The 144179-nt window shown below is 43.9% G+C and overlaps 2 protein-coding genes and 1 long non-coding RNA gene across 3 annotated transcripts; all 3 read left to right on the plus strand.

Moving 5' to 3' along the window:
• The first annotated feature begins 14576 nt into the window (after positions 1-14576).
• On the plus strand, positions 14577-88117 carry LOC147418423 (uncharacterized). Its single transcript, XR_015187297.1, has 3 exons — positions 14577-14725; positions 41917-42013; positions 87876-88117. It is a non-coding gene; the product is annotated as an uncharacterized LOC147418423 (long non-coding RNA).
• Positions 88118-94564: 6447 nt separating this feature from the next.
• LOC147418424 (phosphoglucan phosphatase DSP4, amyloplastic-like) lies at positions 94565-96233 on the plus strand. The gene is made up of 6 exons (XM_086507018.1): positions 94565-94636; positions 94722-94778; positions 94872-94967; positions 95432-95492; positions 95605-95681; positions 95872-96233. The coding sequence occupies exons 1-6, from the start codon at positions 94565-94567 to the stop codon at positions 95998-96000; spliced, it is 492 nt and encodes a 163-aa protein (XP_086363144.1). The 3' UTR covers positions 96001-96233.
• A 46541-nt stretch (positions 96234-142774) lies between these two features.
• Positions 142775-144119, plus strand: LOC147418425 (uncharacterized). Its single transcript, XM_086507473.1, has one exon. It carries the CDS (start codon positions 142848-142850, stop codon positions 143886-143888), a length of 1041 nt encoding a protein of 346 aa, XP_086363599.1. The 5' UTR covers positions 142775-142847; the 3' UTR covers positions 143889-144119.
• Positions 144120-144179: the final 60 nt, after the last annotated feature.

Genomic DNA, 144179 nt, shown 5'->3' on the forward strand with positions numbered 1-144179 from the left:
CCTCACCATCCCTTTGTCTACCAGCTCTTGTACTTGCCTCATGATCTCCTCTTGTTGAGCTTGTGAGACTCGATAAGGAGGCTTGTTAGGTGGTGAGCTTCTAGGAAGGAGCTCAATACGATGGTCATCATCCCCTCGTTTTGGAGGTAAGTCCATAGGGATATCATCGATGAACACATCTTGGAATCCTTTTAGAAAATTAGACAAGTCTAACTCTTCTTGATTCCTATCATTTACATTTGATGAAACATTAGTATCTTTTGGAGACTCTTTGACAAAAATCATGTACGCAGAAACTGAGCTCTTCATTGACTTATCAAAAGAAAGAGGATTTACAAGTGGAATAGTGCGACCACGCTCACTAGCATCTATATACATGTTCTTTCCCCTGTAAGTGAAGTAAATTCTCCTTTCAGGGAACTTCATGTTGGCAGCCATGCGATCAAACCATGGTGCCCCTAGGATAACATCCTGATGTTGGAGAGGAGAGATGAAGAAGTCTTCTTTGTCGACATAGCTTTGGACATGAAGCCTCAACTTCCCAATCAAGGGAGTAACGGAGGCTTGTTGTCCCTTGAAAGCTGCATCAACGACTACTATATCTCCCATCTCAAAAGCTTGAATGCCCAACTTGGTGGCCAACTCTATTGATATGAAGTTAAGAGTAGAGCCAGGGTCAAACAAGATGAAGGCATCATGCTCTCTTACCTTTCCCCAAGCATAGGAGAGTGATGATCCTTTGCAATGAGCATCCTCTTTTGGAGCTTCGATGGTGGAAGCTCTAGGAGTCTCATTGCGAGTATTCTTCTTGGGGCAAGAACAATAGCCATGTCCTTGCTCTCCACACTTGAAACACTTATGGTCCTTGCGAAAAGCTTCAAGCTCTTCAAGAGAGAGTTTGTTTTTACCTTTGTAAACTCCCTTCTCCTTGGACCGATTGTTTTTGTTGTTGGAAGTGCCTTGGGAATTATTTTGAGCATTGGATTTCCCCTTTGCATCATTTTTATCTTTGTTTTCCATGGGCTTGACATTACGTCTAGCCCCTTGATGGAAATTGATGCGTGAAGGAACCATGGTGTGGTGGATTACTTCGGTAATAGTACCGGGCCGTTGAGAGTTGATGTATTCGGCCATCTCTTCAGGTAATCCCGCACAGAATTGCTGTCTTTGCTTGGCAAAGTCTATCTTTTAAAAGACAGTAGCTTTGAGATGTAAATCCCAAAACTTGTCTACATACTTGTTGATAGACTCATGAGAGAGAAGCTTCAAGCCGCGCCATTCGGTAAGAACTTTATCTTTAGTATCGCTTGGCAGAAATTGCTTCATGATGGAAATTCGTAGAGTTTTCCATGTCTTTGGGGCTTCTCCATTGCCACGAAGGCTAGCCCACCATTGACGAGCTGATTTTTGGAAGTGCATAGCTACATGACGTAGCTTGGAGGACTCTGTGAAGCCCTCGTCCCCAAAGGCCGCGTCAAATTGCTGGATGAAGGCCAAGACTTTGTCGGTAGCACCAAAGGTGCCATCATAGGTGAGAAAAGAGATACTCTTTCCTCCCTCCTTGAACTTCTTTAGCTTTTGTGACCTTCGCCATGCAGGAAATGATTTGCGATGTCCTCCCCTCTTGTATTCTCTAGAAGAATAGCCATAACTTTCATCGGAAGAGGAGGAAGGTGAAGAAGAAGGAGAAGAGGGTGACCTCTTCCTAGCCCTTTTCTTCCTTTGTTTCCTCTCTTGCCTTTCAGAGTGATGAGGAGAAGGACTATGGGTTGCTCTTTTCCTCTTGGGAGGAGTAGGCGATCGTTTAGACCGCCTTCTTCGTGGAGCCACATCTTCAGAAGAACTTAGAATTTCATTGCTTTCTTTCTCTTTGGATTCCTCCTCTCCAATGGGAGAGAGTCTTCTTTTGGGGGTCTCTTCGAGAGGCCTCCTAAGCTCTCTCTCCTCTTGGAGAGGAAGGGAAATTCCATAGGCACGAAGTTGTTGAGTAACTTCGGCTTGCAAAGTAGGGTTTCCCATAGCTTGTTGCAACCTAGTCACAAGATAATTCACAACCATGGGAGCATAATCATTAGCACCTTCATGTGCAAAATCAAAGCTATCAATGTTCATTCTACTCTCTTGATTATTGTCAGCCATGTTAACAAAATTTTATGTATGTACTTAGTGTAGGCTTTGGCAATTCAAAACCTTAGTTGCCACTCCTCTTAGCCTTTGAAAATTGGCTTTTAAGTATCTACACCCACGGCTCAAAGTGGTTAATTATAGAGAGTAGAGGAGTAGGTCTAACATAGCAGAGTTGCCAAGGGCTAGCTCCTTTCGGACTTCTTATGGCTCAATAATGGTAAAGCCGTAGGCAAGTCTAAAAAGACTCCATTATTAAGTCCAAAGCTCCCGAGGTGTGCACCATCCCCCACATAGTGAGCTTAACAAAACTGATATTAGATCCCAGTTCCACTTACCCTATTATAATTAACAACATCAACCATTTATAGGCTACTTAAGGACCTCTCTTCTTAAGCAAGAAAAGAGAAACCAAATGCTCTGATACCAATGTAATGGAATTAGCCTATTCAACTTGAGAATACAAGTAATTTATCATTGGACCCCTTTGAAGTCTAGCCAATAGGCTTCAAGCAACACATGAAGGTAACATGGGTAGGGACCTGACATGTGTCCTTGCTGCCTCTTCAAGTTGGGGCTTCCCTTGTGTGTGTGAGTGGGTGTTCTCTCTCTAGCCCCTAGGAAAAGGGCTCGCCCCCCCTCTTGTAGGAATGCTTTTGACTTTAGGTGATCAAGCACCTTACTCACCAAGCATGACAAAGCACTTGAACTAGGGGGTGTTCCCACAAGCATCTCAGGCAAGCTTCTCAAGGCACCTCAAGTACCTAATCATGCAGCAAGTCAAGCACCTCAAGCATCTTAATCAAGCACCTCAATCATGACAAACACCTCAAGCACGACAAGCACCTCAAGCAGGACAAGCACCTCGAGCTTGGGCCGGGTTCCCACCTCAAGCTCAGCCCTAGCTTACCTAAGGTCAAAGGACTTTTACACACATTTATTGGAGGTCTTCAATGAAGCTAACCCTAAGGTCTTATGCTCCATTGGTTAGCCTTGCTCTTTGATAGACCATCTCCCTTTTGGGCCCCTTTACCATTGGCCCCGTGTTGAGATAGATCTATAAGCACATATCTATATCTTAACACTTGTTCCCGTTTATTCTCCCACATTAAGTGATCAATTTAATATGAGAAAATCATTTGGGTTGGTTAGATATTAGATTTTATGACAATGCTTGTCATGCTTGATGACTAAGGTACTTGAGGTACCTGTCACATTTAATGAGGAAGTTGCTGGAGAAGCTTCCTATGCATGGGGGGTAAGATGCTTGAGTCAAAAAGAGAACCTACACACTTAATGAGGAAGTTTCTTGAGAAACTTCCTATGCATAAAAATCTCAAAGTTAGGATAATTCTAAAAGAGCACATGGGACACATATCAGACTCTCACTAAGCTTAACCACATGGTGTGCTTGAATGCTATTGGTTGGGCTAAAGAGGGGTCCAATGAGCTTCTACTTCCATCTAACAAATATCTAGATATTTTCAAGCTCTCTCTCTCTAAGGGGTAAGGAGGACACTTGTCAAAAGACTACCCATGTACTTGACTGCATGCTGCATGTGATTGGCTAGAGGGAGAGGGGTCCAATGAGCTTGCAACATGCAGAAAGCTCACCACTCGCCCAAAGCAAGGAGGGGGGGTGCTAGGGGGATATACTCCACACACACACACTCATTTGGAAAGCCATTCTCACTTGGTGAAAGTTGAGGAACACCACCTCCTTCTCCAAGCTTGTGAGAGTGAAAGCCTACACCAACACTCTTGGCTATGGAATGAAAATCCAACCAAGAGTCATGCTTCAATGCTTAAGCTTGCCATCTTCTCCATCTTCATTACTATGCTATTATGTATGCTAGCAAGAAAAGTAATGATAAGTAAGGAACTATTTCTTTCTCCTATGGAATGTTTCTTCTTCCTCTTCCCTATCCTCATTCCCCGCTAGCTCTCTCCACCTTCGAAGGTGTTTGAGGCCTTGGGACTGAGACTTGGGATAGTTAATGCTTTCTTCAAGTTTATGTTATGCTTGTGATGTATGAAGCTTTCCATCTTCATTGCATCACCTAGGTTACAAGGAAAACAAAGATTGTATTGTACCAAGTCTCTCTTGATGGGAGAAACTATAATACAAATGCCTATTGGAGGGGGGACCGGCTCCATATGAATTCGGTCCTCAACTATTGTCATGTTCTCTAAACTCTCTCTCTTGCAAAAGTATTGTTCATGCCAAGTTAACTAAGTACCATGTTTATATTGCTACCATCAATTAAGTTCAACCGCTATGCTCACAAAGAATCTCTCAAAAGTGCTTCACCTAATTTCCTAATTCCGCTACTCTCAAAGTTCATAGGCAAATTCCATTACATTGGTATTAGAGCATTTGGTTTCTCTTTTCTTGCTTAAGAAGAGAGGTCCTTAAGTAGCCTATTAATGGTTGATTTTGTTAATTATATTAGGGTAAGTGGGACTGGGATCTATTATCGGTTTTGTTGAGCCCACTATGTGGGATATGGTGCACACCTCGGGAGCTTTGGTCTTAATAATGGAGTCATTTTAGACTTGCCTACGGCTTTACCATTATTGAGCCATAAGAAGTCTGAAAGGAGCTATCCCTCAGGAACTTCGCTATGTTAGACTCACTCCACTACTCTTTATAATTAACCAATTCGAGCAGTGGGTGTAGATACTTAAGTGCCTATTTTCAAATGCTAAGAGGAGTAGCAACTAAGGTTTTGAATTGCCAAAGCATTCACTAAGTAAACACATAAGTTTAATTAACATGACTGACAATAACCAAGAGAGTAGAATGAACATTGATAACTTTGATTTTGCACATGAAGGTGCTAATGATGATGCCCCCATGTTTGTTAATTATCTTGTCACTAGGTTGCAACAAGCTATGGGCAACCCCGCTTTGCAAGCCGAAGTTACTCAACAACTTCGTGCTTATGAGATTTCCTTTCGTCTCAAAGAGGAGAGAGAGCTTAGAAGGCCTCTTTGGTGAGACCCCCAAAAGAAGACTCTCTCCCATACGAGAGGAGGAATCTAAAGAGCGAGAAAGTAATGACTCCCTAAGTTCCTCAAAAGATGTGGCTCCATGAAGATGGCGGTCTAAACGATCACCAACTCCTCCAAAGAGGAAACGGTTAACCCATAGTCCTTCTCCTTGTCACTCCACAAGGGAAGAGAGGAAACAAAGGAATAAAAGGGCCAGAAAGAGGTCACCCTCTTCTCCTTCTTCTTCACCTTCCTCCTCTACCGATGAAAGCTATGGCTGTTCTCCCAGAGAATACAAGAGGGGAGGACATTGCAAATCTTACCTTGCATGGCGAAGGTCACAAAAGTTAAAGAAGTTCAAAGAGGGAGGAAAGTGTATCTCTTTTCTCACCTATGATGGCACCTTTGGTGCTACCGACAAAGTATTAGCCTTCATCCAACAATTTGATGCGGCCTTTGGAGACGAGGGCTTCACGGAGTCCTCCAAGCTACACCATGTAGCTATGCACTTCCAAAAATTGGCTCATAAATGGTGGGCTAGCCTTCGTGGCAACGGTGAAGCCCCAAAGACATGGAAAACTCTACGAGTTTCCATCATGAAGCAATTCCTTGCAAGTGATGCAAAGGACAAAGTGCTTACCAAATGGTGAAGTTTAAAGCTTCTCTCTCATGAGTCTATCCACAAATATGTGGACAAGTTTTGGAATTTACATCTCAAGACTACTATCCTTCAAAAGATAGACTTTGCCGTGCAAAAGAAACAATTATGTGTGGGATTACCCAAAGAGATGGCCGAGTATGTCAACTCTCAACGGCCTCGTTCTATCACCAAGGTAATCCACCACACCATGTTTGCTTCACGTATCAATTTCCAACAAGGGGCTAGATGGAATGTCAAACCCATGGAAAATAAAGACAAAAGTGATGCCAAGGGGAAATCCAATGCCCAAAATTCTTCCCAAGGCCATTCCAACAACAACAAAAACAATCGGTCCAAGGAGAAGGGAGTTTACAAAGGTAAATATAAACTCTCTCCTAAAGAGCTAGAAGCTTTTTGTAAGGACTACAAATGTTTTAAGTGTGGGGAGCAAGGCCATGGTTATCGTCCTTGCCCCAAGAGAATTGCCCGCAATGAGACTCCTAGAGCCTCCATATTTGAAGCTCCAAAAAGAGGATGCTCATTGCAAAGGATTTCTCCTTTCCTATGCTTGGGGAAAGATGCAAGAGCATGATGTCTTTATTTTGTTTGACCCTAACCCTGGTTCAACTCACAACTTCATATCCACGGAGTTGACCACCAAGCTAGGCATTCAAGCCCACGAGTTGGGAGATGCACTGAAAGCCAATGGAGCTCTCAAGGGACAAGATGTCTCAGTTACTTCCTTAATTGGAAAATTAAGGCTTCATGTCCAAAGCTATGTGGACAAAAATGATTTCTTCATCTCCCCTCTCAAACATAAGAATGTTATCGTTGGGCACCATGGTTTAACCGCATGGCTTCCAACATGTATTTCCTTGAAAGGAGAATCTACTTCATCTACAGGAAAAAGAGCATGTACATAGATGCTAATGAGTTGGGGAACACCACATCCTTGCAATAAATGGAGTCAAGAGGAATTAGAGTTGTCTAATTTCCTAAATGGATCCCAAGATGTTTTGATTGATGACATCCCTAGTGAGATATCTCTAAAATGAGGGATGATGACCATGCAATTGCACTCCTGCCAGAAAACTTAGTGCCTAACAAGCCTCCTTATCAAGTTTCACAAGCTCAACAAGAGGAGATCATGAGGCAAGTGCATGAATTGGTGGAAAAGGGGATGGTGAGGTCTAGCTCCTCTCCATTTTGTTCACCATTTCTTTTAGTGCAAAAGAAAAACGACACATATCTCATGTGTATGGACTATAGAACACTAAATAAGATTACTATAAAAAATAGATTTCCCGTGCCGCGAGTAGAAGATCTATTTGATAATTTACAAGTTTTGGCCTGACAAATGCTCCAGACGCATTTAAACTCATGATGGACAAAAATCTTCAGGCCATTCAAATTCTCTTGAAGAGTACAAGCGACACCTCTAGGTAATCTTTCAAGTTGTGAGAGAGAATAAGCTTTTCATTAATAAAAAGAAAAGTGAATTTTTCCTACAAGAGATTCAATATTTAGGTCACATTATCTCTAAAGATTGCACTCGTATGGATGCAACAAAGTTAGAGATAATAAAAGGATGGCCTAATCCAAGGAATCTATAGGAGGTACGAAGCTTCATAGGTATATGTGCATACTATAGATGCTTCATTAAAAAAAAAAAAAATCTCGCTAATAGCAAGCCCATTACATGACTTAACAAATAAAGAATGTTAAGTATTCATGGACAGCAAAAGTGCAAGAAGCTTTTGAAGAAGCTTAAGGAGAATCTTATCTCTCAACAAGTGCTCACACTACTAGATCTCTCAAAGCCATTTGAGGTCCAATGTGATGCTTGTGGTAATTGCCTTGGAGCTATTTTGCTTCAAGAAGGGCATGCCATAGCATATGCGAGTCAAAGACTCAACTTTGATAAGTGAGTATTGGGCAAATACGAAAAAGATCTACTAGCTATTCTGTATGCCCTAAACACATGGAAACACTGTCTCTTGGGGACTCCATTCATCCTACGAATGGATCACAAAGCCTCAAGAAATTCATGACGCAAACCAAGCTCTCCGACAAACAAATGAGGTGGGAAAATTTTCTTTTGCAATTTAAATTTCATATCGCTCACATTGTTGGCAAGCACAATCAAGTGGTCAATGCACTTCCACAACAACCAAGGGTAAATGTGGTGTCTATAGCAACTCACAATGATTTATCTTTTATGATAGATGAGTATGCTACTGACCAAGACTTTAAGTATGTAATTACAGCCTTTGCAATAGGGAAGAAACAAGAACCATTCACATTGAAGGATGGTTATCTTCCAGACGGCAATAGGCTATGTGTTAATCGCCCATACAATACAAAAGTCATGTATGAATCCCATACTTCTCCTTATGCGGGGAAAAGAGGGATTCCATAGTCTACTCTTCGAGGAGTAGAAATGTATTTCTGTTGGTCTACCATGAAAAGTAAACATACAAGAGTACGTTTCAAAATGTGTGGTATACCAAAAGTTGAAATTTGATCGAGGGAAGCAACTTGGATTGTTTCTGTCGACAAGCTTAACAAGAAAACACACTCTATGCCTGTCAAAAATACTGTTAAGGCACAAATGGCAACCCTCTTTAGATCTCAAATTTTCAAGCATCATGGCTTTCCAACATCCATAGTGTCGGACAAAGATCCTAGAATGGCCATTAATTTCTAGAAGGGTCTCTTTGAGAATCTAGGAAGTAGATTAAATTTCTCTTTCGGCCTATCATTCACAAATGGATGACCAAAGTGAAATAACTATTCTAACGATTCTTGATCTACTAAAAGCCTATGTCATCGAAGTAGATCAATGTTCTCAATGATAGAAGTACATACCTTTTATAGAGTATGCTTACAATGATATTGTACATACTTCTATGGGGAAAGTACCTTTTGAGGTTAAAGAAGGAAGATCCAAAAGTCCCTTACTACTTAAAGTACATGGGAAGATCTTTGCTACTGATGAATATAGCTGAGACCTACAAGAATCTTTTCCAAAGATTAAAGGGGCTATGTCCATCTCACAAGAAAGGCAAAAAGGGTTGCTGCTCATAAGCACAGAAGAGTCTTAGCCTTTAAGGAAAATGATTGGGTCTTGCTAAAGTTCCTCAAGGCTCATTGACGCATACTACGGGCAAGAGTCCTACGGACCACCAAGAGTATGATGCTAAACTAGCAAAAAGATACTATGGTCCTTAAAATTCTTAAGCCAGTCAATGAGATGGCTTATCAATTGAAGTTGCCCAACCATTGTCTCATGCACAATGTTTTCCATGAGAACCTACATAAGCCTTACAAAGGAGCACCATCAAAAGAAGCAATAGTTGCAAATCCTCCAGAAATCGAAGATCAAGAAGAAGTACTACAATCTAAGTCCATCCTATGACATGAAGACAAGGTATTAAGAAACGGTAAGATTATCTCACGAGATCTTATTAAGTTAAAGAATTATCCTTTTTAAGATGCTAAATGGATGCAAGGAACCTAGCTTAAGGATAGTATGAACCTTGTCAATGCTTATAATGTTGCACTAGAGTAAGCATATGAAAATGCATTTTAAATGAAAAATGTTTTTGTCTTATAAGATTAGTTCTCTCTTTATTTTTCACAAATTTAAGTAGTATGCATACTAAGAATCATGTTTGGGATGATGACGTCTCTCAAACACCATGTAGAATTTGTCACTCTACTTGGAAGGATGAAATGGACTAAAGAGCAGACATGCTTGCGGTAGCTATGTCTCCCAAGCACCAAATGGATTATTCATCCATCTTGGAATGATGTCGTAGGGTAAAAAGGGATCCTCTACCCACTAATACAAATTGATTAATGACTGACTTTATCTCTTTTACCTCATAGTCAAGGATGACTATGATTTCAAGAGAGAGGTAATGTCATTAAATATCTAATATCTAACCAACCCAAATGATCTTTCATATTAAACTGATCATTTAATATGGGATAATAAACGGGAACAAGGGTTAGAATATAGACATGTGCTTACGGATCTATCTCAACACGGGGCCAATGGTAAAGGGGCCCAAATGAGAGATGGTCTATCAAAGAGCAAGGTTAACTAATGAAGCTTAAAAGACCTTAGGGTTAGCTTCATTAAAGACCTCCAATGGTTAGTGTTAAAATTCCTTTGACCTTAAGCAAGCTAGGGCTGGGAACCCGACCTAAACTTAAGCAAGCTAGGGTTGTGCATGAGGTGGGAACCCGACCTAAACTTAAGCAAGCTAGGACTGTGCTTGAGGTGGGGACCTGACTTAAACTTAAGCAAGCTAGGGTTGTGCTTGAGGTGGGAACTCCACCTAAGGTGCTTGTCATGCTTGATGACTAAGGTACTCGAGGTACCTGCCACATTTAATGAGGAAGTTGCTTGAGAAGCTTCCTATGCGTGGGGTGTAAGATGCTTTAGTCAAAAAGAGAACCTACACACTTAATGAGGAAGTTGCTTGAGAAACTTCCTATGCATAAAAATCTCAAAGTTAGGATAATTCTAAAAGAGCACATGGGACACATGTCAGACTCTCACTAAGCTTAACCACATGGTGTGCTTGAATGCTATTGGTTGGGCTAAAGAGGGGTCCAATGAGCTTCTACTTCCATCTAACAAATATCTAGATATTTTCAAGCTCTCTCTCTCTAAGGGGTAAGGAGGACACTTGTCAAAAGACTACCCATGTACTTGACTGCATGCTGCATGTGATTGGCTAGGGGGAGAGGGGTCCAATGAGCTTGCAACATGCAGAAAGCTCACCACTCGCCCAAAGCAAGGAGGGGGGGTGCTAGGGGGATATACTCCACACACACACACACTCATTTGGAAAGCCATTCTCACTTGGTGAAAGTTGAGGAACACCACCTCCTTCTCCAAGCTTGTGAGAGTGAAAGCCTACACCAACACTCTTGGCTATGGAATGAAAATCCAACCAAGAGTCATGCTTCAATGCTTAAGCTTGCCATCTTCTCCATATTCATTACTATGCTATTATGTATGCTAGCAAGAAGAGTAATGATAAGTGAGGAACTATTTCTTTCTCCTATGGAATGTTTCTTCTTCCTCTTCCCTATCCTCATTCCCCGCTAGCTCTCTCCACCTTCGAAGGTGTTTGAGGCCTTGGGACTGAGGCTTGGGATAGTTAATGCTTTCTTCAAGTTTATGTTATGCTTGTGATGCATGAAGCTTTCCATCTTCATTGCATCACCTAGGTTACAAGGAACACAAAGATTGTATTGTACCAAGTCTCTCTTGATGGGAGAAACTATAATACAAATGCCTATTGGAGGGGGGACCGACTCCATATGAATCCGGTCCTCAACTATTGTCATGTTCTCTAAACTCTCTCTTGCAAAAGTATTGTTCATGCCAAGTTAACTAAGTACCATGTTTATATTGCTACCATCAATTAAGTTCAACCGCTATGCTCACAAAGAATCTCTCAAAAGTGCTTCACCTAATTTCCTAATTCCGCTACTCTCAAAGTTCATAGGCAAATTCCATTACATCATTACACTCTTAAGCTATTGCTTTGTATGGAAATTAAATCTTTTTGAAAGAAGAAACAAATGTATCATATTGGCCTTCATTTAAAAATGTTAACAATACGATTTTTAGTTCAGTCTCTAGGGCGCTTGGAACATATGATGTAGGTCTTCCATCTATTTGGTTGAAAGACGCCAACATGAAGTAGCTATCAAATGAGCCCTCTAAAGAAAGAACACATGAAAGTTTTGAACATTTTCAATATTAGGTTCAAATTTTGAAACACCCTATTTCCATAATAGAGTATCTTTGACACAGAACACACCATATGATCAAAACTAGCACAAAATGAATCAATCTTTTGCACAAAAACACACACGATTTACATGCAAAAGTACATGTGCACTATTCTAGTCAGTAAACTACACATGCATTCATAGTGCGAGTATGTATATCTCCATCTTTGATCGAACAATAGAGAGGCAATATGCAACAATCAAATGGTTCCATTGTGCTGCTATACATCTGCCGATGGCATGACCGCTCGTCTAATAGTGCTCCTCCAAATTAGCTAGTTATAGTAAAGATCAATAGCTAGGTAGTCCTATTCCTCAACCATCACATCACTTGCACGTAGCGGGTCGTCCTCAGGACTAAAGAACATAGGATCTTCAATGAAAGATGCTGTCATGGGATCCACAATGAGGAGCTACGTGCATGAAATGCAAGGTAGGTTCGACCGTCTGATTTTAAACGAACATGTCCAAGTTTACCTTTTTGGTCCTAGTTTACTTTTCATTCCACGAGATTACTTCATAGGATTTATTTTGGGCCTTGTGGACAACGAAATGCACGCGCCTATGCGGTTAGCTCATCCTATCGCCATAGCCAAGGTTGTGGGTTTGAATCGCGAAGGGGCGTTGTCTTAGCTTTTTTGCTAAACGTCGATCATCCTTGAGTGACCCGCAAGTTACAACGATGCCTTGAATGCTTGGTATTCACTCCAGCTTCCCCTTTGTACACGAGCCATGCTCTAGTCCGCCGACTCGGAACCATTGTTGCCAGTGCAAAAATACTGGCTGATATCGAGTGACCCCTCGCTCTCTTTCTTTCTTGCCAGCAGGTCGCCAATAGCCCGAAACTCTACCTCTCCCCCCCCCCAACACACACACACACACAATATTACATTGATTTGTGCTTGACTTTTGATGAGGACTCCATCTCTGAGCTTGCCCACATCGTGCCTTGCTGCTGCCTTCGGCTCTGCAAGGCCAACACTTGTTGCCAACCTGCCACCAACTACAATCAACTCCAACTATTGTGGACAACCAAGTCAGTAAGTCTCCATCAATGTTATAAATATGCAAAGCCGATAAGAACCAGGTGGTGTGAAAGAAGGTATACCCTCCTTGCTCTTGATAGAGAAGTCTCCAGGGGCAATGAGATAGCTTGTTCTCACACACAAATCACCTTCCTCTGCGTGCACGTGCATACCCAAATAGTAGGCTTGGATAGTGATGCTGCCGCCCTCAATAGTCTCCTTTGCAATAAAAGGGATCTCAAAAGCGCTTCACTTCCTCTAACAACTGGATCGGGGTTGATTGTTATGCCCTTCATAAGCACTTTGTAGTCGTCGGTGGAACTGCATAAACTCCAGGTGCTTGTTGCATCTACAGCCAACAGAAGTAGGACAAGATCGAGCACGAACTCCAAAATACTCATTGGATTGCTCGACATTAACCAATATTTGGTTTGCTTGACTTATCTCCTCTCTCTCTCTCTCTCTCTCTCTCTCTCTCCTTGTGATGTGCACACATAGATGTTGATATTGATTCCTATCTCCCCTCAATCAATGCTCCACTTAGAAAAAACTTGAGCGCCCCCATAACTTTCACTCATGGGCGGCTACAAACCTAAGCTAGTTTTGTAGACTACAAGCAGAGCTGCACTGACTATAAGCAGGTCCTTGAACTCAGACGGAGTGGATTGCTAGATGGTGGAGAGCATGAGTTGCAGAGAGGCTACAACTGAAGGAGCGCGTGAGCTCTTCCGCCCCCCCTCCCCCCTCCTCTGTGTGTGTGTGTATGTGTGTGTGTAGTGTCCTAGAGGCTACAAGTGAAGGAGAGAGTGACCTCTTTTCCCCTCCCACCCTGTGTGTGTGTGTGGGCGCGCACGCACGCGTGCGCAATGTCCCATCGCGCAACAAATCAAAGATAGTGCTACACAACACCCAATCTAAGCAATGGAGGGATGAGTGGGTGCAGTAGGGCAACACAAGTGTTGCTACATTTGATGGGAAGGATGAGGCTTGAACCTTGGGGCAACGTGGAAAGCGTTTCCTCTCTAGGTTGCTGCAGAGGTTATGCATTCAACGAGTGGCGGTAGACACCATCTTTATACACACACACACACACACACACACACATATGATCTAGGAGCCTCCTTTCCACGATTCGACATATGCGAATATATTTGGTTGCCTTGCAATGAGTATCTTCTATCAATCAAAAAATTGTGCATTTTTAAAAAAATAAGGAAACATCACTAAGGCCTCACCCCTTTGGGACAAGCCAAAAAATAGTATATCCAAATTTGCGCTCACTTCAATTCAATAGAGCAGCCACATCATGGAGGTGAAGTTATGTGTGGAATCTCAGGCAATGCTCAAGTTTTTCAATTTGAGAAATTGGGTGGTGGTGGGACTTTCTATTTTTTTAAATAGCAAGCCCGAAAAAAATAACCGCCCCCGAAATCCCCCCCCTTCTGTGTGTGTGTGTGTGTGTGTGTGTGTGTGCGGCGCGCATTGGACTGCAGTGGAAGGGAGCTGCCCTTCTGTGTCCTATGTCGAAATCTCTCTCTCTCAACGTCGTAGGAGGAGGTTTGGAGGAGCCCCCCTCTCTCTCTCTCTCTCACACACACACACACACACACAGTGTCGCAGGAGGGGGTTCGCAGTAGCTTCTCTCTCTCTCTCTCTCTCTCTCTCTCTCTCTCTCTCTCTCTCTCTCGCGCGCGCGCGCGTGTATGGGTGTGTACACGGGCACGCGGTCTGTAGGTTTCGTTGATGGCCATGGCCGACCCGCTGTCTGCAGCTGTGGTCGCACGCCGACAGCCCAGCGAAATGCCACGTCAGTGGCATATTGCTGAAGGCTAATACTACTAACCTCTAATATTACTAACTCTTCGTCTCTGGAAAATATATATTAAATCGTGAATCTGCCATTAGCCAATACAGACGAATATTAGAGGTTAACGAAGAGTTAGTAATACACATGCAGCTAACGAAGCACTCTAGCTCCTATTTTTTAAAGTCCACCTTTGATCCCTTTACTGCGATGGATAGTGTCCGAGGCCACCGGGACGAAATGCAGGTGCACTCGAGTCTGTCAACAACCCACCTCTTGGCGTCGCCATGGCCAGGGAGTTTACGCCGCCGAGAGGTTACGGTCTCTATCTACCCTTCTCCTCTCACCTCCTTGCACGCTTTTTCTCCGCATCTCTCTCTCTTCACCCTCAAATTCCAAAGTGACCATCACATCAGTAGGCTCCTTCCGAACATCTTCTCTGCTTCATACAGCGGCTCGGAGACCTCTGCACGTGAGCAGGTATCCCTCCACCGGTTTTAAGTGCCTTAGCTTTTTAAAATGACAACATGGCCAGTCTAGCTTGGTAGAATGGATGACATGATTAGTGAGGATTACACAACGGTTGTCTACTAAGTGTGAACATGAGAGGGCTAAGGTTTTATATAACATCAATCCTGTGCCCAAGGCAGAGGAATCGAGAAAACTGTCTTCCACCTATGTTGTCATCAAGACTAAGCTTGCCACATTTGAAGGTAACGATGCTTATAATCAAAGATATAGGTATGGCCAAAGTCGGCCGAAGGTACACGAGGATGATGCAGAACATATTATCATTTAAGGTATACGTCACATGCATTCTTTACCTACCTTATAGCTAAGTTAAGTTAGAAATCCTAGGGGTTCTTAGTTGGGCACCTGCACGTCCTTGACAGTTAGGTACTAACCATGCTTAATTTTTTTTACATATGATGGTTGTGTTGGCAATAGATGGGTGTTGTTAGATGTTTGTCAATCTAGAGTCATGTAGGCTGTAGCTTGTTGCACGCAGGTTTCATCTATCCGATATCAAGCCAATAAAGTTAACAGAACAAGACACATGACGTGATGTGCTTTATCATTTGCAGAGTATCAAAAAACTCAGGCCATTGAAGTTTAAAGTAGTTACGCCAGTCATTATGGGCTCCATAGTTATGGGAAACTGTAGCAAGAACAGAAACTGAGCGAAAACAGCAAGAATTTGGAATGTAGTGGAGTTCCATTAATTGTAGGGAATGAGGACAAGAAGAGGAACAGGAACAGAAATGGGAAACGAGACAAAAAACGGACTATGAGTATGGTGCAAGAGAAAAGAGGCTGCAGGATTGGGGTGATTAAAGTTTTAGAGTGCTTCTTGCCTTACTTGTGCAGTATCCTTGGCACGATTAGATGGCTCCTACTGCTCCTATCTCTCTTGCATTTTGTAGCCTTTGACGGTGTTGAGTGCATCTTGAAACCTCGTTTCTTGTACACATCGTACATATGCGCACATGTCTGAGCGAGGGAATGATGTTATATATTGGTGGGGAGGTTCATGACAAGGTATGGGCCTTGCCCTTCCCCAACTCGTTTACAACGCATTGTAGACCTTAACCATAGGGTCTATTACATGCAAGGGAAGTCGATAGACTTCACCAGCTAAAAAGCTAGTTTTAGCACTATTTACTTACGTTCTATGAGCGAGTTTTCAACACAAGCAGGTAGGGGGGGTGCTTAATCTCAAAGGATTGGAACAAACACTTCCATTGGAAGCTCCGACGCTAGAGCTGGGTTTCCCTCCCCCCCCCGCGCCGCCCCCCCTGCCCATAGATTGGAGGCCCCCCTTCTTGCTCGATTGTGGGTATAGAGAATAAGTACCACCATAAAGAATCCGAGGCACCTGGTGGCACATCCGCCCACTTCGGAATCCGATCGATGCCCGGTCTGGCACGTTGGATACCTCTAACCTAGAACTACATGGTCGTCATGCCAGATGCCGATCATAGTGCAATAACATTGGTCAAAACGCATATACAAACCATTTATTCAAGAGGGTTTCAAAACTGGAAAACCTAATCTAATGGATTTTTCCGGACATGCAGCACCTGCGAACAGGCTCACAAAATTGCCGGTACCAATCCTCCTAGGATAATCCTCCTAGGATTGTAGACATCCCTATCTAGAGAGAAGGGAAAACTGGCTTTGGAAGTCGATAAAGTATGTCCTCGTGACACAGAGCCATGTGCACGTGACATTTTATGAAAAACAAGACTCATTGTATATAGACTATGTACATCACTCTTGTTTTTGTGAAACAGGACATGCCTCATGTATCTGTGTCGCTTTGTAATCAGATTTCTGTAAATAATGGTTTTATAATATCAATTGTCACTGCCTTGGAAATGTATAGGATACAAAGTCTTTTGATGTTGACTTTTATCAATGTGTACCATCTGCTTGGTTTGATTTGTTAGTACTTGGTACTTGTGTCACTGAATTTCGTAAAAATGTTTCATGTTCTTCTGTTGAATTTCCGGATTCCGACGAATCCAACCTAAACCGAGAAATCATGACTGATTTCAATGATGTTTTTCCTGATGATCTACCTCCTGGCTTACCGCCTTCGAGAGGAGTAGATCATGCCATTGAGGTGGTGGCTGATAGTCAGCCCTTCTCAAGCAACCCTATCGGTTTAGAAAAACGAGGAGGATGAGATTCAGCGCTAGCTGAAAGATTATCTCGACAGGGGTTTTGTTCGGCCAAGTAAATCCTGTGGGGAGCGCCAGCGTTACTTTCTCGAAAGAAGGATAACACCATGCGGTTTTGCGTGGATTACAAGGGGTTGAATAAGCTCACTATCAAGAATAAGTATCCGCGTATGGACGATCTGATAGATCGGCTCCATGGGGTGTTGTATTTTACAAAGATAGATTTGCGATCAGGCTATCATTATATACGGATCAAATTGGAAGATGTTCCCAAGACAGGTTTCCATATGCATTATGATCACTATGAATTTTTCGTCTTGCCTTTTGGTTTGACCAATGCTCCAGCTACGTTTTAGCATATGATGAATGATCTGCTGAGACCGTTTCTAGGCAACTTCGTTGTTGTATTTCTCGATGACATCTTGATTTACAGTCGAAGTTTGTCTGAGCATTTGGCGCATATACGCGTTGTTCTCAAGGTATTGAGAACTGAGAAGCTTTATGCTAAGGCTTCTAAGTGTAAATTCTTCAAGAAAGAGCTTTTGTATTTGGCTCATGTTATTACTCGTGATGGAATTTGCGTCAACTCTGAAAAATTGTATAAAGTGCGAAATTGGCCCATTTTGAATGTGCGCCAAATAAAGTCCTTTTTAGGCTTTATAGGATTCTTTCGCAAATTTATCAAGGATTACTCCAAAGTTATTGCTCCGCTTACGCAACTTCTAAAAGGAGGGGTGAAAGGGCCGAGAATTGTACGGATTTTGGGGTTGCCATGTGGCAAGGCTATATGGATTTCCGCAAATTACGCTGGCCGTTTTTGCCAGTTTCCAGCGCCAGCTTTTGGGAGCAGGTGCTTTTCGGTTTAGTGCTTCTGAGAGAACTGCTTTTCGCGCTCTGCTTTTAGGCAACCCTTGTACTGTTTATAAGAAACCCAAGGACTCACTTTGCAGGGCATGTGGATGTAGAGTCTGAGAGCAAAGGACACCCTCGGGAGTTGTTCTTTGGTGTGAGCAATAATAAATAAATACCGAAAGGGGCGCCAGTCTTTGGGGCCATTTCATCTGGGCGCGGAACTCAATCGTGTCGTGTCGACTCTCTCTCTCTCTCTCTCTCAAAGTTCAGTGATTTTGCAGTTTCTGTTCGTGTGTTGCCATTGATTTCTCGCTTGGAGTGTCCAAGCTTGTAACACAATTGTCAAAAGTAGACACTTACTTCACAGTGAACACAGTGTTTCAATCATTCAATCTAGCCATCTCATTTTGTCGAGAACTGTTGATGCTTCTAGATCACTGTGCAGCCATCTCATCCTTCCGGAACTCTTGATGCACTTATAACAGTATCTAGTCATCTCATTCAGATAGCCATCTTGATGCACTAGAATCTCATTCAATCCACATTCAGTTCTCATTCACTTAGCCATCACATCCAAATATCGTTGATCTCTAACAGATGTCTAGATGTACTAAGTTCAAATCATTCATCAAACAAAATGCTGCAAAAATTTCATCTTTCTCTACATGTCTTTAACAATACACACATGAATGAGCATATGTTTTCAATTCAATTAAGGAAATTTCCAATTTGGTGCACATTTGTTCATAAAATCATTCTGCAAAATATTGTCAGCCTGTTAGTATTCAAAAGTCTCAACTAGAAATTAGTGACTTTATTCAATCTAGGCAATCTGTGACAGTGGCTCCCCTCTTGTGCAGTCCGTGCGGCACCAGATTTATCTTGTTGATTCATCGATAACTTTTGGCATAGACACTGCTTCAAGGTATAGCTCTCTGTGAAGAGAATTTACAAGGTTCTCCTCCTCCATCCACTTTGTATCGAGGGTCAAAACTTACCCTTGACCAAATTATCTGGTGGACCTAACTTACCTTTCTATTCTTTTCTTGGGCCCTGTGACCTGTTGGTAGCCCTATTGGCCTCTCTGTTTTTGGCACCTCAATCTGGATCTGTGGAATTCTCTGATCTACCAACTGATTCCCTTTACTTTCTTTCCTTGTGCTCTGGGACCTGTGGACGGCCTCACTGGCCTTGTCCGCTGGCACGTCAATCTCAATCGTTGGAACCCTGAGACGCACTATCATTTGGTCTACTTTCTTCTTCGGAATCCTCTGATGAACTTGCTTCTGGTTCCCTTAGTTCATCGGAACCCTCGGATGCGCTATCATCTGATCCTCTTACGGCTCCGGAATCTTGTGATGCGCTGGCATCCAATTCCCCTGATTCATTCTCTGCACTTGAAGACTCTTACCCTATTGAGGTGGATACTGTCCTGTTTGTAGGATAAGTCAATGAGCCGGCATGCATTCCGAATCCTTGCTTAGCATGTCTCATAAGTCTCTAGAGTTAGACTTCCTCTTGGCATACCTTTGCCCTGAGGATCACAAGATCTAGCACTGCCGCTCTAGGTGCATGGGTAAAGATTGCACGAGGGTGTGGAAGGGCGATTGCATGCCTGCCTGACTGCCCCTCCTGCTGCACACATCCCCGTCCTCTGCTCAAGGCTGGCTGCCCAAAAACGCTAACATGGGAGGCTGCCCAAAAATGCTAGGCTGCCCTCATCACATGCTCGATGTTTTCCGGCCACCACCAAGCAAAAACGCTCGGCTGATCCACAACAAATATGCTGGGCTGAACCTTAGCAAAACACTGGGCTGATCACAAGCCCTCCTTCCTAGTGGCTGCCCCCTTGCTGAGGCTGGTTTGAATGCATACAAGGTGACGATCCCCCCCCCCCCCCCCCCCCCCCCCCCCCCCTCCACACACACACACACAACCAATATAGGAGAAACTCAAGACTGTACGACCCAGCCCACATCCCCCACGACCTGTAATAAATCCTATAAATGGGGAAAAAAGGAAGAGGAAGAGGCTACTGGCCACTAGGGCCCTGAGAAGTCACTAGACTGCAAGGGGGAAAATGTACCGTGTGGCACAAGGAGCCAACATGGCTATGGAATTGAGCCAAAACCCGAGCTAGAGATGGCTAGACATTACCCGACATGAGAGAACAATCTCACATTGGCCGAGCACAGCCACAAAACAACCCTCACTCCCTAACACTCGTATGTGGGACAAGCAGGCACCGATTGGACGAATTCAGAGAGATGCGTGAACTCTAACACCCCCTCTGAGCTCCTGGAAAGGAAGTTGGATCAGGAAGCTGGAATGAGCAATCTGCAACTATAAAGAGAGGATTATGTGGATGAGGATATCTACTACAGAACTCTGAGATCAAACAATACAAGGCGCCGTAGTATCATCCAAGCGCTACCTTGGAAAGACGTATTGGAAGTAAAATGTTGTCCGCCGCTGAAAGTCAATCTAGCTCTATCAAGAATCTCCTCAACTTAATCAACTCACAACGCGCACAACCAGCATCTGCAGAAAATATTGCTTTTGACTGCTACAAGAGAAAGCATTATAATTGAGAGTAAAGGCATAAACTATTGGTATCCGGATCATTTTCCAACTCTCAAGTGCTCCACCCTCGAGGAAAGAGTCGAAAACTTGCACCTCTAGTCACATACCACATGCCAATATCTTCAAGCTGCTATGGGAAGTCCAAAGAATGGGACAACCAAGGCTACTGAGATATCAACTGTCCGATGACGAAGAACTAAAGGAGTGCACCGACCACCATATAGAATGATGAACTGGAAACTGTATTTCAAGGAACTCCATCAGAACTGAGAGTGAGATTGCAATTGATCTTCATCTGTCTGGAACGCATCCCGAGAGAATATCACCCCACTCTCAAAGTGAATCATGAACAAACATCCAACAGAAAGGAACACACATCAATATTGAGACTGTAGCTAATACTGCAAGATCAAGAGACCTTGCACTCAAGCTTTGCAAGAGAAGAACAAGGTGCTATAGAAAGTCACCAAATAGACTGTCGATCCTGTTCGGATGTCACAAAGTGCTGACGTGTCAAATCCCTGAAGAATGGAGCCAACTTGCAGATGCCGGTCGAGGGGCCTAAACCCTAAGAAGAACAAGCAACAGAAGAAGAAGTCCTACCAACTTATGGGACCCCGTCCGATGGGGCCCAAGTTCGGACGGGGCCCAAGTGACATAAAGGATTAAAATAAAGCAAGACTTGCACACATGCGTAGCAACTAATGACGTGGCAGTTTTCGGGGTTTCCGCTGACAGTGCTGACATGGCAGATTTTTGCAAAACGCATTGACAATGCTGACGTGTTAGTTGTACTGAATTCCGTGATTTACGTTGGCAGCTTTTTGGCATTGCTCTTGGACCAGAAGCTTTTGAGTTTGAAGGCTTTTCATGTAAACTGCTTTTCATAGGCCAAGGGCCTTAAATATGTGCTAAGGGCTCATTCTCTAGCATGCTTCCAGGAATAGGTGCAGAGTCTGGAGTATTGGCTTGTACTGTGTTGATGCAATATAAAGAAATACCGAAAGGGGCCCCAAGGTTTGGGGCCAATACTCTCTGGGGTGGAATTCCGCCACTCCGTGTCGCGTGTTGTCACCAGCGTGTGACTACTATCTATCCTTTTTGTTGATTTCTTTCTTATTATTTATTTACTTTCACTTTTTGGAAACACCCCTCGGGAAATCTAACTGCCCTGCATTGCATAGCTAGTGTGGAACTATCCAAAGGGAGTCCAGGCCTGAGGGCAAGAGAGCACTAGGGTTGGACAAGGACTATGGTTAGCCAAGTGGGGTCATTGACTAGCCAAAGTGGAATCCTTTGCTACAGAGGCTATACTTCAGTTTTGGGTGTGGCTGCAGTGTACAAAGGGGGTCAGATGACCTAGAAAGATACAATGGCAATATCTCCTAAAATTTAGGGAACTGCTATTTTGGGACCCGAAAATGTGTTTGCGTCATTAGCTCCGGAATGACAAGAGGAACATTTTATTGCTCTGCTGTCAAGTCAACTGACGCACCAGTTGAGATATTTTTAGCCTAGTTGGCCAAAATCAGAAACTGGGCGAGGTGTCACTCTGTGAGCCTTCTGCTACTTCTGGCCAGAGGAGGGGGCGCCTAAAATGAGAGAGGGGGCTGATTTTCAGTTTTGTCACAGGTTAAGAGCTATGGAGTGCTTGCTTTCCCTCTTATGCACAGTGCGGTGCCATGAGTGATGCCCTGCACGCTACGCACTGCCCTCTTACTCCCCTTTGGCAGTATGTTATGCCCCACTAGTGGGCTCTTTATTTGACCAATGTACAATTGTGTGGGTTCATGCGCGATTGCCGAGGCAAGAGCCTCTTGCACAGGTACTGGATTAGCTAGCGGCTAATCCCCCGCAGGTACAGGTGATTCGGAGAGGTTTCACGCTCGAAATCTCGTCCGATTCAAAGGGCAAGTAGCCCTACAGGTGCGGGAGCTCGAGGACTTGCTACGGATGCGACCGGCACGCGAAGCGGAGCCCGAAACAGTAAATTACAGCCTGCTGTGTATTTTTGCAGGTTTAGGGTTTTGGCCCTAAACGGACCCTAATACCCCCAGGAGGTTCGGGGATGCAAGGGGACCACTGTACAGGCGATTTGGCGCATTTTCAGGGCTGAAAACAGAGAATTCAGCGTGCTGCAGATTCTCGCCAGGTTTTGCAAAGTGCCCGTATGCGTCGGGAAAATCATTCAATGCGTGGGAATAAAGAACGTGAAGGGTTCTAGTACAGTTATGCTGCCGAAATCAGGCCAGAACAGTCAAAATTCAGCCAAGGTTGTGCGGGGCAGCTTGGAAAGAACCACAGCGTTTATTCCCTCTTTTAAACAATAAAGAAATACCGAACGGGGCGCCTAAGTTAGGGGCCAATCTGGTGTCGGTCTTCTCATACAGGTGCATTCTAGCATCTGTATCCCATTCCCCTCTCTTGTGTCACTATAGCGCAGGTATAATAGATGACTAATAATGGGTGAAAGCTAAATCAAGGTTTGAAGTAAAGTCTACCGCCCTTTTTGGATTGAACAGGCCGGTTACATGGTTCCATCGACGGGATTAAATCACTTTTTCCCATAGAAGTGAGCCTTGGTCAGTTTTGGGCTTGAAGACACAGGGGATCATAGACCAGACACAGGGAATTGCAATTATGGCTGACAGACCAGATGATGTGACTGAAGAGGTTTCCTCTTCACAGGGTCAACAGACACATGAAGTGGGTGAGTCTTCAAGACCACCACAGACGGAAGATGATATATTTAGGACCCAGTTGGCTACTGTTGTGGCTATGTTCACACAAGTAATGCAGAACCCGAGGTTTTTAGCCTTTTTGCAACCTCTTGTTCCGTCTCAGCAAGTTGGGTCACTGGATCATATTCAAAAGCCTGTTAAGGCTCGAGCACAGGTGATTCATACTGCACAGTCAATGGAAACACCTGTACACTTGACGGAGAACATGCAGTCTCCACAACCTGTGCCTAAGGTGCAATAACAGGTGGCTGAGATGCCAGTCTTTCAAGCTGTACCAGTTCAGCCCGCCACCTTTCAGCAGCCTATAGCTGGTTCTAATGGGCAGGGAAGCAACCTACAGGCTATGCAACAAGTCTTCCCACCACCTTCAGTACACCCTGGCTATTTTGGAGGTGGATCGGTATTCCAGAGCATGGCTGGTCATGCACTTGGAAATCAGTTTTACACGCCAGGAACAGTGTTTGGGGGTGCTCAAACGATGATGCCTAACCCCATGTACAGTGTCATGGGTATGCAACCAGGGTTTCAAAGCACTCAGGGCCAATTTGGGATGCCACAGACAAATTTTGGTATGGCTGGAATTACAAATCAGTAGCCAAATATGGCATTTCCAGGTCAAGTTAATAGCGGCCAAGGAACACAGATGAACCCTAATAGTGTTCCCATGTTTTAGTCACTTCCATATGACAATTTAACGCCGCTGGAGAGGCCAACTCCGTACAAAGAAGGTGGCAAAGGTGTGTCTTTCACGACCTTTACAGGGTTTGATGACAGGAAGAAGGCTCTCTCATTCCTCCAGCAGTTTGATAAGGCCTATGCAGGGGGAAACTTTATAGAGGCTTCAAAGGTCCGCAAGGCAGCCACTTTCTTGACAGGGAATGCGGGACAATGGTGGACAACTTTATTGCTTCAAGGGCAAGCTCCGTCCACATGGATTTACTTCAAGCAGATTTTTGCAGCAACATGGTTATCTGATGACTTTGAAGCAGATGTCATGACAGAATGGCACCAGCTTAATGCTGCCACTTGCAGAAATCTGGATGATTACAATCGGAAGTTTTGGAAAGCTCTACCTCTAGTAACTTCCTATAGGTTTGTGCCATTGACAGAACAGATTGAAAAATACTGTTGTGGCCTACCTAAAGGATTGAGAAAGTACTGTACGAAGACAAAAGTCACTACTTTGACGCAGCTCATCGAGGTAGCAAACACTGGCAATGGTTTGCTCAAGGGAGAAGATTGTGAATTTAACACTGGCATCAAGGCAGGATCAGGCAAGAAAAATTCAGTAAAGAAGCACGTTCCCAATGAGGCTCCTAAAGGGAGTCAGGAATCAGCCAACACAGGGAAAGATAAAGCTACGGCTGAATCAGAAAAGGGACCAGCAAAGAAATGGAAAAGACGTTTTCCTCGCAAGTCAAAAGAGCAAAAGAAGGTCCTAAGGACAGAGAACAAATGCTTTATATGTGAGCAGCCTGGCCACATTGCTTACAATTGTCCTACAAAGAAAAGGCCAGCTGATTCTGATGACAAGGAAGACAAGAAAGAAAAGAAGCCCATGGGGTCTAGTGCCAGATATGGTGGGCGACAAGCCAAATTCAGATGCAAGTGAGCTTTGCAAAGCATGGGGAAAGGTCAGGGATCAAACAATGCTTATCTTCTTTGATCCAGGTGCCAAAGCCAACTTTATTTCCCCAGAATTGGCTTCAAAGTTGGGAATCAGACCTGAAGAGATGGGGTATACAGCAGAGGCAGGTTTGGCATGTCCTGGCCATACAGAGGCTGTGACACCCATCATTGGAAAATTGCGCCTACATATCCAGTCCTATGTAGATGTTGAAGAATTTTACATCATGCCACTGGACGGATGTGATGTGTTGTTAGGTATTCCTTGGTTATTTCGTGTACAGGGAATCATGGATGCCTACAACAAAAAGATCACTGTACAGAGCAGGGGAAAGACTCACATTCTGGATGTAAAGCTTAAAGGGGAGTCTATTCCCACTGTATCAGCTTCTGCTATTACCTCTGTAATGAAAAAGCATCTTTCTGCGTACTTGGTTTTTGCACGTGAAGTGTCAGATTGTGATGAATCAAATTTATCTGTGCTAGATAAAGAAAGGTCAATGTTTTTACAACAGTATAGTGACTGTTTTTCTGATTCATTACCGTCTCAATTACCGCCAGAGAGACCCGAGGACCATGTGATAGATTTGGTGCCAGGCAGTAGCCCACCAAATAAGCCTCCGTACAGGGTTAGTGCGGCTCAGCAGAAAGAGATAATGGGCCAAGTATAGGAGCTGTTAGAAAAGGGGCTGATTCAGCCCAGTTCATCTCCATTCTGTTCTCCAGTGTTGTTGGTGCAGAAAAAGGATGGCTCATGGTGTATGTGCATCGACTACCGTGCACTGAACAAGAATACCATCAAGAATAGGTTCCCTATACCTAGAATTGATGATATTATGGACAAATTAGGAGCAGCTATGTTTAGCAGGATAGATCTAAAGAGTGGGTGCCATCAGATCCGCATTAGATCAGAGGATGTGCACAAGACTGCTTTTAGAACGACGTTTGGCCTTTACGAATTTTTAGTGATGCCCTTTGGTCTCACAAATGCTCCTGCTACGTTCAATAGGATGATGGACAGAATTTTCCGTCCACACCAGCAGTTTGTTGGTACATTCTTTGATGACATGATAGTCTACTCAAAGAATGAAGAGGAGCATAGGCATCACTTGGCCATTGTGTTCAAAGAGCTACGCAGTCATAGGTTGCTCATCAATGCAAAGAAAAGTGAGTTTTTTTTGGAAGAGATTCACTTTCTGGGACACATTGTCTCAAAGGATGGTGTCAGAATGGATCCTGCAAAAGTTGAAGCGATCAAGTCATGGCCAGATTTGAAGACTGTGCATGATGTGCGAAGCTTCTTGGGACTATGCTCCTATTACAGAAGGTTTATCCGAAATTTCGTTGAGATTGCTTCACCTTTACATGCTCTTCAAAAGAAGGCAGTCACCTTTAGATGGACACAGAAAGAGATTTCAGCTTTTAATCTCTTAAAGGAAAAGATGACTTCAAATCCAGTCATTGTGTTGCCAGACCTTAGGAAGTCATTTGTGGTCCAGTGTGATGCCTGCGGTAGTAGCATTGGTGCAGTGCTAATGCAAGATGGCAGGGTAGTAGCCTATGAGAGCAGAATTTTGCAAGGGCCAGAAATGACCATGCAGGTCTATGAGAAAGAGTTACTGGCTGTGATTCATGCGCTCTTAAGTTGGAAACACTACTTGTTAGGTGCAGATTTCGTTGTCCAAACGGACCATCAGACCTTGCGATACTTCTTGACACAGACAAAGTTATCTGAGAAGCATATGCGATGGGCAAATATCTTGTCCATGTTCCATTTTCAGATTGTGCATGTGGAAGGCAAGAAGAATGTTGTGGCTGATGCCTTGTCAAGGAAGCCACAAATTTCAGCTGTGTCGATTCCTTATCATCATGCACTTGATGATATGAGGGAACAGTATGAAAATGATGAAGATTTGGCAAGGGTCTTCGAGCAGCTAATGAATGGACAACGTCATGAACACTATCTTCTCAAAGATGGGTTCATGATGACGCATGGCAGATTGTGTGTCACAAAGCCATTGCGACGCAAAGTTATGGAAGAGAGTCATGTCCCACCGTATGCAGGGCATCGTGGTATCGATGCTACAGTTAAAGCGGTTGAGACATTCTTCTACTGGCCTACATTGAGAAGAGATGTGGATGCCTTTGTGCGAGAATGCCTAATATGCCAAAAGGTCAAGTTTGACATGCAAAAGGCACCAGGGTTATTGCAACCACTACCTATTCCATATAAACCATGGGAAAGTATTGCTATGGATTTTATCTTTGATCTTCCGAGAACGCAAACAGGAAACGATTGTATTTGGACCATTATTTGCAGATTTAGCAAACAGGCTCATTTTATTCCTGTTAGGAAGAAGATAAAACCAGATCAGATGGCACTCTTGTTTATGAGCAATATTTTCAAGTATCATGGCATGCCACAGTCGATTGTTAGCGACCGTGATCCACGCATGACAAGTTTGTTCTGGAGAGGCTTGTTTGAGAATATGGGCACAACGCTCAAATTCTCTTCGTCATTTCATCCTCAAACAGATGGGCAGTCAGAAGAGGAAAATTCTACTGTCCTAGATCCTCTGAAGTGTTATGTGTCAGAGCATAAAAGAAAGTGGGAGCAGTATTTGCCATTGGTGGAGTATGCATACAATAATACAGTGCATTCATCAACTGGCAAGGCACCTTTTGAGATAGTTGAAGGTGGCAAGAAAGTTTCTCCCATACTGCATACAATGGACAAGATATTTGAAGCAGATAAGTATGTTCAGGACATGGATGAAATGTACAAGAAGGTCAAAGTGGCCTTAGAAAAGACTCACGCAAAGCAAAAGAAAGCAGCTGATCGTCATCGTCGTGAAGTGGTATATTCACTTGGTGATTGGGTGCTTTTACGCTTTGAAAAGGCAAGGTTAAAGAAGATGAAGGGCAAGGAAAGACTGTTTCCAAAGCTCAGCATGCGTTACTATGGGCCTTTTCAAGTGTGCGACATAATCAGTGATGTTGCATATAGGCTGAAATTGCCTGACAGTTGGAAGATTCACAATGCGTTTCATGTGAGTCTTCTCAGACCCTATGTGGGTGATGTGCTAGAAGATATGCCAGCTGAAGATCAACCGGAAGTCGAGGAACTTGACGAGATCTTGGTCCCGGAATAGATTTTGGCACACAAAGAAAGGAAAGTGAAAGGCAAGGTTGCTAGGCGTTACTCGGTAAAGTTCAGAAACTATCCACCAATGGATGGTAAGTGGATGGAAGAAGGTGAACTTGCAGAGTCACCAACTGTGTTATCACTTTACCTTGAAGCCTTCGATTTGCAACCTAGGTTTCAAAGCTACATGGATTGTCAGTATGACAATGGCTTCTGAAACAAATGATGTACATGGTATTTAAAGTGAGCTCAAATGAAATACCTGTTACATGAATGTTAGAGCTGTACAGATTGTCAGTTTGGCAATTGCTCTTATGGAATGTCCAAAAGTTTGGTTAGTGCTATAGAAGTGACTACTTCTTGTCAGTTTGTCAAGGATACAGTAATTGATTCTATTAAAGAGTACATGAGTAACTGCATTCTTAAACTGTCGGTTTAGGTATGCTCGAAAGTGTTACGGGATCCAACGTGTACTATAAGACAATGGCAAAATGTGTAGCTGCCATTTTGTCATTGGAAAGTTAGTGACTCAAAGCAATGGCAGAGTGCGAAGCTACCACTATGTCATTGGGACAGGGTTCACACGCAGGCAATACATGTGTTGACGAGGTGTTGAATACACCAGGGTTGACAATGAGCATGTATGTGTCATACATGTGTCGACAGGTGTTGAATACATCAGTGTTGACTGTGAGCATGTACGCATAGATGCAAACGAGGACGTTTGAGATTTCAAGAGGGGGGTATGTCACCAGCGTGTGACTACTATCTATCCTTTTTGTTGATTTCTTTCTTATTATTTATTTACTTTCACTTTTTGGAAACACCCCTCGGGAAATCTAACTGCCCTGCATTGCTTAGCTAGTGTGGAACTGTCCAAAGGGAGTCCAGGCCTGAGGGCAAGAGAGCACTAAGGTTGGACAAGGACTATGGTTAGCCAAGTGGGGTCATTGACTAGCCAAAGTGGAATCCTTTGCTACAGAGGCTATACTTCAGTTTTGGGTGTGGCTGCAGTGTACAAAGGGGGTCAGATGACCTAGAAAGATACAATGGCAATATCTCCTAAAATTTAGGGAACTGCTATTTTGGGACCCGAAAATGTGTTTGCGTCATTAGCTCCGGAATGACAAGAGGAACATTTTATTGCTCTGTTGTCAAGTCAACTGACACACCAGTTGAGATATTTTTAGCCCAGTTGGCCAAAATCAGAAACTGGGCGAGGTGTCACTCTGTGAGCCTTCTGCTACTTTTGGCCAGAGGAGGGGGCGCCTAAAATGAGAGAGGAGGCTGATTTTCAGTTTTGTCAGAGGTTGAGAGCTATGGAGTGCTTGCTTTCCCTCTTATGCACAGTGCGGTGTCAGGAGTGATACCTTGCACGCTACACACTGCCCTCTCTCTCCCCTTTGGCAGTATGTTATGCCCCACTAGTGGGCTCTTCATTTGACCAATGTACAGTTGTGTGGGTTCATGCGCGATTGCCGAGGCAAGAGCCTCTTGCACAGGTACTGGATTAGCTAGCGGCTAATCCCCCGCAGGTATAGGTGATTCGGAGAGGTTTCACGCTCGAAATCTCGTCCTATTCAAAGGGCAAGTAGCCCTACAGGTGCGGGAGCTCGAGGACTTGCTACGGATGTGACCGGCACGCGAAACAGAGCCCGAAACAGTAAATTACAGCCTGCTGTGTATTTTTGCAGGTTTAGGGTTTTGGCCCTAAACGGACCCTAATACCGCCAGGAGGTTCGGGGACGCAAGGGGACCGCTGTACAGGCGATTTGGCGCATTTTCAGGGCTGAAAACAGAGAATTCAGCGTGCTGCAGATTCTCGCCAGGTTTTGCAAAGTGCCCGTATGCGTTGGGAAAGTCAATTAATGCGTGGGAATACTGACCGTGAAGGGTTCTAGTACAATTATGTTGCCGAAATCAGGCCAGAACAGTCAAAATTCAGCCAAGGTTGTGCGGGGCAGCTTGGAAAGAACCACAACGTTTATTCCCTCTTTTAAACAATAAAGAAATACCGAAACCCGCGCCTAAGTTAGGGGCCAATCTGGTGTCGGTCTTCTCATACAGGTGCATTCTAGCATCTGTATCCCATTCCCCTCTCTTGTGTCATAATAGCACAGGTAGAATAAACGACTAATAATGGGTGAAAGCTAAATCAAGGTTTGAAGTAAAGTCTACCGCCCTTTTTGGATTGAACAGGCAGGTTTCACGTGTCGTCTCTCTCTCTCTCTCTCTCTCTCTCTCTCTCTCTCACTTCATTTGAAATTGAAGTGCTAAAAGTATGTTCAATCTGTTCTTTTCTATTGGCACGTGGTGCCCGTCTTGTGACACCGTTACACATGGAACCACAAGAACTGTAACGAAGTAGTACCGGAAACCGACTCCCAAACTGGCTTCACATCCCGTCCTGAAGGGGGAACACTCAAACCATGGATAAACCACTATAGAAGTCAGTAGCAATTGCACGCATATCCGCAGGCTATGAAGCAATTGACTCGTCGGGTCTCCTCAATTGGCTGACACTCGTGTGCACATGGCGGGGAGGCCCCACTGTCTCAAAGAACTCTCCAGTAACTCTGTCATCCACTTGAGTCCACTGAGATGCCCGTTGTTGGACGGCAAACTCATGACGCCGCTCCTCATTGCTAGTTAGCTTCTGTCGAGCTTGCTGCATCTGCTCCTCCAAGCAAGGACTGTCTGGGTGGTGCTCCTGCATCCTCTGCAAGGAAACAATGTCCCGTCAGAGACGCTTCTCCTCCTCCCTGGCTGCAGCCAAGCGAGTTGTAGACTCTTGGAGGAAGAAGCGACTAAGCTCAGGGAGTCCAGAGGCCACTCTATCAGCAGGGGTGTCCTGCGTGCCCAACTCTCTGTCCAAGGTGCCACCACCCGCTCTCTAAACTGTGGATCCAGCAAGACCCTTTCAGGGATGCGCAAATCGTACTCCCCCTCCTTTGTCTGTCTGTCACAGCGAGAATCACTGGCGCATGGTCGGAAAAAGTAGTCCCTGCCAAAATGCAAACAGATCCACCGATGTCACTGATGTGATCACTGGTGTAAAAGCGATCTATTTGAGATAGATACACTCCTTCTACTCTGCGATCAGAGCGAGAGAGACAAGTTGTCTGAGGACCGCACAAAGCCTGTATGCTACCAAACATCAAAAACCCTCAAGGTCATACATAGAGGCTCCCAAGCTGCCAACTCAGCCGCGTGCTCAGTAGCATGGCTACCTCCAATCTTGTCTAAGTCCCCCCCCCCCCCCCCCCCCCCCCCAAAAAAAAAAAAAAAAACACACCACTGCTCTGCATGTGGCAAAGACTCTACAATATGTGACCAAAAGTCATCTCTTTCATTTGCCATACTGGGCGCATATATGTTCAGGAAGCCCATGAGGAAACCCTGGACCTGCATAGTAATCCATTGAGACTTGCCTGACACAATAATACCACTGCCCACAATGGCGTGCTTCCATGAGTCCGCAATAGTCATACATATCCCTCCTTGGATACCTCCAGGCCCAAATGCAGCTGAGCAAAATGTCTCATCACGACTACGCAAAATCCGACCACCGTCTAATGCGGCTCTCACAAAGATGATGCTCCTAAAGCATAAGAATATCAATCTCACCACCCACAAGGCATCATTGACGCTCTTGACGTAAGCGACCTCGGGGACGCTGAAACTGGGGTCCACCCAATCCTTGCACATTCCATGAGACAATCCTCATTGAGTTAGCGATTTATAACTTATGTTGCAACAACAACCAACCTCGCTATCTTTGAGGTCGGCTTGGATGAGGAGTAATCTGCATCCGAGCGACCCCGAGATAGTCGTGACTGTAGAGACTGTCCAACCCAAGCCGAAGAAGAGCGTGCCGTCCATTGGGCTACATCCTTTGTCGAGGAGTCCTCATGTACATATACATAGCGTGGTGGATTCTGTGTCAGCAAAAAAGTGTACCACAATGTGTCTACATGGTGCTGTGTTCGGAGGTGTCACTGAGAACTTGGCCAACAGCCACATAGTCCGTATCGAATTTGGCACCCCCAAGTCTTCTGTGTGATGAGAGAACTCAAGAGCCTGAGCTTGAAGCTAGTCCATCACTGAGTCCAGAGGCCGGTCCGTGCCACACAGAGGGAAAGAGAAATCAACCGCTGTGTCCAAGGCCTTTATCCCTCTAGCTGCTAGAAACTGTACGTGGACTTTGAAGAAAGCTGCGTCAAAGTCTGGTGAAGAGTCGTTGAGCAATCGTGTGAAGTCGTAGTCGAAGAAGTCCCACCGGCAACGGATGTCCAAACTCGTAAATCCTCGAGGGAGTACGGCAAAGGTGACGTCTGCACCGGAAGGGGCGTCCACAAGAAACTCTGCTCCCCTCGCCAGGCGGCTCGTGGAAAAAGAGACCTCCTAGTAGACGGTTAAGGTCTAGTCCCTTGAGCCTGTTGTGAGGCAGGAGCGGGAGAAGCTGATGAAGCAAGGGGGCTAGTGGATGGAATGGGAAGGGAGGGCGCGGTAACGAAAGGAATGGGGGGAGGTGGAGGAGATGGGGGGGGGGGGGGGGGGGGGCGGTCAGTGGGTGGCGCGAGAGGAGGAGGGGTTGTCGGTGGCAAAGCCACGGTGGAGGGGGTATTTCTGGGCTCGTCCTGCTGTAAGGGGTCGAAACGGTTGTGTGTGGTAACCCATTGCTACTGGCTTGGTGTAGGACGACCAACAGGGGGGGTGAACTGACGTGGTGGTCCTTGGTGACGTCGACCACGGACCTGTTGCCAGCCCTCCTTTGCCTTGGCGGCAGGCTCGAAGGAGGAACCTGCCTGAGCTCCCTGTCTCTATCTACTGTGTCTGGCTAGCCTTAGGAGGCCGGGTCTCGGTCTATGCCGAAGGTTTGGGTCTCCTCCATGGACATACCCTCGTTAGATGGCCCATTTGTCGACAAATGAAGCACTGATTCGAGAGGCCCGAATACTCCACATTCTGACGGAGCCAACCACCACTCACCGGAGGTAGTAAAACGACCTTCGGGAGGGTGTGAATGTACGAACCAAAACACGTAATGTAGGTATGCCAGCTACCTTGGCAACTACTGAAGCTACCGTGCGAGGTGTCTCCAAGACAGTCTCAATCTCTGAACCAAGCTTGGAAAGGAGCGGGAGGTACTCTCTCCTCAAGCTTGGGAAGCAGATTGGGATGGATAGGTTTTCCTCCTCGACGAGAGCATCGGTAGCCGTATCAAATCCATGGCGCAACTGTCGAAAATGAGCTCTAGCTGCTCAGATGGCCAGGGGCCTCATCGCAATGTCCTTGGACGCCATCTTGGAAGTTTCAAACTCTATCTGATAGTACCCCTTTGCTAGGTTGGGTGCAAATAACAAAGGTGGCCCAAAGGCGTGCCACCTTTGCCTCTAAGCTTGCTTGCTCTATCGGCGAAAGAGCAAGTCGGATGGTGGGTTCCACTGGGTCTGGCGAGGGGGCTTCCGTCGAGCCCCTCTGAGGCGGAGCAGAGCCCTCCATTTGTGTGTGCGGCTTAAGAAGCGAGGTGAGGTCGATAGATGAAGAGACCTGCCCTCAAAGAGCAAGAGACGGGGAATGGGGAGGCGGGCGAGAAGCTGGGGGGGGGGGGGGGGGGGGGGGGGGGGGGGGGGGGGGGGGGGCGGGGGGCGGGGGTGCTGGCGGGCAGGGGCAGCGAGGGAGGGGCAGTGTGGCGAGGGGGGGTTGGGGGGGGCAGCGTGGCGAAGGGAGGAGGAGGGCAGCGAGGCGGAGGGAGGGGGGGAGAGGCAGCGTGGTGAGGGGAGGAGGAGGGCAGCGAGGCGAAGGGAGGGGGAGAGGGCAGCGTGGTGAGGGGAGGACGGAGCGCTCTGAGGCGGCGGTGGCGGGTGGGGGCGGGGGCGGTGGCTGTGGCTATGGCGAGGTTAGGCAGTGAAAACGTGTGAGGGGCAAAAATGTGCGAGGGAACAACATCAACGAGTAGCCTTGACCCTCTCAACATTTCCTCTTGAGGTATCGTAGAAAGCTGCCTTTCCACTTGTGTTGAAGAGAACATAACCACAATTGAACCGTGTGATCAATACTTAATACACAACATGATAGCAATACTCAAAGGAAGAGCAAAGGAACCAGCTCGGGGAACAAGCCCGTGAAGAACGTTGTGGCTGATCGGTAATGCCAAAAAGCTAGGCAAAAAACTACAAGGGAAAAGAACCTGCTATGCTTGCCAGCCATGGCCAGATCTGCATCCGAGGGACTATCCCCAAGGTTGGAGCTCTCCGAAGGGATCTATAGTAGGACCTAGACACCCCCACCAATTGTCAACACTACGTGCAAACCTGTATCCAAAGGATTTCGACAAACCTGCTTTCGAACATCAAGAAAACCGCCCATAATAGGTTGCAAACCTGTCCCACAGGAAGAAGCTGGAAATGAATAGCTCCCCCTCTTGATCCAACAACTGCATGCTTGCTCCCCTTACAGGAAGGCACAACAACATGACTCCATCTGGGAAGATCAAAGCAATCCAACATTGCTACCCATCCTGCAACCTCCATCGGGTTCCCCTTGGTGACGAGAGGCCAGGGTAAACAAGGGTAAAGATGGGGAAGTCGTAGACGAGGGTCCATAGCCTCCACATACACAAATCTGCTCCAAACGAGAAAAAACATAAAAAAAATAGCAATCTTCTTCTTTCTCAATCAAGTTGGAAACGGCACCGGATTAGGCCAATCCGAGCATCTAAGGTGGTCGTTTCATTGATGGCTCTGATACTATGTCAAAGGTGGCAGCGGCAAATGCAATGAAGACAAGAACTGGCTCGTGACTTGTGGACAACTTGACTCCAATCTAGAACACCTGCAATGCCACATACATGAACAAGGCACACTTGTGGAGAAGCGAGATCACGGAGGTAGAAAGAGACGGGACTTGAGAGAGAGAGAGAGAGAGAGAGAGAGAGAGAGAGAGAGAGAGAGAGAGAGAGAGAGAGAGAGAGGGGGAGAACTATTATGCCCAATGGATAGACGCGAGGTACAAACAATTGCGATTGCTACTGACATTGCCAATTGCTTCTGCACACAAGACCTCTGGCAACAACTGGGAAACCACTGATCAAGCACGAGGACGGCAAGAATAGATTTCCTCTTGGAAAAGGTAGGAATGAGGATCACAGGATCTGGCACTATCGCCCCGTCCTCTGCTCAAGGCTGGCTGCCCAAAAACGCTAGCATGGGAGGCTGCCCAAAAACGCTAGGCTGCCCTCCCTACATGCTCGCTGTCTGCCAGCTGCCACCAAGCAAAAAATGGTGGGGCTGATCGACAGCAAATACGCTGGGCTGAAAACCTCAGCAAAACGCTGGGCTGATCACAAGCCTTCCGGCCTAGTGGCTGCCCCCCTGTTGAGGCTGTTCGCGTGCATACAAGGCCCCCCCCCCCCACATATAGGAGAAACTCAAGACTGCCCGACCCAGCCCTCATCCTCTACAACCTATAATAAATCCCATGAATGGTAAAAAAGGAAGAGGAAGAGGCTATTGGCCACTAGGGCCGTGGGAAGTCACTGGACTGCAAGGGGGAAATGTACCCTGTGGTACAAGTAGCCAACATGGCTATGGAACTGAGCCAAAACCCGAGCTAGACATGGCTGGACACAAACCGACATGAGAAAGCAACCTCCCACTGGCCGGGCACAGCCGCAAAACTGCCCTCACTCCCTAATACCTTTCCCTGGGAGAAACTGGGACATGCCTGAACTCTTAACACACGCAACGTCACCAACTTGTGACATCATTCGTCCGACCTTTGGCTTTTCAATTGTCTGATCCCTTGGCTTATAAAAAGAATGGCTTCCCACTCTTGGACCGATTTGTGTTATGCGCCTCAATTCTTTGGGCTGATTTGTGACAATCGATGTTTCCAGTAGCTTAAAAATTAGTTCACCTAGAAAAACCATACAATTGTGGACCTTTTACAAATAAAAAACATGAATTTGGATTATTGAATACAATATTGAGAGACCAAGGTTGAATTTCAATATTCCTCACTCAAATGGGGGGGGGGGGGGGGGGGGGGGGGGGGGGGGGGGGGGGGGGGGGGGGGCGGGGGGGGGTGCTGGCGGGCAGGGGCAGCGAGGGAGGGGCAGTGTGGCGAGGGGGGGTTGGGGGGGGCAGCGTGGCGAAGGGAGGAGGAGGGCAGCGAGGCGGAGGGAGGGGGGGAGAGGGCAGCGTGGTGAGGGGAGGAGGAGGGCAGCGAGGCGAAGGGAGGGGGGAGAGGGCAGCGTGGTGAGGGGAGGACGGAGCGCTCTGAGGCGGCGGGTGGCGGGTGGGGGCGGGGGCGGTGGCTGTGGCTATGGCGAGGTTAGGCAGTGAAAACGTGTGAGGGGCAAAAATGTGCGAGGGAACAACATCAACGAGTAGCCTTGACCCTCTCAACATTTCCTCTTGAGGTATCGTAGAAAGCTGCCTTTCCACTTGTGTTGAAGAGAACATAACCACAATTGAACCGTGTGATCAATACTTAATACACAACATGATAGCAATACTCAAAGGAAGAGCAAAGGAACCAGCTCGGGGAACAAGCCCGTGAAGAACGTTGTGGCTGATCGGTAATGCCAAAAAGCTAGGCAAAAAACTACAAGGGAAAAGAACCTGCTATGCTTGCCAGCCATGGCCAGATCTGCATCCGAGGGACTATCCCCAAGGTTGGAGCTCTCCGAAGGGATCTATAGTAGGACCTAGACACCCCCACCAATTGTCAACACTACGTGCAAACCTGTATCCAAAGGATTTCGACAAACCTGCTTTCGAACATCAAGAAAACCGCCCATAATAGGTTGCAAACCTGTCCCACAGGAAGAAGCTGGAAATGAATAGCTCCCCCTCTTGATCCAACAACTGCATGCTTGCTCCCCTTACAGGAAGGCACAACAACATGACTCCATCTGGGAAGATCAAAGCAATCCAACATTGCTACCCATCCTGCAACCTCCATCGGGTTCCCCTTGGTGACGAGAGGCCAGGGTAAACAAGGGTAAAGATGGGGAAGTCGTAGACGAGGGTCCATAGCCTCCACATACACAAATCTGCTCCAAACGAGAAAAAACATAAAAAAAATAGCAATCTTCTTCTTTCTCAATCAAGTTGGAAACGGCACCGGATTAGGCCAATCCGAGCATCTAAGGTGGTCGTTTCATTGATGGCTCTGATACTATGTCAAAGGTGGCAGCGGCAAATGCAATGAAGACAAGAACTGGCTCGTGACTTGTGGACAACTTGACTCCAATCTAGAACACCTGCAATGCCACATACATGAACAAGGCACACTTGTGGAGAAGCGAGATCACGGAGGTAGAAAGAGACGGGACTTGAGAGAGAGAGAGAGAGAGAGAGAGAGAGAGAGAGAGAGAGAGAGAGAGAGAGAGAGAGAGAGAGAGAGAGAGGGGAGAACTATTATGCCCAATGGATAGACGCGAGGTACAAACAATTGCGATTGCTACTGACATTGCCAATTGCTTCTGCACACAAGACCTCTGGCAACAACTGGGAAACCACTGATCAAGCACGAGGACGGCAAGAATAGATTTCCTCTTGGAAAAGGTAGGAATGAGGATCACAGGATCTGGCACTATCGCCCCGTCCTCTGCTCAAGGCTGGCTGCCCAAAAACGCTAGCATGGGAGGCTGCCCAAAAACGCTAGGCTGCCCTCCCTACATGCTCGCTGTCTGCCAGCTGCCACCAAGCAAAAAATGGTGGGGCTGATCGACAGCAAATACGCTGGGCTGAAAACCTCAGCAAAACGCTGGGCTGATCACAAGCCTTCCGGCCTAGTGGCTGCCCCCCTGTTGAGGCTGTTCGCGTGCATACAAGGCCCCCCCCCCCCACATATAGGAGAAACTCAAGACTGCCCGACCCAGCCCTCATCCTCTACAACCTATAATAAATCCCATGAATGGTAAAAAAGGAAGAGGAAGAGGCTATTGGCCACTAGGGCCGTGGGAAGTCACTGGACTGCAAGGGGGAAATGTACCCTGTGGTACAAGTAGCCAACATGGCTATGGAACTGAGCCAAAACCCGAGCTAGACATGGCTGGACACAAACCGACATGAGAAAGCAACCTCCCACTGGCCGGGCACAGCCGCAAAACTGCCCTCACTCCCTAATACCTTTCCCTGGGAGAAACTGGGACATGCCTGAACTCTTAACACACGCAACGTCACCAACTTGTGACATCATTCGTCCGACCTTTGGCTTTTCAATTGTCTGATCCCTTGGCTTATAAAAAGAATGGCTTCCCACTCTTGGACCGATTTGTGTTATGCGCCTCAATTCTTTGGGCTGATTTGTGACAATCGATGTTTCCAGTAGCTTAAAAATTAGTTCACCTAGAAAAACCATACAATTGTGGACCTTTTACAAATAAAAAACATGAATTTGGATTATTGAATACAATATTGAGAGACCAAGGTTGAATTTCAATATTCCTCACTCAAATGGGGGGGGGGGGGGGGGGGGGGGGGGGGGGGGGGGGCGGGGGCGGGGTGCTGGCGGGCAGGGGCAGCGAGGGAGGGGCAGTGTGGCGAGGGGGGGTTGGGGGGGGCAGCGTGGCGAAGGGAGGAGGAGGGCAGCGAGGCGGAGGGAGGGGGGGAGAGGGCAGCGTGGTGAGGGGAGGAGGAGGGCAGCGAGGCGAAGGGAGGGGGGAGAGGGCAGCGTGGTGAGGGGAGGACGGAGCGCTCTGAGGCGGCGGGTGGCGGGTGGGGGCGGGGGCGGTGGCTGTGGCTATGGCGAGGTTAGGCAGTGAAAACGTGTGAGGGGCAAAAATGTGCGAGGGAACAACATCAACGAGTAGCCTTGACCCTCTCAACATTTCCTCTTGAGGTATCGTAGAAAGCTGCCTTTCCACTTGTGTTGAAGAGAACATAACCACAATTGAACCGTGTGATCAATACTTAATACACAACATGATAGCAATACTCAAAGGAAGAGCAAAGGAACCAGCTCGGGGAACAAGCCCGTGAAGAACGTTGTGGCTGATCGGTAATGCCAAAAAGCTAGGCAAAAAACTACAAGGGAAAAGAACCTGCTATGCTTGCCAGCCATGGCCAGATCTGCATCCGAGGGACTATCCCCAAGGTTGGAGCTCTCCGAAGGGATCTATAGTAGGACCTAGACACCCCCACCAATTGTCAACACTACGTGCAAACCTGTATCCAAAGGATTTCGACAAACCTGCTTTCGAACATCAAGAAAACCGCCCATAATAGGTTGCAAACCTGTCCCACAGGAAGAAGCTGGAAATGAATAGCTCCCCCTCTTGATCCAACAACTGCATGCTTGCTCCCCTTACAGGAAGGCACAACAACATGACTCCATCTGGGAAGATCAAAGCAATCCAACATTGCTACCCATCCTGCAACCTCCATCGGGTTCCCCTTGGTGACGAGAGGCCAGGGTAAACAAGGGTAAAGATGGGGAAGTCGTAGACGAGGGTCCATAGCCTCCACATACACAAATCTGCTCCAAACGAGAAAAAACATAAAAAAAATAGCAATCTTCTTCTTTCTCAATCAAGTTGGAAACGGCACCGGATTAGGCCAATCCGAGCATCTAAGGTGGTCGTTTCATTGATGGCTCTGATACTATGTCAAAGGTGGCAGCGGCAAATGCAATGAAGACAAGAACTGGCTCGTGACTTGTGGACAACTTGACTCCAATCTAGAACACCTGCAATGCCACATACATGAACAAGGCACACTTGTGGAGAAGCGAGATCACGGAGGTAGAAAGAGACGGGACTTGAGAGAGAGAGAGAGAGAGAGAGAGAGAGAGAGAGAGAGAGAGAGAGAGAGAGAGAGAGAGAGAGAGAGAGGGGGAGAACTATTATGCCCAATGGATAGACGCGAGGTACAAACAATTGCGATTGCTACTGACATTGCCAATTGCTTCTGCACACAAGACCTCTGGCAACAACTGGGAAACCACTGATCAAGCACGAGGACGGCAAGAATAGATTTCCTCTTGGAAAAGGTAGGAATGAGGATCACAGGATCTGGCACTATCGCCCCGTCCTCTGCTCAAGGCTGGCTGCCCAAAAACGCTAGCATGGGAGGCTGCCCAAAAACGCTAGGCTGCCCTCCCTACATGCTCGCTGTCTGCCAGCTGCCACCAAGCAAAAAATGGTGGGGCTGATCGACAGCAAATACGCTGGGCTGAAAACCTCAGCAAAACGCTGGGCTGATCACAAGCCTTCCGGCCTAGTGGCTGCCCCCCTGTTGAGGCTGTTCGCGTGCATACAAGGCCCCCCCCCCCACATATAGGAGAAACTCAAGACTGCCCGACCCAGCCCTCATCCTCTACAACCTATAATAAATCCCATGAATGGTAAAAAAGGAAGAGGAAGAGGCTATTGGCCACTAGGGCCGTGGGAAGTCACTGGACTGCAAGGGGGAAATGTACCCTGTGGTACAAGTAGCCAACATGGCTATGGAACTGAGCCAAAACCCGAGCTAGACATGGCTGGACACAAACCGACATGAGAAAGCAACCTCCCACTGGCCGGGCACAGCCGCAAAACTGCCCTCACTCCCTAATACCTTTCCCTGGGAGAAACTGGGACATGCCTGAACTCTTAACACACGCAACGTCACCAACTTGTGACATCATTCGTCCGACCTTTGGCTTTTCAATTGTCTGATCCCTTGGCTTATAAAAAGAATGGCTTCCCACTCTTGGACCGATTTGTGTTATGCGCCTCAATTCTTTGGGCTGATTTGTGACAATCGATGTTTCCAGTAGCTTAAAAATTAGTTCACCTAGAAAAACCATACAATTGTGGACCTTTTACAAATAAAAAACATGAATTTGGATTATTGAATACAATATTGAGAGACCAAGGTTGAATTTCAATATTCCTCACTCAAATGTTAATTGTTAATGGCATCTCTCTGGATTCGTCCAGTCCATCCTAGTATCTCCTAGGGATAAGTGTTAGGAAGTGAGGGTTGTTTTGTGGCCGTGCCCAACCATTGTGAGGCAGTTTTTTGAGGTGAGGGTATATTAGCCCTGTTTAGCTCAGGGTTTTGGCTCAATTCCGTGGCCATGCAGGCTCCTTGTAGTCTTGGCATTTTTCCCCAGCTGTTCCTCCCCTTTCCCAGTGCCCTACGGGCCAGTAGGCTCCATTTCTTGCCTTTTCTCCCATTTATTGGGGTATTTCCTAGTCTTGGGGGTTGGAGGAGTGGGTCAATAGCTAAGAGGGGGAGTCCCTTGAGGTGTTTCACATCAGTCCAAGAGGTGGACGCCCTCCCTTGGGTGCCCTAGGGGGCATACATAGTAGGCAAGTGGGTAGTAGAGAGGTAGATATAGTTAGTGGATATTTAATGGGGAAGGAAGGGGTCGAGACAATGACGAAAAAAAGAGTCTTTGCAATGCTGCCATACAAGTAATGTTGTGCACCATGTTAGGTGTTTTTTCCCTTTGTTTGAGCGGTTTTGTAGGATCATGTTGGATGTTCTTAGGTTTTGCATTCATTCTTTGTGATGACACGATCTCCCGCAACACCTCTATAGATATCGAAAAGATTATGAAAGATGCTTTTTCTTTCTTTCTTCATCTTAAGTTTAATTTGTTTTGGCTTTACAAAGCCTTAAGGCATCCATAATTAGTTGTTTTTAAAAACATAACGACCTTCTTTATGTTAAACATTCTCTTTATTTTCAAGGTAGTAGCATCCGAATAGAAGATTTGTAATGAGTTAGTTTATCTAAGTGATCCATTGCTTCTTAATTTTCTAAGATCAATTGTGTGCTTTTCTAATTTTGAGCCTATTGGTGTAATGAAGAACTATCATCATATAAAGGTTTTTTTTTTCATGGAGTGGGGCTCAATCTAGTGTTGACCATTTTACAGGAGGAAGAAAAAGAGGAGATGGAGAATAATGAAACGAGCTCTGATGAAGCAAAGTCCGATGAGTATAGCTCAACTATGACCCACGCTATGGGTGCAGGTACCTTGTTACCAGGAGGTGTATTTTTCCTGTTGGCTTCTTTAAATATGTACGACATATTTTTATTTATTTTAGTTTACTTGTTTTCCCTGAAACCCTTGAAAAGGTGCAAGTGGACATTGCATGGCCAGTGTGAAACGGCTGTGGCGGAACGGGTTTCTCCCATCGGGAATCTAGGTCGGTTAGTCTGTGACTGGTAGGGCGAGTTAGCATTGAATTTTGATGAGTATGGAAGCGTGTGTGTGCCAAATGGAATTTGGGCCACTCGACAAGTCACAACTTCAAAGGTTGGTGGGAACTAGGGAATTAACTCAAAAGAGGCAAACTAAACACTTGGCGGCTCTAGATGGTTTTACCAGATTCATCCCAAGAGGGGGCGCCCAAAGTGAGAGTGGAGGCTGATTTTTGACTAAGTGACTTACAGAGTGTGTGTGAGTAGTGGGTGCAGGTTCACAGCTTTAATGGAAAGATTACCTTCTCCTTTGTCTCATGTAGCATGATGATTTGCTCTCACGCTGTTCATTTACAACTATGTACTAGCTGGAGTTTTTCCCCTATATCCCGATTCCCAATGGGTTTTTTTTTTCACTTCAGTTATATCATGATGTATTATGGATGATGTTGTTTTTTGTATATTTAATGTGATATGATAGGGACAGGCCCACCTTTCTGAGAGAGAGAGAGAGAGAGAGAGAGAGAGAGAGAGAGAGAGAGAGAGAGAGAGAGAGAGAGTGGGCCGTGCATTGGTCGCCAACCAAGTCATTCTGGCTATAGTATGGTATACGGCCTCTTGTTGGATGTTACATTCCGGTGTGATAACTTAGCTCCGCCGACTAGTGAGGAACTTTTTATGGAGTGGCACAGATGGGACTATTGATACTCGTGCTCGAGTTCGCTGGTCCACGATCATTCGTCCTAGGTCAGAGGGAGGCCATGGCATTATTGATCCAGAGTTACAGAGCCGCGTACTTCTTACCAAGCTTATTGTTCGGGGTCTTTTTCTCGGCCAAGAACCTTGGAAGATGCTTCTTTAGGCTGCTCTTTGCACAGTGACTCCACGACTCGGCACTAGAGATGGTCATACTTGGCATTCAGGGTATCGTTTTCTCTTTACGGATGCCCCCTTGTCCACTTCCACCCTCTCACCCTTTCTCCGATCGCTCCTTCAGATTTGGGTTTCCATGAGACTGGCTATCGTATGCTCACCTCCCTCATGTCGTGAGGAGATTGAGCGCCAGCCTCTCATTTGGAATGCTACAGTTCTTGATTCTTCGGTTAATCCACCTCGTCAGCTTGGAGAGAGGACTCACATTGATTGGGCTGCTTGGGACTCTGGCCCTGCTGCCTCTATGTAGTTGTTTCATGAGACACGTATGCTGGATGCAGATTTTGTGGCAGAACATTATGACATTGGTCGCGGGGTGCCAGACAGACTGCTTGAGATTGATTCTGCCGTTCCTTCACAGTGGGATGCAGTCATGCGAGGCACGGTTCAGATACCCCCTCATTGTGGCTAGGAAGGCCTCTTTGACCAGAGCACTCTCTTATTAGTTCGTTTGGACACCATGCTATTCACAGTTGATACTGACAACTCTCAGGGGATTCATGCTAGATTGACATATGCTGCCACTTCTCCACTACTTATCTCCCCCGGCGCTCGATGGGAGGCCATACGAGTAGTTGGCTCACGCGGAAGCGTCGTTGTGTTGACCCCCGTTTTACTTCTGCTGATGCTGCACTTTGGAGGCTTTGGGTGTGGGAGGGCCGTGCCCTATCGCAGCTTTATTGGGACCCAGGAGAGTGGCATTGGCCTCACTCAGACCCCACAGGTGCACCTGTATCCTTCTTTGAGTACACTGTCAGGATTGGAAGATTAGCATTGATGAGACAGCAAACAAAGCAGCCCACTCGTATGCGTTTCTGGTTACATTCAGGCCTCTCCTATGCCTATCTGCAGTAGTTTTGGTTCGCCATCTGGGATTTACATGTTGCTCGTCGTATTTCCTTTTTCATGTGGATGATTGCTCATGCGGGACTACCAGTTGGGACTTGGCTAGCTACTATGGGTCATGATCCCTTATGTACTCGCTGCCCTTTGCGCCAACTTGAGTCACCTGCCCGCTGTCTTTGGTCATGCTCAGCTTCCCATGTAGTGTGGCTTGCAGTTTGCTCTCTACTCAGCAGAACAGGTGTTCAGCATGGATTTCTTACTTTGGGATCTGTCTCATGGTTGATGCCGATGCCCAACCCGCATCTTTTCTACGAGGGCTCAGCCACAGATCCAGCCTTCATGCTTACCTCGACTGGTTATCGGCGAGGGACTTTGGCTATGCTACCACAGATTGCTTGGCAGGGGGATACTCAGACACGTGATGCAGTTTTCTCAGTCATCACTAGTATTACACTATGGAATATTTGGAGAGCTCGTTGTCTTCACATTCTCAGTGCGGCTCCACAGCTCCTTCAGGATATCCTCACTGCCATTTGGCTGGACATCATTCACACCCTGATTTGGCAGTGGGATTCGTCCTCCGGTACATCTAGAGCAGTCGAGGCTTGTCGATTTGCCTTCCTTCGGCGTTGGGCAAGATCCCCACTCTTCTTCACACTGATAGGTGGTCAGATTACTTGTCATTATGCCCCTCCTCAATGGTTTCTCCTCCACTCCTCACACCGACCACCATGAGATTGTTCTAGTCGAGTAGTCACTATAGTGGCTCTCCTCCTTACATTCAGCTTGTACACCTCACGTGATAGGCTATTTTGGCATCCGCTGGGATTATTTTGTCCTCAGTAATATACAGCCCTGACTTTTTCCAGAAAGAGAGAGAGAGAGAGAGAGAGAGAGAGAGAGAGAGAGAGAGAGAGAGAGAGAGAGAGAGAGAGAGAGAGAGATGAGATGAGATGAGATGAAATGTAATATTAAGGTCTTCAAAAGGCCAAAGTGACCTATGAGACTAGAAGGTTACATGTGGTGAATCTAATACCAGGTCTGGGTTCAAAAAGTACAAAGAACTGAAAAGAAAATAGTGGGTAGGGGTGGGGTGAAAGCTGATACAAAGGGAATACAAAGGGTGAGCTGATATAATGGAGCTCTCTGAAAGTCAAGGCATCATATACATATACCTCAATATCCAAAAGGCTATAGAGATTCAATGTCCTCCAAGGTAGGCACTCTGTCAGGACGGCTCCTATGTCCCGCCAGTATGGTATGGATCCTCTGTTGCAATCTACGTCGATGTCGAGAGGACTCCCTCATCCGTGGGCGACGAGACCGCCCCAACTCTATCGCCCAATCAAGTAGTATGCCTATGGTGTTGTTATGTTGTGGGGGCTGCTCGAACTCCTCTGTCTGTGACTGAAAGAAATCTGTAATCTTCCGCTGTCGCTGGAACTCTCTCATTGTGCCCCTCTTCAAAAGGTCCTCTCTGTGTTTGCGAATCTCCAGTAAGTATAATCCGAGGCATCTCTGATCCTGGTATCTCATGACTCTAGAAAGTGGCCCAAAACCCTCTCTGAATAGACAGTGAAAGCGGCCTCGTATCTCATACTATACTTGGGAGTGACATATGTAATGTAGCTCTGTCTCTGGCTCTATCTGGCACACCTGACAAATACTGGACTCAGCGGGTACTCCTCTAAATCTGCATGTCTCGATCTCTAGTTGCTGTGAGGATGTGCGTATTTGACCAATAGCACATTTTATCCCGTGGGATAGATGAGTGTCCATGTATTCTGGTCTGATCACAAAACTATCCTCCGTGAGTTGGAGAAGATGCTCTCTATAGAAAGTCATCTTTGTACCTAGCTCATGTGTAGGTTGTATCCATGTCCTCTTCGTATCTGATGAGCCTGGTAATCTCTGCCCTAGCGTGGGAGATGGAGGGTGCATCCAGAGAGTACTGAAATGGGGGTAACCGATCCTTACTAAAGCCATGTAACTAAAACCAAGATGCCATCTCTGCATACCAACATGATCTATCTCCCTGCAATGCCATCTGTCGCGAAGACTCTAGTGCTAATTGAGCATATTTGTCTCTAGGGAGAGCCCAAGTGCTATGCATAAATGAAACTGATCGAGTGAGTGCCTCCACTACCAATGGAGGAGCAGCGAGCTCCGCCCTAACAATGCCATGTGGTACCAAGGCCTTGGCCCTGATCATCTGAGAAATCATAGACACCAAGGGCTTCTCCATACATCTCTATCCATTAGTACTGCCAGCTCTGCTATGATGATCAACTGAGGGCCCCCATATCTCTACTCCGTACAACATGGCCAAAGTGACAAGAGTGTCAAAGAGCCAAAGCTTTGTCCGAGGTTCCTGGAACTGAACCTGCGAACATATCCTCTCAAATCTCCCTAATGCTGCATAGGCTCTGGTCAATCGCGTATCTGCTGCACGCCTCGGGGAAAATACTCGACCACTGAAAACCGCCCCAAGATAAGTGTATGTATCTGCATACTCTGTAGTCTCTCGACCATATGTGAAAGTGGGGGCGGAACTCCTTACCCACTGCGCCGTGGTGCTAAACACCATTACCTTGGTCTTACCAAGGTTCCCAGACAATCCACTGTCCCGTGCAAATATATGCAATGCATCCAAATGACGCTGCATCCCCTCTGGAAAATATGAGATCAGCACAATATCATCGGCATATAATAGCAACGGAATCCATGTCCCTGCAAGCTGAGCACCTTTATCACCCTCTGTCTGTACATAATCTGAAAACTCATCTACATATATCCCAAAGAGAATCGGAGATAGGGGACAACCCTGCTTCACCCCAATGGTGGAGTGAACCATGTCGGACATGCCCTGAGTAGTGCGTACCTGTCCTACCACTGTCCTGTATAAGATCCCCCAGATCAGCTCTGTGGGCACCCTCATGTCTTGCAATCTGCGTATGAGTCTGGCTCGTGGAACTGTATCAAAGGCTTTGCGGAAGTCCACAAAGCTGCAATATATCCTCCTGCCATGGTGTCTACTCTCCTCAATAATGGCTCTGAGTGTCAAAATCTGAGAATTGATGCATATAGCCTAGCCGGAGTGTGACCAACCATGATGGTTCGGTAATTCCGGGAAGCATAGGATCTCCCGACTTGAAGATAGGCACAATAGTGGACATACTCCAAGTCTCAGGGAAACCCTTATACATGACTCTATTAAACATCATAGCAAGAGGCTCTGCAAGCATATCTCTGGCATGGATAAAGTGCTCTGCCACCAGACCATCATGATCCTGTGCTCTTTCTGTCTTCATCTTGTCAAAGGCTTTCCTTACCCTCTTAGCAGTAAAGAAAGTACATGTTTCTGGGCATGACTCTGGAGGGTCAGGCAAAGGTGGCTGCCCCGATGCTGTATAGAGAGATGTAGCATATTCCCCCCATGTCTCTGTGGAAGTATGACTGGCGGTGGAGAGTGCTCATTGAAAAGCCTCCATGCCTCACTAGAGTCCTGACTCATAAACAACTGATACAGACCACACTCTAATTGAGATAGGTAAGCCCTCTTCTTTGGTCGCACTAGGCGGCGAAAGATAATCCGTGACTGTCTATGTGTAGTAGTACCCATGAGCACCTCTGTCTGTAATCTGATCCTCGTGTCTCTACACTCCTCATCATACCAACTGTTCTAAGGCATGCTCCCAGATAGTCTTCGTGTAGGTTGGCTGTGGGGATATGCCTCTGATGTTGCATCATGGAGCGTCTCTGTCAGAATCTGGGTGAACTCATCTAGTGGTTGTCCTGGCTTCTGAGTGCATAGCTGCATGTATATCTCATCAGTGTACACGGGATCCGTCTCCCTTGTGAAGGTATACCGAGTATGTGTGGAGGCCTCCCCCAATGGAGCTATGTTGAACTGGAGCGATAGAGTGAAAGACAAGATAGCATGATCGAGTGCTACCCCAACCGGCCTAGTTTCCACCATGAAATCCTGAAAGGAAGGAATGAGTCCTGGCGGAGCCATAACATAATCCATTGTACTAGCGCCATGCCGATGTGGAAAGCATGTAAAATTACCTGCTGCAGGGAATCTCTGTAGGCCATTCAAAATGGCCAATCCATGTGCAGTCCCCATATCAATCAAGTATCTGCCATACTCAGTGCGCTCCTCATCCTGTGATAATCTAGACATGCCCATTTCTGTAATATCAAGCTTCCGTATCAACTCCTCTGAGGTGTCATAGAATACTGTATGGTGATGGGCATTCCTAGCATTGAACTCCCCCAAGATAATAATGTCGCCATCTCTGGAAAACTCCCATATATCATCATCCAAAATAGAGAAGGGGGACTGTCCTCTAGTTGATGCATATACTGACGTACTAGGAGGGAAATAGCAAATAGTGATGAAGAGATATTTGCCGGTCTCTGCCTTCAGTCTCACCCACATGTACCTAGCATGCTCATCCCTCCGAGCTATATGTATCAGAGACTGTAGCTCCTCCTTGAATAAGACTGCCACTCCTCCTGAACCTCGTCCTCTATGCTCTGATCGACTCGCCTGTCTGCAAGTTGTCTTCCATCCGTATCCACTCACATGGGGCATGGACTGCCCCGGGGCCTGATGCGTCTCGGAGTAGAAAATGATGTCTCTCCTGTGAAACTATCCTCAAAGGCCCCTACATCAAGGCGCAAAGATCCATTATAATTCCATGTAGCCACTCTGAGTGTGGTCCCACAGGTTTCGCACCGTCATGCAGTGTCACGTGACACATCCAACCCTATGTGTCCGTGGACAAGCTACACCATAACAGGGTTTCCGTCAGTCCAGTCAGTCTAGATTAGAAGTGATCTGGCACTTTTTGTGAGTCTATTTGTAGGCCGTGCATGCCCAGTCACTTAGTATAGATGCATATCCTCTGGTTGCACACAGCATGATCATTAGTATTCCCATCAGAATCCATCAGATTCCATCAGGGGAATTTTCCAGTGCATTTAGCCTATTTTCCCTATTTTTGACATTTTTCACTTATTAATTTAAGTGACTTTCCAACAAAAGTAGGTAGGGTATTTTGGGTAAGAAAATATATAAGCAAACCAAAGTTAGCACTAAATGGCAGATGAGCCAGGAGTACAGTAGGCCTTTGGCAACAGGTCCTTCCCTCTCTCAGCAAGAACCATCAAGAAACCACTAGCCTTGGCGTTTTCCCCTTCCATCAGCCATAGCGTTTTCGTGCATCATTGCCAACCCTTGCCCTGGCGTTTTTGGCAAATACGGCGCAGCTTCATAGCCTCAAAATCAGCGTTTCATCATTGATAGAAGGCTGCCAACACAGCGTTTTCAGAAGCAGATAAAGCCTGCGTTTTCAGCACTAAATCACAGCAGGACAGCAGCGTTTTCAGCCGTAAAACACAGCAGCATCTCAGCGTTTTTCATCAGGCAAATTAGCGTTTTTCAGCAGCACCAAAACAGCCCCGAAAATCAGCATTTTACTTGTAGCAGATTTCGCGTTTTTGGACAGCAGTTAGAACCATCCCATTTTCGGCCCTATTGTCGTCATCGCCATCCCGGTTGTTGTCGTCGACATAGCCTAGATTTGCAGCAGTTTTATGCATCATCATTGTACCCGTTTGTGCAATCAATCGTAGACCACTCTCGCCAACGAGAGTGGGGCCTTTGGAGGAGGGTTTTAAAACGTCTCTGGTGTCGTATCTCTCTTCTCTCTATCTTTAAGTCTCATACACTTGCACGCACAGTGTCCACTCATTTTGTTCGTGATCATAGCACTCTCCATTAAGAACGGAAGGCTCTCCCTTTTATAAGAACTAAAAGGAACCTTGAGCAAATATGGTTCACTCATCTTGAGAAAGAACAACATTCATTCCACTGCACTTTACATTGGTATCAGAGCTTTGGCAGTGTTCTGTATCACTCAAGGAAAGAACCACAAGAATCACAAGATTTTTTTTTTTGCTTGTTGCGGTCGCACGAACCCAAGTTCGCTTGGGCGTGTCAATTCCTAATCGTGTTTTTTGAAGAGTGACAGGAATCCCAAGAAAGAAGGGCTTGTCCAGCCTCCCCTTGTGTCTCTTTCCACTCATTGAGAGTGGACCGTGCACTTAGCGGCCGGCCAATCGACGTGAGGTGGGAAAAAGCAACCTTGGTGTGAGCGCAAGGCCGCCAAGGGGTGCACTCGCGGAAAGGAGTAGAACTCGGGTGAAGAGAAGATCCTTCTCAAACACGGTTTGCAAGCGAAAGAAAACCTCAAGAACCTCAAGACCCTCAAGAACCCAAGAACCCAAGACCCTCAAGAACCCAAGTTCCTCGTGAACTTAAGAACCAAAGATCATAGTGCATGGTCGTCACCCGAAGCGGAATGGATACTTCGCATACAAGTGATGAGCATGAGAGAGGCGACGAAGAGTTCTCCCCACCAAGAGATTTTTCCGACCCTCCCCCTTCGCCATCTACGCCACGAGTTGTATCAACTTCTATGGAGGCGATGGTCAAGTCGATGTTGGACATGATGGCACAACAATAAGAAACGAATCGAGTGGCGTTGGCACAACTAGCAAGCAAAGCAGAACAATAGGAAGCTAAGGACTGCGAGCGCGATGAAAGAAAGGAAAGAATTGCCGCACAACAAGAAGCAAATCGCATTGCTTTAGAACGCGAGCGCGACGAACGAAAAGAAAGAAAAGAACAAAGAAAGGAGGAAGCGGCAACACGAAGCGCGGCCTTGGAGGCCGAGCGTGCCGCTAAAAGAGTGGCCTTGGAGATCAAGCATGGGGCTCAACGAGAACTACGCACTCAAGAATTGATTCCAAGTACTTGCCTCGAAATCCGAACCAGCCAAAGATCGTGGGAGTTCCTCAAGTGGCGCAAGCCACGATGCGGATTCCAACCATCTAGTCACAGAGAAGTTGACTTTCAGTAAGTATGATGGTAAGATGGATGCTACGGTTATTTATTCTTGATTGCATCAATTTAATGCTTATTTTGCGACAACTAAGAAGACAGGGAATAGCAAGGTATTGACGGCAGTTATGTACCTTGCCGGTGATGCCATTAATTGGTATCACGCATGGCAAGAGGCACAGTTATCCGCGCACCTAGAGGAAGCCGACGAACTCACGCCCCTGTTCTTCAATTGGGCTGATTTCCAAGACAAGCTCAAGGCGCGGTTTATGCCACCTCAGTACCTTGCACGATTGAAGGACGATTGGCGCGCTCTCAAGCAAAATGGTATGCCGGTTATGTCTTTTTCTAATCGTGTTTTGCAGCTAGGTACCCAATTACGCAAGTCGGATGATGAACGCAAAGAGGCATTCCTTTATGGATTGGACGAATATATCAAGTACGATGTCGAGGTGCTCGATCCAATCGATCTCAACAAGGCGGTAGCGATTGCTCTCGCACAGGAGATGAAGCACAACAAGTGAAAGCCTAAGGAGAACAAGACGTCCACAAGTACTTCGCAGACTTCTCAGAACCCTCAGAACGGTAAGAACGGTAAGAATGGTAACTCTTCTAACCAATCTTTCAGCAGTCTCTCAGAAAAGAATTCTTCCAATGAATCTAAGGGTAAGGCTAACACAATTGCTAAACCTAAGCTTACTCTAGATGAAAAGGTAGCACAAGGAATTGTAGGAGGATATATCACGTCGGAAGAGCAAAGCACTTATTCTAAGGAAGGTCGTTGTTTTCATTGTCACATTAAGGGTCACATAAAAAGAACATGTCCTAAGCTTGAATCGAATGAATCTAAAGAATCCACAGAACCCACGTCCTCTGTCAATGCAATTAATGATAACACGAGTGTGTCCCAAGTTTCTCATTACTCTCCCATTGGTGATTCTCTCATTAAATGTTATGGTCATATGACGGGGTAGCGTTTTGTCATATTGTTTGACCCAGGTAGTATGCATGATGTGATCAGTCCCTCTCTTGTTGAGAGAGCCCGCCTAGAAGCTAGTCAGAGATCTCCTATCGAGGTCTCTGGCTTTGTTCCCGGTATGGACGCTCTCATCACGGAGGAGTGCCTTGATGTATTGTTTGCAATTCAAAAAGCTGCCGTCACTAGAAGATTTGTTGTCTCTCCTCTCTTAGGATGTGATATGATTTTGGGCATTCGATGGTTTCGTGATGCTAACCCTCTCATTGATTGGGAGGCTAACACTTTCACTCTCAATGCCAAAAGTGATTCTCCCATTGTCATTCATGGAGAGGACATTGTTCATTCTCCATCTCTCATTGCTAATATGCAGGACAAGATTGAACGGATTCATGAGAAGGAGACTCTCTCAGTCTCTTTTTCTCCAAAGCATGACACACAGGATTTGCATGATTGTGAGCAGCATGATGATTTGATTGACAATGATCAGCATTATGATTTGCATGATAAAGACAAGAATGATGATTTGCATGATCAAGATGTGATTTCTCACAAGCATGATGAGTTGCATGAAGAAGATGTGATTGTTCACAAGGATGATGTGTTAGTTGATGCTTTTTCTAGCGAAACTAACCTCGTTGCAGATTCGATCAATCACGAAGTATCGATCTTGGCTCTCGAGCGTAGGTCCAATGAACCCTCACAGGAAGTATTATGTGTTCGCATGATTAGTACACACGCATTGTTCGAGTGTTTCATTCGTGATCGTTTCCTGTATTTTTGTCAGCATCTTTATGTGATCCCTTTTCCTAAGCATGACATATTGTATGTTGAGCACGTTTCTCTCATGGATGAGCACGAATGTATGCGGATTTCTCCGAAAAGTTGAAAAGTATGTATGTAAGGAAGTCACATTCCATGTCTCTTTCTTGGCATGACACATTCGTAGAACGAGCACATGAAAGTATGAGCACCAAGCATTGGCATTTCTGTTATGAATTGCCACAGTTGATTGCTCTAGATAATAAGAGAGATTCGATCTCATTGTTTGCGTGTATGTGGTGAACGGTTTGGCATTCCGTCTATTGGTTCATTTACATTGCATGCACAGTCTTTAGAGAAGACAAGATTTTTTCCACTCACTTTACATGGAATGGGTATGTTCATGGTTTTGTGTTGGAAATGGTTTCAGGAATTTTCAGCCATGGAGATTCTTGAAGAAGGAAGAAGCACGACTATAGACGAAGTTGAAGCATCGAAGGAGCCACATAAGACTTTGTGTCGCTTTCGGCGCGGCCCAAAGAGCAAGTGTTGCAGACCTTTATGAAGTTCAAGTACCGCACGACCCACACATCAGAGTGGGCCGGTGAAGAGTTCCTTCCAGGATTCCGGATGCTATTGGCGATCTCCCTTGACGCCATACAGTTCGGTACCAGTATTTCACTTTGAAAAGGAGGGGATGTCACGTGACACATCCAACCCTATGTGTCCATGGACAAGCTACACCATAACATGGTTTCCATCAGTCCAGTCAATCTAGATTAGAAGTGATCTGGCACTTTTTGTGAGTCTATTCGTAGACCGTGCATGCCCAGTACAGTTGCATATCCTCTGGTTGCACACAGCATGATCATCAGTATTCCCATCAGAATCCATCAGATTCCATTAAGGAAATTTTCCAGTGCATTTAGCCTATTTTCTCTATTTTTGACATTTTTCACTTATTAATTGAAGTGACTTTCCAACAAAAGTAGGTACGGCAATTTGGGTAAGAAAATATATAAGCAAACCAAAGTTAGCACTAAATGGCAGATGAGCCAGGAGTATAGCAGGCCTTTGGCAACAGGTCCTCCCCTCTCTCAGCAAGAACCATCAAGAACCCACTAGCCTTGGCGTTTTCCCCTTCCATCAGCCCTAGCGTTTTTGTGCATCATCGCCAACCCTTGCCTTGGCGTTTTTGGCAAATATGGCGCAGCCTCATAGCCTCGAAATCAGCGTTTTCATCATTGATAGAAGGCTGCCAACACAGCGTTTTCAGCAGTAGGTAAAGCCTGCGTTTTCAGCACTGAATCGCAGCAGGACTGCAGCGTTTTCAGCCCTAAAACACAGCAGCATCTCAGCGTTTTTTATAAGGCAAATTAGCGTTTTTCAGCAGCACCAAAACAGCCCCGAAAATCAGCGTTTTACTTGCAGCAGATTTCAGCAGTTAGCGTTTTTGGACAGCAGTTAGAACCATCCCATTTTCAGCCCTATTGTCATCGTCGCCATCCCGGTTGTCGTCGTCGACATAGCTTAGATCTGCAACAGTTTTATGCATCATCATTGTACCCGTTTGTGCAATCACGTAGACCACTCTCGCCAACGAGAGTGGGGCTTTCGAAGGAGGGTTTTACAACGTCTCTGGTGTCGTGTCACCAGCGTGTGACTACTATCTATCCTTTTTGTTGATTTCTTTCTTATTATTTATTTACTTTCACTTTTTGGAAACACCCCCCGGCAAATCTAACTACCCTGCATTGCATAGCTAGTGTGGAACTGTTCAGAGGGAGTCCAGGCATGAGGGCAAGAGAGCACTAAGGTTGGACAAGGACTATGGTCAGCCAAAGTGGGGTCATTGACTAGCCAAAGTGGAATCCTTTGCTACAGAGGCTACATTTCAGTTCTTGGTGTGGCTGCAGTGTACAAAGAGGGTCGGATGACCTAGAAAGCTACAATGGCAGCATCTCCTAAAATTTAGGGAATTGCTATTTTGGGACCTGAAAATGTGTTCGCGTCATTACCTCCCGAATGACAAGGGGAACATTTTATTACTCTGCCGTGAAGTCAACTGGGCAATCGGTCGGGAGATTTTTAGGCGGCAACCCCGAAACAGGAAATAGCATGTAAATGTGCCAAGTGGCACATTTCTGTGCACTTTCCTCATGCGTGAAGAGGGGGCGCTGATTTTAGAGAGGAGAGCGGCTCATTTGCAGCTTTTGTCACCGGTTGAGAGCTATGGAGTGCTTCCTTTCCCTCTTATGTACAGTGCGGTGCCAGGAGTGATGCCCTGCACGCTACGCACTGCCCTCTCTCCCCCCTATGGCAGTATGTTATGCCCCTCTAGTGGGCTTTTCAATTGACCAATGTACAATTATGTGGGTTCATGCGCGATTGCCGAGGCAAGAGCCTCTTGCACAAGTACTGGATTAGCTAGCGGCTAATCCCCCGCAGGTACAGGTGATTCGGAGAGGTTTCACGTGCGAAATCTCGTCCCGGGAAGGGCAAGTAGCCCTACATGTGCGGGAGCTCGAGGACTTGCTACGGATGCGACCGGCACGCAAAACGGAGCCCGAAACAGTGAATTACAGCCTGCTGTGTATTTTTGCAGGTTTAGGGTTTTGGCCCTAAACGGACCCTAATACCCCCAGGAGGTTTGGGGACGCGAGGGGACCGCTGTACAGGTGATCTGGCGCATTTTCGGGGCAGAAAATAGAGAATTCAGCGTGCTGCAGATTCTCGACAGGTTTTGCAAAGTGTCTGTATGCGTCGGGAAAGTCATCCAATGCGTGGGAATACTGACTGTGAAGGGTCCTAGTACAGTTATGCTGCCGAAATCGGGCCAGAACAGTTGAAATTCAGCCAAGGTTGTGCGGGGCAGCTTGTAGGGAACCACAACGTTTATTCCCTCTTTTAAAGAATAAAGAAATACCGAAAGGGGCGCCTATTTAGGGGCCAATCTGGTGTCGGTCTTCTCATACAGGTGCAATCTAGTAGCCTGTATCCCTTTCCCCTTTGTTGTGTCTTGAAAGTACAGGTAAAGTGGGCAATAAATTAAATGGGTGAAAGCAAATATCGTATCTCTCTTCTCTCTATCTCTCAGTCTCATACACTTGCACGCCCAATGTCCACTCATTTTGTTCGTGATCATAGCACTCTCCATTAAGAACGGAAGGCTCTCCCTTCCATAAGAACTAAAAGGAACCTTGAGCAAATATGGATCACTCATCTTGAGAAAGAACAACATTCATTCCGCTGCACCTTACATGCGGGGCGCTTCTCCAAATAACCACTCGTCCATCCCTGTAGGAGGCCACTTTCCTCTTCTCTCGAGCTGCCAGTATCTCGGACATAACTTCTTTGATACGAGCAAGCTGTGTGAGTGTGAGGTCATCTCCAAGGAATATGCCCGTTTTCTTTAGAGTAGGACGCGTCTTCAAGAAGTCCTTTGCCTCCATGGATGGGAAGCGCATGATTAGAGCTCTTTCCTTTGAAGTCTCCCCATTTCCTTGTGTCTTCTTCCCTACCCTCCATGCCTTCGTATAAGAAGCCTCACTACCCATCATGCGGAGAAGTTCTTTGACTTCCCCACATTATCTCGGTCTTTTAGACCGGTTATTCATATGTGCAGAGCTCTAGTCTTCCTTCCCTGCTCTTCTGCCAAAGTAATGTTGATGATTGTAGGAGTGGGGATAGATGAAGTTTCTTTCCCTTTACCTTTCTTAGCGACTTCTATCCATTTCTCGGCCTCATCCGCCTTCTTTTGTGTCTTCGTGATTACATCCACCCACGAAGACGTCTTTGTCCCATTGTGTTTCTCTTCCTCTTTGATCATCCGTACCTGTTCCTTGATGACCTTGATTTCCCCTATCACCAAGGGTTGGAATTCACCTTTCTCTAGTCCATTGCTTGCTCTATCAGCAAGCTCTCGTTTGAGGGCTGAGACGTCTTCTTTGAGTGCTTGAGAGAGAGAGAGATGAAATTTGTCAAAACCCTAATCCTCTTATACCGAATCTTGTCGTAACCCTAATCCCTTGCCTTTACGTGTCGGACCCTTCTCCACCGCCCTTTGCTCCTTCCTCCCCTTGCTATGTTCGTGGCCCCCCGTCCCATCGCATCATCCTCCCGCCTTGTCTTGGTCGCAGCTCTCAGCCCCCGTCCCTGCGTGCCATCGTTCCCCTCGCCTCTGCGTCACCCTTGCGCATCTGTTGTCCCCGTTGCTACACCGCCCGTGCACGTTTGTGAGGCTCAGCCGCTTTCGCCTCTCGCCACCCCTGCGCATCCTTGCTGCCTGCCCCACCTACCTGCTCTCTTGCGCCCCCCTCCCCCTCCCCAGTCTTGCCCGCCACCCTAAACCCTACCCTCACCCTTGCCCTCCTGTCCGAACCCTTACCCGCTTGCCCTAACCCTTGCCCGCTATGCAAACCCTTATTGGCTGCCCTTCCAACCACCTTTTTCGCCTCACATACACACACACTTACACTTTTTTTTTTGGTAAATCTTTTTTCTTATTTCACAAGTGGGAAACCTCTCTCTGTCACGTGTCGCATCCAACCCTATGTGTCCGTGGACAAGCTACAGCATGATAAGGGTTCAGTTCAACCCAGTTAGTCTAGCTTAGGAAGTGTTCTGGCACTTTTGTGAGTCTGTTCGCTGACCGTGCATGCCCAGGCACTTAGAGTAGATGCATATCCTTTGGTTGCACATAGCATGATCATCAGCATTACCATCATAATCCATCAGGAGCAGTTTCCAATGCATAAAACCTATTTTCCCTATTTTTGACATTTTTCACTTATTTATTAAGTGGCTTTTGTTGGGAACTGGGTGGGGCAATTTTGCTAAAGTAATATATAAGCAAACCTAGGGCTAGGCTAATCTGGCGGAAGAGGAGAAAGGGCATCAGGCAAATCATTGCAGCAGGCTTCTCTCTCCCCCTCTCAAGCAAGAACCAACTCTAACCCCCTGGCGTTTTCAACAACATATCCAGCGTTTCCAACTTCAACCCCCTGGCGTTTTCAGCATTCATCCTCATCGCCAGCAGACCCAGCCAGCAACGCTTGCAAGACTCAGCAGAGGTAGCGTTTTTTAGGACCTGCTGTTCAGCGATTTCAACTAGCCTACTCACTGTTATCTGGACAACCTACTTAGCGTTTTCTGCACCAGCAGGACAACGATTCCACAACAGTTTTACAGCAAGCAATACAACGTTTTTTGCAGCAGAAAATCAGCAACAACATAAAAAACAACGTTCTTTGTCAACAGCCATTAGTGTTTTTGAACTAGCAAGCAATCAAGCGTTTTCAGCCTTCAAGTACACTGCAGAGATAGAGGTCGTCATCATTGGCACCGCGGACTTCAAAGCATTCAGTCTCCCGCATTTGCATCATTTAGCTTCAATCTACACTTGTACCAGATTTGTGCAATCAATAGTGTAGACCTCTCTCGCCATCGAGAGAGGGGCCCTTGGAGGAGGGTTTTACAACATCCCTGGTGTCGTATTCTCCTCTCTCTCTATCTCTCAGTCTTAGCACCTTCTCGCACAGTGTCTATCCATTTTGTTTGTGATCACTTGTACTCTCTCATTAAAAAGCACGGAAGGCTCTCCCTTCCCTAAGAAGAAGGAACCTTGAGCACAGTTCGGAGCACTCATCTTGAGCAAGGCTCAACATTCGTTCCGCTGCACCTTACATTGGTATGAGAGCTTTGGCAGTGTTCTGTATCACTCAAGGAAAGAACCACAAAAACCATATAACTTTTGTTGCTTGTTGCGGTTGCACGTAACCCAAGACCTCTTGGGTGTGTCGATTCCTAATCGTGTTTTTGAAGAAGTGATAGGAAACCCAAGAAAGAAGGGCTTGTCCAGCCTCCCCTTGTGCCTCTTTTCACTCATTGAGTGCGGACCGTGCACTTAGCGGCCGGCCAATCGACGTGAGGTGGGAAAAAGCAACCTTGGTGTGAGCGCTAGGCCGCCAAGGGGTGCGCCCGCGGAAAAGAGCAGACCTCGGGTGAAGAGAAGATCCTTCTCTAACACAGATTGCAAGCGAAAGAAGAACCTCAAGACCCCCAAGAACCCAAAAACCCAAGACCCACAAGAATCCAAGTTCCTCGTGAACTTAAGAACCAAAGATCACAGTGTATGGCCATCACCCGAAGCGGATTGGATACTTCGCATGGAGGTGGTGAGCATGGGAGTGGCGAAGAAGAGTTTTCCCCACCCTCCCCCTTCGCCATCTACGCCACGACTTGTACCAAATCCTATGGAGGCTTTAGTCAAGTCAATGATGGACATGATGGCACAACAAGAAGCGAATCGTGTTGCCTTGGAGCGTGAGCGCGACGCACACGAAGAAAGAAGAGCGGCCTTGGAGGCCGATCGTGAGGCACAAAGAGAATTACGCATGCAAGAATTGGTTCAACAGGTTCTCACCTCGAAGTCCGAGCCAGTCAAAGATGTTGGTAGTGCATCAAGTGGTGCAAGCCGAGATTCGGTATCCAACAACCCAATCACAGAGAAGTTGACTTTCAGTTAGTATGATGGTAAGATGGATGCTACGGTTATTCATTCTTGGTTGCATCAATTTAATGCTTATTTTGCGACAACTAAGAAGACAGGAAATAGAAAGGTTTTGACGGTAGCTATGTACCTTGCTGGTGATGCCATAAATTGGTACCACGCATGGCAAGAGGCACAATTGGCCGCGCACCTAGAGGAAGCCGACAAATTCACGCTCCTTTCTTTCAATTGGGCCGATTTCCAAGACAAGCTCAAGGCGCGGTTTATGCCACCTCAGTACCTCGAACAATTGAAGGACGATTGGCGCGCTCTCAAGCAAAATGGTATGTGTAAGGTGCAGCGGAATGAATGTTTGAACTTTGCTAAAGATGAGTGCTCCGAACTGTGCTCAAGGTTCCTTTTGTTTCTTATGGGAGGTAGAGCCTTCCGTTCTTAATGAGAGAATGCTATGATCATAAACAAAGTGAATGGACATTGTGCGTGCAAGTGTATGAGACTGAGAGATAGAGAGAGAAGAGAGATACGACACTAGAGATGTTGTAAAACCCTCCTCCGAAGGCCCCACTCTCATCGGCGAGAGTGGTCTACTATTGATTGCATAAATCTCTACAATGCTTGGACTTGCCGACGATGTCGACGACGATGAGGACGACAACGAGACGGGCTGAAATCTGAAAATGCTAAGGGCTGAAATCTGCAAATCTTTATGTGTTGAATTCTGATTCTATGTTGGTGACGATGCCGATGACGCGCTGAAAACGCAGATGCTGAAATCTGCGTTTTCCGGGTTGAAACTGTAAACTTGGTGGAAACTAACCGTGCGGCGAGGAACTGCTGCGGGAAGGTGAGATGTGCGAGGTTCGGGACTTGATCTGTGGTGTCTAAGGGCTGAAAACTGAAAACGCTGTGGTTTCTTGATGTTCCGTCGCGGTGAATCTGCAAAACGCTGGGTTATGATGCAGATGCAAAAACGCTAGGGCTGAAAATCTGCAAATCTGTCGCCGGTTGTTCTGCAAATGCAAAACGCTAGGCTGATCTGCTGTGTCGTGATGGCGCCGGGGCTGATCTGCTGTGCACCAACACGCCAGGGCTGATCTGATCCAAAAACGCTAGCTTTATGCTGTGAAGCAAAAACGCTAGGGCTTGGGGTTCTGCTGAGAAGTTGCCTGTTGAGCGAGTGCTTCTGCTGCCTCTTCTGTCGGAAAGTGCTAGCTCTGGTTTTCTTATATATAAACTTAGCAAAATTGCCCTACCTACTTTTCAACAAAAGTCACTTAAAAATAATAAGTGAAAACTGTCAAAAATACGGAAAATAGGTTAAATGCACTGGAAAATTCTCCTAATGGATTCTGATGAATTCTGATGGGAATGCTGATGATCATGCTGTGTGCAACCAGAGGATATGCATTTACACTAAGTGCTTGGGCATGCACAATCTGCGAACAAACTCACAAAAGTGCCAGAACACTTCTAAATCTAGACTGACTGGACTGACTGAACCCTTGTCGTGTTGTAGCTTGTCCACGGAAACATAGGGTTGGATGTGTCACGTGACATCCCCTCCTTTTCAAAGTGAGGTACTGGTACCGAACTGTATGGCGTCGAGGGAGATCGCCAATAGCATCCGGAATCCTGGAAGGGACTCTTCGCCAGCCCACTTTGATATGTGGGTCGTGCGGTACTTGAAATTCATAAAGGTCTGCAAAGCTTGCTTCTATGGGCCGCGCCGAAAGCTACAAAGTCTTCTGTGGCTCCTTCAATGCTTCAACTTCGTCTATAGTCCTGCGTCTACCTTCTTCAAGAATCTCCACGGCTGAAAATTCCTGAAACCACTTCCAACACAAAAACATGGACATACCTATTCCATGTAAAGTGACTGGAAAAAATCTTGTCTTCCTCAAAGACTGTGCATGCAATGTAGATGAACAAATAGACGGAATGCCAAACCGTTCCCTGCACACACGCAAACAATGAGATCGAATCTTTCTCTTCTGATCTAAAGCAGTCAACTGTGGCAATTCACAACGGAAATGCCCATGCTTGGTGCTCATACTTTCATGTGCTCTTTCTACAACTGTGTCGTGCCAAGGAAGAGATATGGAATGTGACTTCCTTGAATGCATACTTTTCAGCTTTTCATGAAAAATCCGCATACATTTGTGCTCATTCATGAGTGAAACGTGCTCAACGTACAATATGTCATGCCTAGGAAAAGGGATCACATAAAGACGCTAACTAAAATACAGGAAACTATCACGAATGAAACACTCGAACAATGCGTGCGTATCAATCATGCGAACACATAATACTTCCTGTAAGGATTCTTTGGACCTAGGCGCGAGAGCCAAGATCGGTTCTTCGTGATTGATCGAATCTGCAACGAGGTTAGCTTTGCTAGAAAAAGCATCAACTAACACATCATCCTTGTGAACGCTCACGTCCTCTTTATGCAAATCATCATGCTTGTGAGAAATCACATCTTGATCATGCAAATCATCATGCTTGTCAGTGTCATCCAAATCATCATGCTCATCATTATTATTCAAATCATCATGCTTCTCATAATCATGCAAATCCAGTGTGTCATGCTTTGGAGAAGAAGAGACAGAGAGAGTCTCCTTCTCCTGATTCTCTTGCATCTGTGCCTGAACTTGAGAAAGGAGTCGCAAGAATTCTTTCATGTGTTAATCGCGTTTCTCTTTGATTGCTTTGTTCTCGCGATCAAATTCTGCTTGTCTTGCTTTGTTCTCGCGATCAAATTTAGCTTGACTTTCTTTGTTCTTGCGATGTATGGCTGCCACTCTTTTTGTGTATTGACGCTCTATGGCTGCTATCTTTTCTTCGTGCTCACGCTCTATTTCTGCTTTTCGGTCTAACTTCTTGTCCATAAACAACTGCGGCAACTCCTCCATAGGAGTTAGTGCAATCCTTGGCGTAAATGGGGAAGGGGGAGGGTCAGAAAAACCTCCTGGTGGGAAAAATTCTTCTTCGCCTCTCTCATGCTCATCACCTCCATGCGAAGTATCCATTCCGCTTCGGGTGATAACCATCCACTGAAGTCTTGGGTTCGTGTGGGTTCTTGTGGTCTTGGGTTCTGATGTTCACGAGGAACTTGGGTTCTTGCGGGGTCTTGGGTTCTTAAGTTCACGAGGAACTTGGGTTCTTGAGGGTCTTGAGTTCTTGGGTTCTTGAGGGTCTTGAGGTTTTCTTTCGCTTGCAATCTGTGTTCGAGAACGATCTTCTCTTCACCCGGGTTCTGCTCTTTTCCGCGGGTGCATCCCTTGACGGACTTGCGCTCTCACCAAGGTTGCTTTTTCCCACCTCACGTCGATTGGCCGGCTGCTAAGTGCACGATCCGCTCTCAATGAGTGAAAAGAGGCACAAGGGGAGGCTGGACAAGCCCTTCTTTCTTGGGATTCCTATCACTCTTCAAAAAATGATTAGGAATCGACACGCCCAAGTGAACTTGGGTTTGTGCGACCTCAACAAGCAAATTTTTTTTCTTGTGGTTCTTTCCTTGAGTGATACAGAACACTGCCAAAGCTCTGATACCAATGTAAGGTGAAGCGGAATGAATGTTTGAACTTTGCTCAAGATGAGTACTCCGAACTGTGCTCAAGGTTCCTTTTTGTTCTTATGGAAGGTAGAGCCTTTCGTTCTTAATGAGAGAATGCTATGATCATAAACAAAGTGAATGGACACTGTGCGTGCAAGTGTATGAGACTGAGAGATAGAGAGAGAAGAGTGATACGACACCAGAGATGCCGTAAAACCCTCCTCCGAAGGCCCCACTCTCGTCAGCGAGAGTGGTCTACTATTGATTGCACAAATCTCTACAATGCTTGGACTTGCCAACGATGTCGATGACGATGAGGACGACGACGAGACGGGCTGAAATCTGAAAATGCTAAGGGCTGAAATTTGCAAATCTTTATCTGTTGAATTCTGATTTTATGCCGGTGACGATGCCGATGACGACGGTACGACGATGACGCTCTGAAAACGCAAATGCTGAAATTTCGTTTTCCGGGCTGAAACTGTAAACTTGGCGGAAACTAACCGTGCGGCGAGGAACTGCTGTGGGAAGGTGAGATGTGCGAGGTTCAAGACTCGATCTGCGGTGTCTAAGGGCTGAAAACTGAAAACGCTGATGTTTCTTGATGTTCCGTCGTGGTGAATCTGCAAAACACTTGGTTATGATGCAGATGCAAAAATGGTAGGGATGAAAATCTGCAAATCTGTCGCCAGATGTTCTGCAAATGCAAAACGCTAGGCTGATCTGCTGTGTCGTGATGGCGCCGGGGATGATTTGCTGTGCACCAACATGCCAGGGCTGATCCGATCCAAAAACGCTAGCTTTATGTTGTGAAGCAAAAAACGCTAGGGTTTGGGGTTCTGCTGAGAAGTTGCGTGTTGAGCGAGTGCTGCTGCTGGCTCTTCTGTCAGAAAGTGCTAGCTCTGGTTTTCTTATATACAAACTGAGCAAAATTGCCCTACCTACTTTCCAACAAAAGTCACTTAAAAATAATAAGTGAAAAATGTCAAAAATAGGGAAAATAGGTTAAATGCACTGGAAAATTCCCTAATGGATTCTGATGGGAATGTGATGATCTTGCTGTGTGCAACCAGAGGATATGCATCTACACTAAGTGCCTGGGCATGCACGGTCTGCGAACACTCACAAAAGTGCCATAATACTTCTAAATCTAGACTGACTGGATTGACTGAACCCTTGTCGTGCTGTAGCTTGTCCACGGTCACATAGTGTTGGACGTGTCACGTGACAGTATGTCAGTTATGTCTTTCTCAAATCGTGTGTTGCAGCTCGGCACTCAATTACGCAAATCGGATGCGGAGCGCAAGGAGGCATTCCTTTATGGATTGGACGAGTATATCAAGTTTGATGTGGAGGTACTTGATCCAATCGATCTCAACAAGGTGGTCGCGATTGCTCTCGCGCAGGAGATGAAGCACAACAAGGGAAAGCCTAAGGAGAACAAGCCTTGTCAAGGAACCTCTCAGACTTCTCAAAACCCGCAGAATGGTAAGAATGGTAACTCTTCTAGCCCATCTTCCTCTAATTCTTTGGAACAGAACTCTCAAAATGAATCTAAGGGTAAAGCTAAAGCACCTGCAAAACCTAAGCTAACCTTGGATGAAAAAGCTGCACAAGGAATTGTAGGAGGATACATCACGGCTGAAGAACAAGTGATTTATGCTAAGGAAGGTAGATGCTATCAATGTCACGTCAAGGGTCACATTAAGAAGGCTTGTCCTAAGAGAGCCCCACCTAAAGAATCAAAGGCACCCACATCAACCACAAGCACCTTAATGAACCAAGCCGAATCTTCTCATGTCTCTGACACCCATATTGATGAGTCTCTCATAAAGTATTATGGTCATGTAAAGGGTCAACGTTTTATCATATTGTTTGATCCAGACAGTATGCATGATGTGATTAGTGCCTCTCTTGTTGAGAGAGCCGGCCTAGAGGTTAGTCAGAAATCTCCTCTCGAGGTTTCTAGGTTCGCTCCCGGTATGGACTCTCTCATCACGAAAGAGTGCCTTGATGTTTTGTTTACAGTTCAACAAGCTGCTTTCCGTAGGAAATTTCTTGTGTCTCCTCTTTCAGGATGTGATATGCTTTTGGACATTAGATGGTTTCGTGAGCATAACCCTCTCATTTATTGGGAGGCAAACACTCACATTAAATGCCAGGACTGACTCACCCATCATCATTCGTGCTGAGGAGGGTCTGTATTTTTTTGCCTCTCATTTCGCATGTGCAGGTAAAGCGTGAATTAGCACAAGCGGCATTCATCTATGCTGCTCCAGTTTTCCCAGAGCATTCTGGCTCCAGCTAAGTATTCATATTTGTTTATCAAGTTTAAGCATCTCTTTTTGTATGATGATCATCCACCCCGTCTCCCATCCGAGCGGCCGAAGGACCATCGCATCGAGCTTATGGAGGGGACACAGGCTGTCAGCAAGGTTCCCTACCGTTTGAACAAAACACAGGAGGAAGAGCTAAGAGCAACAACTCATGGAATTGATGGCCAGAGGATTCAACATCCTAGTGTAAGTCCTTTTGCTGCTCCTATTTTGTTTGTTTGAAAGAAAGATGGTTCGTCTCGTTTGTATGTTGATTACAGGGCATTGAACAAGATGACCGTCAAGAACAAGTTTCCGATGCCTCGCATTGAGTATATCCTTGATAGGCTCAATGGGGCAAAGGTTTTCAGCAAGGTCGATATCAAGAGTGGATACCATCAGGTACGGGTATTCAAAGGCGACATCTTCAAGACCGCTTTTCGCACCGAGCGAGGACAATGGGAGTATGTTGTTATGCCTTTTGGATTGACAAGTGCCGTGGGTACATTTAATCGTCTCATGGTAGGCCGTTTCGGCGATATAGTTGGTGTATGTGTGTTCATCTTTCTTGATGATATTCTCATTTTTTTTGCATCGTGGGAACAACATGAAAAGGATGTCGAAAGGGTACTAACCTGTTTGGATGAGTGTCAATTGTACATTGCAGTTAAGAAGTTTGAATTTTTTCTTACTGAAGTCACTTATCTGGGTTATATCATTTTTACAAAAGGCGTCAAGCTAGATCCCGCGAAGATGGATATAGGTTCGTAATTGGGATTTGCCCAAAACTGGATTTGATGTGCGTTCTTTTCTTGGTTTATGTCAAGCATATAGTTCGTACATAGAGAATTTTGCACACGTTGCTGCACCTATGATTGATGTTTTGAAAGGGGTTAAGACTCCCCGTCAACGCGTAGACTTGCTCGAAGCAGCCATTGAGGCTTTCGTAGCTCTCAAGGTTGCGGTGACAAAAGCACCGTGTCTTATCCTTGCCTCTTGGGATGGCCTCTTTGAGGTATGGACGGATGCGAGCAATGTCGCCATAGGCGCTGTCCTTGAGCAGCATGGTCGTTCTGTAGCTTTCCTTAGCCGGAAGCTCAATAGTGCAGAAAAGAATTATTCAGTTTATGATAAAGAACTTTTATCTGTCATTCACTTTCTTGAGTATTGGAAGCATTTTCTTTATGGTAGAGAGTTTACAGTTCGCACAGATCATCAAGCCCTCAAGTGGCTCCAGTCTATGCCTAGTGCACATTGGAGTGATCGCCAGGCACGGTGGTCATAATTTTTTGAGCAATTTGGAGGTTTGATTGAGTATGTGCCTGGAAAAGCTAACCCTAGATGCGTTGAGTCGCAAAGGACAGATTGTGTCTTTTGACAGCATGAAGAACCAATATGCGGATTCCGAGTTTGGTAAGCAATGGTTGCAGGCTCTTGCTTCTCAAGGGCCAAGCAACTATCTCATTTGTGATGGTTTGTTGTATTTTATGTGTGTTGCCCTCTCTCATGTCAATCATATTGCATGATGCACATGACTCTCTCACGGGTGGGCACAGGGGAAATGAACACCATTTTGGAAAAAATAGAAAGATTCTTTTATTGGCCTAAAATGCGTAAAAATGTGTTTCGTTATGTCACACAGTGCACTATAAGTCAAAAGGTAAAAGCTCCTCGGGGTAAGTAGCAAGGCCTCTTGCTTTCGCTGCCTATTCCCGATGGACCTTTTCAGGATATATCCATGGATTTTGTAACTAACCTTCCACCAAGTTTGCATTCAAGGAACACTCAATGTTTGACAATTGTTGATCGTTTCAGCAAGTTTTGCATGTTGATTCCTTGTAAAGCCTCAGTCACTGCACAAGATGTACCATGGTTGTTCATAAAGCATTGGTATCTCCTCTATGGTTTGCCAAAATCGATTGTTTCAGATAGGGATGTTAAGTTCACGTTCAATTTTTGGCGCGCACTCTTTCAAAATTTTGGCACTAAGTTGAATTTTTCATCAGCTTTTCATCCACAGTCAGACGGTCAGACAGAGATTTACAATCAATTGGCTTTTGATGTTTTAAAGTTATATGTGCATGATCAACAGTCTCATTGGGAGCTCTATCTCCCATTGGTTCAGGCTATTTTGAATGACTCTTTTTCCTCTGCCATTGGTCGAACTCCGTATGAGGCAGCTTTTGCCTGTCCGTCCTAGTCACTTTTGACTCGCTCTATCAGTCAAATGCCTTATGCCAATGCTGAAAGTCAGTCATTGGATGAGATTTCTGAGAGTGTGAAGCTTCGGCTAAGCAAGGCTCAAGAATCTTATTCACGGAAGGCTAATAAGCATCGTCAGGATGTTTCGATCAAGGAAGGGGATTGGGTGTATTTAAGAATCATGAAGCAACGTCTTAAGCAAGTTGGAAAGAAGTGTCCAAAGTTGTCTTTCCGAATGTATGGTCCATTTTCAGTCACTAAAAGGATAAACGACGTTTCAATGAAATTACAGTTGCCTAACTCATGGTCAATGCACAACGTTTTCCATGTTGGTTGAAAGTGTTTCAGGGAACACCTCCAAAGGACATTTCGGAAGAAGAAGAACCGGAGATCATCGATGAAGTTGAAGTCATGGAGCCAGAGCAAGTATTGTTGCATCGGTTTCGACATGGTTCGAAGAAGCAAGTGAGACAATAGTTTTTGAAGTTCAAAGATCGCGGAACCCACGAAGCAGTGTGGGTAGATGAAGAGTTTTTCAATGATTACCCAGAGTTGTTGGTAGACTACAAGGAAGCCATGCAACTCGGTACCATTACCTCACTTTAAAAAGGAGGGGATGTCACGTGACACATCCAACCCTATGTATCCGTGGACATGCTACATCATAACAAGGGTTCAGTTCAGTCCAGTCACTATAGCTTAGGAAGTGTTCTGGCACTTTGTGAGTCTGTTCGCAGACCGTGCATGCCCAGGCACTTAGATTAGATGCATATCCTCTAGTTGCACACAACATGATCATCAGCATTACCATCAGAATCCATCAGGAGCAGTTTCTAGTGCATAAAACCTATTTTTCCTATTTTTGACATTTTTCACTTATTTATTATTTGACTTTTGTTGGGAACTGGGTAGGGCAATGTTGCTAAAGTAATATATAAGCAAACCTAGGGCTAGGCTAATCTGGCAGAAGAGGAGAAAGGGCATCAAGCAAATCATTGCAGCAGGCTTCTCTCTCCCCCTCTCAAGCAAGAACCAACTCCAACCCCCTGGCGTTTTCAGCATTCATCTTCATCGCCAGCAGCCCTAGTCAGCAGTGCTTGCAAGACTTAGCAGAGGCAGCGTTTTTTAGGACCTGCTGTTCAGCGATTTCAGCAAGCCTACTCAGCGTTTTCTGGATAGCCTACTTAGCGTTTTCTGCACCAGCAGGACAACGATTCCACAACAGTTTTACAGCCAGCAATACAACGTTTTTTGCAGTAGAATATCAGTGACAAAACAGCATCAAAAACAGCGTTCTCTGTCAACAGCCATTACCGTTTTTGAACTAGCACAAGCAATCAAGCGTTTTCAGTCTTCAAGTACACTGCAGAGATAGAGGTCATCGTCATCGGCACCGCCGACTTCAAAGCATTCAGTCTCCCGCATTTGCATCATTTAGCTTCAATTTACAGTTGTACGAGAGTTGTGCAATCAATAGCGTAGACCTCTCGATCGAGAGAGAGGCCCTTGGAGGAGGGTTTTACAACATTCTTGATGTCATATTCTCTTCTCTCTCTATCTCTCAGTCTCAGCACCTTCTCGCACAGTGTCTATTCATTTTGTTTGTGATCACTTGCACTCTCTCATTAAAAAGCACGGAAGGCTCTTCCTTCCCTAAGAAAAAGGAACCTTGAGCACAGTTTGGAGCACTCATCTTGAGCAAGGCTCAACATTCATTCCGCTGCACCTTACACACTCTCTCTCTCTCTCTCTCTCTCTCTCTCTCTCTCACACACACACACACACACACACACACACACACACACACACACACACCTACACACACACACACACACACACACCTTTTTTCTCATCGGCTCGGGTGTTGAGGGATTGAGGTGGAGAGGCTTTTGGTTTTGGAGAAGGATTCAAATCTATTGAAGTTCTTTCTTTAAGAGGGGTTGTCGGCTGCTTGGTTGAATGTTCCTATGCTCGTGTTAACGTTCGGGAGTGGCTCTTGTGCACTCTAGCTGGTTCGGGTGAAGGCAAAGTGGAGGAAATGATGGAGACATATTGGGTTTTTTTGCGTCCGTGGTACAAGGAATTCACATTAGCTGCCTTTGAGGACAGGTGTCAGGTCCCAAAGTATTCATTAAAAATAGCTTTTTCTGAGCTACCTGCATAGTTTTGGTTACCAGACATGTTGAAGTAGATGGATTCTATCTTTGCTATACCGTTCATGTGTTTCGTGTAGATCGAGACATATGCGCCATCTATAGAGTGGCTACTACCCCTTCCACAATTTTTCTAGATATCATCATTTTTCATTGGAAAGGGGTGTTACATTCGTAGAGGATTGTAGTTAGGGGAAGACTAAACGAGTGGTTTAGATGTCATGAGATGGGACACTTGGTGAGGGATCGCCCTAGAGGGCGACAATAGAGACAGGTTGGTTGAAGGAGGAGACTGCCCTCATAGCCACAGTAGTCCCAAGAACAATCTGCATGGCGGTGCGTCTTGCACAGAGCGAGCAATAGTAGAGTAGCGTGGAGTTGAGTAGACACAGAGATAGTGACAGGTAGGCAGACTGGTACAAACACAAACTATCCTTGTCTCTAGATGGATAGTGAGACAGAGGTTGGTAGAGGCAGAGCAGCGCTCAGATAGACCTCTGGAGGAGAGGCTACCAGATGAGGATCAAGAGGAGGTTTTAGAGCCGTTGCACAGAGGGATAGAAGGGGGCCAACAGTCGGTGACACCCCAAGAGCAGCTTGAGTTGCCCTCGGATAGGCTAGTCTAGTAGATCTCGGATCTTTTGGAGATGCAGTTGCAGGTGCCTCTCAGAGTAGATACTGTTCGTGAGAGCAGGAGAGTGATTCCTCGTAGTTTGCAAAGGATTTTGACTATTCAGCAGGCGTTGCATCTCTAGTAGATGTCCAAGTTTCTTAGATCTTGCTTGCTCAGTACTTTGTTGTTGGTCCATGGAGATCTCCAAATGTTTCTTTGAGGAGTGATCCGCTATGTGTCGACATGTTTTTCCTGCAGTTGTCAAGAGCACGTCACATTCTCCTTGGTCCAAAGAGAGCTCCCATTTAGGGTGCAAGTTTCATATGATGACTCCTTTTGGCGGAAGGAGGCTGATTATTATATCTTACAAGAGCAAACAATAGTTGAGGCCAATTATTTTATGGATATCAAATAGTTTGCAGATATGTTTGAGAGTCAATTTAGAGAGGCCTTAGAGAAGGTGGTTTGGTCAGAGATGTGCATCTTGGTACCTTCCCTTGGCGTTTGAGGTGGACAATGAGTTTGTTCCTTCTCCCTCTCTTATAGTTTGATTGTGCTGTAGATCTGCATTCTTTTTTGGGGTACATCATTAGGAAATGCTAGAGTGGATGTGGATGATTTTGGAGGCGCGGCCTAGGGGTTTCACAGTCCTTGGCTTTTGTGAATTGCTACAGAAGGTTTTTATAAGGGATGCTTTATATCAGTCACAAGGTAGGATCAAAACGTACGTACGGATCCGTTCTGTACCGCACAGACGTACTGTACGATCCGTACGGTACAGATCGATCCGTACAAGGCTCTTTTTAAAAATTTTCCTTTTGGAAGATAAGCGTGGCTGAGGATTTTTGATTCATTTTTGCTGACTTATGGGCGACCAAACCAGTTCTCATTTGAGCTTTAATATGCGTTTTCAATCATCAATGTTGTCTAAACTTTGAAGTCTCTTGCAGTAGTTACACAGTATGTGGTTGTCTTGTAAAACATGTCTATAAATGTCTCTAAAAGTTGTTGCCCTCTTGTTTTTTTATTAGAAATGTCCTAGAAAGTTTGATAAATTGACTTTAATTTACCAGAGTACGTATTTTTACGTACATAAAAAAATTTCCTGTACGGAACAACGTACAGTTCGTACATATAGGCCACATACAGTACGTTTGGCATAGAAACAGGGGACGGGGGGACGTGGCCCTTATCTGCGGGGACGAGGCGGGGGATGTCGGGATGGGGGGACGTCCATCACAGGGGGTGGGGGGCGGGACGCGTCTCGGGATGCACGTTCCTGGTGACACATCCGGATGGGACGCGGGCAGAGGGTGCCTGGGCAGTGGCGGGAGTTTTAAAATTTGAAATTCAAATTTCAAACACTCATAGGGCATTTCATTTTTTTTGGGGGGGGGGGGGGGTCTTTCTATTTAAGAGCACCCAAGGCTCAAGTGGCTCATACCCACCGCAAGGCTCATACCCAATCCTCAAGGCAACTTCCCATTGCCCAAGCCTTGCAACTTTGCAAGAGCCAAGTTGCCCTCGCCCCTTGAGTCTCTTGAGTCTCCTTCTCCTCTCTCTCTCTCTCTCTCTCTCTCTCTCTCTCCCTCCCCCCATCTTCCCTCCTCTCCAAGTCAAAGGCTTGAGCCTTGAAAGCTTGAAGCCTACCCCTTTGGAGTGTGTATGCTCATGTAGCCTCAAAGAAGAGGAATCGTTTTGATGTGCAGAGAGCCAATGACCTCATATATGTCTCATCAAATTTGAAGATGCTTTCCAAGTCAGAGCAAAGTGATGATTTCCGCGGAGTGGGCACTTGCAGAGGATGATCCTATCCCTGAGACACAAATAGATGCAGAGGGAGAGATTAAGACAACACCACTTGAGGATGATTTTTTGGATCAAATGGACTATGCAGAGCCAGTTGACATTCAGTTGGCACCATGGGCCAACATGTAGAGTCTAGAGTCTAGACCTCTTGAGTCTTGAGTCTTGACTTTTGACTCGAGTCCTTCCCTTTTTGACTCCCATTTATGCTAAACTCTACTTATCCACTCTTCACTTGTAAATCATTATGTTTTTCCCTTTGGCGAGGATGATTGATGCTTGATCACCACACCAACGGTGTACCGTGTCGCGCACGCCGCACGCCCTTTGTTATATTTTGGTATTATGTAATATGAGTGCAAAACCCACTTTTTCTTTGCAATCTTGTGCTCTTAGTGTTCACTGTTGTCTCAGTATTAAATTTGCAAAGAGCTAGTGCTTTTTAAAGTGCATCCCTTGTCGCGTCCCCCGTCCCCTGTTTTGCCACGTCCTTCTCCTCGGGACCCGCCACGTCCCCTAGACCCGTCCCTGTCCTTGTCCCCATGTGACCATGACGTTTGGTACCGAGCACTAGACTGTGGTTTTTGCTACATCGCCCGAGGTGGACAAAGCTTTGGGCAGATTTGTGTAGACTTGATCACTACCCAGATAGCTATACATCCCCACTTGATTAGAGTATCTTTATCCCTAGGTGGATCGTGTGGTTTGTTATGGGATTTTTCCTCATGATATCAATTTACATCTTTCAAGGTTTTTTTCATATTTCCTGTATATTTGGCATATGGTCGATTTTTATGTAATGCAAAGGGTCAAAGCCCCACTTTTATTGCACGCGTGCGCACACACAGAGAGAGAGAGAGAGAGAGAGAGAGAGAGAGAGAGAGAGAGAGAGAGAGAGAGAGAGAGAGAGAGAGAGAGAGAGAGAGAGAGAGAGAGAGAGAGAGAGAGAGAGAGAGAGAGAGAGAGAGAGAGAGAGAGAGAGAGAGAGAGAGAGAGAGATCTGCCTGCACTGCCTGCGCTATCGCGTAACCCTAACTGCGCGAGCTCTGCTACTGCACCGCCTGCGCGCGAATTCCTGCCCTGCTGCGTGCGCAAATCAGCCTTGCTGCCTGCGCGAAGCCTAGCTCTGCCTGCCGCGCGACCTGCCTGCAGAACCCTAATCCCACGAAACCCTAATTTCGTCAACCCTAATTCTGTGAAATCCCGTAAACCCTAACTGTCCCAACCCTTACTGTGAGCATCTCTCTACCGCCTGCAAGAGAAAGAGAGAAAGAGAGCAAGAGAGAGAGAGAGAAAGAATCCAAGCTTCCTTTTGGGCCTTGCTTTTCCCGTTTGTCAGTCTCACCCACTCTTCATGGCGGCTTTGCCGGTCTCGAGTGCTCCACATGGCGCTCCATCACCACTTGCCTGTCGCGTGGACTGTACTGGCGACCTGTTGACACGCATTGACTCCAAAATACAACACTTGGCACAACATGCCTTGGTTGGCCGGATGATTGGACAGTCTCCACCTCGCTCTTCTATACGTGATTGGTGTCACACTGCATTGGGCACTACTCAGGGACGGGTTTCGGAGCTTACATTCCTTGGCAGGGGCATATTCATGGTACGTCTTTCAGATCCCGCCACTACCTGAGCTCTCTTGGCTCGCTCTCCGATACTCTCTGATCGCAAGATGATATACTTGACAAGGTGGTATCCCGAGTTTACTACTGAGGAGTTTGACAGTCGACACCTTATTCCCAGATTCCCTCTGACGCTCTCCTTCCCGGATATGCCTCTCCATTTTATTGATGAGCATCTCCTTCAGATGATTGCTGCTCATTTTGGCACAGTAGTTCCAAGATCCTGCATCTTCTCATCTGGTCCACCTCACATTTAGGTCCTGGTGTTTGGGGATACTTCATTACCAGATACAGTTACTGTGGCAGTGCGCGATCGAGACTACTCTTGCCGAATGGTAGTCACTGGCCGCCCAGGACAGTGCTTACGTTGTCACGAGATGGGACACTTGGCACGAGATTGCCCCACCCTGCCACGCCATCGACGACCACAACAGTCGGCTCGTGGCACTCATGCTCAGCCACGTCAGCGTTAACAACCGTTTCCTCCTACTACTCGAGCACCCCAGCAACCTACAGGTGCTCCTTGAGCTTCGACACTCCATGTTCCTCCCCCCGCTTCAGCTCCTACTGAGACTGCTTGGCAGACAGTGGGTCGTAACCATTCCTTCCGTCCTCGTCAGCAATCTACAACGCATGCAGCCCCCAGTGTTACCTCTCCTGCTCCCTCTCAAGTTTCCACTACCCCCTTACCCCCAGCTTCTCCTCGCCATTCTTCTTCTTCAGCACAGGATCACTTACCCCTGCTACCAGCTCCTCCTTCACTTGCCGTTTCCCCGCCCGCTCCTTCCTCCCTTCCCGAGATCCCTATTCCCATGCAGATGGATCTTTCCCCGCTCTTACCTCTCCCTTTTCGTCCTCTCCCTCTCGCCCTTACTCCTCCCCCTCCACCTTCTGGTCCTCCCCCTCCATCAGCCGCTCATACCTACGTCCCACGCAGTTTTCTCAGCTCTTGCCCTCTTTCTTGGGGCACTCATCGGGCTGAAATGTGAGGTGACTCAGAAGGACCATTGCGGGTGCAGCTCTACCTTATGCATCACAAGCCAGGTTGTGTTCCCTCTTTAATAGGCAGTCGCTCTCAGCCCATCCATTCCTTTTTCCTTCCATTCCACGCAGCTCAGGAATGGTCTGAGGATCAGGTTCTACATTTTGTGCATGCCCAATCTATGGCTCAGCTTCATTTATGGTTGTCTACTTCCGCTCCGGATATATTGTCTCCACATTTCCCTTCCTGTATTGGTGCTATGGAATGGAGTGATGTTTATGCTTGCTATTCATTGCCTATGGTCATTCATGTATCCTCAGATGTGGTGCTTCCTATGTCTATGCGCATTTGGGGTGTCAAAGCTGCAGCATCGGTAATGCAATGTAAACAAGCTGAGGTCCGTAGTTGGTGCAATGAAACACCATATTTTAGAGAGGGCTTGCGGGTTGCTTTCCTACCGCCCGAAGCTCACCCCTTGGATGGCCCAACTGCCTCCAAGAAGATGCGCAGTTAGTCAGATGCTTTACCACTACTTTCATGCAGACTATGGATTTACATGTAGTTTCTTGGAATGCTAATGGTTTACAGACTTCTCGGGTAAGAGGTTCCCGTAAGCTTTTACTTCGCAGAGATTTACACGCTCATGTAGTAGGCATTGTGGATATATTACTAGTTCAGGAGCATAAGATTGCCACTCCTTTTGGTAATCTCATGCCCTCGGGCGCTCACACTTTTTGGGAGCCTGCTCTGGGCATTCATGGACAGAGTTGCGGTGTATGCATTTCAGTGGGGTCACGTTACTTGGCCTCAGTTCAGCAGCATGGCACCCTTGTCGCTGGCAGAGCAGTTTATGTTTCTATTCGGATTCGAGACTCTATCATTGGTTTTATGTCAGTCTATGCACCCACTACTCCTCGGGAGAGGGCTACTTTTTGGTCCTCCTTGGCTGCCGCTCTACCTGCTGGGACTCTTGGGTTGTTGGAGGCGACTTCAACAACGTCGAGAGCGATTCTGATTGGTGATCCATCATACCTCCAGGTTTTTCATCCATTTCTCTCGAAGAGCAGCCAGCTTGGGATCGATTTCTTCTAGCTATTCAAGGTGTTGACACCTGGCACATTCCCTCTTTTGGTCACCACCCTGCTACACTTCACTACTCGTGGGGATTTCAGAGACAACAGGGGAGATTATTAGAGAGACTTGATCGTTTTTACATTGGTCCTTGGGCAGCAGCTCTAGGTGGATTTACTACTATTTGGAGAGGGACCAGCCTCTCAGATCATTTCCCCATCTCCTTGTTTATCTCCTTCACTAGATCCTCTGCACAGAGACGAGGCTGCCGCATCCCTGACAGTGTTCTCACCACTGAAATTGTGCAGCAACAGATTCGTGACTTATGGTCCACGGGTGCTTCTTATTGTGGTCCCCCTGGAGAGTTCCTTGCTCATTGCATTACTCAGTCTAGTATTTACTGCCGTGATCAGACTGCTATCATTCATCGTCAGTTGAGAGTACGCGAGTCTGATCTTCACATTCCTCTTGGTTCCACACATCGCTTGCTTGAAGAATGGCCTCAGGATGCTTATCTCGCTGCTAGACAGACAGAGCTCACAGAGGAAATTCGTCGCGTACAGGAGGCTAGGTCTGAGTTCACTCATCATGCTTCAGTATCTCATTGGATAGCTAAAGCTGATCGAATGAATAAAGACTTCTTCGTTGCGCATAAAGAGCGACCTCCTGGCACCACCCTTTAGACTTTGTGCGATGCTCAGGGGACACTTCATATGCATCCTGATGTTATTCTTGATATGTCTGCAGATTATTTTGAGGCATTGTTCACTGCTGATGTATGCACTACTGAGGTTTTACTTGCCCGTGAGTAGATTTGGCATCACACCCGACGCCGTTGTACAGACACTATGGCCGAGATCTTGTTGGCACCCTTCACACTTGCATAGCTTCATGCTGCTATTGAGTCTCGATCCATCCTCCTGCCCAAGAGAGGATGGCCTGACTAGAGGTTTCTTTCTGACTTATTGGGATGTATTGCATATACCACTGCTTCGTGGTTGTCAGGACATCTTTGCATTAGGATATATGCATCCGGATCTTTGCTCAGGTCTCATATCTCTTATTCCGAAAGGGGGTGACACCACTCAGCTCCGCCAGTGGAGACCTATTACCCTACTTCCTTCGGTCTATAAGATATTAGCGTTACTGATCAGCCATCGCTTGTGGCCGTTCTTACCAGATATTATTCATACTTCTCAGACAGGCTTTGTCATGGATCGATGCATATTGGATAATATCTTCACTTTTTATGAGGCAGTAGAGTGGGTCAGAACATCTTCTAAACCTCTCGCTTTTTTCATCATTGACTTCGAGAAAGCATATGATCGTGTTGAGTGGGACTTTCTCGAAGGATCATTAGCCCGGATGGGTTTCCCTTCGAGATGGATCACAGGCATTTCCGCTCTCTTCAGGATTGCCAGCAGTGCTATTACTATTGGTGGTCGTGTCAGTCGCAGTTTTGAGCTTTCTCGATCTGTCCGTCAGGGATGTCCTTTAGCAGCATATCTGTATCTATTTGTCGGAGAGACTATGTCTGATTTTCTTCGTGCTCAGAGTCATGCATTTCGTGGCTTGACCATGCCAGTCCCTTCAGCTCCGGACCTTATCGATCAGGAGTTTGCAGATGACACTATGCTGATGTTGCGCTATTTGCTAGCAGCTCTTGATGCAATGCGGGAGGCCCTGGAGGTTTTCTGCATTGCCAGTGGTGCACGCATTAACTGGCATAAATCCTATGGGTTACTGGTTGGTAGTGATGACATACCTACTTGGGGGGTAGTTGATGGTTTCACATGGCTGCAGCTGGGTGAGACATGCAGATATCTAGGCTTTCAGGTTGGATTTGATGTTTCCTCGCAGCAACAGTTTGCACCCGTACTACAGTCTATTCGCAGGAAGCTATGTCATTGGTCTTCTCGTTATCTGTTGTTGGCTGGCCGTGCATTGGTCGCCAACCAGGTCATTCTGGCTACAGTATGGTATACGGCCTCTTGTTGGATGCTACATCTTGGAGTGATAGCTCAACTCCGCAGACTAGTGCAGAACTTTTTATGGAGTGGCACAGATGGGACTACTGATACTCGTGCGCGAGTTCGTTGGTCCACGATTATTCGTCCTAGGGCAGAGGGAGGCCTTGGCATTATTGATTGGTGACTCAGCTGGGAGTTTTTGTCTTTCGTCCAGGTTTTGGAATGCATGAGCAGCAATTGCTTTGAGGAGTCTCATGTTCGGAATGTAGTCTCTTCTTGGAATGCAATGATTGCGGAATTAACCCAATAGAGGCAGGGTCATGAAGCTGGCTATTTTCGACAAATGCCAAGACGGGACAACTCTCCAAATGCAATCACTTGCACTTGCATCTTGCAGGCATGTAGCACTATTGAAGACTTTTACGACATCAAAATTCACGATGATATTGTTAGTCTATGGCGGCTGGAGAAAGATGTGCTTGACAATGCTTGCCCGGCATTTATGCCAAATGTGATGCCCTTATGACGGAAGCCGGCCACCCAAACGCCAAGGGCCCATAGCCCAAAGGCCCAAGGGCCCATAACTAATTTTAAGGGCCGCCCGCCCAAAAAGAAACAAAGGGCCAATATGATGCCTTTTATTTGTTGCTTAACATTGCCTGGCCGAATTGTATGCCAAATATGGTGCCTTTGATAATGCCAGCCATAGGTCATAACCTAAAGGCCGTCCACTAAGACCGGCCGCCCACCAACTTAAAGGCCGCCCAACAAACTAAGTAGGGGCTTGAGTGTGAATAAAAGAGAAAAGAAAAAGCGAAGAGATGGCGTGCAGGCAAGAAACGGCGTAGGGGAGAAGGAGAAATGGCTCGCACTGCGCTCTCTGGAGCTCGAGTGGCTTCGACACAGAAACGAGAATTTCTCTATATGCTTTGGCTCCCATTTTCGGAACCCTTCCATGCGAATTCGTGCAGGTCGACCTTCGCAGTGCCACATCACCAAAAGGCCGTGCCCATTAGCGATATCGCTAATGGGTTAGCCGGGAATAGAAAGAGGAGAGTTTCCCATGCAGCCAAAAGAGGCTACTATAAAAAGGAGGGAGCGGCTCTTTTGTGTCTTCTTCGGGGCATTCCTTAGTAGGAGAATCCAAGCCTTTTCTTGAACCAAGTTTTATCATAATCATAAGCTCTCTAAACCAAGCTTCCCTAATCCGCTTGTCAAGCTTCCATAACCCGCTTAAGCCAAAGCCTCTCGAACTCATTAGCCATCAATCTTAAGCTCTAAGCCAAGCTTCCATAAGCTCTCTAAGCCAAATCTACTCGGATCACATTTAGCCATGATAAGCCTAAGCTCTCTAAGCCAATAATCCTTGACACTCATTATCCATCATAAGCCCAAGCTTGCCTAATCCGCTTAAGAAGCTTCCATAATCCGTTTAAGCAAACTATCCTCGAATCTCCAAGCCATCATAATCCTAAGCTCTAAACCCAAGCTCCCATAGCCATAGCGGGAAGAAATTCAACTGTCTCACAACCTTGAAGCAACAGAAAGAAAACGAAGCAGATCAAGGCAGTTTTTGGCATAACAATTAAGGCAAAAGAGCTTATTTGGTATTGTTTCATGGACCAGACATTATCATCATTATTGAAGCTTGATTTCCTTAATTAACACTTGGATTAAGGCAGTTTAAACCTTGTAAGGAGCTTAAACTCCTCCATTAATATTTGATTAAGCAGGGATACTGTTGATTATTTGATTTGAGTTATCAGTCTTCAGAATCTAGATGAAACTGTCTGTTTTAAGCTCTGTCGTCATTAATCGTGTCTGCTGCAACTCTCTTCCTCGCACCTATCACAGCCAGAGGCGCCGTGCCTTCCCGGATCACCTTTCAAACACAAATCCCCCGACAGCGCTGCTGGCCTTCATTGAGCGATGATGAAGCCCCTCTATCCTTTTTTGAGTACATAGTCTCCCTTGGAGGGAGGCTTCTTTTACAAATCCGGCATCCACCTCAATGGCCACGCCTGTCAGAGGCATGACAGGATCAACACATCCTCCTAGTTTTTCAGCGACAATTTGTGTCTTGCATCTGAGCCCTACGGATCAGCCACAAGATATTTTTTTCCCCTGTGGATGATAGTATATGCTGGATTATATGTAGGCACTTGGTCGGCAATCACTACACACCTTTTTTCAAGGCTTGCCGACAGATTCGGTCTTCCTACTTACTTCCTTAGGATATAGAGCAGGCACTCTACAAATGATACTAGATGCAGGTCATGAGTTGGATTTTTGCCACTGAGAGACTGTTTTCATCATGATATACAACATCATGCTTTGGTCCCTGGACCATGTGGAAGGCTCGCTATGCCACATTCAGGGCTCTCAGTCCTCCTCTTTCTCCACCGTTTTGACAACCATTTGGACAAAGCTGTTGCATATTCTTGGGAGTCGGTGGGACTCTTCAATTGGCTCCTCAAGGGCAGCGGAGCAGTGTCCATGCGTATTTCTTCATAGATGGGCAAGATCGTCAGTTCTTTTCCGTCGAGATCATGGCCACATCACATGAAATTATGAACCCCCACATTTAGAGGCCGCCTCGATGTTTATATAGGTCACACCTTGTTAGCCACTTTTGTACTCTCTCTGGGTGATAGGCCATTGTGCATCTCTAGAGGTCTGTTACGTACACAGAATACAGTCCCTTTTCATATATATATATATATATATATATATATATATATATATATATATATATATATATATATATATATATATATATATAGAGAGAGAGAGAGAGAGAGAGAGAGAGAGAGAGAGAGAGAGAGAGAGAGAGAGAGAGAGAGAGAGAGAGAGAGAGAGAGAGAGAGAGAGAGATTTCCTTATATTAGAGGTGGAAGTCAGCCTATGAGATAAATCAAATATACATGTCCGTGCCCTCCATCTATGGGGAAAAGTTCAAAGTAACAAAATGTGGTGATGTGGTAGGGGAGGATTGGATGATTTATGGGAGGCAAGGATACATGGTTAGGGGGGGCGGTGTGTAAAAGCTCTTCCTCTAGGGGGTATGGGTGTACATCTATATGCTCAGAGAAGTACAATCATGAAGTGTATTAAGCTGACTAGCTTCATTCTATGTCAATTTAGGGATGTAAGATCTGGTACATGGGTGGGTGTGGCGTAAGGGTTGCACGTATGATTGCGGCTGGGTCTGCTAGCATTTGAGCAAATCTCTCTTGGGTTGCCTTTTGGTGGCAAGCTTGGATCTCCTGGATCTGTATGCGATGGAGTCTCGGAGCTTTGTATCCTAGAGCTCGGGGACGTCTCCTAGCTCTGGAGTCTGAGCATCCCAACTTACTATAGGGTGACCTCTTTGTGTGTTAGTGTGACGGGTGGTAGTAAGGTTATGGTCCTCTGGGAGAAGTCTGTAAGTTGTGACTGTGTGCCACTCTGTTGCCGCTACAGGTGCCAACAATGTCTCTCTGTCTATGTATCTCCTCTAGAAACGTCCAATTGGTGCCGATCTTCAGACTTCATGGTTTGTCGTACGGCGGGCTGTCTTGGGAAAAGAGCCTCGTATCTCTCTCTAATACTCAAATGCTCTATATCTGTAGACTTAGTGTTCCTCATCCTCAATCACCCTCTCTGTGCAAAGCTAGCACAACCTCTTAGCTCGGGGGTATGACTGGCTCTTCCTATCTCTATCTCTAGACTCTAGCTAGTGTGATGATACGCAAATCTGACCAATCGCCACTTGTGAGCTATGTGGCATGTATATGTCCATGCAACGTGGTCTTTGGACGAACCCCTTGTCTAGCATGATCAAGAAGTGCTGATTGTTATATGGCATCTTCGAGGGAAGAGGCTGTCTAGGTGTGAGTCATGTCTCTCTGATGTAGAGCTGCCATAGATCCTGTTTGAGTATTGTGTTCCTTTGAATGTGTGAGAGCTCGATGAAGGGTGAGTTAAGGTAGTACTGGAAGGGTGTAATCTATCCATGCCTAGTCCATGTGCTCCAAACTACTCTCTCACTTGCAAGTACCAAGAATCCTACTCACCTAACTCTAAAATCTATCTAGAGGCCTTGAAGGCTTTGCATGTGAGTCTATCTGATGGCATCTCTCTTACCCTTTGATTGATGCAAATTGTTGAAAAATAGCCTCGACTAGTGTGGGTGGAGTAGCTAACTCTGCTCGAATAATGTCATGTGGTATCGAGGGCTTGGTTGCAGAACAAGCACGATATCATACATATCTATGGTCTCTCAATCTGTGTCCATGAGGTGGCTGATAGTCTAGGAGCCCATACTGTTGCAACATACATTTTCCTCTCTAGCATGGCCAAAGCCGCATAGCCTTTGATGAGTCTGTGTCCGTAGCCGCCTTTGCCATGGTGAAGCGCCTCTGGGTTGGCAAAGGTGATTCCCAAGTATTCATCAGACTCCACTACCCCTACCTCTCCACCTACAATCATAAAGACTGCCCCATTGGATTGCCCCGGAAGTAGGAAGAATCATGACCTTGGTTTTCCCAAGGTTCATTGTCAGCCCTCTCTGTGTACAAAAGTCATCAAGAGCCTTGAGGTGTCGCTGTAAGTCCTGCTGTGACTTAGAGATCAAAACAATGACGTCATCATAAAGTATGATATGTACTGGGGTACCTCCAAGGGTTTGCACCCTCGCCACTGGCTTGTAGTATGTAATCTGAGATCTCATCAATGTAGATCCTGAAGAATCGGGGAGAGTGGACATCCTTGCTTCACACCAATGGTGCTAGTAAAGGTTTTGATTAGCCTCCGAGGCAGCGCGGGAACGCCCCCTAGCCCCCGTTCCGGCGTTCCGGGGGGCAGTTCCCTTCGTGAACGTTCCGAGACGTCCCGGAACGTTTGACATTCCGGGTGGCCAGTGCAAACCGGAACGGCCGTTCTGGAACGTTCCGGAACGCCCCTGGAACGGCCAACGGCTACAAACAAATTTGGCAAAAATTGAAAAAATTGAAGTAAATGTTTGGGCTTTGTTTTGAAGTGTGCAAGGCCTCAAGGACTCATAAAATGCACCCCCCTCCCCCTTTCTCTCCACAAGCTAATCCTCAAGGCTCAAGCTCTCTCCCTCTCACACTCTCAAGATCTCTCCCTCTCAAGACTCACTCTCTCAAGGCTCAAGGCTTCACGCCTTCAAGCTCTCTTCCTCTCCCTCCCACTCTCTCAAATCTCTCCCTCTCCCTCCCTCTCTCTCTCTCTCTCTCTCTCTCTCTCTCTCTCTCTCTCTCATCATCATCATCTAGTCATAGCAAGGTTGAATGGTCTTCAAAACGAGTTTTTTGTGAGTATTAGAGTCAAAGCACTCTAATACTCCTTGTATTTAAACACAAAGAGCTAAAAATGCACTATTTGGGTGTTTTTTATACCTCCCGTTCCGCGCCGTTCCCGTTCTGGACCCCTAGCCGTTCCCCCGTTCCGCAGGGATCCCATCGCCGTTCCCGTTCCGTGTTCCGGGTAACTATGCTCTCATTGCCTCTTGCTCATATAAAGCATATATAGCCTTGGTCATCTGTAAAGGTACAATTAAGCTTTGGAGGTGTTGAAAGAGTCTCTCACATGGAACTGTATCAAATGCCTTGCGGAAGTCCACAAAGCAACAATGTAGTCTCTTCTTCTGTGCTTTTACCCCATCAATGACGAGGTAGCGTAGAACGAAGATGTTATCTGTAGTAGAGAAGGCTCTTTGAAACCTACCTGGCCAGGGGCTTTGAGTCCCTCCCTCTCTGCATAGGAGCTGAGCTCTGCCTCAAGTACTGCTCCGTAGAGTTTGCCCATGGTGTGGCCGATCATGATGGTCCTGTAATTCATTGGGTCTAGGGTGTTGCCGACTTGTGGATAGACACAGTAGTGTGTCTAGTCCACTCCTCTGGGAAGCCCTCTGCCATAGCCCTGTTAAAGATGTGTCTAATCAACGGGGCTATGTTGTCGGCTATGTAAATGAGGTGCTCACTCTGTAATGGTGTGTGGTCAATAGATATGCAGTGTTGTAGTCGGCGTATTGATCGTGTTACTATATCTGTGGTGAAGAACGTGGAGATGGTAGGTCGCGGCTCGAGTGGCTCTAAGATGAGAGGCTGCCAAGGGGCCTCATACAACCTCTCTACATAATCATGCCGTGCTTATGGGTCCTCAATGGGTGTGGTTGGGTCGGGATCCATGTTGAGTGTGGAGTCTATTTTGAGTCGGAAGGCATGTCGCATCTCCTCCTCCTCAAGGGTAGTGTGTATAAGAAGAGATCTGTTCTTCTTGGCACCCACTTTAGCCTCCTCCTTGACCTCTTTCTTGATGCTCCGCTTCACTACCTCCACCCATCCTTCTTTGGTGACCTCCATCTTGCCCTCGATACTCTCGGTGATTGCTTTTGTAAGCTCTTCTTTGATGGCTTCTTTGTTTGTCTTGGCAATCTCTCTATCTTCACATGATGTACGATCTCGGAGAGAGGCGATCTCCGCCTTGTGTATGTCTATCTCTTCCTTTATTTTTTCTCTACTTAGTCCATTCCTCTCTATCTTGCATCCACTCTTTGAGCAAGTTCGCTTTCTTTTTCCTTTTTATTCCTCTATCTCCTTTCTCCATTCTTTCATCTCCTTTCCAATGTGGAGAGCCGTTTGTTGGTGGCTGCAATTGTGGAGATATTGCTTGCCACAGGAGAAGCCGCTTTGCTCGTCATGGAGGCCATGAAGAGAGAGAGAGAGAGAGAGAGAGAGAGAGAGAGAGAGAGAGAGAGAGAGAGAGAGAGAGAGAGAGAGAGAGATGTGCTTGATAAGTTGGCTCTTATATTGCGTGATGGATATAGTTTCCTTAATCTTCTTAAACGATTCTTTAAGGTCTCTACTATACTTATCAAGAGAAAATATCTTCTCAAGTGTCTTGACTATCAATGGGAGCTTGGTTCTTCCTTGAATTATCTCAAAGGGTACCTTTCTTGTAGAAGTATGTACAGTGTTATTGTACACATACTCTACTAGGGGTAAATACTTTTCCGATTGATCTCTTTGATCTACTTCCGTAACATAGGTTTGAGTAAATCCATGATGGTTGACTTTGCTGTCTCACTATGGCCATCTGTTTGTGGGTGATAAGCCAAAAGAGAAATTCAATTTAGTACCCAAATTTTCAAAGAAACCCTTACAAAACTTGCTAGTCATTCTTGGATTTTTGTCGGATACTATAAATGTTGGTAAGCCATAATACTTAAAGATCTGCAAGATAAAGGGGATTGCCATATGGTGTGCTTTAATAGATTAAAAGGAAATATCAAGAATTCATATAGGCCAAAAGTTGTTGGAAAGGCCGTCTCCTAAATGTCTTTAGGCACTATCCTTATCTGATGATAGTTACTTTTAGATCTATTCTACTAAAGTAGGTAGATCCTTGTAGCTTATTGAATAGATCTTCTATCCTTGGGACAAGGAATCTATTCTTTATGATTATCCGATTAAGTGCTTGATAGTCCACACACATTCTATAAGTACCATCTTTCTTTTGCACTAGGAGAAATGGTGAATAAAATGGAAATGAACTAGGTTTGGCAATCCCTTTTTCTACAAGCTCGCTCACTTGCCTTATAATCTCCTCTTGTTGAGCGGGTGAGACCCGCTAAGGAGGCTTATTAGGAGGTGAACTACCAGGTAGAAGTTCTATGGAATGATCATCTTGTGCTCTTTTGGGAGGTAACTCCCTAGGAATGTCATTCGTAAATATACCTTGAAGCTCATTTAGGGAACTAGAGAATTCTGACTCCTCTTCAGTTTCATTATGCACATGTGCATCTTCCTTAGACTCTTTGACAAAAACCATGTAACAAGAAATAGAGCTCTTCATTACTTTGTCTAAAGCTTGAGTTTGTATAAGTGGTATGGTGCTACCCGTACCATTTACATGAAGTGTCACATCCTTAGCTCTATAGGAGGATGACATTTTTTTTAGGAAACTTTATAGTGGGAGCCATGCGATCAAACCATGGTGCCCCAAGATAACATCTTCATGCTTGAGTGGGGAGATGAAGAAATCTTCTTTGTCAACATAGCATTGCACATGGAGGCTTAGCTTCCCAATCAACGGAGTGACTGAGGCCTCTTGCCCTCTTAGAGCTCCATTTGCTTTCACCACATCCCACATCTCAAAGTCATGGATTGCTAGCTTAGTAGCTAGCTCAACAAAGATAAAGTTGTGGGTGAGCCAGGATCAAAAAGTATGAAAGCATCATGCTCTCGTACTTTTTCCCAAGCATAAGAGAGTGGTGCTCCTTTGCAATGGCCTTCCTCTTCTAGAGCTTCCACCATGGTAGCTCTAGGACGGTCATTATGTTTATTCTCTCTTAGGACTCGCCCGAGAAACGTGTCATTGCTCCCCACATTTGAAGCACTTGTGATCTTTAAGATAACGCTTAACCTCTTCAGGTGAAAGTTTGTTTTTACCTTTGTAGCCTCTTAGAGCTCCATCTGCTTTTACCACATCCCCCATCTCAAAGTCATGGATTGCTAGATTATTTGCTAGCTCAACAGAGATAAATTAGTGGGTGGAGCTAGGACCAAAAAGTATCAAAGCATCATGCTCTCATATTTTTCCCCAAGCATAAGAGACTGGTGCTCCTCTGCAATGGCCTTCCTCTTCTAGAGCTCCCATCATGGTAGCTCTAGGAGGGTCATTACGTTTACTTCTCTTAGGACTCTCCCGAGAAACATGTCCTTGCTCTCGTTATTTGAAGCACTTGTGATCTTTGCAATAACGCTCAACCTCTTTAGGTGAAAGTTTGTTTTTACCTTTGTAGCCTTTAGTATGTTTTATGAAGAATTTCGTCTTGTTTCGACCCTAAGACTTCTTTTAAATGTTTATAAGTTTTACGTTTATGTATACCATGAATCAAGCTTGCGGCAGCTTAGTCTCTCAAGCATCTAGTAGACCTTGTCAATCTACTATGAAAGATGATTAGGGTTAAGTAAAAACATGTTTGTAATAGGACTAGCTATGATTGTATTTTCCCTACTTCATAGTTGAGGACGACTATGACTTCAAGGAAGAGGTAATGTCATGAAAATTAGGAAGTAACCTTCTAAAAGTATTTTACATCTTAATTAGCCACTTAAGTCCAGGGAAATAATAGAGAAGAAGTGAAGTTGATTTAAGTGCTTATGAACTGGCTTGGTGAAAGGCTTGGGACCAAAAAGAGAGAAGGCCATGAAAGGGCAAGGGTAATTGCTATTTAGTTATCTCTGTCATAGGTAAAGGTCAAGGAAGCATGAATATATCTTCAAAAGCCTTGATTAAAGATACAAGACAAAGATGGCGCTGAGCAATTATATGAGGCTAAAAAAAATAGAAAGTATCTATGCTAAGTTCAAGTCATTAAAACAACTCTCTAGACTCCAAGAGTGAAGTATGGAAATGCTTAGGATAAATTTCTAACTTGCCACAAGTTGTCTAACTGTAGCCGGTCTAAATTTAGCAGGTCTTAAGAGTAGTTTGAGGGCACCTCCAAAGCATTGTGCCAAGGTTTCGCATAGAAGGTGAAGTTTCAAAGCCCATTTTTACCAAAGTGCATTCTAATTTAACAGATCCTAAATTAGCAGGTAGGCTGTAGTCCGGGTCCGTTTCATATAGCCTCTAAGATTTGTGCAAAGGTCTTGGACTCCAGGTAATTAAGTTGAAGGGTAAGTTTATGGTTTTTAATTAATGATTTGAAAAATTAACAGCCTAAGGATATATCAACCTCACCATTTTTTGTAAGTTGAATCTAGTCCCTCTTTACTAAGTGCCATGCCACATATTCAAAGTGCTTGGACTTACTTTTTGGGAAGTTAGCAAGTGTATAAGTATGTGTGTGGGAATGTTCCCTTGCCAATTTAAAGTCAAAAGAAAGAGGGGATGAGTTGTGCAAAAATTAAAACGGTAAGGAGAATAGAAGTCTTGCTCATGCATAAAGTTGCACTTTTGAATCTTTAATTCTCATTGGTCCAAACAATAAGTATTCCATTTGAAGACTCTTTGGCAAATGGGGACAAGTGTTTGAGCATACATGAATTGCATTTTAGAGTATTCACTTCTTATCGGTGCATGTGGTAAGCATTCCAATTCAATACTCTTAGCAAGTTTGCAAGAATACAAAAAGGAAGGACTCGTTGAGTTCTCCTATCTCTCTTTTTTTTTTTCATTCTCATTCTCATTCTCTCGAGTGAAAAAAAAGTAAGCTTTCTTTCTCCCTCACACAAGAGATGGTTTTTATGCTGAAGCACTTGCTATGGATGCAAATCCAAACAAACGAAAGCTTCTTCTTCTTCATCTCTACTATTCTATTATGCTAAGCCATGCTAGAGATTGCCCTTGAGTAAGCGTACAGGGAATTTTCTTGCTTGAAAAATACTTCTTTTACCTTCATTTACCTCTTACCCCGCAGTTCTTCTCCTTGCTGGATGTGTAGGGCTTGGGAAGGAGGGTTACACCATGGACACTTGAAGAACACTATCTTTTGGGTTCGAGGAAAGCTCCGCAAGAGCACAAGTTGTATTGTAATCAAACCTTTCTTTGAGGGAGAATGAGGGGGGATCGACTCCAAGCAAATCCGGTCCTCATCAAGTTGTCAATCTCTTTAAATTATGTGCATGGTTTCAGCGATTTGATGTGTTATTGTGTAAAGAAATCAGCCCGTCGGTACAACCTAAGGTCTCCTCTTTAATCTCTCTCTTCTAAGAAAACCTCTCCCTTTTCATAAGTTAAAATTCCGCTAAATCTAGAATAGTATTAGATTCTCTGGCATCGCCCCTGTTTTGTGAAAGGCTCAACCATATGATGGAATGTCGTAATGAAATTATGTGAAGTACTAAGGGGAGCTGACTTAATGATAAGCAAGGGGGAAGCTTGAAGTAGAGGGGCAGCCTTGAGCAACGGCAAGGAGCCAGCTTGTCAAGCACATCTCTCTCTCTCTCTCTCTCTCCATGGCCTCCATGACAAGCAAAGTGGCTTCTCTTGTGGCAAGCAAACTCTCCCTAATCGCAACCACCAACAAATAGATCTCCATATTCGAAAGGAGATGAAAGAATGGAGGATGGAGATAAAGGAAGGGAGGAAGGAGAAAGCGAACTTGCACAAAGAGTGGATGCAAGATAGAGAGGAATGGAATAAGAAGAGAGACACAATGAAGGAAGAGATAGAACATACACAAGGCGGAGATCGTGTTTTTCCGGGACCGCCCATCATGTGAAGAAGGGGAGATTGCGAAGACGAACAAAGAAGCCATCAACGAAGATCTTACAAAAACAAACTTTGAGAGTATCGAGAACAAGATGGAGACCACCAAAGAAACAAATCCCTTCTCATAGACACTACCCTTGAGGAGGAGAAGATGCGACATGCCGACCGACTCAACATAGACTCCACACCTGACATGGATGATAGAGAACTATATACCAAGCTTGGGTACAAAGAAGAAGAACCACCCCCTTTCAACAAGGTTTGGACTCTAGAGAACCGGCAAAGACCTAACAAGAGAGAGGGTTCTCATCCTCCAATTCTCCTCTGGAGAGGCAAGGACCTCTTTCATTAGAAAGAGGGTGATCCTATGAGAACTCATGGGCCACCCATCTACCTAGATGAGGACCTCACACCAATATAAGTAGAATAAAGATGGGCATGCATGCCTAGGGTGCTTAAAGCACGTGAAGCATGGAAGATACCGCAATGGCCATGTTATCATTGATAGCAAGGTCGTGACATAGGGACTCTCATCCTATGGGACACAGCGTGAGAAGATTCACATTGAGGTTTGAAAGTGCAATGGTATCAGATTGACATTGATCAATTCCGCTAAATCTAAAGTAGTATTAGATTCTCTGACATTGATTAATGGTTAAGATGTACGCAAGTCCCAAAAGGCTCCATTATTAAGATCATAGTTCCCGACGGTGTCTCATATAGCATATAAACAGGCATGCTAACCGAGATAATAAAGCTTAGTCTCACTTACCCTATTGCAATGAATAACTCCAACCTTTCATAGATTACTCAAGGACCTCTCTTCTAGACAAGAAAATAGAAAGCTAAGTTTTGATACCAATGTCATAAAATCTAATACTACAAATTAAGCAGGATTTTAACTTATGAAAGAGGAGAGTTTTCCTTAAGAGAGAGAGACTTAAGAGGAGACCTTAGGTTGTGCCGAGGTGATGTCTTTACACAATTACACATCAAAACACTAAAATCATGCACATAATACCACAATGAAGATTGACAATTTGATGAGGAACGGATTTTCTTGGAGCCAGACCCCCCTCCAAAAGGTCTTTGTATTATAATTCTCTCTCAAAGAGAGCTTCGATTACAATATAACTTATGCTCTTGCGGAGTTTTCATCAAACCAAGAAGACGGTGTTCTTCAAGATCCCATGATGTAACCCTCCTTACCAAGCCCTAAACACCCTAGCACGGAGAAAGAACTGCGGGGTAAGAGGTAGATGAGGGTGAAAGAAGTATTTTTCAAGCAAGAGAATTGGTATAAAGCATAGTTACCCGGAACGGGAACGGGGAACGAGAACGGCAACGGTCCAGAACAGACGGGAACGGGGCTGGAACGGTCCACCTAAAGTAAGAATTGAATTACCTCCATTCAACTTAGTCCCAAATAAACTCCTAAACAGCCCCTAACCTGCTCTCAAACTGCACCAAATATGTTCCCCAAACAGCCCCAAATTTGCTCCCAAAAGCCTACTTTTTTTTCCCCAAATGCCTACTTTTGCTCGTTCCACCCCGCGTTTCGCCGTTCCGCCCTCATGTTCCGCCCATTCAGTTACAGCCCGTTCCGGAACGGCGTTCCGTTCCCATCTCCGTTTCGGGAACGGGACTCGTCCGGAACGCCGTTTCGGAACGTTTGGGCTGTGTTCCCCCCGTTCCCTGTTACAGTGGTATAAAGTATACGCTTACTCGAGGGAAAGCTCTTAGCATAGCTTAGCATACTTCAATTTAATTAGCTCGGGTGTAAGACCTTTGCACAAACCTTGAAGGCTTTATGAAGCGGACGCGGGCTAGAGTCTACGTGCTAAATTTAGGACTTCACCCTTGGGCTTTAAAACTTCACCTTCTATGCGAAACCTTAGCACATCGCTTTGAAGGTGCCACCAAGCTACTTCCAAAACCTACTAAATTTACCGGCTAAATTTAGACTATTTGTGGAAAGTTAGAAATTTATCTTAAGGCTTCCTAGACTTCATACTTGGAGTCTAAAGAGTTATTTTAATGACTTGAACTTAGCATAGCTACATTCTATTTTTTTTAGACTCCTACAATTGCTCAAAGTTATCTTCTTTGTCCTTACCCTTGCACTTTTATGGACTTGTCTCCTTTTGGTCCCAAGCCTTTGATCGAGCCGGTCCATAAGTACTTAAATAAACTTCATTTTTTCTCTTTTATTTTCTTTGGACTTAAGTGCCCAATTTAAGATGGAAAATACTTTTAGAAGGTTAGAAATTAATTTTCATGACAGATGGACCTTAACGCACACAATATCATTAGCATATAACAATAATGGGATCCATGGCCTTGCTAACTGTGCTCCTCTATCACCATTGCTTTTAATGTAGTTTGAGACATCATCCATATACACACCAAATAGTGTAGGATATAGCGGGCAGTTGAGTTTCACCCCGATAGTGGAGTGAACCAAAGCAAATATCCCCTCTAAAGTGCGTATATGCTCCACTACCGGCCTGCATAAAGCCCCTCTATAGTGCCTACATGCCCCACTACTGACCTACATAAAGCCATGATCCCTCAATTCAACTTTGTGGGTATCCCCATCTCTTGTAATCTGCGCATCAATCTAGCTCTGGCACTGTGTCAGATGCTTCGCAAAAATCTATAAACTACAATAGATCCGCGTGCCGTGTGATCTGCCTTCCTCGGTAATGGCTCTGAGTGTCAAAACTTGATCAAGTGTAGAGAAACCCCTCTTGAATCTTGCCTGTCTTGCTGCTCGTATAACCTCTATTTGCCCATCTACTCAACGGTTTCTTAAGAATGGATGTGTACAACCAAGCTAATGTATGCCCAATCATGATAGTGCGATAGTTCCTAGGCTCGATAGAGTTGCCGATGTAACAGACTTGGACACTCTAAGTCAAGAATCTCCCGCGACAGCACCAAATAACCACTTCAAAACAGTTCACAGTTCACAATTGATTTACGCTGGCCCGACGGAGTTCCGTGCCTAGAGATATTGGCCCCAAAGACTGGTGCCCCTTTCGGTATTTCTTTTTGTATTAATCTGAGTTCAAAGTACAAGAGTGCGGTTGGGTCTCACTCTCAGACTCTGCGTCCAGATGCTCTGCAGAGTGGGAGCCCAAAACACTTATTTATTTGTTTACAAGGGATGCCAAAAGCAAAGCCCCAAAAGCTGAAAATCAAAAGCCTAAAAATAAAGCAAAGGCTCTTTCTCTCACAAGCTCTCTTGAGCCAATCAAAAAAATAAAGCAAAAGCTTCTCTCTCTCTCTCTCTCTCTCTCTCTCTCTCTCTCTCTCTCTCTCTCCCCCCCATCCTTTGCGTAGGAAAAAGCAGTATCCAAAATCTGTCAGAAAAGCAAACCTGCCACAGAAAATCAGTCCCCGCAATTTTCGCTGCAATTTGCGGGCGTCCGTACTGTTGCCACGTGTCATGCCCAAAATTAGGGTTAGGGTTTCTGTCAGCATTTAGGGTTTCTGCATATTAGGGTTTCTGTGGCAGCCACATCATCACTTTGTGACATACTCCCCTTTTGAAAGCATTGTAATCGCCCTTGATTACGCATGCAAAACAGACAGAGGCCATAAACCATCTTAGCAAACACTGACTGTTAGTACCTATGTATTAGAAACACACATCTAGCACATGTACCAATCAACAGCCACATCACACGACATCACAGGACATCACATGACATTCAACATTCATTTGGATCTTAGACCATGATTTATCGGCAATGTAGCTAGCAATCGCATCTAGATCCAGTCGGGACCTCATCGATGCCCGATTGACTAACTAAATAGGATTGCTACTCCTTTTGATCCTCTACCCCTGTGCTTAGATCTCCCCTGTATATGACAAGTTGTCTTCCAATTATACCCAATCACACGTGGCTTCAATTGACCAGGGGCCTGGTGAGTCTTTGAGTAGAAAACTATGTCTCTGTCCTCAAAGGCACCCACATCAAGTCTAAGAGACCCATTACAATTCCAAGGTGCTATCTTAAGTTTGGTCCCATAGGTCTCGCCCCGTGCTCCACCCTCTCACTTGTAAGCAAGGGGCCTGTTTCCGAGCAACCGCCCCACTGTGTCTCCAGAGAGAGAGAGAGAGAGAGAGAGAGAGAGAGAGAGAGAGAGAGAGAACATTTTGGGCTCCCAGTCCTCCCCTACGTCCACCGTTTTGACAGCCATTTGGACAGAGCTACTGCATACTCTTCGTAGTCAGTGGGATTCTTCAGCAGGCTCCTCCAGGCATAGTTACATGGGACGGCGGGTCGGGGTCGGGAACTGGGACGGGGACAGGGACGGGGACGGGGACGGGGACGGGACGGCAAAAGTCAGGAAACAAGGACGGGGGTCGGGACGGCAAAAAAAAAAAAAAAGAGTTTATTTGGCATTTTTTGACCTATACACATGCCACACACATAGAGCATCACTTTGACCACAAATTTACACTAAATAGACCAAAGAACATGAGTCATATAGACGCAAATGTGCTAATAAAACATCGAGAAATGAGGACCCAAAGGGTGGCTTTTATAGCCATTGGGGTGCTTCAAAGTTCAAACATATGGCTATTGGAGAGAAACTAGCCTCTAGAAATGATCAGGTTTTCAAATTTTTAAAAAAGTCTCCTCCCATCCCCTGCCGTCCCCTGCCGTTCCCTGCCGTCCCCGGGACGTTTTGCCTGCGTTCCCACTGGGCAATCATTTTGCCGTCTGTCCCCTGCCGTCCCGACTTGTCCCCGTCACGGAAATGGGTGTCCCCCGTCCCTAGGGTCCGTCCCCTCCGTCCCCTGTAACTATGCCTCCAGGGCAGCGGAGCAGCGTCGATGCGTCTTTCTTCCCAGTTCCTTTCTGTTGAGATCATGGCCACATCACATGGAATTATGCACCCCCACAGTGGTTCCGTTTACATTCATCATATATGCCACCTTGATGTGTATGTAGTTCACACCTTGTTAGCCACTTTTGTACTTCCTCTGGGTGATAGACCATTGTGCATCTCTAGAGGTCTCTTATGTACACAGAATACAGCCCCTTTCTTGAGAGAGAGAGAGAGAGAGAGAGAGAGAGAGAGAGAGAGAGAGAGAGAGAAAAGAAAGATATATTAACGTCTCGAAAGAGCCAAAATGGCCCATGAGACAAGAAACTATACATCTGGTAATACATCTCTTGTCTACTGAAACAGAAAAAAAGATCTACTCAACATCATAGTGATGTTTGAGTCTACAAAGCTAAAACTAAGCTAAAACTGAGAATATGTACAAATACATGACTGATCCCATCCAAATCTGACCATCAACTTCTATCTCCCTGTCCTCTATCCCAGGATATCCCAGATGGGTAGATCCAGAGTATATATATATATATATATATATATATATATATATATATATATATATATATATATATATATATATATATATATATATATATATATATATATATATATATATATATATATATATATATATATATATATATATATATATATATAGAGAGAGAGAGAGAGAGAGAGAGAGAGATTTTCTCCTAGCCATCTCAGAAGTTCGACTTCCATCTTCTTTTCATATAAACTGATTCTCTCCTCTGGCAGTGCTGTTCATCCCACGGATGTCTTGTTTTTTGTCTGTCGTTTGAGTGGGGCGGGGATACGGGTGCCGAATCGTTTACGGTCCCATTTTTTGAAGAACCATCCTTGTTAGCGTTATACTCTACTGTACCATAGTAAATTAAACTTTTACCGAAAGCATCCTCTGCAGAGGTTGCATCGCCTACAAGACTGCCTATCTCCTTTTTGTGATGAGCTTTTTTTTCTCTGATGATGACTTAATAGGTTATTCTGATTATGTTGTTATGAAACATATTACATATTCCCTGGGAAGCTTCTGATGGTTGAATGATGGTGCAGCTTGCTTATATGTTTTGGCTACGTGGTTACGAGCTTCTTGAAGCCAACGAAATCCTTCTGGTAAGTCTCTTTTTCTTTTAATGGAGCAAATTTGTATAACGGTTCACAAGATTGAACGACTCTTTAATTTCATATTTTTTCCCAGAGTGTGAGGCCATGCTTTCCAAAGCTGGAAGCAATAAGGAATGCTACCTGTGATCTTGTACGTTTTAGTGCTGAATGTTTCCTTGGAAGAGTTGTGGATGTTTTGTATGAAGCTTGCTGAGCAAGGATTTTTGTTTTTTGGGGGCTGCAGCTTACGGGCGGAGCGAGAGAAACGATCCACCTCAAGTGGCCTGCCGGTGGGTGTCAGAGCGTAGAAATATCTGGTCTGGATGTTGGCTGGGGCCAGGTGAAACGCTTGTACCTTGAATATAAAAGACACATCACATGTTTAGGTGGAGAGGTGGTTCATACACATGAGTGCAACAAAGCCTGCACTCCAACAGTCCTTTGTTGTGGGTTTTTGTATGCACTCACACAATTACGGTGCATACGAAAACCCACAACGAAAGGACTGTTGGAGTGCAGGCTTTGTTGCACTCATGTGTATGAACCACCTCTCCACCTAAATAGGACAATTATTTTCTCCCCTCCCCCCCCCTCCCCCCCCCCCGCCCCCCCTCCCTCCCTCTCAGGGTGCTTTGTAAGTACTCTTGATGTTTTGGTCGTTTCTCTTGGAGAGACACACTAGAACGGTTTATATTAATCTCTGGTTTTGGTTCTATGTAAATGCCCAATGCCTCATTTTGTGCTGTTTGAGGCCTAGACTTTTAATGCTGGTGAGGTTTGTTGAAATGCATTTTGTTAGTGCAGATGCTTCCTCTGACATTTGTTCCAAAGGAGAAACACTGGATTTTGTTCCGTGAAATTATTGGTGCGTATTGGTTTTAGCATGCAATGATCAAGTCCGTCCGTCCAGAGATTTTAAATTGTAAGTTGATACATTCTGAAATAGGTTGGCAAATATGAGTACAAGTACATAGTAGATGGTGTCTGGACAACGAATCGTCAGGAGCCATTGACACAACCAAACAAGGACGGCCACATCAATAATTTTGTGGAGGTAGCCATTATCATAACTTTCAATGAAGAATGCTGGGCTAAGGAGACAGTAATCTTTGTTTGTTTTTCTTGTCACATACATAGACCTGCAGTTGATTAGTGGTTATCTCTAGACTCTATAAAATGTTAAAAGAGTGTGTTTATGGTGCACAAAATTATGAGTGTCATTTCCATCTTGGCTTCATATTCAGGTTGTTGGAGAGTGTGAAGATGCTGAGACGAAGGACTTGAGACAACGGCTAATGCAAGAGAATCCAATCCTCAATGGTGTAGAGAGTCAAATTATTCGTCGAAAGATTTTGTCTTTATCTTCCACCTAGTCTCTTGAAGAAAAGTGAGGTATTGATTTATAGGTGTATCCATCATATTATGTTATTAACATTCATAAGGCTTAGTTGGGGGCCAATGCTTTTAATTGGAAAATAGTGTGTATTATATGATGGTGTGTGGCCTCCAAAGCTCGTCTTGATTCTTAGACAGGTAATGAAAATCTCGTCATTTGAATGTAACATAATCACAACTTTACATAGACATAATCACAGCTTTGCATAGACACGACCTGTTTTTACAAGCTAGTGTTATATAATGCTTTCGCACAACATTTTAAGGTGAGTTATTGATGTCATCTGAAAAGAGTTCTTGAAGTAATTCATCATTAATTTAAAAATTGACCTTCAAAAAAGAGATGACCAAGGTTTTTATGACTGACTGGATGGGTAACTATGTTTTTTAACCAGATGTTTCTTTTTTCTCTTGAGGAATAGGTCTTCCTATGTTAAAATCTCTCTCTGTCAACTCTCCTCGTCTGATAGATCTTTAAGGTCTCTTGGGATAGTTTCCTACAACGTTAAAATACTTCTCTCTCTCTCTCTCTCTCTCTCTCTCTATGTGTGGATGCATTGCACATGTTTGCTCATGATAGTGGTTTGTCTGTCAACCTTGGCAAAACCAAGGTTATGTTGTTTAACACCACCCCACAATGGATTAGGAGATCGGCATCGACATTCACATACGGTCATGAGACAGTGGAGCATACATATGCTTACACTTATCCGGGAGTGATCTTTATTGGGCATGTATGTTCATTGAGGAGGGTAGTAGAGACTAGATTGACCAGAGCCTATGCAACATTGGGTGGATTGGAGAGGATGTCTTCACAGATCCAGTTTTACGAGCCTCGGTCCGAGGCTGTGGTTTTTTGACACTAGTGGCTTTTGCATTGTTGTAGGGGCCTTTTGTGGGCCACCATAATGGAGAAAAAATTGCACTGATAAAAGGGGAGGTATGGAGAAGCCTTTTGTATCTATAATCGTACAGGTTATTAGAGCCAAGGCTTCAATACCACATGACATTGTTTGAGTAGAGCTAGCTGCCCCCCCATAGTGGTTGAGGGGCTTACCATACCAGTCTCCTTTATACACCGTTTGTGGGACTTTCCTAGAGACAGATATGCCCACTTAGCACTTGAGTTCTCTCGACAGTTAGCTTTGCAAGGAGACACAACATGCTGGTATGGAGAGATAACATCATGGTTTGAGCTACATGGATTCAACATGGACAATCTAGCCCCCTTCCAGTACTCATTGGATGCCCCCTCTCTGACTCTTACATAGTCTAAGATCATCAAACTCATTCGCCAAGACATGACGCAGTTGGATACTAGGATGACTTGGATTCAACCGACAAAGGACTTGGGCATGAAGTTGGGCTTTCTATAGGGAGCATCTTCTCTAGCTCATTGAGGATGGTTTTGTGGTGAGGCCCAGATACATGGACACCCACTTATCTCACGGGATATGGTGCTATTAGCTAGATACACACATCTTCACACCAACTACGGGTGGAGATGTCACACACATCGGAGTGTCATTAAAGGCCATAACATGTCCCCTATGTCATACGGTACATGTTTGCTATGCCATACGGAGGCTAAGAAAGAGTTGCACTATGTATGCCATTGCCTAGTTTACTATGAGATACGAGGTCGCTTCCATTGCTTGTTCAGAGAGGGTTTTGGACCACTTTCCAGAGTCATCAGGTATGAGGACTAGAGATGTTTGGGATTGTTCTTGTTGAAACTACGAAGACACACATATGTGGCATTGTTCTTGTTGGAGTTACGAAGACAGAGAGAGCTTGTTGAGAGGAGAGGTTAGCTGGTCTCAGAGACGGATCACAGATTTCTTTTGTAGAGCGGACATTGTGCACCGGGAGGTGCATCGACCATAGTAGAGCTCATACTCTCCTCACACCAAAGGCATCAAGTGATTGAGCTTGGCAGATCTAGGCGCCCATGGGCTAAGGAGGACTACACAGCATCGACGGAGACTACATCAGCAGATTCGGGTCACATTGGCCGCTTGATATGCACGACGCCTGGTCAAACTACTAACCATGGAGGAGATTGATGAGATCCGCCAACAATCGAGGATGGACTTCTTGTGATCTTGATGAGGATTGTATATCATGCTCACTCTTGTATCTGCCCTCGTATCACTTCTGTCTCAACCTTGTATCAGATATTGTATCTGCCCCTCCCCACTTACCATCTAGTAGGTAGGGATTTTTGATATTTTTTTTCAGCACCCCACTTTTTATCTGTGGTACCCTAACATTGTACTAGATTCCACCATGTTGTAACCCTGTGGTCTCATAGGTCATTTTAGCCTGCTGAAGACGTTAATATTGCATTTCATTTCATCTCTCTCTCTCTCTCTCTCTCTCTCTCTCTCCCACACACACACACACACAATACAAATAGGTAAAAAAAATACACATCACATGCCATGTGGAACAAGCATATGCAAGTAGCCTTGCACAAATTAAGCAAGCGCACACATGCAAACAAGTACAAACATAAACGAAGAAAACAAAATAAACAGACTTGCATAGAAAGGAGTAATAGAATAAATCAAAACATATCTATGATCTTGTAAGATTTAGTGCTAAATGTTTCTTTGGAAGAGGTGTGGATGTTTTGTACGAAGGTTATTGAGCAAGGATTTTTGTTCTTTACGGGGGTTGCATCTTATCCATCTAAAGTGGCCTATCAATGGTTATCAAGAGTGTGGAAATATCTGGTCTCGATGTTGGTTGGGGCCATGTGAAATGCTTGTACCTTAAATATAATAAACACATCACATGTTTAGGTGGACAGGTTGTTCACACACAAGTCCAACAAAGCTTGGACTCCAACAATTCCTCTCTTGTAGGTTTTTGAATGCACTCACACAATTATGTATGCACTTATTTACGCGTGCGACAATAGTCGAAAGGTTTAGCAAGCAAGCACACTTTATTCCTGTCAAAAAGACTATTAAGGCACACCAAATGGCAACCCTCTTTATATCACAGATTTTTAAACACCATGGATTGCCAACGTTCATCGCGTCAGATAGAGATCCTAGGATGGCCAGTAACTTCTAGAAGGGTCTCTTTGGAAATTTAGGTGCAAGATTGAATTTCTCTTCGGCCTATCATCCACAAACGGATGGTCAAGTGAGAGAGCTAATCTTACGATTCTCGATCTACTAAAGACTTATGTACAAAAATAGATCAACGCTTACAACGGAAGAAGCACTTACCCCTTGTAGAGTATGCGTACAATAATACTATCCATACTACTATGGGAAAGGCACCTTTTGAGATCATAGAGGGAAGACCAAAAAGTCCCTTGTTACTTAAAGTACATGGGAAGATCTTCGTTGCCGATGAGTATAGCCATGACCTACAAGAATCTTTCTAAAAGATTAATGTGGCTATATCCATCTCTCAACAAAGGCAAAAAGCTGCTGCTGATAAGCAGAGAAGGGCCTTAACATTCAAAGAAACTGATTGGGTCTTATTCAAGTTTCCCGAGACTCGATTGAGGCAAACGACGGGGAAAAATCCTACGAGCCATCAAAAGTAGTTTGCTAAACTAGCAAAAAGATACTAATGGTACCCCTAAAATCTTGAAGCCAATTAATGACATGGCTTATCAACTCAAGTTGCCCAACCATTGACTCATAACAAAATGCTTTTCATGTGAGCCTACTTAAGCCTTACAAAGGAGAGCCACCAACAAACCTCATTATTGAAGACCTCCTAGAAATTCAAGATCAAGAAGAGGTACTACAATCTGAAGCTATCCTTCGGCATGAGGACAAGGTGCTACGGCATGGTAAGATTATGCGTCGATGATATCTTATTAAGTTCAAAAATTATCCTTTTGAAGATCCTAGATGGATGTAAGGAACATAACTTAAGGATAGTACAAACCTTGTCAATGCTTACAATGCTACGTTAGAGTAAGCAAATGTAAATGTTTCTTTTAAATGATCAATGTTTTTGTCTTATAAAATTAGTTCTCTTTTTATTATGCACAAATTTAATTAGTATGCATACTTAGAATCATATTTGTGATGGCATTGTCTCTTAAACAACACCAAGTAGAATTTGTCACTCTACTTCGGGAGAATGATCAATGTTTTTGTCTTATAAGATTAGTTCTCTTTTTATTATGCACAAATTTAATTAGTATGCATACTTAGAATCATGAGTCATCCATCTTGGAATGATGTCGTAGGGTAAAAAGGGATCCTCTGTCCGCTAAGAAACATAGACTTATGACTAAGGTTTTATCTCTTCTACCTCATAGTCGAGGACGACTATGATTTCAAGAGAGAGGTAATCTCATAAAATTTGATATAATCCAAATGATTTTTTCACATTAAACTGATCATTTAATGTGGGAGAATAAACGGGAACATGAGTTGGAATATAAACATGTACTTATGGGTCTATCTCAGCACGAGACCAAAGCCAATAGGTCCAAATGAGAGATGGTTTGTCAAAGAGAAATGTTGTCTAATGAAGCTTGAAATAACTTAGGGTTAGCTTCATTAAAGACCTCCAAAGGTTAGTGTTCAAAGTCCTTAAACTTAGGACCTTAGGCAAGCTAGGTCTTGAGGTGGATGCTAACTAAGGCGCTTGAGGTGCTTGCCATGTTTTATGACTAAGGTGCTCAAGGGGTGATCTTTTACCAAAGTCAACATGTATCCTTGCACAAGGGGGCCAACCCTACAAGTAGGGACATGAGAGAGAAAACACACACACACACACACACACTCACTCAAGCCAAACCAAGTCCAAAGAGGCAACAAGGACACATGTCAAGCTCCTCCCCATGTTGCCCTCATAAGGTACCTAAAGCCTATTGGTTGACCTCTAAAGGGGTCTGATGAGAATTTAGTTTATTTAATTAATTGTTTAAAGCATTTTTCAAGCCCTCTCTCTCAAAGCGTAAAGGAGGACACTTGTCCAAATGCTACCATGCTTACTTGATATGCACTATGCATATGATTGGCTAGGCTTGTAGGGGTCCAATCAAATGCAAGGATGAGCTACAAGGAGGGGTCGACCAAAGCAAGTTGGGGGTGTGCTTGAGGGGTATACTCTCTCTCACACACACTCACATGCTCTCATTCTCACTTTTTGAAAGTGCAAGAACTCCATCTCCTTCTCCAAGCTTGTTCAGAAATTGAGATCCTACACCAACACTCTTGGCTATGGAATGCAAATCCAACCAAGAGCCATGCTTCAATGCTTAAGCTTTCCATCCTCTTCATCATCAATACTATGCTAAGCAACAAGAGTGATGATAAGTGAGAAACTATTTCTTTCTCGTAAGAATGCTGCTTCTTCCTCTTCCCTTCCCTCACTCCCTGCTAGCTCTCTCCACCTTTGAAGGTGTTTGAGGTCTTGGGATTGAGACCGGGGACAAGTTAATACTTTCATTTAGCTAAGCTACGGGCATAATTGTGGTGCATGAAGCTATCTATCTTCATTGCATCATCAAGGTTTCAAGGAACATAAAGTTTATATTGTACCAAGTCTCTCTTTATGGGAGAAACTATAATACGAAAGCCTTTTGGAGGGGGGACCGCCGGCTCCACATAAATCCGGTCCTCAATTGTTGTCGAGTTCTCTAATTCTCTCTTGCAAAGTATTGTTAATGGCAAGTTAAGTATAATGGTTATGATGCTACCTCTAATCAAGTTCACTCTCTATTTTCTCAAAGTATTTCTTAATTCCGCCATTCTCAATGTTCATAGGCCTTTTCCATTACAAAGCATGCATGTAGACATGCATTTACATGTATGCATAAGTAGACATATAAGTGTGTTTGTGTTCGAAGCATACCGAATTTTTGTATTGTTAGTGATTCCTTCATTGCACAACATTTTCAACAATTTTTTTGTATCGTACTTACCTTGTCTCTTTCAAATGTTGAGTGTGTTTATGGTGCATGAGATTATGAGTGATTAATCTTGGTGTCATATTCAGGTTGTTGTAGAGTCCGAAGATGCCAAGACGAAGAACTTAGAGACAACGGGTAATGCAAGAAAATCCAATCCTCAATGGTGTAGAGCATCAAATTATTTGTCGCAAGTTTTGTCTTCATCTTCCACCTAGCTTCTTTTTCAAAAGTTAGATCTTGATTTACAGGTGTACCCATCATGTGAAGCTTTTAAGATTTATAGGCCCAATTGGGGACAAATTATTTTCATTGGAAAATATTGTGTATTGTATAATCATGCCTGGCCTCCAAAGTTCAAACTTCATCATGATTGTCATAAAGGTAATCAAATTCTCGTCATTTGAACATAACATAATCACAAGTTCAAATGAGCACATTATTATGCTTGGCTTTGGCACATATTGATGTCATCGAAAAGCAGTTTTTGAAGCAATTCATCATTAATTTCATAAAGGAACTTTAAAAGAGATAACAAGAGCAATTTCTTTATGATTGCTTGCAGTGGTGGGTATATTTTTTCTTCTCGCTTGCACCATGTTGTTTTTGTTTCCTCTCGAGTAATAGGTCTTTAGCTCAAGACTCATCATAAAGATGTTTGAGAACTCTTTGAATTGTTCCTCTCGCTCTGTGTGTGTGTGTGTGTGTGTGTGTGTGTGTGTGTGTGTGTGTGTGTGTGTGAGGCCTAAAACTCCATCAAAGAGTCTTCAATATCGGGCTCTGGATGTCCAAATGGAAAAAGGTGCACACTGGCAAAAGAGGCATCATTATCGCACATCCATTGTGCATCTTAACTCCGAGAAAGAGACATATTCAAGTTGCAAAAGCATCATCCTAAGGTAGGACAAAGTTGAAATGATGCACCTCCAACTCTCGACCATCCTATTCATTTCCCAACACCTAATCCACAAGGGCATCTACCAAACAGAGTAAGCAATAGAAAGGCAACATGTAGAGTAAGCAAACATCCACTCACACACCTTTCGCAAATATGAACTAGAGTGCATCGTTAGCCTTCAAGGCGATTGCAATTAGAGAGAGAGCTTCCCTTTGGTAGCTGTATGTGTATGGAAATGAATGGAGAGAAAGGGCACTATTGTAATTACTATTTTGTTCTCATCAAAGCATTGAACACGAGTATACATTAGTAACAAGAACATAGAAGTGAAAGCTGAAAAAGAGAGAGAGGGAAAGAGAGAGAGGGAGGGAGAGCGTGCATGCGCTTATTATTTGTTTTCGACAAATCTTGTTATCCTAAGTGAGTAGAAGTCACTCATACACACAAGATTGTATTTACTATTTTGTGCTCATGGAAGCACTGAACAAGAGTACATCCGTAAAGAAGAATTTAGAAATGAAAGGGGGGGGGGGAGAGAGAGAGAGAGAGAGAGAGAGAGAGAGAGAGAGAGAGAGAGAGAGAGAGAGAGAGCGCTTATTATTTGTTTTGCACAAATCTTGTTACTCTAAGTGAGTATAATTCACTGAAACGATTTGATGTAAAGAGTATGCAAAAAAAATGTTGATGAATTAAGAACAGAACTAAGCAAGCCTTTCATTTTTACCTTTACTTGTTTATGACAAAGAGTTGGGAAGACCTTGAATGTAGCATGCAATGACTGCTTTACTATGCAATGGACAAAACTTTTGTGGAGAAGAGGAGGAGGACTAGGTAACAACACATAACAATGGGAGTTTTTGAATGAGTCGAAGGTAGAAGGGTCCGATGGTTCCATTAAAGCCTTGCGCGAACAAATACTTCTAACTTTTGTCTTAATTGCTTTCTCTTATATGACTTCATATGTGAGTAGAAGCTGCTAATTAACCTCCTAATAACTTGCTTAAGTGTAGGGTAAATGCGAGCTATTTTGGAGCACATAAGAAAAGCATGGAAAGAGAAGGGTAATCTGTAGACCCACCTTCAGCAATGCTTGTTTGCTTCCTGCAGTACTAGCTAGAAAGAAGTCGCAGTCTCGTGTAGCAATTGCTCCTGTGAGTGTGTGTGTGTGCGGAAATTTCAACGTGCTACGATGATGGCTTTGGTTGAAAGGAGGAGCGTCAAAAGATGCTAATAGATTCATATCCTTCTCTCTCTCTCTCTCTCTCTCTCTCTCTCTCTCTCTCTCTCTCTCTCAAACAGTGGCCAGAGACACACCTGTAGACAAAGCTCGAAGCTGCTACACTCAATGGTACACACTCAATACGGACTTTTAGTGAGGCTCAAAACATACGTTTTGAGGCTACCTAATTTAAACACCAATGTAGGTGTCTCCACTACACACACACACACACCCTATACAAGTGCAAGCATGATATGATGCACACACACAAAGGCTAAATGTCCGTAGATTAGGTAGGTCAAAGTACTTCTTTTGATATAAGTGCTATATGTATATGTATGTATGTGTGTGCGTGTATAATGCATATATAAAAAGAAGCACTTTGACCTACCTAATCTACTCACCACTAAGGTGAGAGATTTCATCATTTTGTGTGTGTGTGTGTGTGTGTGTGTGTGTGTGTACACACACACACACACAATGATGAAATAAATCTCTCACCTCAGTGGTGGGTAGATTAGGTAGATCAAAGTGCTTCTCCAAAAGTCACATCAACGTCATAAGTAAGATCCACCCAATTCATATGTCTAGACTAGGGGATTTCACGATGGCCTCACTATCACTTGTACGCCTTGTGCCAAAGTGCTTATCCAAAAGTAGCCAGGTCAATATCGGACTTCAAGTCCAATGGTCTAGATTAGACACTCTTGGTTTACAACTATCCCATAGGGTGAAACACTGTAGAGATCTTAGGTGGGTCACCCCCAAAATTTAAGTATAACACGTTAGTTCAAAATAAGGGGTTTTTGTATTGGTTAATTTTTTAAAAATATTAGCAAAAGTAAATTTAGAGAAGGGTTTTTTTTGGCATTTTGTAAAAACTATTTAGAAAAATGGATCATTTTATTACCTCATATTATGTAAGTATGGGGTTCTTTTAAATACCCTTTGAACAAATATGATATAAGTGATTTCTTGTAAGAGACCCCCCAAGGTAGAGACTACCTAGAATATACCATAGCCATACACTCTTGAGCTACCTCTCACACCAAGATATCCTTCTCAAAATTAGGTTTCTCCACATGAGAGCTCTCTCGTTCACAACGTGCAAATTGTCATTTGGCTAGGGTTTCACCTATGCCTTGTCCAAGCACTCTAGGCACGTAGAAGTCCACACTAATGGTATATGATACCTACATCACACCTTGGAACTATTCATGAGATTAAATAATGTATTAAAAGGTTACAATGGTAAAAAAAAGGATCAATTTTACAATAGATGACCATAGCGGCACCAATGTCCATGTAGTACTTGATGTATCCTCGCATGTGTGTTTCATCCACACTTGGTCTTTGTGTGTAACTTTCGTGTTTCTTGTTAGCTACACTTGCACCCATAAACACCTTGAGACCCTAAGTGTGTTCAATACTTTCCTACCAAAGCTAGTGACACATATCTCATGGAAGCCAAAGGGAAGTAGGCCTAAAACTATGTGAAAAACTTCTCTAAAAGCAAGACCTGAATAGACTAACAAGGCTTTCTTATGTGGAAACATAACCTCTCTTGTAGAAAGTCTCTCCTTAACACAGTAATAATGCACCTCAATGTGCTTCGTTGAAGTAGTAGATAATGGATCCTCACAACTGAAACTGCGCAATCATTGTCTTGTAGATAGTGGTAGTAAACTATTGCAAAAGCCCCAAATTACCATTCAAGCAACTCCTAAGGCTAAGTATGAATTACTTCTCATTGTTGAGTCTACAGACATAACATCTAGACATGTAACATACATTTATATGAGAAAACCAATAGCCAGCAACTGATAGGGACATATATTGAAAGGATCACCACAATCATACATGCTAATGCTCAAAAGGCTTTTTTGTAGATAAAGCTACAATTTTTTATAAGCAAGGTCAAATCTACATAGCAATGCCTCGATATGTGTGTTGCCTTTTTTATTTATTTTAATACTAACAGCACGGGGAAGATAGTAGGGAGAAACTATACACATATCATGTATTTACAACTGTACATTGCTATACATTACACCTTCGAGGGGTAACCATAGGAACCACCCCCCCAATAGAGGAGGAGAATACACCTGAGAGAACGCAACTTGTGAACCTTGAACGCTCAACCTTGGGGTTACATCACAAAGGTCTCACCAATTGAGCTACGCTTCTTGGGTGTTGCCTTATACAAGGCAATACCTCTATTACATTTTTTGATTACTCAAGTTCACCGTTATGCATCACATTTGGACCTATGAACAACAAGTCATCCACATTACAAACAATGAGTAGAAATGCACCTCCCATGTGTTTTACATATGGTGTGCTCTTATTTGGAATGCTCCAAACTCATGAGAGAATAACCTCATGTTTTACTCACCCATTGCAACAAGTCTCACCTTGTAGCAATCGATTTTACCATCTAGTTTGTGCTTTAACTCATACACTAGAAGCTTACTTAACATTTTATGAGCTTACTTCTATTTCTCTGATACAAAATAAAATAACCTACATATCATCTTCCATAAGCACAACAAAAAATTCCTTTGACAACCTTAAAATCCACTTTTGCATTGTTTCTTTCACACTTAAGCGTAAGATGAATACAATTTCTAACCCTTGTTTTTTGAATTGTAAGCAACAAAAAAATGCCCTTTAACACATTAAAATCCAATTTTGCATCGTTTCTTTGGCACTAAAGTTTAGTTCAAGCAATCAAAGACACACAAGGACCAGCAGAAGGCTGTTTCCATGCTAGACCCCTGCTAAAAATGATAGATTTTTGACATTTATGCATCTTGAAGTTTGATAAGGCGTCTAGAGGGTATTCGTGGGGGTTGGCCCCAACACATGTATTTGTGCATCTATTTCATTGTATGCTATTCCATTACACAAAAACTATGTTTGCAGCTTGCTTTTTTCTCCACGCACATTTGAATTACCGTATCGCTACTAATCTTTCCACCTCTAGCATCTCCTATTTTTCTTTATTTTTGATGTGTGCATGTGATTAACAAGGTTATCACTAATCAAACTACTAATCTCTCTCGTATTTGGTCATATTATCTCTCTTGTTCCTAATTCTTTCTATGTGTGAATTAAGCAAAGAGTAGTATGCATGGCCTCACATGATTTAATTAGTGTGTGTACTAATCTTTTCTATGCTTGATTAGTGCATGCTTAACTCATTAAATCCATGTCTGTGTGCTAATGCTTAGAGAGTTTGGAGTAGAGATACGAAACATTTGTGCATCATTGTTGCCTTGAGTGCTTTAGCTAGAGAAAATCGTTTATATCACATGCGTTCAGAGGGTTTAGAAAAAATCACTATACTTACATGCTACGAGGTACCTTTTTTTCAAGGATGCAAAAAAGACCCTTTAAAATGGTATTAATTAAAATATCCCTCATGTTGTGCCTTTGTGGAGGTGCCCACCTTGAGATTTTTGATATGTGTATAGGATTGAGCCTGGAGAATACCAATCTATGGCTTTGCTTCCCATTTACCATCGAGCACCACATATCTAGAGTTCACTTCTTTCTTGTTGCCATTGATTACATCAGTGAGATTGGCAGCGAGTGTCTCTATGGCATGGATGGGTCAATAGTCCATGTGTTAAAAATATATGCATGATCACTAAGTGTGTGGGTACCCATTGCATGACAGGTCTCCAACATTTGACAGCATTGTTGGAGATTGGTATCCTAGCCATTTTTGAAGAGGAATTTTACCTCTACCTATTTTGGCTTTGGTTATACTTGGATTATGTTATGTGGGAATTAAATACACCAATATTAAATTTGAAATGTGCATCTTCATTATTTTACCTAATTTTTCTCCATGTGGCTCTAATTTCTTGGTTATACACACTAATTTCTCTCTAATTTTTGACTCCCCAACATGTCTTTAACCTTTCATTCATAAGTTTTGGCTAGCATTCTAAGTGACTAACTAATTAGACTAGGATTTGGTGCTAATTAGAGGTTTTAGCTTCACTATAATCTTGGTTCTTAATACTAGCAATTCCTAACTTGCGATGTGAATGCAATTGCATGGATTTTTGAAGCTAATTGGGAGGAAACACACACTTTGTTGATTGGTATTTGGGCCTTGGTACACCATTGGCTTCAATGATTAGTACACCTCAATAAGAGGGGGACCCCTTAGGGTCGTGTCATCGTGGTGGCTATTTGTCTATATTGTAGACTTTCCATGAGCAAGTGGTGTAATGAATCGTGATCTAGCTTCTCCCATTGATGTATACAGTATAGGTGTTTTTAAAATCATCTACACGTGTGGATAATCAACAATTTGTGGAATTCAACAATTATGCATGGCTTGTGCGTAGAATATCGCACCTTTTGAAGCTTTTTACAGGTCAATTTGCATGCCATTATGCTATCTAATTTTCCCAATTTAGGAGACAATGGGCATTGAGATTAGCATGTGTGTGTATGTATTGTGGCATTGGCATTGTTAATTGAGTGATTTTGTGTGCGTACACCCAACTTTCACTTTATTTTTGCCTTATTATTGGTGTTTATGTACATGTTTAATTGATCTTGTGTGTGCAAAATTAGAGTATGCGCCGAATAATTAATGCATGAGTGTGTCAAAGTTAGCCATTTCTCCTCTTGAATTGCTTCATTTTGTCAAATTTTTTGATTCTTAATGTCAAGGATTGTTGCCAATTGGTTAATTGCATGATTATTGGAAAGATTATGGCTACATCTTGCACTCAAGGTTACACACACACACACACACAGAGCTAATTATTACATAAAAAGATTAAAATAGAAGATAAATTACCTAATTTGATGTGTATGCTTCACATGTTTTCTTTGTATGTGCAAGCTTGTGCATGTTTGTTTTGCTCCACTTGTGTGCATTTTGCCAATATTGGGGTTGTTTTATGAATTTTCATCAAAATAAGTTTATTAGGGTCCTCTTAGCTTTTCTTTTGGATGTTTTGGTGATTCTTTGGCTAGTTTGAAAAAAAATTCAATTGAAAATAAAGTTTTTTATTTGTGTTTTGGGAAAAGAATTTTGAAGGTAAAGTGAAAAGAAGCGCTTGCACATGTGCACCCACAAACACACCCCTACAATGACAGTGTATAGCTCCTTTTTAAGGTGCTCATTCTCAACAAAGAGAACTCTTAAAGTAATCCTTCATTGGGAGTGCATGTAGCAAAAATTATCATTTGACATTAGTTGAATCTACCTAAAGGAGACTTTTATTTTATGTGTGAATAATGCACCCTTATGCAACATCAACAAAGCATATAAAGAGTGAAGAAAAAAGCTTCAAGATCTATCTCGTGAAGGATAGAGACCTACCAAGGAAGGAAGGCCATCCAAGGACACATAACCTATGTGACCATCTCACAATTGTGTGTGTGTGGGAATATCATGGAATGTCAGAATTGGCCTAGATGAGCTAGCTAACAAATCTCGATATCATACTTCTTGTTGAAACATGGGGGCATGATGCCTAACTGATTCTTGGATTGGACAAATACAATGTACATTCTTTGATATGGACCAAAAATCCAAGACAAAAAATTTCACAATTAGGTGTGGCATATATGATTAAGAAGGGAAGGGTAGAAAATGGTTCTATCATCAAAGATGACAATCATAAATGTTACATATGGCTAAATGTATTGAAACCAACCAACACACCCACTTTTGTGGCGATTTGTTACATTCCTCATTGTGACTCTAAATTTTATGCTCGTTAGGATAGAGATAAACATTTGAAACCTAGAGTAAGACATTGTTCATTTCAAGGGCAAGGGTGAGGTTGATATTTCAAGGAGACTAGAGGACTTACATCGTAATTATAGCCAAAACTCTAGTAATAAAAAGGAGCCGGATTAATATGGCAAGAAACTTCTACACATATTCTGGCATGGAATGCTCATTTTGTATACACAAAACTAGAGGAATGGAATGCAATGCTCATTTTGCACCAATGGTTATTTCAAAAATCCATCTTGAATTGTATACAAAATTTTACACTTGTCCAATGGAATTTGGAATTGGATCACAGGAACTTTATGTATTGATCTCAAATGTATAGAGATCTAAGCATTCAAACTTCAACCAGAGTGTGGGATAGTCACATTTGTGCTTAGACTTCAAACGGGAGCCTATGTATATTAATATGGCTGAGAAAATGTTATGAAAAAAAGCTCCCAAATGATCCAACACTAGAATGCAAGTTATTTGCTCTTATGTAAAGAAATGCTTTGATGTGAAGCACATGTTTTGCAAAAATATTAATAAAGGTAGCTCAAAGAAGAAATAACTTGACATGGAATGTAAACAAACATGAAAGTACTAGATGTTTTTAGATGCAAATAGAGATAAGGAAAACTTTTAAAAGCATCTACATGTATACAAAACATTTATTCAAATGCCGACAAAAAGGTGGGAAGTCACTCGAAAATCTTTCCAAGCTCAAGAGAAGGAACAACAATGTAGTAAAATTTGGAGAAATAAAAAGGACAATTGTGTTGTTAATTTCAATGACTTATGGACATGTATATGCATTGCAAGAATCTATGGGAGCAACCAAATTTGGGAAAGATGCCATCTCATGGTTCTCTTTCATGTATCTTTGCCATCAAAGATGCATGAGGAGGGCTTAAGAATTTTCCACTTGCATATCTTCAAGATATCAGGCCCAAAATACTCAAATGGATAAGAGAGGAAACACATTGTTGGATACATGATATGTTTAACCTTGTACTTCAGCATGACATGCCTCATGATTGGAGTACAAATTGGATCAAGCCTATTCATCGAGGAGGATATGTGAACGATGTAAATAACTACCAAACTATAATGGTTTTCTCTCTTATGGGAAAGCTATTTGGATGTTTCATGGAAATGAAAACAAGTGAATGTGCTAAAAATAATGGCAAACGTGCTTATGGACAAGAGTTTTTGAAAACATCATAACACAATTGATCACCTTGTAGCTCTTCAAATACTCATGGAAGAAATCCAGTTGAAAGGTAAAGGATTCTATTTTTGTTTTGTAATATTCAGAGAGGTTTTTAAGGTTTCTTAGGAGAATATTTGGAGATTTATGGAGGAACTCCAAGTGCTGAGTGAATATATACATGCGGCTTCTTGTTTTTACAAGAAGGTGATATGTTGAGTGCACATGGGAGATACAATTTTAAAATTTGAGTGATATGTTTAGTGCATATGGGAGAAGGTGATATGTTGAGTGCCTATGGGAGAAGGAATTTTAAAAATTTTCATAAGCACTAAGTTATTGTCAATCACATCTCCTTTTGCTACTGATTGATGATTTGGAGCACACGGTACTTGAGTTTATGCAAGAAGAAGGCATTGAAGAGGTTATGATTGGGAATGCAATGATCATGATATTGTTATACGCATATGGTATAGTGCTTTTGGCCCATACTTTAGATCATGCACCAAAGCTTATGATTGTCTTGGAAAACTTTTTTTTAGCATTGTGTTCTCATTGTTGACAACTCTCAAGAAGGAGAATCCATGTATTGTGTACAATAAAGAGACCCTAAAAAACCAAGGTTATACTTGTGAAGACTCTCAACAAGGAGAAGCCATGCATTGTGAACAATAGAGAGCCTCATAAAGTGTAGAGAGTTTTAGGTACCTTGGCCTTGAGTTTCCAATGATAAATGGAATGATTGTGCTATGCCATGCTTGGACGTTGTAGAAACTTTGAAAGTACAAAATTTCCGTCTTGTAGATTCAATTGACATGGTCTCAAAACATGGGCTTAAGTGATCACAAAACACGATCTGACACCATAGCTAAACTAATTGCACAAGATACTGTGGGTTTTTGACATGGGCTTAAGTGATCACAAAACACAATCTGCCACCATAGCTAAACTAATTGCACAAGATACCGTGGATTTTTGAAACAAGAAAAAAACTAAAGAAAAATAATAAATGCAAGTTAAAATCACACTGGCCATTGAATTTGGATCATACCAAGGGCAACAAATTGATTTTTTGTATCAAATTCATGGTAGATCATTGCAAGATATGAAAAGTAAAGTGTGTTGGCTACAATTCAATTTGTTGAGAGCAAAAGACAAATGCATGAGAAATCAACAATTCTAGGGACATTCAATTTCTAATTTTGGTACACATAGCCAAACTTTAATTCTAAAGTCCAAAATAATACTAACATATGCTAAGGAAGCGTAGCATATTGTTAGTATTTTGTGGATCCACTAGGGCACAAATTGTGGACAATGGTTCTCCAAAGTTGGGTAAAATACTAGTGATATATTAAAATAACCATCAATTAAAGTGAAAATAGGACAATCTGTGCATCTTTTGGTTGATTTTGTCAATAATGGTATTGCATATGCATATTCCACAATTGTTCTCAAGGTAGGAAGTAGTAAACTCTAGGATTCTCCCCAAGGAGAGTAGATTAAACAACTACCATAGTACATGGATCCAAAAGTCTAGTGTCATGCTAATGTGTCTAGATGCTTGCAACCTCAAGTATGCCCATAGGATGCAAATGGAATGAATACAAACCATATCATTAGCCATCTAAGATATAAGTATTGAAAAATGATTGACATTATTATAGAGTGCTGAGTACTTATGGCTAGCCAAAAAGGGGACAAAATATGAAGATTTGAAGAGCTTAATTTAAAAAAAAAGTGGCTCCATGATTCTTCAATCTAGACATATAGCATCATCAAGGTCATTTCCAAAATCACCACGTTGTTGAGGTGGGCACGTCCTAAGCCCGCCGGTCTAATTTATTAATGTGCAACATCTCTAGTTGTAGAATTCTATGTGGTAGATAAGTGCATGTATGGCAAGCTATCCTAGATATTATGTGCACCGTCATCCTCAATTCACCCTTATAAATAAAGCCTATGATGTACACATCCTATCCTAACACGCCATATGCATACTTTGCTTGAGAGAATAAAATGGATATATATCAAGGTTGAAAATCATAGGTTTTAGCTGAAAATGCTACAAAAGCTCAAGCTAAGGAAGTTCCAAAACGAGCGTCAAAGAAATTAGAGCAAGATCCATATCATAGTTTTGAGAATATAGAGCAAGAAGCTACATTAGCCAAAAACATTCTCTCATCAAAGGCAATGCAAGTGATTCTAAGCTTATTTATGATCCAAAATTTTTTCTTTTCCTTTTCCCAAAACAAAGTATCTTTTGAGATTCCCCTCAATGAGACATGCGTGCCAACCTACTGGTATAGATTTTCAACAAACAAGACTCTTGAGAAGCACCTAAAAATCATCAACCTATCACAAAGATAACTAACAAAGAAAGTGAGTATACTAATCTACCCAATACTAAGTTTGAATTATTGGTCAAAATGGAGTATTTGTCGAAGCTGAAATGGACTTTGGACTAGAGATGAATATCATTTCATATGGTATTTGGTTATTGTCTAGTAAATCAATAATTTACAAAGGTCCAAACTTAATTTCTATGTCAAATAACTCAATAAGGGAATTCAAGGGAATGGTCTACAATTCCATCAACATCAATTCATAACTTTTGGAGGGTGAGTTCCATGTGATGGTGATTACAAGGTTGCTAGAGGATCTTATCTTCGATCAACCTCTAGCACTTGCAGATCCAAAAGAGGCCCAAGCGTTTAGTGGTCTTAAGCTATGAGAAACCAAAAGATAGATTACCAATCTACAAACACATGAAATTGATCAATAATAATAATTTGTAGCTTAGCAAAGGCCAAAATTGCTACAAAAGTTATGTGACACCCTACAAAAACACATGAAAAAGACATATGAAATAGCATAGCTGACCATACATAATGTAAGAGAAGTCTGACATAGCATCCATCAAGAAACAGAACAGAGAGCACAAGCAAGCCCGCATGCACACATGTGCAACTTGAGGGCTATGCGTATATGTGACGGAGGAGACGAGAGGTAGAAAAGATAAGAGAAGAGTTGCACAATCATTGGGTACAATATCCCCCCTTCATGAGACTCTTCTTTCTTTTGCATGTTGTGATGTGTTTTTGCAAAATGGTGCGGGCCAATCCAAAGGATTTGAGAGATTTTTTTAGTGCTCCTAGGCCTCTTAGATGTAAATAAATCATGCTTGTACAAAGGTGGTGTGTGCTAGCTGTCTCTACACTTGCCCACCAGTTGTGCGGGGTAAGTAGTTTTGCTTTCTTTGTACATAGAAATTTCAAGATGTCAAAGGGTGAGTAAGTGCTTTAAAAATATGAATAAAACTGAATTTTTTATCATCTTGGGTCACGACCGAGTTCGGGTTTGCAGTTGTGAAGAAGAAAGTCCTTGTTACTGCATCTTGTAATGGTGTGTGGGGGTGTGTAGTCGAAGTGCCCATGTGAGTGTATGAGGGCCTAGAGCCTTGATTGGAGAGTGTGTCTCTCATCAAGAATTCCATTAACGTGGGTGGTAACCTCTACACTTTCACCCCTCTTCTTTCTTTTTGGTGATGGAATCTGCATGACTTGGAGCTCTCATGTATGCGTGTGCCTGCTACCTAGGTTTGGCAATGAAAGCCCTTGCTCTCTGTGTAAATTGGAGATTGTTTCCCCATGTTCACCATGTTTTTTTTTGAGTTTTTTGGCATGGTTTTTTATGGATTTATGTGCATGGTTGGGAGCGACTATGGAGCCACATCTTGCATATGTAACGGATGATGAGATGGTGTGAGGCTATTGCTTTTATGATCAAAAGTGGAGAGATTTTTCTTGGTTTCTTTTCCCAACAGTTAGTGATTTTTGTGCTTCCTTGAGGCCAATTTCTCATAGCTAGGGCTATGGCAATGTAGAGGGAAGCTAGTTAGGGCTAGTTGAGGTTGAGGGTTTGTGAGGTTAATGAAATTTGTGAGTGGAGATCAGACCATATTATCTCGAGAGACCTATTAATACTCTTCATCCTTTTTTCTTTGTGGTGGTTTGAGTTGTTGTAAAGGCCAATGCCTTAATCCTTCACATAAACGGGTGGCCCCACGAAGGAAGGGAGAGTAGTGGTTGCTACTTTGATTGCCAAGTTGGAGTTCACTTGTAAATCAACTCTAAGCCCTTCCTAATATTGGTTCTAAGATGATTTTGAGGTGTTGTAAAGGCCAATCCCTTAATCCTACATATAAATGGGTACTTTGATTTCTAGGTTAGAGTCCACTTGGGAATCAACTCAAATCCCTTCCTAGTATTGGTTCTAAGATGATTTTTCACGATTTTGATCACTTGAGAAGGTACTTGGAAGCTTGTGACAATGTATATGACAATTGTGGATGAAAAGATGACCATAAACCAGGTTTCCTCTTATGTTGGCTTGCCAAAATAGGTAGTTTGACTTCTTGAAGGTACTTCAAAAGTATGTTATGGGTGATTCTATGTATGAGGCATGTGGTAGTTGGGAAAAAAAATAAAATATGCTCTCTTGGATTTTAGCAAAGGACTTGCAAGTGGAGAAGTAAATCATATGGATGAGTATGCATGTTTGTGGGAAGGAAGGCATTATATTTGATAGAGCATGTAAAACACATGAGGTTATGCAAGTTGTGAATGTGAATTTTCAGTATGAATTACCTCATTTGGGTAAGACTACGATATATTATGAATTGTGGAAGCTTGAGATGGGCTTTGATGAGAAATTGGTGACGCATGAGAATGATGAGGCATGTAAGCATGCAAAAGAAGATGTCATAGATGTGCCTAGTGTTGATGATGTGGATTCAAATGCTTCACATGGTTATATGGATGTTTATGTTGAGCATGAAGGTGCCACTCTTTATGATTTTAAAGGTGATTTGAATCCCATTGGTATGCATGATCTTGATGAAGATGAAGAATGCATCTCGACTTATGGTATGTTTCATGAGGATGACGTGGCTTGTGATTTTATAGAGGATGATGTAAAGATGTGGTTGAATCTTGTGATGGGGATTCAAGTATAAATTCTTGTATACACTCTTGTGTGAAGAATCAGGATGTTGATCTGGTCATCTTGATGTTATGGACTCTTATGTTAGACATACCATGGTTGATGATGACTATGCTTGCACATATGGTTTTTTTGATGGGATATCTATGATCATTAGGAAGAGGATGGGATGTAGGAGGGCCTCTTTATTTTTCATGAGCTTATGGAGGTGATTAACATTTTGACGAATAGGTGTACACCATGTGTGCAAGAATGGTGTGTGTGTAAGAGACTTGTAAGAGTGATTAAACGATGCACTTTTCCCCTAAAAAACGAGGTGGACTATTTTATGATTTTTGGCCTTCCATAACTCCCACATATGATCTCCGATTTGAGCGGAGATCATGAATCTGCAATCTACACATCGAGATCTTTCCATAGATATGCTACATGATATGATTTTATTCGCTATATTTTAAATTCCATTATGGGGGCAAAATTTGAATTCAAATAAACTAGCTGTTTTGCATGTTTGAATTCAAAAGCTGCCCTTTGATTACTTTCTTAAAACTAAAGATTTGACTTCCTTAAATTGCCAAATATAGAGGCCCTCCTGGACCCCATTCTCTTCCCAATGTCGTGGGGATGGGAATCAAGGGAGCTTTTGGAGCGAGCTTTAGAGGGAGATTTTTCGAAGCCTTTCACTACACGGGTGTTTCTAGAGAAAAAATCTTTTCACACATCGGTTAGAGAGAGCTCTTTGGAGGGAGTTTTTAAAAACAATTTTGACTCAAAATTTTTAGTTCCAAAAGAACTTTGAAACTAACATGTAAGTTTTAAAAAGTACATTTTGGACATAGCAAACCAATGACTAGACACAAGGCACCATCATATACTGAATTTCTCAAAAAAGAATTACAATCTCATATGAATAGTTCCAATTAGTGCGACACAATTACATGGCAAGTCTAAGAGTTTTGTTTGATACAACTCAATTACACTCCTTTTTTATGTCGTACGATGACAATTGAACACACGTTGTCGAGAAATTTGCGGTCTTGCCAGGAAAGCACCGGGCTTATGGCTGTGAGAGTTTGTGAGAGAACTCAACAAAAACTATATGAAGGAGTTAAACCATAGATGCCATGAAGACTAGGGTTTGGAAAGAAGTGCAATCAAAGAAGACTCACTCTTTCTCTCTTGCACTCACACACACAAAGAAAGAACGCAAAAGAGAATGTCAAAACAATACGAAGATGAAAACATCAAGGCTATGGTCATATCGTATCATGGGTAATATGAAAGGGTTAATGGATGAGTTAATGGCATTCAATCTTGGCTGACCAAATAGGCTACGAATTGTTCTTTGGAATTGTAGTTTTGTGCTTACCATAATATATATATTTTGTCTAGTGATTGGGATTAATTGTGTGTACAAATCCTCTTGGTTCATAGCAAGATAACTACGCTTACATCAAAAGAAAAATTATAGTCTATGAGAGGTAGTATGATGGGATCCGGTGATAGAAGTATTTCATTGAGCCTTTCAGGGCCGAAGAGAAACACTATACGTTGTTGAAAGTGTATTTTACGGCTAATCCATACGTTAATTCTAATAGATCGTACAGAGTGAAAGCGATAGAAATGATCATCATGTGGGTTATTCATCTAGGATAGTATGTGAGAAATGTAGATATGAGAGAAGTGAAGAGATGAGAAGTTTCCCTCCCAAGACCTATTCTTGCCCGTAGGCAATAAGGATACTGCGGGGAGAGATGTACTTGTCGCAAGAGAACCTAGAGAGGATGAATTACTAAGAATGAGAGAGATAGGTTTGGTTAAGGAGATGAGATTAGATACATATATATATATATATATATATATATATATATATAGATATAGATATATATATATATGTTGGATTAGAGATGAAAATGAAAACAACAAGAAATCAAGAAAACATCAATGTAGAACACATCTTACTTGAAACCCTTCGGCACCATTATTGATGGGAGAGAGAAGAAGAGTGGATAATTCTACTTTGATTGATACACCAAGTGCAAGACCTTCTTTGATTAGAGTTGATCTTCCAAGGTTAGCTTGTTGCAAGAATGGCTAGTCTCCCTCTAGGAGAAAGTGTAGGCTTGGGCTTATGTTAATGGCTAAGTACAATTAAGCATTACTACTCACTCCCTCGAGAATTCCTCTCATCAATGGCTTGAATGCTTTTGTCCCCCTTTTCAAGAAAGAAGAGGTCTCCTTTTATAGGTGAAGGGAACCCCCAAGGGTTTACACAAGAAGAGAGGAGCCAGTGTGAATAGGAATTGGAAAAGTTGGAAATGAGCTGTCCCTGCATGATGTGGGCAGACTGGGGTCCAGTATTTTGATCATATCTCCTCAACCGTGGCTCCAAATAAAAAAGTAAAAATATGGGCAGAAAATTCAGCTCATTAGCTACGATTTTTATTTTAAAATCGTTTTCCAATTCGGATTGGAACTTTGTGTAAAAAATTCATCAAAATAGGGTCCATTTCTGGCAGCAAAAGTCTTCCCGTGGTCCCCTTAGCTTAGACTTTCATTTAATTCCAAAGGACACCTCATGCCATATGAAAGCATGACATTGCTCATTGGCAAAGTTTTGTAATCATGCTTGCAATAATGCATTAAAATAAGTGTATCTTTGAAATCATGCCACCTAGTGTCCCACTAGGATATGATTCTCTCTTAGTAGCTATTTAAAAAGAAACATAAGAAAAATATGAAAAATACATAGAATATATATATATTGGAGTTTACCCTAGATATAGGATCTAGCTAGGGTGTGAGATGATAATGAGATAGTAGAAATAAAGAATCAATGCTTTTTGCCCCAAGTTAAAGAGGCGGAGCTATTGATGCTTTTCCCATATTTTTCTTTTGATGGTAAAGTAAGAATAGATTACCCTTGAGAAAAATAATAGGATGAGATAGAAAGCTTATTATTATACTTAAATATGCTTATGTACATTATAGGAAAGATAATTATGTATCTAAAAAATTACAAAATAACTCTTGTAGCATGCGTTCCCACTATGTACGTGTCACAGCACGACAACGTAGAAGATTCTCATTTGTTAGCTTGCTTTGATGGGGATAAACATATTGTGGTTTAAATCCAAGCCAAAGTAGCAAAGGAAGATAGTAAATATGCCTGCAGGCCATGTAAGGTTTTCCTTGTGCCAATCATTCTGCAAAGTCTACACATGCACACATTGGGCTACTTGCAATATGAACTTTATACCTCTTGCCCGAACTTGTGGAGAAGATGTTTCCACCATGAATTTCTCATGCATGCTTGTCTTCACGATAGTGCACTACACAATCCAAGATTGCATGGTAACTGTCGATTCAATTCTCTTGGAGTCTTGAATTGACACTCCTGGCCGATAACGCACATTGTTGGTTCCCTTAATTGCAAGCTTCTTTACCATGTAGCCCCTTGTTTCTAATTCTTGCAGCTCTAAAGAAGTCATGTTTGTTCCCTTTTCCACTGGCCATATACTAGGGACTCTAGTAGGGCATTGAGTGATTGTATTGCAGATATTCCATGTGTGATCCACACTATCATTCCAAAACCACATGAATTGTGCCTTTGAGCCACTACCATGAGCACTATCAGCCCTTCCTTTGCAGGTCCAAATATCCCAAAAGGATGTTGCAATAGCACATACATCCATGTTCTTTATATTCTTTTTGCACTTACCAAATCTAGATAGTGACCACCCTTGATATTGAACCCTACTTCCCTTTGGTATAAGGTGAATTTCCCACATTGTCTTATGAACTTCTGTCTCCTCAACCACTAGCCCACCCTCGTAATCCTCGCCTACTTGATCTCCCTCTCTACTGGTTTCTTGGAGATCTCTACAATTTTGTGGGATGTTTTGTGTGAGATACTTAGGTCGTTGTGAGGCATTCTCTTCCTCATAGCTTACCTTCCCAGCCTGTTTCCTCTTTTTGGCCACTATAATATTATCCCCCTCCAATGTTGGTTGTTGATGGAGTGGTGTATCTCTAGGCTCATACTCAATTTATCTTGCAATAGTAGCTGGGCATGGTGCTCGACCTTGCTGTGCTCGATGAGAAAGTTCTTTTGCAGAAGGTCCAACCCCATGATATCTACCCTCCACAAAGGCAAGCATCTTCACATCTTGAAGAAAATCGTTTGACAAGCCAGACACTCATGCATCGTGCAAGCTCAATATTTCTTTATTTCCCTCGCTTGCAAGCCAACTCATGTGCTTCGTTTCACCAAGGTTATAGAGCGAGATAGATCATAGAAAAGATATATTTATTTAAGAATTTAATCACTTGTGATTTTTGATGATAGTAAATCTCTCTCTCTATCCACGTAATTGCTACTACCCTTCTTGTTCTCCCTTGCTCTCTCTCTCTCTCTCTCTCTCTCTCTCTCTCTCTCTCTGAAATGAAGAGAGAGAGAGAGAGAGAGAGGAATGAAATTGGGAGGGATAGAGAGATTGATAGGGTGAGTGTAAAGCCCTAGGAGTACCATGTCCAAATCCTTCACCCAACCTCCTTTATAGCCACCTGGACCTAGGATCCCTTCCCACTGGCAGTCGGCCCTTGGCATGACATTACTCCCCCCTTGGAGAAGTTTTTTTTTCCTTAAAAACAGAAGTGGTTGTATCTTCATAAGAACACTAATTTTTTCCATCGTGACATCCTTCATGGACCTAGCTATTTGTTTGACTAGAGCACGGTTCATGAGGAGGTTTAATGAAACCAATAATAACATCTTGATTTTCCACATTTTTGTCCCTTTTCAATCGTCTTCTAGAACCGGCCCATATCCATCATAGCGGGTAGACTCTATTTAGAACTCACTTGAGTATGCTAAATGAGTTATCACAACTAAGATGTACCTGAAATTGGTGTGTGTAGGAGCTGATTGATTAGTGATTCTAGTATGATTAGAGTTAGTCTTGCCATGGCTAATCTCTATTTGCATTGGAGAGGCATTCTCTTGAATATTCTTATTCATTGTGTCCGATGACGCTCTCACAATTAGTTGTGTGATGTTTCCATGCCCTAGCCGAGTGATGCTCTCTTGGTATTGATGATTTTGTCGGAGTTGACCTATGCTACAACTACCTCTTACATTGGTGCAGTTGCCGGGGAGCGAATGCCTAAGCTAGAGGAGTAGAGAATGCTTTGATAAGAGTAATTTCACTACTAGTTTCATTGGTTTTGAGTGTGTGTAACTCAATTTTGGTTTTTTGATTGTGTGTGCAAGTAATTGGAAGCTAATTTTTGAGTTATGAATACCCCAAACCCCCCACTTCACCCCCAATTTCATCAATTTCTCACTAACCATTGCTAATTTTTCTTCATTTCCATGCTAATGTACTAATTCCATGCTAATTTTTACTAACTTTTTACTAGCTTTTCTAACCTAACCGCTAATATTTGATGTGTAATGTATGTTCAATCCCCTAATAAGAGGTGGAATCAACACTTTTATCAACTTTGTTTGTGATAATCCATGCCTAATTTGTTGATTTGAGTGTTGATTTTTTACCATGAATTGATCAATTTTTGGGCCAAAAGTGGAGAGCCACACATGTGTGTGCAAGGTGGAATGGACTAGCTTGGGGGTGATTATGATGTAAGCGCACTCACTTGCTTATCTCAATTCTTGATTGATTAATTAATGTGGTTTAATGTGTGCTAATCACTTGCTAAAATTAGAAGTGTAAATCAATTGACCTACACTTTGCACCTGATTTGATTCGTTTGGGATGAAATTGATGATCAATTTTGACCAATGAACCTTGTGTGCAACAATATAATGGTTAATTCTCATCAAGAATTCATTTGTGTGCATAAAGATGATTGTGTAATGCACCAAAGAGGGGAAAAAATGCCATAAAATTTAAGTGTGTGTGCACCTAATCTTGAGTGTGTGCATGCATGGAAATTGAACAAATTGATGATATGTGAGTGTGAAATCATGTAATTAGTATGTATGACAGGAAATTCCAATCATTCGATATGCCTAGTTGCCAAGAAATTGGGCAAAAATTTGAGCGTGTGTGTCCGTTCAAGACCACTTGATGCAATGATTGATGGTCAATTGGGACACCCAAATGATTTTTTATTGTGAAATGTGCATCAAAAGTGTGTGCAATCATTAGGAATAGGCCTAATTTCATTGTCAATTGAGTCAAATTTGAGTTTTTATGCTTAATTTTTGAGTGTGTGCATTGCTTGATTAGGTCTAATTAGGATCAATTTTTAAGAAATTGAGCATGCATGCATTTGTTAATGCTTGACCAAGTGTGAAATTTGAGCATTACACTGTGGAATTGATGTATTGGTTGCATATAATTTTGGTCAAATTTGGGTGTGTGTTCCTACTCAATGGCATTTGATAGCCAAATCGGGGATGAATGACTGGTCTTAGTTTTCAATTATGATGATTAAAAGACCTAAAAAAGTGGTATGTAGGTAATTGATTAACTTGGGATGATTCAATTTGTACCTAGTTGAAGATTATTTTTTTACCATTGTCATGTATGCCAATTCGATATGGTAAAATTTTTATTAATTTATGCATTTACGAGTTGCCATAAGCATTTAGCCATGCAAACCAAAATGACAAGCCGATGCGGTTTGGATGATCAAAGAAATGGGATATGGGCAATTCAAAATTGCAATGATCGAAAGGCATTTGAGGTGAAGTCTTGCACTACATTGTGTATGCAATGCTTGGTCTAGAATTGCCATTGAAAAAAAAGGCTTTTTTTTAGCTTGCATCGTTTGGAAATTGGTGTGGATGGCTCAATTGATATGCAATTGGGGATTATATATATGTATTACCACTAGATGGTATGTCAAGATTTGCTTGAATGTGATAATCTTGCATCAAATGCATGTCAATTGAGACCAAGCATCAAATATGTGTAGCCTTGTAAACCCAAATGACTTATCCAATCGGGTTTGGAAGATTCTTTGACTTGGGATGTGAGCAATCAGCTTTGCAAAGATTAATGAGTATGTCCATCGCTTAATTGGGTGACATTGCAAATCACATTTAAGTCTATAATGGGTATGTCCATTTCTTAATTGAGTGATATTGCAAATCACATTTAAGTCTATAATGCCACTAAGTGTGCATGGAATCAATTCACAAAGAAACATGAAGAGGTTGCAATATTTGAATGATTGGTTGATATTGTGCATGATTTTGTGGAGTCTTTGTTTCAATTTGAAAATGCGACACATTTAATAATTAAGGGGGTGATAGCTTAGAAGAGGAGCATTGAAATTGAAGCTCTCCATGTCGGAAAAACTCACACACATTCCTTTTAACATGCTCCGCTCACGCACCTTTGATGCCCATGAGAACTCCCCTTAAGGAGTTTTTGGAAAAAATAATAGAGCATTTCTTTTAAAAGAAAATAAAAGGGCAATGGGTACACAAATCATATTTTTTTCCTTCTAAAAAATGTGGAACTGGTTGCATTAATTAGTCATCAAACACACACACACACACACCCACACACACACACACACACTAGTTGTCAATTATGGTGTTGGTCTGCCATGGCCCACCTCACCAACACACATGCCCGTTTTTAGTTGGCAACATGATCCGCCTCCTAGATTTTCTCTCTCTCATTCAATAATCCTTCGATAACTAGCCCACTTCATCAGGCCACGGCACACGTCATCATACATACGCCATTCCTCGTGCAGCTCATGCCTTGCACCGTCAATGCTGGCAGTTTTTTGTCGATCCACTTGCTTGGTTTGGCCATGCTCGCTGAATCAACATGACCCATAGGTCCCACATGAAGCCCATCATTAAGGAATTTGGGAGGTCATTTGGAGGGCCTTATTGAGGATAGAGAAAATGAGGCAAATCCAATGAGCAACAAGCCAACGTAATGTAGAAATAGGAAGAAATAATTAAAAAAATGCAAAAGAAAGAGAAGAAGATGAGGTAAAACCTCGTTTTTACGGGATGGAAGGTATCTATATGTGGACCCACGCTCTATGTATAGTTATGGTACTGGAAGACAACTACGATATTGTATCATTCTCCCACCACCAAAAGCTCTTGCTCCATAACCAAGCGTTCAAAACTAAATTTCCCTCCATTGGAAGCAAGTTCACGCTTTCTTCTACCACATAGAAGGAGCCATGGTTTCTTCTTCTTCTTCTTACCGCTCTAATAGCTCTAGGGGTTGTTGTGCTCTCTTCCTAAAAATCCTTGCCATTAGTCTCCCAAGGAGGCCAAGTAGCACCATAAGCTATATCAATATCTCAAACTCCATCAACATAGATAGTCAATGGCAACAACAGACAATATACAAAGGTTCTTGGGTTCTTATGCAACCAAGAAGGAGGAAAAGATCCTCAACAACAAATCTATTTTGTTCAGCATGGAAAGCACGAGTGCTAGATTTCAAAGTGGAGGTGGGCAAGAAAACTCTTAAGAAAGTTTTGGTACAACATGTCTATAGTCACTCCAATGTGATTGCTAATGGCGGAGATGTCTCATTGGCTTATCATCCTCGATGCAACTGTGAGTGTGTTCATAGCCTTACATCTCTATTCTTACTTTTATACCTTGCTATTCTCTTTATTTGTTTTTTCTTTTGAAGAGGTAGAACAATATTAACAGAGCAAGATCTAGTTCTTCATTTGTTTTAGTAGTTAGACTAGGTGTCTTATATTTTTTTGTTGCTATTGCAGATGTCTATCCTTCATCATACGAGGAATGGGAACCACTGGAGGGTATAACAGGTCTCATCTCTACTGTAACCCACACTGACATTGGTGTTTTACAGTATGATGGAAGAACTAGCAAGAGTCTTGCAGATGAAGGAATTTTCTTTTATGAGCATTTCTACCAGCTCAACCAAAAAAATAAAAAAGGTAATCTGGTTAAACTCCCTCTCCCTACCAATTGAAGCTGTATTGACTGGCCAGTTTCGGACACCACCGTGTGTAAGGCTCTCAGAAGCAAGTTGTTTCGGGATGTGTAGAGGTCCCTACAAAATTCAATACCCACTAAATTGGTAAAGATTGCTAATTTTTGTCCTATAAGTTTATTTGTGGAACTATTTCACACCATACATGTTGCAAAGACAATGCTGGTATGTAAATCTCTAGATGCTTTCTTCTATGACAAGCTGCTTGATAGAGGGTGGTATGTTAAAGAAGTGGATGACATACATTGCGAGGTTGTACAGGATACTTTGGTGGCCAAGTACATGATCGGCACACAGTCCCTTCTCATCTCCTTCTAGTACCAGCGCTCTTAGATTGTTGCAGGCTACTCTAAGTTTAATCCTATTGATCAAGAGTCAGCAGGTGTGGAGAACAATGGTGTCATAGATATGGAGGTATTTGACAAAGAGCTCAACCTTGTGACGGTTGTCACAATAAGAGAGCAATGAACCCTTCTCCAACTTTGGCACGACATCATGGACGATGGTACAGCTGAAGATGGTCAGACTATGGAAGTGCAAGAAGCCCAGGCATGGCAGTTTGCAGGCAAATGGCAGGGACATTGAGCAGGTATTTGGTGCATCTAGGAGACAGGTACATAGGGATGGAGCTCTCGCTAGCTAGTAGAAGCTGCAAGTGTTTTTTGCTATCATAGGTGACATGAGAAAATGCTTATATCATAAGGTTGTGAACGGGACAAGGGGTGCTGGATACAGTTGCTATGAGATTTATGATATAAGATTTTGATCAAGATGTCTACATGACACTCTACTCATGCACTCTATTCCAGGATGTGTATGCCAAATGTGGCCCTTTGCAAGTAAAGTATTGTTTTTTTTAGCTTTGCTAGTAGTCGAAAGCAGCTATGGTATGTATGCCAAAATGGATGGTCAAGATCAACAAGTGCAGGGCTTTTCATGTGCTTGAGGATATGTGTTTTCTGTTTGTCGATCAAATCCTCGAGCAAGTGGATATCCCTTTAATGTTGTCGACGTTCGTGATGGTTGTCGCTTCTATTGGCGGGTATCTTGACACCTCGCAGCTACTTTTATGCTCTTTTGTGGCTACCAAGCCTTGGTATACGAGTATGCGCTCTAGTGGTATGGTATGAAAGGTCGTTATCAATATGGCCGAATGTCGATTGCTCTCGGTGGGAATGCTCCACAAAAAAGGATAAAAATTAATGATAAGATTTAATTTCTTAAGCCATGCAGTATGAAGGGAGCGCTGGCGTGGCCATCAGAGGCGACTCAAAGCAGCAAGAGGACAGGTGGGTGGCGTTTTCTAAAGGAGGCCGCCATCTGCCAGGCATGCTCATGACACTGTTCCAATACCATGCCAATCTCCTCTTTGTAAAGAACTCTTCTCAACACTCCATCTCTTCCGCAGGTCATCAAATCTTCTCCCACCATAGTGAACTTCTGTGCCTTTTGAACAACTCTTCTCTTTTGCAGCTTTGAACAACCCCTCCGAACATTGACCTGTACTCAAAAAATCATCAACTTCCTTGAGAGTTTCCCTACCTGCATAAGTAGTCGGTGCCACATATAGACTTGACACTTGAGTGTGCACTCGACTGCTAGCTAACCGATCCACTTGTTGATTTTGTTCTCTCCTAACATGCTTGAACTGCACTTTTTTGAAGAACTTTAATAGCTTCTTTATGGAAAAAAACCAATTTTTGAGAGAATCTCTTTTTACCTGCCACTGCCCCAAAAGTTGTTTGATGACTAAGAGGGCATCCCCCTTAAGTATCAACCTGGAGATGCCAAACTCGACACACTGCTTGAGCCCCAAATGGAGTGTCAAGTATTCCGCTTGATTATTCGTGTGAACACCCTCCAAATCATAGGCCTTGGAAAAAATTACCCCACCATGGGGATCTTGAATGACCACACCATCTCCTGCTTTCTACACAACCCTTTTGTAAGCGCCATCAAACCACATGGTAAAAGCCTCCTTCAAATTTGGTTCCTCTACAACATCCTCTTTCACCACCCTCGGGTAGATGGGTAGGTGCGCATCCTTGTTGACCAGGATATCCATCAAATGAGACCTACTGGTATGATCAATTTTGAATTTGAACTCAAACTCTTGCAATTCCAGCACCCATTTCTTGATTCTTCTCCCTAGCTATAGAGATGAAGCACCCTCAGGCAACAAATTGTTAGATGCGAGCACATAAAACTTTCGCACGATCAAATGCACTTTGAACTTGCAGCAGGCAAAGACCAAGGTCATCAACCATTGTTCAGCTTCCGTATATGATCTCTCCCCTGGGCTAATCACTCTACTATCAAAATAGACTGGTTTGTAGCACTTACCTACCTTCTGCATCAATACGGCACCTATAGCAACCGTATCCACTGTCATGGCCACATAAAAAGCATCCTCATTGTTAGGAGGACACACCGTAGGCAACTGACACAATATCTCTTTCACTTTGTCAAAGGCTACCTGTGCATCTTGATTCCATCGGAAACCATGAACCTGGGGTACACATATTGGGAGAGCATCCAAAAGAACCTAGCCAAATACTTGAGTTTGTGCACAAAAGAAGCCAAACCTGTCGCATCGGTGGGAGGCTCCATCAGAACTAAAGCCTTCACTTTTTCACGATCTACCTCTATATCATTTTGTGAGACCACATGGCCCAAAAGATGAGCCCATGGCTGTGCCAACTTGCACTTCTTTGGGTTCAGTTGCCCTCCTTCTTCATCTAGTCTTTGGAAACACAACTTTAACTTGGAAAAGTGCTCCGCCTTGGAACTATAGAAACCAATGTCATCCATAAAAATTCTGATAAACTTATCCAGATATGGCTTGAATACCCTATTCATCCAATCTTGAAACGTCGCATATGCATTCACTGGTCCAAAAGGCATCCGACGATAAACAAAGCACCCCCATGGTGAGATGAACGTTGTCTTTAATTGATCCTCCAACACAATACCAATCTGAAGTAACCAGAAAAACCATCCATCATAGAATATTGCTCATGTCCTGCAACTTGGTTCAAAATCTCATCCTGAAACGGCAAAGGGTAGTGGTTCCGCTTGGTAGCAGCATTTAATGGCTTATAATCTACGAAAACCCTCCATTTCCCATTCTTTTTGGGTGTAATGACAACAGGTGAAAACCACTCAGCCTCTTTTACTGGATATATAATACCTACCTCCAACAGCTTGTTGATCTCTTGCCACAAAGCCTCTTTTTGAATGTCCCCGAGTCTTCTCAGTTTCTGTGCCTTTGGCTTGCAGCCAGGCTTGAGAAGAATTTAATGCTCCACTCCCTTGGCTCCCCTCAAATCTTTGTACTATGTGGCAAACAAATCAGGATACGATGCACATAGCTCCACATAGCTTTCCTTTTCCTGGTTGGTCAGATCCTTCCCCAACATGTTCTCTACCTCACCAGCTTCCAAACCACAAATCAGTGCTTGCGTACCTTTAGAGGATTTAGTAGAATCAACCGTGACTCCAAATAGGTCCGTGTCCAGCTTTAGCAAATCTTCATCACTCTCTTCCTCTTCCACACTACTCGAGCCTTCGTCATAAGTCGACTCAGTCTCATACTCGTAGCTTGTAGTGGAGCCATCTTGACTGTCCTCAGCCCCTGGGTAAAAGCGGCTTTCCCTGGTCTTCAAGTCAAGCACAATTTGTCCGCCATTTTCTCTATCCGGCAGAGTAAAAACCCATGTTCCCCAATCCTGTTTGGCCCCAATTGCCAATAACCACAGCCTCCCCAAAACGATTGGACATGCATTTTCCCTACCTTCATAACAAAAAAATCAATGAGGCATTCAATACCCATAACTTTTACCTTCACATCTTGGGCCACTCCCAAACATTGAGCTTTGGCATGGTTGGCCATCCTCATCCGAACATTAGACCTGACCATAGACTCGATGCCGATATCTTTCATAGCAGATTCCATTATCACACAAACTTGGGCACCACCATCAATATATGCTTGCACCTGCTTCTTCCTTTCCACCAAAACCTCCACCACCGGAATCACATCTGTGGGATGCCCCACCCTTAAGGCCAGATTCTTCACTGCATGTGCATCACCTCTTGCACGGGGTAGCCTTGTACTAACACTGGTCGACCACTGTCTTCTTAATCGAGGGTTCAATGCAAGAAACTGCCCAAAAGTGATATTAGCTTTTTTTTTTTGAACATCACTTACCAAATCATATTCGGGGTGACCTCGTCCCAGCTAAAAATCTGCATGCTTGATCTTCCTTCGTCGTCTTAGTCTGCTTGACTCAGGCTGCTCTTTTCTCTCGTCCACTTTCTCTTTCGCTTTCCTGGCTCTGGTTTCTCATTCTGTTTTGGTCTTCCTTCCCCCTCTTGCTCTCTTATTGGCCATAACATCAACTTCCTGCCGATCAACCCCTATAATATTCACTCTTTGCACTTCATCATTACCTGGCGGAACTGGTGGTGGCTAATTGTCAACAGCTTGCTGCTCCCTTTGACCATTAAGTTGTGCTTGTCCTTTGCCTCGACCAAATAGAGGGTACATGCCACCTCTTTCCCTCGGCCACATTAGGAAATTTCAGAGGTCATTTGGAGGGCCATATGAAGAGAGAGAATAATAGAGCGCGTCCAATGAGCACGAAGGCTACGTTACGTAGGAAAGTACGTGGAAAGACTCAAAAAATAGGAAAATAGCATAACACTTTCACGAATCTAGGATTGTAGCATCGTAATTTCCTTCCTTTTACCGAGCTTTTAGGTGCTTGCATGTGGTCCCACTTCTGATATTCTCTTATGGTCATTAACGTACTGGAGGGTGAACATTAAGCCCGCACAAGATATTGGAGTTCTAAAACACTTTCCCTCCATTAGAATGCTTTCAAAGTGAATCTCCCTCCACTAAAGCTTTTCTCTGAGAGCTATGGCTTCCACGTCTTCTCGCCCAAGAGGCTCCAGGTGTTTACTGTCTCTCACACCAACAACCAACAACTGCACTTTGCCTAGAAGGCCAAGTAGTAGCATATCCTCAATTACAATATCAACTTCAATAAGTGCACAGAACCAATGGGTTGGACAAAGGATAAACAAAGGTTCATGGGTCCTCATGCAACCAAGAAGACCCAAGAGGTCTAGTGGTATCAACGTTTACCGCTCAGCATGGAAGGCCAGAGTGTTGGATTTCAAAGTTGAAATCGGCAAAAGATCTGTAAAGGAAGTTCTTGTTCAGCATGTGTTTACCCATCCAGAGGTGATAGAAAACGGTGGAAATGTATCAGATATACATCAACCACGTTGCAATTGTAAGTACTCTTGACATGTGAACTTACTGATACTCTCATTATAACTTTTCTTATATATTTTGCAATGTTTCTCCCGCTTGTTATGAGCAATGTCTCCATTCTTCACAGCTCAATTACATTAGATTTGTCATTTGTACTTATTGATACTCTTAGTTTAACTCTTCTTATATATATTGCAGATGTTTATCCCTCTTCTTATGAGCAATGGGAGCCTGTGGAGTGCATAATAGACCTCTTCCATGTTGTTCATGCCCACATTGGTTCTCTACAGTATTCAGGGAGGAGCAGCAAAAGACTGGCTGATGAGGGAATATTTTTTTATGACCACTTCTACCAACTCAGCTCAGGGAATAATAATGGCATGTTGGTGAAAGTGCCTCTACCAACCGATTGGAACACTGTGGACTGGCCAGTTCCCGAGGAAACAATGGTGGAGGCAATGCGAAGTAAACTCTATAAGGATATACAAAAGGTCTCTACGTAGCTCTATTCCCACCAAACTGGTTAGAATTGCAAAATTTTGTCCTGTTGCACTCTTCATAGAGTTGTTTCATAGCTACAACATCCGTGTTACGAAAACTATGTTCATGTGCAAGTCATTTCAGCAGTCATCCTGTGACAAACTTCTTGACAGAGGATGGTATGCAAAGGAAGAGATTGGTTTACGGTGCGAGGTCGCGCTTGATACTCTAGTTGTCAAGTACATGATTGCAAGCCAATCACTGTTACTCTCGTTTTGGTATATGCGATCACAAATGCTCAATGGTAAGTACATTCCTATGGACCAGGTTTCTGCAGGTTTGGAAGATAATCCTGCTGTGGATGTGGAAGTGATTGATAAAGAGCATGGCCTACTGTTGGTGGTTACAATAAGGGAGCTATGCAGTCTTCAGCATTTGCGGCATGACATAATTGAAGAGTCAATGGACAAGGACCTATCAGATTTTTCCTTTTTCCTAGCTGGCCGTAAGGTGATGCGGCGAAGGGAAAAAGATATTTTGTGCAAAGAGTTGGATGGTCGGGTTGAAGTAGTGTCAATGTAACAGATATTCTTGTGAATCCAAGTGTATACAAATGACTTTCAATACATGAAGTTTATTGAGATCATTTTTCAATTGTGCCCTGTGAAAAAGTGTGCTTGAAATACATTTCTTTACCATGTCAAATCTCTCTCTCTCTCTCTCTCTCTCTCTCTCTCTCTCTCTCTCTCTCTCTCTCTCTCTCTCTCTCTCAATGTTAGACAAGACAAAGACATGATAGAAGAGTCATCTTAATTCATTAGAAAGTACAAACTCGTCCGTGAACAATGGACTCAGATACAATTTCTGTAAGTATGGAATCAGAATGTCTTCAAGGTAAAAATCGAAGGAATGCCCCTCGAAAGAAGGTGGTGAGATAGTTGTTCCCGGCGGATTTAGTTCTCCCTTTTCAGGAGTATCATCAATCAGTAGTGTATTAGTTGCATCAAAGGGTACACCGATTTGGCTAAACGGTTTGTACAAAAGAGGTAAGTGTGGTTTTTTAGGGTGGTAGTGGCCCTCAACGATAACGCATTTTCTTTGATCATACAAAAAGGCAAAATCTGACGTGTGAGCGTCGCATACACTGCAAACTATTGTAACTAGTGGCGACAAGTTTTGCCTTTGCATTGAAGACCATATGGAAACTCTGAAGCGCGGAAGAAGAAACTGAATAAATTCCTTGGTTCCTGGACGAACCACGACTCGACAAGTTCCCATCCGAAACGTTTGCAAATCCTCAAAGGGCTCTATGTCACCGAGAGGCACCCGCATCAGCAGCAATCCATTGACGTCCAAGATAATCAACCTCTATAAAATTTGACAAGTACATATAAGTAGTTAGAAGCTGAACATATTTTGCCATACTTGAATAGACATTACCGGAACAACCGTATCTACAGGTAGCAAGGGTCCATACTGGGTCTCTATAGTGTTCATGTCGTTGTTGCTCTCCTCTGCTTTATCTTCATAGTCATCATTCACATCTTCATCAGGGGTCTCCCCCATGGATCTTTCTGCCTCATTCAAGGTTTCCTCCAAGGTCTTTTCCTCTACCTCGGTTGACCGGCTTGCCTCATACATCCTTGCCTGATCCATATCAGTTTGCTCATCCCTAGGCCTGCTTTCCTCATCCATATCCTTTTGCTCATCTATAGGCCTTCTTTCCTCATCTTGGGTTTCAGCCATAGGCTCTTTTGGCTCCTCCACTGGCTGACTTGGCTCTTTCATTGTCTCCTCTAGTTGTACACTAGCACCTTCCATATGCTCATTTGACCTTTCCTCATCCTCGGCTCTTTCATCTTCTGCTGATATGACCCCCTCGGCCCGTTGTGATTCCACTGTATCGGATGCAGGGGTTTGTCGTGGTGGCACGTCATGTATTGTTAGATCAATAGTGCGGTCATCCAAGCCGCTATCTTCAAGCTCTCTGGGGCTAGACATAGTAAGCAGGTGTTGTATTAAACTTACCCGGTATCTTTGCAAATAATCATATGTGTAGTTTTTTTAAGCACTCTGCAAAATTGAAAGACCACATGGTGAGAATTCTTTTATAAACTAAACCAAAACTAACTGAATGCATTGCCAAATGGGTACCTTAGTCATGAAAGATTTTAATGCAAAGTAGCTTTGCAGGACATATTCTGCATGGAGAAGACATCTCCAGCCGCAAGAATTTCCATCGGTTTGATTTGGGACAGGTACATCTTTGATTGGGGCCTTGTATAGTTCATACCTTCCACATAGCTTGCCATAGGCAAGCAACAACCTCTTTATACAACTGCACAAAGCAATGTCAAGATGTTAGCATGAGGCTTCAAATTTACATGGATATCTATAAGAAACACTTTACATGGATATCTATAAGAAACACTTTCTGATACAAAACACTTACAGCCTAATTTCAGGGTGGGTTCCTTTTATTGAATTGAACACCCACACTGCTGGTTGGTCAACATCAAGGCATATGAGACTCCAGTGATGGTTGTTCTTATATGGAAAGATGATGAAAGTAATTTCCAGCATAGCACAGTGGAGAAACCAACTCTCAAAGGTCCCAGATGGACTGTTCTTTTGTCTAATAATCACTGACATTTGTGGATCAAGAAGAAACACCTCTGTGTGGGTGTGCAGTGGGAGTTGACTTTTGATCAGGCTGCAGAGACTCTATCTGAGTTAGCAAACCTATTATCTGAGTTTTCAAAGCTAGCAAGATACTAACACTTACTTAAGACAAGCATAGATAATTGTGTCTGAAATCTAAGCATCTGGATTCTGCAATAAATTAATGTCCACTTTTTCCAGAGCTAGCTTTCTGGCCCCATCTACAAATGGTATCTCTGCAAGCAAACCATCCTTCATTGAAAGTAGAGTTTCTTGATTGCTTGCCTCTATGGACAGGGTCACTTTGCATTCTGTTTGCCTCTAGGACTCCACTGCTACTTTTGCTTTCTCCTTAAGCTCTGCTTCCCTCATGTCCTCTGTTTGGCGAGCAATAGTCTCTGCCCTTGCCCTTGTATTCACATCATGTGTGACATCTACAACTGTGAGTTGTGGCACTAGCTCCGGGGGGTATAACAAAATTTCCCTCATTTTCTTATCCCTGCAGACATTGGGGACCAGTAGTTTGTCATACCTCCACCTTATTCTTTTCAGTGTCTCACTATCTTTGTCCATTATAGTAACCCTGTGGGCATGGGCTGCAACAATGGTCATGTCACTGAAGTACTCCAGTAGGAAGTCCTCTGCTGCTTCTTGTAGAGCCATTAATGCCACCACCTTCCACCTTTTGGTGCCCCAGGTAGCTTCTTCACATATGGACCTCACCATCCTTTGAAAGGGCAGCTTTGGTATGCATAAATCTACACATTTCTGTGCCTTTCTGATTTCTCTGAAAAGTCCCATGCAGGTTTGTAACTTCTTCACCCTTGGCCCTTTCAGAATTTTATTGGGTTTTCCAGGTCTTTTCTTTGGGGTTGCAGATCTGCTACTTGCTTTAGATGCTAATCTTGGTCCCTTGCCTGCCTTCCTTGCAGTGGCTTTTGTTCTAGCCATTTCACTGTATACAAAAAGAAGAGTCTCTCTCTCTTTCTCTCTCTCTCTCTCTCTCTCTCTCTCTCTCTCTCTCTCTCTCTCTCTCTCTCCTTTCTATAGCTTAGCATATTTAAATAGAGAGAGAGAGTGAGAGAGCCCATTACTAAAGGCGCACGTGGAGCACGTTTTGACCTCAACAAACACCTCCGTGCGTCGTTAGTATAAGGTAAAAGAAATACTCACTCTCTCTCTCTCTCTCTTCTCCCCGCCTTACATCCTCTCTCTATAACACTCAGACATACACTGGTCAATGCACAGTACTAACGGCGCGCATAGAGACATGCACACCGGTTATGCCTCTCTACGCCCGCCTTTGGTATAGAGAGAGAGAGAGAGAGAGAGAGAGGCTATGTGTGTGTGTGTGTGTGTCTGTATTTGTGTGTGTGTAAGTTATATTTGTGTGTGTGTGTGTGTGTGTGTGTTTGTGATTTGTGTGTGTGTGTCTCTCTCTATGTGTGTGTGTGTGTGTGTCTGTGTGTGTGTATGTTATATTTGTGTCTCTGTGTGTGTGTGTGTGTATGTTTTATATGTGTGTCTGTGTGTTTGTGAGTGTGTGTGTCTGTGTGTGTGTGTGTGTGTTGTGTTTGTGACTGTTTGTGTGTGTTGTTTGTTAAGACTGAGCTTGGTACTGTGACAGAAACAGAGAGAGAGAGATAGAGGCAAAGGCAGAGGGAGAGAGAGAGAGGGCCAAACCTCCTGAGGTCGCAGACCTTCGTTATGTCGATGGGTCGGCTTGCTGTCGGAGACGCAGACGACGGCTCTTGCACTCTCTCTCTCTCTCTCTCTCTCTCTCTCTCTCTCTCTCTCTCTCTCTCTCTCTCTCTCTCTCTCTCTCTCACTCTCTTTCACGAGGTGTGGTTTTTCTCTCTCTTGACCTCTATATATGACGTACAAAAGTATACGGTCTCAATAATGACCGCACGTGTGACAACATGCAATTATACTCTAATTTATAGTAACACGTGGGGCGCCGTCGTGTGTATCCGTTATAAGTGTGATTTTGAGAGAGAGAAAGAGAGAACAATAGAGAGAGAGAGAGTGAGAGAGCGAGAGAGAGAGAGAGAGAGAGAGAGAGAGAGAGAGAGAGAGAGATCCATAGAAAGAGAGAGAGAGTGATAGAGAGACAGAGAGAGAGAAAGAGAGAACAGATTGTGAGAGAGATAGAGAGAGGGAGAGACACAGATTGAGAGAGAGATAAAGAGAGGGACTCCTTACTCTCAGAGAGAGAGAGAGGGAGGGAGAGAGATAGAGTCAGTTTGACAGACAAAAAGCAATGGAGGAGACACCTCCCTTGGAGTTTCTGCAAACCCCACCAACAAAAGGTGATCTCTCACTCTTTCTCTCTGTATTTCCAACAGTTGGTACAAATTGTGTGTGTGTGTGTGTGTGTGTAAACAAAGAAAAACCCAGACTGTTGTTCAACACACACACACACACCTCAACACATACTTCCATAGACAGAGACACACACACACATACACACAGAGATATACACATTCTCTCTCTCCCTCCCCTCTCTGTCCCCGTTACTAACGGCGCGCAGAGCCAACCAAACACTGGCTGCAGCTCTCTCCGCGCGCCTATAGTATAGTTATGACTCTCTCAAAAAGCACGTTTTCGTCCTTGCGCGCCTTTCCCTCAATTGTACTTAAGGCACGCGTAGAGAGTTGCAAAAAGCACGTTTTCGTCCGCGCCTTTAGTACAAATAGACACATACAAAGAGAGAGAGAGAGAGAGAGAGAGAGAGAGAGAGAGAGAGAGAGAGAGAGAGAGTCTATGTGTATTTTTTTAGTGTTCTTTGGAGAGAGAGAGAGAGAGAGAGAGAGAGAGAGAGAGAGAGACTATGTGTGTTTTTGTTTGTGCTTTGGTGAGAGACATATATATATATATATATATATATATATATATATGGAGAGAGAGAGAGAGAGAGAGAGAGAGAGAGTGAGACTTGTCATGTTTCCTGATGAATAGGATTAAGGTCCAGTAGGCAGAAGAGGCTGAAACCAGACCCAGAGCTTGTGCCAAGATTTCAACCTTTGCAGGCTCAGTTGCTTAATGTTTCTGCCAAAAGAACTGTTGACTTTCGTCAGGACATATCTGAAGAAAAGTCAATTGGTGAAGATCAATCAGAGAGGTCACCAGGGCAAGAGGATCCCTCACCCTACAAGGCTGTGGTGCCCTGTACAGTACTTGTGAAGAAAAATACAAGAAAGAGGAATATAGACTTCTCAGATGATGCAGATGTGCTAGAAAGTAGTCCCTGTGCAACTAAATGTAAAGCCAAAGAGGATGTGTCTTCTCTGGAAGACCCAGCTGCAACTGATGAGAGACTGTTTGATTTTGCAACATCTTGTGGTGCTGGGGACAAGTTTGATCTAGTTCATTCTATGTTTAATCCAAAGTTTGACATTGAAGACCTGTTAGCTCAGCACAGTAATTTCTTGCAGTCCTACAGAGATAAGTTTGAAGTGATGGTGCAGACAGGGAGGGTTGTTCTGCCTACTATGACTCTTGTGCATTTAAATGACTGTGGTGGAAAGGGACAGGGACTGAAGAAGTATAGGGAATTACCACCTTCTTGTCGACATTCAGCCTGCCCTTTGCATCAAAAAGAATGCAAACTCATTCAGGAAGCCTTTGGCTTTATGATTTACCTGAACAGCCTGTTTGGATTCCTCATGCAGAATCCTGATGAGGTGTTAGAGGAGCAGGATGCAGCACCAGATGAAGAATGCGAGGAGACAACTCATATACAAGAAGTCGAGGAGGTTGAAGACACAGTCGACCTTGAGGTTGAGGCAAATGAAGTACAAAGAAGTAAGATGCTCTCTGTGAAAACCACAGAAATCAAACTTCCATTGGATGTCAGTAACTTCACTGAGAAGCATGCTCAGATGATGTTGCCTGCTGTGCCTGACTTCAGGATTGGAGACAGGACCTATATCTTCTTACATGATGTGCAAAGTGTCTTTTATTTAAGGGAGGATTTCTCCCTGGCTATTATTTCCAGAGTCCAAGAGGAGAGGAGTGGATTTGTTTCAGAGGATAGTAGTGATGATGAGGCAATGGAAACATCCAGCAATCCAATGGAATGCCTTCGAAGATTCTTTGAGAAAGCTGAAAAATACAAGGAGACACTACCTGATGAGGCCACCTTCCAAGCAATAAGACAAAGCCTAAGACCATCAACAAGTAACAAAGAAGTGGAGGATTGGTTTAACCATTCAGGTCAGGGGTCAACTACATATGTAGACCTGTGGCAGGAAAACCTCTTTCTGTAGGATGAGAGCTTCATGGTAACTCTCTCTCTCTCTCTCTCTCTCTCTCTCTCTCTCTCTCTCTCTCTCTCTCTCTCTCTCTCTCTCTCTCTCTTTGTGTCACTTCTGACATGATATGTGCAGTCTTGGATTGCTGACAAGGATGACTTCCTTCGGCGGCGGACTCGAGAGTATCGAGGAAGGGATGCGGCCCTAGCGCAGTACCTTTCAAAGCTTTGCGAGTCTCCGATAGTAGTTTTTCACAATTCCATGTCACAAGAGGGTTCAATAGCAACTTACACATTCAAGACACTATCACGCTTCTTGGGTGGACCGGTGCTGCCCAAAAGTGCAGATAAAGTCATTCTTGTGGACAAAGTGTTTGCTAGAGATTGTTTTGGTTACTGCCCGGGCTATACAGGTGGTCGGGCAGCGTATTACTACACCTACACAGCAATGGCACTAGCTCTTGGTAGACAAAACCCAGATGAACTTTTAGAGTATGGCAAACATCTCATGATTCGTTACAAGGGTGACGTGCCAAAAAACAAAATTGAACCTTCAAAATCTTGATACACTTCAAGTAGCAATTGTATAAGATCATGTATTACATAAATTTTGTACAATGTCATCCACTCAGAGTATCTTTCTCCACTTGTGATTCACATACACCATTGTCTCTCTCCACCGTTGACTTTCACGAGCTCCGGAGTTGTTGTATGCCATTGATCTTTTAACTTTTTGTTGTTGTAAATGTCTGATGGCTTGTGCTGTTGCTGAATTTGCCAAGACTTCTTTTGCCTGCATTCGATGAATGATTCTACGATAGAACCATTCAAATAGTTCTCTCAAACTGTTAGCCTTGATTCGAGAGCCACCATGTCGTGTGTGCCTGAAATAAGCATTTCTCGCCATGTAATGAGACTTTTCCATCCCTTGGGTATTCCATATTGCCGGGTTCCCATACTTTTGTATAAAATATGGTAAATGATTGAAGATGATGTGCTAGATATGAAAACAGATTAGCTAGAATGTTTTACACTCACATATTTGCACATAAGAGAGAATGAAATACACGATAATACCATGTAGTGAGTAATCCGGGTGTCTGTCCATGCTGTCTTGAATGATTTTTTCAGAAGGTTGAGATTTTCCTTGAACTTGTTCATATCACCTTGTGACCAGTCATCTTTGTCGCACATCAAAAATAGGATGTCTATTGATCGCCAAACCTCAGCCTTCGCGTTACGAGTAGTTGGTTCTTGGTCTTTGACTGCAATATGTAGCTTTTTCCAGCTCTGATACTCTACCTTGCTAACATAAGATGTGTTATATATTTTTCCATGTTTTGTTAGCTTCGGATCTCTTGTACCTTGGAGCTTAGATAAAAACCTCCGTGCCTTCACCCCACCGATGGATGGTTTGCATGGGACATCCTTCTCAGCAATTGATCTCTTTTCATCCCACTGGATTTTCACATTGCCACCATGAAGCCCCATATCCGACAGTCCATTTCTAAGCACTGCAGGGCTACTTGTCGTTCTACCAAGTTCTTAATCTTCCAAGCAAACCCGATGTATAAGTAGACCAATTTCTCCACAATTCTACAAAGGGCATGCATTGTACAAATGTGGACATTCACAAGTGGTATTTTCAAAACCGGTCGAAAAGCAGGATCCTCAATGTGACGTGTTGGAGCTTTTCTCCACCACTTTGGGTCCATGACCTTTGCAGGCTCCATGCAGAACAAACACGCCGACTTTGCCATTGCACCCATTCCACAATTATACATGCACTTTAATGTTTTGAGGTCACCTACAAGATGCCACTGAACTTGAAAGTCTCCCCTTCCATCTAGACGTAGTACCTCTCCCTGGTTAGTCTGTCGATCAATCACCTCCGAAATATTAGTTCGATGGAACACCCAATATAGAATCTCATGATCTTCTTTCTTTACCTGCAACACAAAATAAATGAGACTTAAGTAGATGTGAACATTTGAGCTTACCTGAGAACCTCGCTTACCTCAAATGCACCAAGCCACCATATGTTAGATTCTGATTGAACACTAAAATATAAAGGATCATCATTGGGACACTTTGAGAGGGCTCTATTCATTAAAGTAATAGTAACACGCTCTAGCTTTTTCTCTTTAACAAGCTCACACTCATCCAGTTTTAACACAAAATGTAATACCCCTCGTGACTCTTCAAATGTGATGTTGTAAAACTCCACCATTCTCTTCTGTAATATCCGCAGGTCCATAAAAATATTATTGAACTCATCATATGCCATGTTTGCTCCATGGCCACTGTAAGTTGCTTTAATATGAAAGGGCTGTCCAAGATAGTCTCCCTGTGCCTCGTTAAGCTGAAGCCTCTCTTTCCAAACACTTGAGGCTGATGGTATAAGTTTGGATTTTATACCCTTCTTAACAAAGATGGATGAGACAGACTTTTGGATAGCCGAATATCCTCTTTTGCTTACACCAAGTGAATCAAGTGTGCCTTGTATCTCTTTTGCAGGCACTGAGTTCTCTGAAATAAAGCGGTCCACTACATTTTGTTGTAGGACCTTAAACTTCTTGTCATGTACTATATCTGCTGCCAGGCTTCTACTTATAAGTGGCTTCAATCTCTTTCCTATATTGGCTTTGGGGTCAATGTTTTCCTTGTCAGGATAGATTGAATCTCTACATGAAGACAATGCATAAGTAAATAACAGAAAATTTGCTTCACTAACACTATTTAGGCACATGAAAACAATGCATAACAAGAAAAAACAAAAAGATTACTTAACTAAGACAATGTAGCCAACCAAGAAGCATCACCTTAATGCTCGGATTCTTTTCTTGAGACCTCCTGATGCAACCTGCAATGTTTCAAGATTGCGCAATTTCTTCTTTCGGATACGACCACCCAAGATGGTGTCCTTCATTTGACAACTACGCACCTTTCCTTTCAATTCTTGTACCTCTGTTTTATGTTGCAAAATGGTAACCTGATCTGTAGAATGTAAATGTGAAAGGCGAACAATCTCACATTGTTGAGCTTGGAGAATGCTCTTGTAAGTTTCAGCTTCTCTTGTAAGAGATTTACAATAACCCAGAAGGCCCTTTTCTCCATCACCAGCAAAGGTCAATAAGCTTGTAGGATTGACAAACGGTGGAGACGCATTAGTCATTGGATTCTTAGGGTAGAGAGAGCCTCTCGTCCAGATATCTATGTGTTTAGCTCCCTGAGCTCTGAGCGTGTCTATGGAAGCGGGAGGTATATGTGTGCTTGTTTTACTGCGCTTAATCAATGGTTGGTACTCATTGTCCAAATCAATGTGAAGGTGATATTTGGCTCGTTTCTGGGTAACATTTGTGCCATTTGGGGAGTGCGCCATTAGCCAAATGTGCAGGTTTAATGGAAAGTGAATAGCGGCTGCGCCTTCGTCCCTCCATGTTAGTCTCATTCCCTCCATATTGACGAGGTTCATTCAATGCAACTGAAAAGAGGATTATCCCTCAATCACTACGAACGAATGTTCAGAAGAGTAAGGAATCTACTTAAAGTACACTTTTTGAACTTTTACTATGAAAGACCTAGCTCTTTTATTTGCCATTTTTTCTAGAGAGAGAGTGCAAAAAATACATTTTCTTAGAAGGCCCTCCAAATGACCTCCGAAATTCCCTAATGACTGTCTTTCACTTTGGGCGAAGGGGGGGGGAGAGAGAGAGAGAGAGAGAGAGAGAGAGAGAGAGAGAGAGAGAGAGAGAGAGAGAAGATAAAAGAGGGAGAAAAACCTTAGAACTAAATAACACAACACATTCAATGAGGGTTGGTGAGGGGATCCACGGCTCTTAAGTCCACGCACGAAACTAGGGCTATCGGCAAATGTCACATTAAAACTAAACCCGGGCACAAACTAAACCCCCTAAACCCGGGGAGAGTATGTTGGGTCACAATAAAAGATCTTAAAAACAAGGGGGGATACATCATGTGCGCGTAGGTGAGGTGGTTAGCCCATGTGTCTCAAAGCCTAGGGCGGGAGGCTCAAAACTGGATGACGGAATCCTTGCGCCACGTTGATTTTTGTGATGTCCATGTTTCGTACGCATCAATTTTCATGCTGGCTCGGTTTAGTCCGCCTCAGCATGGGTTTAGTCCACCTTGGGATTCCGTCGACCCCCTTGCCCCCGCCCCCGAGGCCCGCCCCCTCATTAAATGTGGTGTTAGTCTCCAGCCAACCTCGTTTATAAGTGACACGGGGTCCAACTAGCGGGATCTATGGTAGGGGCGAGCTCACGGCCGGCCGCGTGATTTGGGCCGTCGGATGTCCACAGCAGGGGGGGCAGGTATTTGATTGCGCAAAGGCGCATGCTTTGTATCAACGAGCAGCAGTGCAGGTGGATAGAGCTCCGGGCTCGTGAGGGGGAGGTTGAGGGCTCGAAGGACGCTCGCGACGGTTGGGACGTCAATTTTTTATTTAAATTGAGAGGTGATCAACGGCCGATTCATCCTCAGCCGTTGATCCCTCGAGTGCATCCCGTGACACTTATGGACGAGGTTCGGCCAGGGGAGAAAAATAAAAGGGAAAATTACCAAAATACCCCTCTAATTTGAGGAAATTCCCAAAATACCCCTCAAATTTAAAAAATTCCCAAACTACCCCCGATATTTTGTCATAAATTCCCAAAATGTCCTTCAAATTTTTCAAAATTCCCAAAATACGCCTGATTGTGAGAGTAAATTTCTCGAAAAAGAAATTTTTTTGTAGGTCTTCACAAGAAGAGTGATTGTCTATCGTACAAGATGCTAAAACTACAATTTGAGTTGGTTACGTTGGCTTTGGAGATGAATTGCTTCATTATTTTTAGACATAATTGCCTTTTTTGCGATGGTAACTGGTTACAAATTATCTGCTAAGCACTCAAAAATGGATCTCAATTGTCAAAAACGAATGAAGATTAGAAAATCTTTAACAATCCAGCCAAAATAGATACAAGGGTATTTTGGGAATTTTTGAAATTTGAGGGGTATTTTGGGAATTTCCTCAAATTAGAGAGGTATTTTGTTAATTTTCCCAAAATAAAATGTACTGCACCTTAAAAACTTTGGAAGGGTACTCCCTAATGCACCGACCCCATACATGGGCTGAAACCTACACACCACCTTTCTGCCTGACAGGCAGTGGTGGGAGCTCCTGATGGAGCTGCCAGAGGATGTAGTGGCTCGGATCTTGAGCAAGCTACACCCCTTTGAGGCGGTGAAGGCGAAGCTGGTTTGCAGGACCTGGAGGCGACTTATTTCAACTCTGCGCGTGCCCCCCTTGACCTTGGGAATTGCCGTTGAGTGGCATTTGTCCTCTCGGGCTCTGTTGTACGCAGACCTCTCTTGGTCTCGCTGGGTACGCTTGCCTCTTCTCGACGAACCTGCATCCGTGCTCGCCATCGCCAGCCCCTTTCTCTGCCTCTCCACCACCTCATCTTCAAGGCCCCGTGTCACGCAGCTCCATTTGTTGAACCCCCTCTCGCGTGAGCAGGTGTCCCTTCCCCCTTACCTTTCTGGAGACAGCCACTTTCTCGTTGGGCTCTGTACAGCCCCTTCTATCAGCGGGTTCAAAGTTGTCGCCGCAGGGACGAAAGCCTTAGCTAATCGAATATGTCTCAAAGAGAGTTTCAACCTGTCAGATGCGGATCTCGATCTTCCCGTTCAAATCTTTGATTCTGTGGGGAATTCATGGAGAATGGCAGGCACAGTGCGTGGTGTCGCAGCCGACTATGATTGCCCGGTATGTGTGGGAACTCAAATCTTCTGGCTTTCAAAAAGAAGATTGAGGAGACATGTGCTTGCTTTCAATGCAATGGATGAGACCTGGAGTATCTTGGGTCAGTCATGGCCGGAGGATCTTTGCCCTTTTGCCTTATGGGCATGGGATGGGCACCTGTGCATGGCTGGAGGGCTCTTTAACGCTTTGACTGTATGGGAGCTTGCCACCAACAAATCCGATTGGCTCAGGCGCATCCACGTAACATCAGGTGTAGTCCATCCTGGTACTTTCCGTGGTGTGGGTATGATGCATGTTGCAGGCCATGGCCATTTGCTATGCATCATGTCGCCATGGTCGAGAAAAGGATTCGTTTTTGACCTTCACTCACATAGCATTTCATGGCTTCCTCTTTGTCCAGTTGGGTTTTACATTTGGGGAAATGTGCATCCCTACATACCAGGTTTTTCACACCTATGATCAGAATATGATAGACTGTGTAAGGTTTTCATGCATGTTGATGCCCATCCATGTCTGAGGCTTGCTATGCAATATTGATTTGTGCATTATGAGCTTTGGCACTTGTTCAGGATGTTGCATAGAGAACGCACCTTCACTATCTTGCTTTGCTTCTGACTTGCGAAATAACTTGTTCCTGTCATGTATCTTTCAGTGGTCAAATTTCTGTAAGAGTTAATGCATTCCACACTCTGCAACAATTGCGCTTTTGACGCACAAGTTCATGTGTGGCATAGCAAATTGTTTTATTAA

Source organism: Adiantum capillus-veneris, chromosome 30 (genome assembly GCF_014529385.1).
Source record: "Adiantum capillus-veneris isolate H3 chromosome 30, ASM1452938v2, whole genome shotgun sequence".
Classification (NCBI taxonomy): domain Eukaryota; kingdom Viridiplantae; phylum Streptophyta; class Polypodiopsida; order Polypodiales; family Pteridaceae; genus Adiantum; species Adiantum capillus-veneris.

Coding starts and splice junctions, on each gene's coding strand:
- LOC147418424 (XM_086507018.1), top strand. CDS start 94,565: ATGATGGTGCAGCTTGCTTATATGTTTTGGCTACGTGGTTACGAGCTT. Junction 94,779..94,871: donor GGAATGCTACCTGTGATCTT/GTACGTTTTAGT, acceptor TGGGGGCTGCAG/CTTACGGGCGGAGCGAGAGA. Junction 95,682..95,871: donor ACATCAATAATTTTGTGGAG/GTAGCCATTATC, acceptor CTTCATATTCAG/GTTGTTGGAGAGTGTGAAGA.
- LOC147418425 (XM_086507473.1), top strand. CDS start 142,848: ATGGAGCTGCCAGAGGATGTAGTGGCTCGGATCTTGAGCAAGCTACAC.